The sequence below is a fragment of the Oryctolagus cuniculus genome, chromosome 3, assembly GCF_051225735.1.
Source record: "Oryctolagus cuniculus isolate XC-2025 breed Fujian yellow rabbit chromosome 3, ASM5122573v1, whole genome shotgun sequence".
Classification (NCBI taxonomy): domain Eukaryota; kingdom Metazoa; phylum Chordata; class Mammalia; order Lagomorpha; family Leporidae; genus Oryctolagus; species Oryctolagus cuniculus.
This window is the reverse complement of record NC_142869.1, coordinates 74,788,426-74,932,604: the sequence shown is the minus strand read 5'-3', so window position 1 is coordinate 74,932,604 and position 144,179 is coordinate 74,788,426. Positions and strand designations below refer to the sequence as shown.

The following is a 144,179-nucleotide window of genomic DNA, read 5'->3' as shown; positions in this document are numbered from 1 at the left end:
GTGACTCAACAGAATGTTGGAGTCACAGCAGTAAACAGTGTCTCAACCCTGAGAGGATGTGGATGTTTTCCCCTGTATATGTTTGCTGTATCCTTTATGTTATGCAGTACCACTCTTTCCTATGCCCATTACACATAAAGATTAATGTAAAAAAAGGAAAATATTACTGTATCATTGTTTTCATTTCCAGAATTAAATTAGATAAACATACTTTTGAATTTTAAAATTTGCCATGTTAGTCCCTTTTATCCTAAATAGGAATAAAGACACCCAACTCAGAGAGAATAGGATATAAAACATTTAAAACTAATACATGACAGGCCGGCGCCACGGCTCACTTGGCTAATCCTCCACCTGCAGCGCCGGCACCCCGGGTTCTAGTCCCAATTGGGGTGCCGGATTCTGTCCTGGTTGCTCCTCTTCCAGTCCAGCTCTCTGCTGTGGCCCGGGAAGGCAGTGGAGGATGGCCCAAGTGCTTAGGCCCTGCATGCACATGGGAGACCAGGAGGAAGTACCTGGCTCCTGGCTTTGGATCAGCGCAGCACGCCGGCTGTAGCAGCCATTTGGAGGGTGAACCAACAGAAGGAAGACTCTTCTCTCTGTCTCTCTGTCTCTCTCACTGTCTAACTCTGCCTGTCAAAAAACAAAAACAAAAACAAACAAAAAAAATACACATTCATTCCTTCCCAAAATTTGTCCCATGTCGGTCATTATGGCATTGATTTAACACATCGACTTTGTGAAAGGTTTAGTAATCTTTCTAAAATTGAGAGAAGGGGGCTAGCATTGTGGCCTAGTGGACTAAATTACTGTTTGCAATGCTGGCATTCCAGAGTGCAGTGCAAGCGTAAGTCCTGGCTCCTCTGATTCTGATCCAGCTTCCTGATGATGCACCTAAGAAGGCTGCAGAAGATGGCCCGAATGCTTGGGTCCATGCCACCAGCCTGGGAGACCCTGGATGGAGATACTGGCTCCTGGCTTCAGCCTAGTGTAGCCCTAGCTGTCCCAGCCATTTCGGAGTAAATGAGTGGATGGAAAAATTTCCTTGTATCCTTTAAGCTGTCTCTGTTACCCTGCTTCTCAAATAATTAAATCTTTTTTAAAAAATTGAAAGGGAGCCTTCAATTTCTACTGTCCTCAACCTTGCTCTGCATTTCACTCACACTGATGTTCTTACTGCTCTGTAAACATGTCAGACAAAACTGAGGGCTTTTGCAGTTGCTCTTCCCTGTGATTAGAATGATTCTTCAGTTGCTTAGCTAGCTCCTTCATGTCTCTGCTCTCATACTGCCTCTCGGAGGTTTTTCTAAACACTTTATAAAGAATATCTCCTTCCTTCAATTCTTTCTGCCCTTTTCCTTCACAGCATATTTTAAAATACAATGATAGAGAGTAGTGAAAAATATTCCCGCATTATCTTTCTCTCAAAGCTAGTATCAAGGTTGGTTGTCGGCCTAGCAGTTAAGCAACCCCTTTGGATGCCTGAATCCCACATCCAAGTTCCTACATTCAAGTCCCAGCCCTGTTCCCAGTTCCAGTTACCTATGTGAGCACCCTAGAAGGTAGAAAATGATGGCTCAAGTAGTGGGTCCCTTCCACCCATGTGGGACACCTGGATGGATTTCCTGGCTTCTTGAATCAATCTGGTCCAGCAGCAACCATCATGGGCATTTGGAGAACATACAAGCCGATAAAAAATTTCTCTCTCCCTCCCTCCCTCTTGCTCTCACTCTTGCTCTCGCTCTCCCTCTTTTCAAGTAAGCATCAAATCTCCATGTTTTGTTTACTATCTTATCTACAGAGTTTTTAATAGTTTCTGTACATGTACACAATCTATATATGGGAAATTGCAAAGAATATGTAAAAAATGAAATTAAAAGATATATTTATTTTAGTGCAAAAGTTTTTGAAATCTATGCATACCTTTTAATATACATTTTCCATAAACTTATTGAAAACCCCTCATATCTTCTGAAGGAAGAGCGGAAAAAAGGAAGAGGGAAGAAAGAAGAAACTCTACTAAATCCCAGGAAACATAAAGAATGCTGAAAATAGCAATGCCTAGAGTTCTGGAAATTACCCTTTAGTGAATCGGCCTGCCTTCACCTCTGCCCTTGGGATCTCAGCCAGGACATGCTCCCCACAAACTTCAGGAGTTGGTTGACAACTCCTGACCTACACATTTTGGAGGCCAATCATATAGGGCTTAGCGACAGTCCCAGTTAAATCAATTGGAAATTGAGCTCTAAACTGTGCTTTTTCTTATCTGCCACTTGCCAAAGCAAGTCCTCCAATTTATAATCCTCACCTTTAGGAAAGCTTTCAGGTTCAAGCCTTTTTATGCACCAATTTCAATACATGCTAAAATATTGTAGCACTTTAGTGCAAGGAAGGTGAAATATAGTTATCTAGAGTTAGTGAACCCACCTTTTTTCATGAATAAGAAATAAGAAATATCATTGTTTCTCCAGCCCTAGTAATGGTAAAAGCTGGACAAATTACTAAGCTTTATTAACTCATCTCTCCAGTATTCTTCGAAAGTTCCAGAGAAAAATGGTGATTTTAACAAAAAAAAAACATGCAGTTGTATAGCACATATGTATTTTTTATTCTGTATATGCATTAACGATGATGGTATCAAAGACATTGTGTAGGGTCAACAATATGAACAAGTTGTGGTTTCTCTTTTGCAAGCTCTATTGGAGTATAATTTTTTAAAATATGTATTTATATATTTTCATTCAAATGAAAGGCAGAGAGACAAAGAGAACTGGAGAGCACAGGAGGGAGGAAAGAAGAGTGGTGGGGAGTGGTGAGGAGAGAGAGACAAAACACTTTCATCTACTGGCTCACTCCCCAAAGTGTCACAACAGCAGGAGCTGAGCCGAGCTGAAACCAGAAGACTGGAACTCCATCCAGGTCTCCCACATGGGTATTAGGAACTCAAGTACTTGAGTACTTGAGTCATCATTGCTGCCTCCCAGGATACATTACATTACTAGGAAGCTGGATCAAAAGTGGAGGAGCTACCTAGTGGCGCCGGCACACCGGGTTCTAGTCCCGGTCAGGGCGCCGGATTCTGTCCCAGTTGCCCCTCTTCCAGGCCAGCTCTCTGCTGTGGCCAGGAAAGTGCAGTGGAGGATGGCCCAAGTGCTTGTCCCCTGCACCCCATGGGAGACCAGGAGAAGCACCTGGCTCCTGCCATCGGATCAGCGTGCTGGGCCGGCCACAGCGCGCCGGCCGTGGCGGGCATTGGAGGGTGAACCAACGGCAAAAGGAAGACCTTTCTCTCTGTCTCTCTCTCACTATCCACTCTGCCTGTCAAAAAATAAATAAATAATTAAACAAAAAAACAAACAAACAACAACAACAAAAAAGAGTGGAGGAGCTAGAACTTGAACTGTCACTCTGATACGGCTTGTAAGCATACCACACACTGGTTTAACCTACTGAGCCACAACGTTCACAATGTGAGGTAAAACTGATTTTAAAAAGACTATATATAATGTATATCATTTCTTGTTTTGACATATGCATATACTCATACCCTATCTATAGTCAAGGTAATAAACATATCCATCACTTTCAAGAGTTTCTTTTTTTAAAAATATTCATATATTTTCATATACTTTAAAGGGAAGAGAGAGAGAGAGAGAGAGAATTAATCTTCCATCCATTGGTTCATTACTCAAATGTCCACAACATCCAGGGTGGGCCAGGCTGAAGCCAGGAGCTTGAACCTCTATCCAAGTCTTCAGCGTGGGTGCAAGGGCCCAAGTCCTTGGACCATCATGCACTGCCTTCCCAGGCTCATTAGCAGGAAGCTGGATCAGAAGTAAAGTGAGACTCCACTAGGCACTCCAATATTGGATGTGGGTATTCCAAGCTACAGCTTAACCCAGTATGCCATGCCTGCCCCCAAAAGTTTTGTTATGTCCCTTTGGTATATTTTATTTATTTTCAGTGATGGCAATAACAACATATAACATGAGATCTATCCCCCTACCTGTATACTGCCGTACTCATGTTAACTACAGGCACTGTGCTGCAGTTATCTACAGGATATCTAGAACATGTGCCTCTTGTATAATAGTAACTTTATCACAGTGAAAAACCCTCATTTTTTCCCTCCCCCTACCTTCTGGAACCACTGTTCTATTTTCTGTTTCCTTAACTTTGACAAATTTAGATACATCATACAAATAAAATCATGTAGTCTTTGTCCTTCTACAATTGGCTTAACTTCACTAAGTATAATGTCTTCCAGGTCCATTCAAGTTCACATAAATGTAGGAAATGGTAGAATTTCTCATATTTTTATTCCGAATATATTGTATTGTATGTACCTACTACATTGTCTTTATTCTTTCACCTGATGATAGATTTTTGGATTACTTTTATATCTTGTCTTGAAAGCATTATGAATAATGCTTCAGTGAACATGGGAGTACAGATATACCTTTGAGATCCAGAGCTCAATTCCTTTACATATATACCCAGGAGTATATGTTAGTTCCATTTTTAATTTTTTTGAAGAACTTAGGTACTGTTTTCTATTTTCCATATGACTTCACCACATGTATCCAAGGGTTCCAATTTCTCTATACCCTCACCAACATATATTTTTATGACAGCCACTCTTAAGGTATGAAAGAATATTTTTTCTATACTTTTTTAATTTATTTATTTTTGACAGGCAGAGTGGACAGTGAGTGAGAGAGAGACAGAGAGAAAGGTCTTCCTTTTGCCATTGGTTCACCCTCCAATGGCCGCTGCGGCCGGTGCACCAAACCAGGAACCAGGTGCCTCTCCTGGTCTCCCATGCGGGTGCAGGGCCCAAGGACTTGGGCCATCCTCCACTGTACTCCAGGGCCACAGTAGAGAGCTGGCCTGGAAGAGGGGCAACCGGGACAGAATCTGGTGCCCCAACCGGAACTAGAACCCGGGGTGCTGGCGCTGCAGGCAGAGGATTAGCCTATTGAGCCGTGGCGCTGGCCCATTTTTTTCTATACTTATAAAACCTTAGCATTCTAGTGGATAAGCTAGTGATCCACAATCACCATTAAAGATGGCATTATATCATGGAATTCAGGGGCTGTGTTTCCATTGGTTTTATATCCTACTCAAAGTATAGTATAAATTGATAACATATGTTAAACAAAAAAACATCCAAACATTAATGTAACATAAATAAATTTCCAAAAATTTGTTTTAAGGCCCTGTAGGGTAAATTTTTTGAATTACTGATGTAAAAGAAACACTTTAAATGACAGATAATTGATTCAATGTGACAGTAAATACTGTGATTCGGTTATATGTGACTTTGTCAATTTGTGGTTCTATAAATATTTGTACTCCTCTAATGAAGAATGTCTAGATCACATTGCTGTCTGTTTCTCCACCCCTTAATTTCCAGGACATGTACAATTTCATTGCCTGTGTCTTTTCCATTTCTGAATGGACTTCCCACCAGATATTTCATGCACACATCCCTTTTCTTTAAACATATCCCTTTTAATGACACCACTCTTCTTTTTTTCCAACTCTCATCTATCTTGAAAAAGTGCCTTTTCCGGTTCTTATTACCTCATAAGGAAATAAAATATTCTAATCATGGAAAAGCAAAATTAGAGTAGTACAGTGGCATCCAGCAGTCATTCAACCTCTTAAGTGGTTGTTTTTATTGAAAAATATACACTTTTTTTAACTTTTATTTAATGAATATAAATTTCCACACTTTTTGTAATGGCCACAAATTCCCATCCTAAACTCAGTTTTGGTTTAACACAAATATACCTACCAAAAATCAGTATTCAAAATGAACATTTAAATAATCTTCAACCTTTCTTTTTTTATATTCTCTAGTACTGTAATTGCATGGCTTGTTATATGTTATTTCTTAAAATTTATTTATAATTGACACATAATAATTATACATATTTATGGGGTATAATGTGATAATTCAATGTCTTCAAAGTATAAAGTAAAATAAGATAATTTGTATTTCCATTTCCTAAACATTTATCATTTATTTATTTGTACTTGGAGTCTATGAACGCCTCTCTTCTAGTATAACAAAATATATAACAAATGTTTTGCTATAATATTACAGATACAGGTTACTTTAGCTCAACCATGTATTAAAAAGCCAATTTTAGTCCCAGCTGCTCCTCTTCCAATCCAGCTCTCTGTTATGGCCTGGGAAAAGCAGAAGATGGCCCAAGTGCTTGGGCCCCTATACCCACGTGGGAGACCTGGAAGAAGCTCCTGGCTTCGTATCAGCCCAGCTTCAGCCATTGTGGCCATTTGGGGAGTGAACCAGCAGATGGAAGACCTCTCTCTCTGTCTCTACCTCTCACTCTCTATAACTCTACCTCTCAAATAAATAAAAAGAAGGAGGAAAAAGATAAAAGGGGGAAGGCATTCATTGCAGAGAGGGGTATTAGGCTAGGTATACAGTAACTGTACTCACTCCCTCTAAACTTCCACATGAACCATAAGGGGTGCAATATTTTCATACATGATACAGAAAGCTTTGCAAAAAATCCAAGGAGACATTCTAAAGAAGCATTCATAGCAGCTTCTCAAACACATGCCACAATAAAAGGAAATCATAAAATGATAGGGATGAAATTAAAATTAAAGTAATGGTATGTTTAACAAGAATATATGGTATTTTTGGCTCCCTGTTATGTTACTTTAAAAATGTAAAGGTATTCCACTTTCTGCTTTAAAAAAAAAAAAGCCATAACAGAGTCTGGAGTCATGACATGGCAGGTAAAGCAGACGCCTCTGACACCAGCATCCCATGTGGATGCCAGTTCCTGTCCAGGCTGTTCCACTTCCAATCCAGCTCCCTGCTAATAGCTTGGGCACAACAGTGGAAGATGGCCAAGTACTTGGGCCAAGTACCCACATGGGAGATGCGAATGAAGCTCCTAGCTCCTGCTTTGGCCCACCTCAGCCCCAGCCATTGAGGCAATCAAGGAAATGATTGAAAGACCTCTCTCTCTCTCTCTGTTCTCCCACTCTCTTTCAAATAAATAAATCAAATAAATAATAACAGCATGTTTTCATTAACAGTAAGTTGCTAAAGAGAAAAGAAAAGGAACTATTTCTCCGTGGAATTGAAAATGATATAGAATAATTCAATTCCATATATAATGTCAACTTGAATTTTTCTGTGGCAGATTGTGCAGACTGGCACGAGGCATTCCCTCTTTTCTTCTCTCTTTAGCATGGTCTGGCACATTTTCTTGCTACCCAAAATGGTTTCAATCCTCCAAATTTCAGCTGCCAAGAGCTGATGGCTTTCCCAGTTGCCCAATGCCATTTCCTAAGCCTTCAATGAAGACACTCCATCTTGTAGGATGGCAGGATACCAACACTGTTCTCTCAGATTCCACAGAAGTATTCGGCACACATTCTCTGAATGTTCGCCCATAAATCCTCATGTCAGCACTATTTTTAAACATCTTACAGTATCCATTTTATTATGACTTTGCCACCTCAGATGGTCATAAACAGTCCTGAATAAAGATGCTGCAATATCTCTGTGTAAGAATCAATTAGCCAGTATATGCTGTGTAAGATGAGGGACCATCTTCCGATAGTACAGAGACATACTCTGCCATATTACAACAATGTGGCATTGTAATAGCCTAGTTTACAAAGTCCCTAGTGACAATTCATGAAATAGTTTAGTCCTTCAACATGAAACATGATGGTCAAATTATTTGCCATAAAAATATAGCTGGGCACTTGAGAAAATATTACTAGTCAAAACTGGCCACCTAAGTGTAAGCTAAATTTTCAACCAAATGTTCATAGCAAAACTACTTGTTTATTTTATATCTTTAAAAGCAATGTTGAAAAGTGAAAGGATAAGACTTAATGCCACAGAGACTGTGCAGGTGTAGTGAAATTTTTGTATAAAATTGACACTATCATTAACCAGTGTGAATTTTGACTCCTTCACCTCTACTCCAACAACAGTGATGGGTCTTCAAGAATTAGTCCCCAACTTTCCCTAGGGAGGGCTTTGAATTCGTGGGACAATTTGCTTATTGGGCCTGGAGGAGATACCAACTTAGATCATGTGGACAAGTGATCTATGGCCATAGTCTCATTTGACCATACTTCTATCAACTGAGCTCACTCAAGTGTCCCTATTTGCTAAAAGTCAGTATTTGAAATTTAGTCAATAATTACTGAGTGACCCTAAAATTCCTGGTTTTAATATGATCATCATTGTAGATTAGGAGTCACTCATTCTAAAATTATATTAGCTTATGTACTCCAAATACATTTTAATCCAGTTGTAGTCACTGCCCTCCTAAGAATACATTATAATCTACTTACCTTTAAACAAATTATTGCCTACATTGCTGAAAGATGGAAAACATCTGAGGCTATTTTAATTTCACCTCCTCAGATTTATACCACAGGGTCATATACATACTGGATGCTCAACAAATGGAAAAATAATTGACAAAAGACACAAATTTCCAAGACTGATGAACTCAACAGAGAAATGATTCATATAGTTTTAGTGTATTGCTTACATGAATCCATAGGAATCCCCTATTTCATCATGCCAGGCACTATTCTGGAAGCTGTGTCAACTATAAAGACACGTTCTAGATTCCTTTGGCGCATTCAGTATGCAAATCCTCAAAATACTTGCATTCTGTAAAAAGCACTATGAAACAAACAAGGTACCAAGATAGAAACTAACAGGGGACAACTCACTTTTGATGAGGGGATCAAGAATGACCTCTCTGAGAGAGAGAGCCATGAGCTACAGGTTATAGTTTGAGAAGCTAGCCAAGATAGAGTTATAGTAGTCCAGACATAAGGTAAAGCATTTAAAAAGCCTTTAGGAGGCCAGCCTTTTGATGCAGCAGTTTAAACCATGGCCTGCAAAGCTGAAATCTCACATGAGCACCAGTTTGAGTTCTGGATGCTCCATTTCTGATCCAGTTCCCAGCTAATGCCCCCTGGGAAGGCAATGGAAGATGGCCCAAGTTCTTGGACCCCTCCAACCCTTGTGGGAGCTGTGGCTGGTGTTCTGCGCTCTTGGCTTCAGCCTGGCCCTGGTCCAGTCCTTGCCATTGCTACAATTTGGGGAGTGAACCAGCGAATGGAAGATCAGTCTCAGAGATGGCTCTGTTTCTCTCACTCTCTCCCTCTCTTTCTCTCCATCTTTCCTTCTATCTATACCTCTGCCTTTTAAATAAATTAGTACATATTTTTAAAAGGCTTTTGGGAGTGATATTGATAAAAGTGTTCTAGGTACTAAAAGATCAGTATGGCAAGAGCTCACAAATGAGAGGAAGGCGGGTTCTTCCCAGTGAGGTTGGAGAGACAGGACATACCACAAGACTGAACTGTATGTCAGAGGAAGGAACTTACCTTTATGGATAATCAGTATCAGTGCTTTTGTGAAATTGTAGCTGTGATTGCTTCTCAGCCTTTTGGCTAAGATCAAGTGTGAAATTGTAGCTATGAGTCAATGAAACTGTTTTTTAATATTTATTTATTTATTTAAAAGGCAGAGTTACAGAGGGAGAGCAAAAGACAGAGAAAGAAATCTTCCATCTGTTGATTCACTCCCCAGATGGCCACAACCACTGGAGCTGGGCCAGTTCAAAGCCAGGAGCCACATGGGTGCCAGGTGCATGACCAGGGAGCTGGATCAGAAATGGAGCACATGGAAGTAGAACTAGCACTCATGTGGGATACTGGCAACGCAGGCGGCAGCTTAACCTGCTGTGCCACAACCCTGGCCCCCAATGAATATTTTTCAAAGAAGACACAATGATGTTGGTCTTCATGGAAAGTGAATTGCAAGAGAACAAATTATGGAAGCAGAGAGACTAATGTAAAGGTTGTAATCATGGTTCAAGGTAAATTGTGATGGCAACCTGAATTAACTTGATGGTATTCTAGATATAGAAAGGAGGGTAAAAGAGATATACTTGAGCAGTATGATTAAATAGATACCCATTTAACAGATAGTATTGATTTATTTGTATAGGGGATGGATAGGGAAAATAGGGTCATGAAAAAGAAAAGGTAATCAAAGGATACTTCAAGACTTGGGAATGACGGAGAAATTTATTCAGATATGGAGGTTAGTGGAAAGCCTCTGCAGCAGTTACAGGGAAAATCAAAAGTTGTTTCCATTATGACGTCTAGAATGATTCATTCAAGTAAATAAGTTTTAAACTATTTTTGAGGTCATGACTTCTCTTAGGCACGTATTGTATGACTCCTTCTAGCATTTTACAGTCTTTTGCATATCTAATAGGAACAGAAATCAGCTAAATACACAAAATTCTGTTTTTCCCCTGCTGCAGAAAATGTTGATGATATTAAATAAGGTGAATAGACTCCACTGATTCTGCTTCTGAATTCCTTACATTTTCATTGTTGCCAAAACTTAGTTCAGCAACAGGTAGCAAAAGCACAGAGCATTACCACAGGAGGACTCCCATAATTACCTGCAGCTCCTAGGGGATGTAAATACAGAGACACAGGGATGCTTTCGGCAGAGAGCCAGATCTAACTCATCTTTATTCTGTAAAAGCATCAGGTAGCCTGTGAGCCCAGCTCTGCACCATGGAAATCACACATACACCCAGCTTAAGTGAAGATATGCCACCTGTGTTCCATGAGTGCACAATGGTTTACTTCTAAGATAACCCCCCCCTTTAAACACCCACAACATTAAAAACAAATTTCTCTTAAGCAAAACTATTATCAGTTGCCTAAATATAGGGTCTAAATATAGGTTATAAATATAGGTCCAAGACATCAAACACTACATTTTATCTAGCATTTGGTTGTGAATGAGCTAGCCTTACAATCATGAAAACTATGTAGAATCAGATAAAATTGACTTTCAATTAAGTAGCAAATTTTAAAAATGTGATGGTAAATGTTAAGAAGGTGAATTCTATTTTAAATATTAAAACTAATGTGTAAAGAATTGAAGACTTCGATGGAATGAACAATTTAATGACTGGATTTGGTTTGCAGATTATATATAAACAAGTGTCACTGATATTAAAGGAAAAAATCATGAAAATATATTTTATATTACCCAAGAAAAAAATACCTTTCTCCAGTCACAGAGAAGAAGTAGGTAAGAACATTAACTACATTTCTGAAAAGACCTGAACTTCCCAACAATTGATTTCATACTCAGTAACTGGAATTCGATATTGAAAAAAAATTAAACCCTTTCTGATTTGATCTTTGCCTTACCTGAATGAGTTTTTTAAAATCTCCTCTAAGCTTTTCTCATGAAAATAACCCTTCACTCTAGAGGAGACATAATTTACTAGGAACGTCACAACTTTAAAAACATTTATAATAATGAATAAAGTGTTTACTATAATCAGAAAAACTGACAAAGTTTCTGGTTTGGTAATCTTGTTTTGATCTTTTGTCTTAAGGTAAGGAATGGAAATATTTGCTTTTGTTTTTTTCTGAAAGTAAATGACAATTTTCGGTTAAGTCGATAACAAAGCAAAATAACTCTGATTTCACTATAAGGTGCTTATTCTCTTGGAAAAAAAAAGAAAAGAAAAGAAAAGAAAAGAAAAGAAAAGAAAAGAAAAGAAAAGAAAGAAACGACTGAGCTGAGAAACCAGGGCTAAGCTATCTTGCCAATCTTTGGCGATTGCGGGCTCCTAAGGGGTGCGGCGCTCCTTCCATCGCCCACAGGTAGTAAGAGCCGGGCTGGTTCTGCACGCTCAGCTTTGGAGAGGGAAAATAAAGCACATGCATTTTACTTCGAAAGACCACGAACTTCCCTGGTACTGAAACCCATTTAACAAGTCTGCTACCATAGAAGGAAAGAGATATAAAGACAGTTAACCTTCAGGTATCGCTCGCTTTGCTTTCCACATTTCCAGAACCGGGCAGCAAGCCTACACTGTCAAAACCGGCACAGGAGTAGCCTTGCTTTTGAAACAGTGGCTTTCCCAGCTCCTCCAGCGAGGACCCCTCCGCCAAGCTTCTCCCCTGTTTCTGCTTTCCAGGTGGCGTAGTACAGAGTCAACCAAAATCAAGAGACGGAAAAATGGACACAGGTGGGTGTGGCGGTTAGGGCTAACACCGGCGAGAATGGAGGCTTCCCTCCCCGCCACACCAGAGGAGCAAGAGAAAAGGCACTTACTTGTGACCTTGTCCGCCAACTGTGCCCACCCAATGTACCTGCAGACTCTGGCCCAAGGGGAGGGCGCGGGCTTCGGGGACCCCTTCCTCGCTCCGGGCCTCTCGGCTGCCGCTGCCGCCTCCTCCTTCTCTGGGCTCCTGTTGCTCCGCGGGTGCCTGCCGCTACCGGCCGCCGGTCCCCAGGATTGCCCAGCGGAGCCGGCGGAATTGGGAAGACGGGCGCTGCCCGAAGGCTGGTGAGGGCCTGCACTGAGCCTGCGCCCCTCCCTCCAGGGCGCGCCCCGGGGAAGCAGCGGCGCCGCTCTTTCTCCTCCACCCCGCCCTCGGCGCCCGGGTCCCCGCCCCTCGCTCGCTCCTTCCACTCTTGCTCCCTGCAGGCGGCTCAGGGCGGGGATCAGCGAGGGGCGCGTGGCGGCGATGCTGCAGTCTCTCCACGGTGCGCTAGTAGGGGGCGGAGGCGCGGGGTCGCACGACCCCAGCTGCGGCCACCTCCCTGGGTGGGGCTGCTTGCGTGCACGCGCGGGTGTGTGTCTTGCAGGCAGGCGAGCCTCGCCTTTACCAACCCCGCCCCCATCATCCCCTTCCTCCTTTCCTGCTCAGCAGAATCTGCTGGCTTTTCCGAGAAGCCACTTAGTATGCCTTAATGGGGGTGGCGGAAGAAAAACTCCGGGACGGAGGAGGTGGGGACCGATGGCAAAGGCCTGGGGCTGGGGGAATGGGAGGGGAGCCAGCCTGGCGACGGGCTCCTGAGGATTAGAGGATGGGAATTGCTTTCCTCCCCAGGGCTTAACCCACGGAGAGCAGGGCTGTGGCGCTCAAGACCTGTCTCTAGGCTGTGATTTTTTTCCCCTTTTCTTTTTAATAATGGATGTGGTCGCAGAGCCTTCCAGGCAGGCCAAGCATGCATTTTCTTTTGCAGGTTGAGGGAGGAGGCCGAAGTTGTCAGGTGGGATGGGAGAGCTGCTTTTTCCAGACTTGGGATCCGCTCCTCTGGAGGCACCCTCAATCATGTGGGCTCAGAATTTCAGAGCTGGACCACCTTGAAAAGGAATTCTTTTTTGTCTATGTGTGCGTGTGTTGTGGCAGAAGGGGGAGGGAGGGGCGTGCATGTGTTTTCTACAGCAGCCTTGGAGAAAGAGCAATGAAAACAGGATTGAATTATCTTTCTCAAGAAGAGACAGGAAATTTCCACCAAGGGATGACAGTTCCAGGGTGGATTTCAAGATTCAGGCCTCACAAAACAGCAGATGGCTTTGCAAAATAAACACTAGTGATGGACATTTGCAGCTATATTATTTGTTTGCACATAGACAGGACGCTTAGTGGAATATTAAGCCCCAGGGTCTACTCTTCCCTGCTGGTTTCTGAGCTTCTGAGGTTTTTCCTTGGGGCTTTGGATATTAAGTTCTTGACTTGTAGGATGCAGTGTTGAAGGAAGGAAACTTTTTCAGTTTCTGAAGATCTCCATTGGAAGTGAAGTGGGTCACTTGAGGATTTTTTTTTTAATTTATTTATTTATTTTATTTTTTAAAGATTTATTTTATTTATTTGAAAGACAGAGTTAGAGAGAGAGAGAGAGAGAGAGAGAGGTCTTCCATCTGCTGGTCCACTCCCCCAGATGGCCTCAAGGGCCAGAGCTGTGCCCATCTGAAGCCAGGAGCCAGGAGCTTCTTCCAGGTCTCCCACATGGGTGCAGGGGCCCAAGGACGTGGGCCATCTTCTACTGCTATCCCAGGCCATAGCAGAGAGCTGGATTGGAAGAGGAGCAGCCAGGACTCCAATCAGCACCAATGTGGGATGCCAGCACTTCAGGCCAGGGCTTTAACCCGCTGCACCACAGCGCCAGCCCCTTGAGGATTTTTTAAATTCATTTATTTGTATTCAGTTAAGAGGCAGAGCCCTCCTCCTCACCCAGTAGGTCTTCATTTACTGGTTTACTCCCCAAATGTCCTCAATAGCAAGTCTTGGTCCAGGTCAAAGACAGAAAGCCAGGTACTCAATCTGGATCCTTCATAGGGGTGGCAGGAGCCCAAGTACATGAGCAACCATCTGCTGCCTTCCAGGGTGCAAATCAGCAGGAAGCTGCATTGGAAGGAGAACAGGGGCTCAAATCGAGGATGTGGACTTCCTAAGCCAGGGTTTAACCTGCTGCACCACATCTGCCCCTCTTGGGGATAATTCTTTGTCATATCCTGGGCAAGTCACTTTCCCTTCCCTAACTAGAGGCAGATATAGGAAGAAGAGTTCAATTATATGGGAATGGCAGCCTTTTAATTACATGGAATCAATGCCACATTCTTTTTGTTAAGGACTATTTTTTTTAAGATTTTATTTATCTTTGTATTTATTTGAGAGGTAGAGTTACAAACAGTGAGAAGGAGAGATAGAAAGGTCTTCCATCCACTGGTTCACTCCCCAAATGGCCACAACAGCTGGAGCTGAGCCATTCTGAAACCAAGAGCCAGGAGCTTCTTCTGGGTCTCCCATGCGGGTGCAGGAGCCCAAGTGCTTAGGCCATCATCTACTGCTTTCCCAGACCATATCAGAGAGCTAAATTGGAAGAGGAGCATCTGGGACTAGAAACGGTGCTGAACGATAGAACCAGTCCCTGTGCTATATTGAATTTATTGGTTGTATTGAGCAGACCTTGTTTCTGCATGAAACTAGTTGCAAAACCCACTATTTTGGAAATAAAAATGTATTTTGACATATATAAATAAAATGAGTAAAACTATTTTAAATGTGTGAACTTTAAAAAAAAAGTAACTTTATGATTACAGAAAAATTGCCTGGAAGACAGAGACTTCCCACAGCTTTGCTGACCCTATGTGTCAATATCTTCCTCCAACTTTTGTACAATTAGTGAACCTACACCATCACATCTTTAACAGGTCCATAGTTCACATTAGGGTTTCCTCTCGGTGGCCTACATTCCATGGGTTTCCACGAATATATAACACTAAATACCCACTGTCATAGTATTGGACAGGTCGTTTCACTGCCCTAAATGTCCTCTGTGCTCTGCCTAGTCCTCCCCTCTCCCGGGCCACTGAGTCATTGACCTGTCTACTGGCACATGGTTTTTCCTTTTCCAGAGTGTCCTATACATGGAATAATGCAGACTTTTCAAATTGACTTCTTTCAATTAATACTGTACATTTCAGTTTTATTCATGTCTTTTCATGGCTGGAGTATTCATTGAGCACTGAATACTATTCCATTGTCTGGATGTACCACAGTTCATTCATCTACTGAAAGAACATCTTAGCTTCTTCCAAGTTGTGACAGCTATGAATAAAGCCTTTACATATTGGTGTGCAAGTTTGTGTGTGGATATCAGATTTCAACTCCCTTGAGTGGTCATTGAGAAGCACATTTGTACATCCTGTTACAAGTACACTCAGTTTAGTAAGAAACTGCCAAACTATCTTCCAGAATGCCTGGACCATTTTGGATTCCCCTTGGCAAAGAACAAGAGCTCCTGTTGCTCCCCATTTTTGTCATCCTTTGGTGTTGTCAGTATTCTGAATTTTTTCTTTTCTTATATTAAGATAGCATAGTGTCTCACACGTATTATTCATGCTATAGATGTTTTAATTTTCATTTCCTTGCTGACGAGTGGTGTACAGCATCATTTTGTATGCTTATCTGCAACCTGTACATCTTTGGTAAAGTGGTAAGGCCATTGACTCACTTTTTAATTGGGCTGCTTGTTTTCTGGTTGAGATTTGTTTTTTAAAGATTTATTTATTTATTTACTTGAAAGAGTTACACAGAGAAAGAAGGAGAGGCAGAGAGAGAGAGAGAGAGAGGTCTTCCATCCGCTGGTTCACTCCCTCATTGGCCGCAACAGCTGGAGCTATGCCAATCCGAAGCCAGGAGCCAGGAGCTTCTCCCAGATATCCCACTCAGGTGCAGGGACCCAAGGACTTGGGCCATCTTCTACTGCTTTCCCAGGCCATAGCAGAGAGCTGGATCAGAAGTGGAGCAGCTGGGACTCAAACCAGTGCCCATATAGGATGCCAGTATTGCAGGTAGCAGCTTTACCTGCCACACCACAGCGCCAGCCCCTCTGGTTGAGTTTTAAGAGTTACTTGTATATTTTGGATAACAGTCCATTACTAAGCATACCTTTTAGAAATATTTCTTCCAGGTTATATATTGCCTTTTATTTTTCATGATCTTTTATTTCTCAGAGCAGACTGTTTTACTTATAATTCATTCAAGCTTATCAGTGGTATCTAATGACTCATAAACATGTTTAATTCTTCTAGGTTTTCTTCTGTGTTCCAGGAGTTTTAAAATGTGGAATTTTAAAAATTTAGGGCTACACCTTATTTTGAGATAATTTTGATAATCATTTTCTTGGTTTTTACTGCCCCTTTCTGATGCACAGTAACTGAGAAGTCAAATGGGCCACATCAACTATGTCTCATACAGCTATCTAACATCTCCATTCTATTAGGGAATAATCTATATAACATTTAGAACAATGAGAACTCATAGGATTATTAATCTGTATTATTTTCCCATAAGAGAGTAGATTTACCATAAGATCATAAAGACTGTAAATGATGGGGCCGGCGCTGTGGCTCAGCAGGTTAACGCCCTGGCCTGAAGTGCCAGCATCCCATATGGATGCCAGTTCAAGTCCGGGCTGCTCCACTTCCGACCCAGCTTGCTGCTACGGCCTGGGAAAGCAGTAGAAGATGGCCCAGGAGCTTGGGCACCTGCACCCACGTGGAAGACCCCAAGAGGCTCCTGGCTTCGGATCAGCGCAGCTCCAGCCATTGAGGCCAATTGGGGAATGAACCTTCGGATAGAAGACCTCTCTCTCTCTCTGCCTCTCCTCTCTCTGTGTAACTCTGACTTACAAATAAATAAATAAAAATCTTAAAAAAATGACTGTAAATGATTAGGACAAATAAAAAAAGATTGAAGTCTCCAGAATTATAAATATAGTAAACACATATTTGATTAACAAATCTGTAACGTTCAAAGCTTTTAAAGAAATGACATCAAGAACTAACAAATTTATTTTAGAATGTAGAGTGAATTAATTGTATTTGTTATTCCTCATGATGATTCAAAAATAAGGGAGAAATACTGAAGATTGAAAATGAATTTGTAGATGGTGGCACTACATGGAATTGTTACAGGAAATTAGAATTACTGTTGATGGTTAATACTATATGGCACTACTCATAATATCACTTTAGGTAGTAATATGATATTGAATTGTATATTTCAGTGTTTTTATGATATATAACAATTTTAATATTCATATTAATTTAATATTAATACCTTTAGTGGACAGAAAAGTACTGCTTACCTGTGGGTTCAAGGGGAATTTTATGTCTCTGCATATCATTAAGATGATATAAGATAGATATAGATAATCTATCTTTATTATATCTAGTATATACTTATATCTGTAGCTCTCTAGTATATTTATATTTATATATATATATATACAGGATGTAATGTATTATGTCTAAGTATTGTTTATAGGTAGATTCTACCCTAAGCATCTACTATATCTACATATTATATGATCTCTTCCTATATAATATATATTATTTATATACAGTTATATATAATACTAGTTATCTATTATATCTATATATTATTATCTAATCCATCTATATAGATGTATACAAACATATTCCACCCTAAACACCTATTCACAAGTGTATAATATTCTCAATACACCTAGGTTCTTTTCAGAGATCTGCAAAAATAAAATCTTCTTTAAATTTTTTTCAAAGATTTATTAATGTATTGGAAACGTAGAGTTATGCAGAGAGGGCGAGAGAAAGAGAGAGAGATCTTCCATCTGCTGGTTCACTCCTCAAATGGCTGCAATAGCCAGGGCTGGGTCAGGTTGAAGCCAGGAGCCCAGAGCTTCTTCTGCATCTCCCAAGTGGATGTTGGGGCCCAACTACTTGGTCTATCCTCCACTGCTTTCCCAGGTACATTAGCAAGAAGCTGTAACAGAAGTGGAGCAGCTGGATCTCAAACCGATACCCTTATGGGATGCTGATGTCACAGGCATAGACTCTGCCTGCCTCACAACACCACCAGCCCCACCAAAATAAAATTTTAGTCTGTCTGAGGGATCCCTTGTCGGATTTTGCATATTAGCTCATTTACAAAATATAATGCATGTTATTCATTATGTTCTCATTTTTTTTCTTTTTCTTACATGTATTGGCCCTTCACCTATTTATGTTCTGTGCCAGTCTCAGTCTCCAGAACATTTTGTAACATGTTCTTTTTATTACTCTGCATATTTATTGCTCTTTTGCCAGTTCTAGGATTTTTCTGACAGATTTTGATTATTTTCTAATTAAATGAGATTAGAAAAATGCATTCACCTTCTAATATTTGCTTACATGAAAATAGTGCAACTTAAGAAAGAATAATTATGCCATTGTGAAAATGAAAGAATAGAACTACAGTTTTTTTGTGTGTATACCTAGATAAAAAGTAATGTTAAAAAATAGTTTCAATGTGGGGATAAAAATATAACAAGGCGCAATACACAATGGTTATCAGACAAGAATGGAGCGATAAAATGGACAAATTGCACATACTGAAGAAATAGGAATACCAGCTTCCTAAATGTATCACCATCACTTTTGCTGGTTTAATTTGATGGAATCTATCTTTTTTTCCCAGTACACTCATGTGAAGAAGAATAAACATTTTACGTTGGTTGTAGTAGGTGCTTGGTAAGTATATTGATTGATTAATTATTCATAAAACAGTCTTCCCACAGGGTCGAACAACCCATTGATGAGTGTTTTACCAGAACAGTGTTTTTGCTGATAATCTGCTTTCTGTGGAGCACTTTTTGATCAAAACTGCTGTTATCAACACCTCCTTTTTGAAGAAACCATAAACTAGAAGGGAGAAAACTACAAGAAACATCAGTTTTTAGAGCTTGGGCAATATGATAAGTTAGACTGAGAAAACAAGGGTGAGCCCATGAAAACCCAATTTAATACATGAAGGTAGTTTCCAGCCCAACAGTCAGAAAAGGGGAAACTGGAAACACCCTAGCCTTCTGAGTTTAGAAGACAGAAACGAGTTCGAGAGGCTGAGGCAGCTGGAATCTGTGAGACAGAATACCAGAGAGAAGGGAACTGGACGGAGACTAATCAAGAGCTGTAGCAGAGGACCCTTGAGCTTTTGGTTGATACTTACCTACAGTGTTTGAGGACAAAAATATCAACAGCCAAAGAAAGAATAAATGCTAAGAATCAGATTTAAAAGTTCCAAGACCTCACACAGGACTAGGAATAATTTGGGATCTCTCTAATCAAGTAGGAAAATCCTCTGAACAAATGCATAGATACTCAAAGTCCTTAGAAAGGCACTGGTCTTAGTAGCAGAACTAAATTAGCTGTAGACAGAAGTTACTCTGGATTTACTCTAACAATGCTTTAAAGCAAGGCTTAAGAGCTTCCACCTGGTTTTAATTTATTGGATTAGGGCCAGAATAAAATCCAACACCTTTTATATGACCTAACAACGTAACATTCACATTGGCTGACACTTAATTAAGAAAAAAAAATGCAGGATGAAAAGGAGGTAAACTTGAGCCAAAGAAAAGACCCAGAAATGGCCAAAATGATGGAATTAACAAATTAGAACATCGAATTCCGTAGGCATCCTCTATTTACTCAAGACAGTAAAGTCTAAACCTGGTGAAAAAAAAAAAAAGAGAGAAGCTACAAAAACACTAAAATAGGACATCTGAATGTGAGAAATACAATATGAGAAATGAAAATTCACTGTTGATAAAAGTGACATTTGCTTGAAATTGTCTGAGGGAACTTCAAATCTTCATAGAAAATAAAATTAAATACTTCTATGGATGCAGCACTACTTCTTATTTCTTTAATTTTTTGAAGTGTTCAGTAAAACATTTTGCTTTTTTTGGACATAACACAGTGATCTCCAAAATTTCATAGTCATGCCTTTTTTTCTACTCTTATAATTAAATCATATGTGCGTATTAATCTCCAAATTTCCTTAAAACTTTTTAGTGCAAATAAAAATTGATAATTTAAGTTTTTAAAATGCCAGAATGATTCTTAAAAAATGAAAAGATCTATTTATTTATTTAGAAGAGTTACAGAGAAAAAAGGAGAGAGACAGAGAGAGACAGAGAGAGAGAGAGAGATCTTCCAACTATTGGTTCACTCTCCAAATGGCCACAATAGCCAGAGCTGGGCCTGTCTGAATTAGGGAGCCAGGAGCTTCCTCTGGGTCTCCCATGTAGGTGCTAGGCTGAAATCACTTGGGCCATCCTCTGCTGCTTTCTCAGGTGCATTAACAGGAAGCTAGATTGAAATGGAGCAGCCAGGACTCAAATCATTGCCCATGTGGGATGCCATTACTGAAGCCAGTGGCTTTACCCAATATACCACAGCACCAGTCTGGGTAATTTTGTCTTATGATACACATTAGGAAAAATGATCAAATGAAACTTATTTGAATAGAAGCCACAGAATCAAATTTGGAGTTAGCTACAGCACTGGATAATGACTGTTTTCTTCAGAGATGTCCAAATACAAGTTCTTGCACACTGCACTCAGTGGACACTTTGTATATACTATTCCTTTGCATACATAATACTCAAATTCTGGTTCCTCCTCCCTCTTTCATTTCTTGATAACACTACATCTACTGCCACCTGGTGTTCAAAATAAGTAGACTGGTTTCCAACGTCATCCAAAACCCCTTTTTATGGCTTCTTTACATCAGATAAGTTAGGGGAAACTTTTCTGGTGTTCAGACTTCAGATTATTTTTTAAAGAGAAATATAGGGCTTTCATATTGTGTTTATTTTAAAATTTTTCACCAATGTATTTTTTTTCACGATTTTTTTTTTATTTAAAAGGTAGGAATGGAGGAGTGGTGAGAGAAGGGAGTAGAGAGAGAACAAATGAGAGAGTGCATGTCCACCCACTGATTCACTCAGAGCTAGCTCAGGTTAAAGCTAGGAGTTGAGAACTCAAATCTAGGTCTCCCATGTGACAGCAATGACTCAATTACTTGAGCTACTACTGCTGCTTCGGGGGTGCACATTGGCAGAAGGCTGGGATCCGAAACAGAACCAAAACTTGAACCCAGGCGAGGAGACTCAAACCCAGACATTTGATATGGGATGCAGGCATCCCAAGTAGGATCTCAACCACTGCCAAACACCCTCCCAGCTCTACCTTTAAATGAGCCAAGGACAATGACTTCTGACTGTTTATGAGAGTAGTTTTTAAGGAGGACCATTCAGTTAGTAAATTTCACAGGTCTTATTTGAATATTTTTCTTTTTATTATTATTATTATTATTTTTTGACAGGCAGAGTGGACAGTGAGAGAGAGACAGAGAGAAAGTTCTTCCTTTTTGCCTGCCGTTGGTTCACCCTCCAATGGCCGCCATGGCCGGCGCGCTACGGCCAGTGCATCACGCTGATCCGAAGCCAGGAGCCAGGTGCTTCTCCTGGTCTCCCATGCGGGTGCAGGGCCAAGCACTTGGGCCATCCTCCACTGCACTCCTGGGCCATAGCAGAGAGCTGGCCTGGAAGAGGGGCAACCGGGACAGAATCTGGTGTGCTGGCGCCACAAGGCGGAGGATTAACCTAGTGAGCCGTGGCGCCCACCCCTTTTTATTATTTTTAAGACATTTTCAACAGTTTGAAATTATGTTGTTCAAGTTTTTCTTTGCCTACTTGTGATTTTTATCTCATAAATATTCATTTAACTTAATGTTGAGGGAGGTACGTTTAATACAGAAAAGCCTTTCTTGAATCACATAATTTCATGTTATATTATTCCCTGATTTGAAATATGGGAAAAGAAAAAATATGCATGTCAGAAACATGGAAGAGAGCCAAGTACTTGATTCATCACCTGCTGCCTACTGGGTGCAAATAAATAGGAAGTAGAATTGAAAGCTGAACCAGAATTTGACCATGGAACTCTGATATGAGATGAGAGCACCCTAAATGACATCTTCACCTCTAGGCTGAACACCTACTCTGTAGTTTCCTTTCTTTTCCTTTCTTTTATGATGTGCAAGTTTTTAAACTTGGTTTCTCAAAGAAAAATTTTTTAAGATTTGTTTATTTATTTGAAAGACAGAGCCCCAAAGAGAGAGGGAGAGACAAACAGAGAGAGAGAGAGAGAGAGAGGCCACAATGGCCAGAGCTGAGCTAATCTGAGCCAGGAGCCAGGAGCTTCATCCAATCTCCACATGGTTGCAGGGGCCCAAGGACATGGGTCAGCCTCCACTGCTTACCCAGGCCATAGCAGAGAGCTAGATTGGAAGTGGAGCAGCCGGGACTCGAACCAGCACTCACATGGGGCACTGGTGCTACAGATGGCAGCTATGCCACAGTACTGGGCCCTCAAATAAAATTTGCATGAATATATATTAATCTCTTCTGTTACAATAAATATAAATTGTAGGAAATTCAAGGTAGGATTGGTTAGAGGTACCGGTAGAAGTACTGGTTAGACAGGTAACCAAAGAGTACAACAGGGCCTATAGAACAGAAGCATTGTTCTTTTTTTTTTTTTTTTCTTTTCCACAGGCAGAGTTAGACAGTGAGAGAGAGACAGAGAGAAAGGTCTTCCTTTTCCGTTGGTTCACCCCCAAATGGCCGCTACAGTGGGCGCACTGTGCCAATCCAAAGCCAGGAGCCAGGTGCTTCCTCCTGGTCTTCCATGCAGGTGCAGGGCCCAAGCCTTGGGCCTTCCTCCACTGCCTTCCCGGGCCACAGCAGAGAGCTGGACTGGAAGAGGAGCAACCGGGTCAGAATCTGGTGCTCCAACAGGGACTAGAACCGGGGGTGCCGGCACCGCAGGTGGAGGGTTAGCTTAGTGAGCCGCAGCGCCGGCAAACAGAAGCGTTGTTGCAGGAGAGTTGAGGGAAGATGCAGGAGAGTTGAGGGAAGATAGATGACAGTACCCCTGGAGGAGTCATGCTGTTCAGAAGAGGTAGGCCTATGGCTCTTCAGGAAAGCCTCTAGCCAGGACCTTGGTTTTCTTCTAGAGCTTGAGCCGGTCTTAAAAGCACATTGATTATTGCTGAGTTTAGCAAGGCTTTGAATGGTCCCTCATCATTTTCTAAACAGACATCAGACATGAACTACCCCTGATTTCTCCTCTTACTTCTCCTGCTTTCAGTAGTTTCTGCTCTTGAAAGAGAGGAGAAACAAAGAAAATAAGTAAATGCAGAGAGTGCAAGGCATCTGACATAATGTTTGTATTTTTTTTTTGCTGAAATGAAAACATTTAATACCAAGTATGTTGTTGGACAACATTGTGTCTTTGTTTCTGAATCAGATTTGCAAATCTTGTGTTCATAAATAATAATAAAAAATTCTAGTAGTGTTGAAAAAAGCAGAAGAGATAAATAACAAATGTCCAGGATTCAGGGGTTCCTGGAAAGGTGGGAGTGGTTTGTATTATCTAAGTTAAGGAGAAAAGAAAGAAACATAGAACAACCTTAATTTTTGCTGAGTTAACTTGCCTGCTCCCTCCTCCCCTCCCATCCACCTTCTCTCCCTCTCTTTTTTCCTTGCCCTCAAAGATTTACACAAAAACCTTCCATATTTATCTGCTTTTTTCACTATCTAAGCTCGAATGGTGTAAACTCTAATTTAGGCTGCAGAAATCATCTTCATGCTGCAGTGTCAGCCTGCAGCTTTATAATCTTTAACCACTCTCCTGTTTAACGAGATCAAAGTGGAATTCTATAACATATACGTTGTGGTCTCTGGCTTGCAGGTCATTGCTCTTGCACTTTCCTGAAGTGGAGTACTCTGCCTTAGAACCTGTGCTCTATCTGTCTTCTTGCAGATCTTAGATATCACATTTTCTAAAATGTGTTTGATCTGCCTCGCATGGATTAGATTCCCTTCCTCCATGCTCCCATTATGCCCCAAACTTTTGCTTATCAAAACTAGTGTCGAGGCTGGCGCTGTGGCTCACTTGGTTAATCCTCCGCCTGTGGCGCCGGCAAACCATATGGACGCTGGGTTCTAGTGCCGGTTGTTCCTCTTCCAGTCCAGCTCTCTGCTGTGGCCAGGGAGGGCAGTGGAGGATGATCCAGGTGCTTGGGCACCTGCACCCGTGTGGGAGACCAGGAGGAAGCACCTGGCTCTTGGTTTCAGATTGGCGTAGCTCTGGCCATAGCAGCCATTTTGAGGGTGAACCAATGACAAAAGGAAGACCTTTCTCTCTGTCTCTATGTCAAATAAATTAAAAAAAAAAGAAAAAGAAAATTAATATCACATTTTATTGTAATTGCTCATATGGGTGCCAGCAAAAGCATCCCAGAAAAAGTACTGCTTAAGCTGGGTGGGGGAAGTTGCTCAAGACTGACAGAGATGGTGTTGGAGGAGGAAGGCATTCCAGGCAGAAGCAATGTCATGTGCAAAACTTCAGACCTCTCCAATCTCTGTGAATGCAATTCAAGAAACACATGGGATAATGAGGGAAAATAAACCCAGAGGGAAGGAGGCATGTGGCCATAAAAGGTTTGGATATATTTGGCTGAGTTGTCTGGACTTAAAGGGGAAGGTGAATATTTGAAATGCTTTTGAAAAAATAAGGTGTTACCATATTAGATTTTTATTTAAAGATTTTTTAAAAGATTTTATTGTATTTGAAAGGCACAGTTATAGAGAGAGAGGAGATATCCTGCATGGGTGCAGGGGCACAAGTACTTGAGCCATTTTATGCTGCTTTCCCAGCCAATATGTAGCAGGGAGCTGGATCTGAAATAGAGCAGCCAGGGCTCGAACTAGTGCTCATACAGGATGCAGGCATTGCAGGCAGTGACTTAATGCCACAATGCCAGCCTCCGTATTTGATTATTAAAGGCATCATTTCAATAATAAAAATAAAACACATGTTACTCTTTCAACACTAAGAAGCATGGTTGAAACACTAATACAGTGGAGCAAAAGAACTACTGGAAGAAATTAATCAAGTGAAAGTGGAGCAACGTCATAAGAATTGATGGTTTCTGGGTTGTTTTTCTAGCAGAATGGAATGAAAGTAAGAATTTATTGGATTCAGATAAGTGAGTAAATAGAAATATCTAGGATAAATCAAGGTATCTTTCTCATTAATTTTTCAAACCAATACATAGAGGCAAGTGTTTGGCCTCACAATTGTGACACAGGTTGGGATGCCCATGTCCCATGTCAAAGGACCTGGGCTCAACACTTGGCTCTGGTTCCAATTCCAGATTCAAACTAATGCCCATACTGGAAAGCAAAAGCTGACATTCAAGCAGTTGGATCATTGACACCCAGACAAGAACCTGAATTGAGTTCCTGACTCCTGGCTTCCTGCAGATATTTTAAGAGTGAAACAGCAGATGGGAGCCCTGTCTCTCCCTCTCAAATAATAAAATAACTGATAAATAAAATGTGTATATATATATATTTATTAGATATCATGTGGTATTTTGATACATATACATATTATATAGTGTTCAAATCAAGGTAAACATGTCTATCTTTTTAAATGTTCATCATTTCCTTATGTGAAAACATCCAAAATCCTTTCATCTATCTTTTTTTTTTTTTTTTTTTTTTTTGACAGGCAGAGTGGACAGTGAGAGAGAGACAGAGAGAAAGGTCTTCCTTTTGCCGTTGGTTCACCCTCCAATGGCCGCCACGGCTGGCGCGCTGCGGCCGGCGCACCGCGCCGTGCTGATCCGATGGCAGGAGCCAGGTACTTATCCTGGTCTCCCATGGGGTGCAGGGCCCAAGCACTTGGGCCATCCTCCACTGCACTCCCTGGCCACAGCAGAGAGCTGGCCTGGAAGAGGGGCAACCGGGACAGAATCCAGCATCCCGACCGGGACTAGAACCCGGTGTGCCGGCACCACAAGGCGGAGGATTAGCCTAGTGAGCCGCGGCGCCAGCCTTCATCTATCTTAAATGCACAATGCATTATTGTTGTCTATTGTCACCCTAGTGTGCAAGAAAATGCTAAAACTGCTTTTTCCTCTGTACTTACAACTTAGTACCTGTTAATCATCTTTAAACCATCACTGTATCCCCCCCATCCTTTTCCAAAACCAAAGTTTTTGATATGTGTGACAATATATTATGGTAATGATTTCAGCCAACAGAGAGAAAGAGAAAGAGAAAGTGGGGTGCGGGGTGGGGGGATAAATGTAATACGTAACAGGAAAAAGAAAAACTTTTGTCAATCTCTCCCTGCAGAAATAATGCTTGTCCTCAAAATTAACATGTAACTTTACTTTGCAACATCATATTGTCTACAATTCTTTTCTTGACTTGTGCTGGTCATTTTAGGGCTCTCTATTGGATAGCAGTTCAGAGAGCAGAGAAAAAGAGAGACCAAGTTGTTGCAGGTCCCAGTGCATCACGATTAGTAAACTGTAGAGGAAACTGTGTTAGGCTGCCCAGCCCCCTTCAGGAATAATAGACCCATTTCTTTAGTTAGAGAGTATGGGCTATTGAGGATTCATAGGTAGATTGCTATCTCGGATTTGTTTTTGATTGAGCCTCATTCAAGTTTGTGGTCCCTCTCCAGAAAGAACCCACTTCCAGTGATTGGTGAATGTGATCAATAAAGGTGTCAATCTTCTGCCTGGACACAGGCTAGAACTTCCCATAGGGACACCAAGACCACTGTTGCAAATGTATTACAATTCACCTCTTATACTCAAACTTACTTCCCTACTTCCTCTCTCCCATAACTCTGCAAAGTACTTCCCAAAGAACTTTCATGCAAATCTTCTCTCTTTGCTTCTCTGTACTAGAAGCAAATCTGCATTACATAATAACATAAAAGAAAATGAAGTTAATTTCCCTATGTTACACCATTCTGGGAAAACTATAGGAATTTTGAGGAAATAGTCTCCAATTTGGCACCAGCTTTGATTTTTCAACGAAAGGATGGAAATAAAAGAGCTGGAAGACAGGAAATGAATTGGCCAAATATTGATAGAACTGAAGATTCTTTCCTTGTCTTTAATTTTTGATATTTTGATGACAATATGCCTTGGAGAAGATTTTTTTTGTTGCATCTGAGTGAGCTTATTGTATTTGGATGTCTATGTCTCTTTCAAGACCTGGGAAATTTTCAAGTGTTATTTCATTTAGCAGGTGCTTTTCCTTTTCTTCTCCTTTAGGAATACCTATAATATGAGTATGTTATTTAGTAGTATCCTGTATTTCACATAGATTTTCTTTTTTTAAAAAAAGATTTTTTTTTGAAAGGCAGAGTTACACACAGAGAGAAGGAGAGACAAAGAGAGAGAGGTCTTCCATCTGCTGGTTCATTCCCCAATTGGCTGCAACAGCCAGAGGGGCTGGAACGGGTGTCCATATGGAATGCCCGCACTGCAGGTGGCAGCTTTACCTGCTGTGCCACAGCACTGGCTTCTCAAATAGACTTTCTTCATTCTCTGCAATTCCATTCTCTTTGTTTTTGTCTGATTAGGTTATTTTAAAATTCTTGTCCTGGGGATCAGAAATTCTTTCTTTCACTTGGACTATCCTGCTGTTAAAGCTCTCAATTACATTTTTTATTTCACTGGTTGAAAATTTCATCTCCAAAATTTTTATTTCATTGTTCTTAATGAGTTATATCTCTTTAGTAATATTTTCATTCATGTTGCTAGTTGATTTCCTCATTTCTTCAATCTGTATTCTCTTGCATCTGATTCGCTTTTCTTACAATCATTATTTTGAATTCTATATCTGCCATCTCATAGATTTCCTTCATTTCAGGATCTAGTTCTGGATAAGTGTTGTGTTCTTTTGAAAGTGTCATGCTACCTTGCTTCTTTGTGTCTCCTGTGTCTGTATGTTGATGTCTGCCCATCTGATGTACTTGTCCCTTCTTTATGGAGGTTTTATTGGAAAAGAATTTATGGTTTAGCTGGAATGCAGGGTATCATTTGGCTTGTTGCTTTGACTTTGGTTCCAAGTGAACCTGGGAGTGTAGTCTCTGAATGATTTCTTTTGTCTTAATCAACGTGAGCTATGTCTATAAGTGACACAGTGGTCTAGTCTGCTGCAGTTTGTAGGGATAGAAGTGTGGCTTTAAGATGAATAAGAGTTTCCTAGGGTGAGTATCTTTGGATCACAGAGTCCTGTGTCAGTCTCCTTGGTGAATGTGATAGACAGGGCCCTGTTCTTGATACCAAAGGAGATAAGGGTGGCTGCCCCCTTGTTCTACCAGCAAGCTTGAGTGATGTCATGGCTGTGGTCCTAATTGCTATGGTTCTAGGACTACATGACACAGACGGACTTCCTCAGGTCCTACTAGGAGAGTGCAACTGGTGCTGTGGCTTATCATACCAACATCCCTAATCCTAGGACTACAGGATGTGAAGTGAACCCTGTTCCAGTCCTACAGGGTGACTACAAGGTATACAGAATTCAGTGTGTAGGGCATGAGTCCAGAGATGTGGAATGTGGGTAGGTCCTTCCCTATGTCTACTGGGCACATTCAAGTAGTATTAGAAATTTAGAACAAATTGTTAAGGTCCTGATTTTGCAGGGTATAGTAGGGGTCATTACCCAGATCTTGCAAGGTGGGAACATATTTTTTTAAGGGCTGCTTCTGATGTTAGCCCCCAGCAGCTTAGGTGAATTCCCTAGCTCATGTAGAGTGCATGAGTGTAGCTAAGGCCCCAAAACTCTCACAGTTGCAGGATGCAGGGAATCTGTCCTTTGCCCACACGTTGCTCTGGCTCTGACTATGATGAAGGCAGGAGCAGAACAGAGGCGGGCTGTATGGCTTTTTGCTACATAGTATGATGCTCTATGTGGTTAGAAAAAGGGTGGAAAGGAAATCAACTTGGCTTCCCTGCTCTAAGCCCAGCAGTTGCTCAGATCACAATCAGTTCTCCAGGCTGAAGTAGAATTCAGTAGGTGACTGTGGACTTCCCTCTCAGCTAAAACTGTGAGCAGCAGTGCACATGCAAATTCTTCCTACCTTAAGGTGGTAACATGGTGGCTCACAGCCGGCAGCTGGCTACCCCAGTGTGGCTGGCTGCAGCAGTGTCTCTCTCTTCTCTCCTCTTTTCCCACAGAGTCTTGGATTTTTTTTCTGTGTCTTCACTGAAAATTTCCGTCAATCAGACCCCTAGAAATAGTCTTTCCTTTGTTCTTTTCATATCCCAGGAAGCTTACGTTACTGTGGCTATACCTTCTTCAGTCACCTTGGATCTCCCCCATTTCTGTATCTACACAAATGTGCTTAAAGTCAATATTAAAGAGTATCTTTCCATTTTAAAGAAGAAGATGAAGATACATGCTATGAACGGATGCATGTTTTAGTGTTTAGGCTGCAGAGAAGTGAAGATTGTTGCTTGATTGTGTGACCATGGGAGTGGTTTAAATACTCTTAGCCTTAATTCACTCACATGGGAACAGTGACAGCTGCCTTATATAAGTCTACATAAGTAGAGAAGTAAATAGCTAAGGTTTTTGAGTGTTCACGACATGCTAGGCATTGGCATAAATTACATTATATCCTCATTACAATATAGGAGTTGTTCATTTTCATATTCCTACTTAACAGAAAAGATACTGGAGTTTTTTCTTAAATAAATAACTTTGTCCACAAATAATAAGCAGTAGAACTGGGATATTGTCTATGACTCTAGTGACTATGCTTTTACATGGTGCAATATCATCTCTCTTGAGAAAAAAATAAAAAAAAAAAGGAAGAGGGAGAGAGAGAAGTAAGAGCGAAGAGGTGGAGACACAGACAGAAAAAATTACAGGCAGAAAAGGGAAACTTTCCTTTCAGTTGTCTGATCATAAAATACTCTATTTCTGAGGCCTTTGTCTATGCAGTTTTATCTGACTGGCAGGCCACCCAAATCTTTGTCTTGCTAAATCTTTTCATCAACTTTTTCTCAGTTTGAAGTCAATTCTAAACTCCTATGTCTGGGTCAGCTTCTTCCAGCCCAGTGCTGTCATAACCCTCTGAAATTCTCTTTCACACTTGACAAAATTGTGACATATTTATTGCTTACTTATTTTTCAGTCCCAGACCTAAATAGAGCTCTGTAAAAATAGAGAACGTGTCTACTTTATGGCCGTTCCCCAGGTCTGAAGGATACCTAGCAAAGAAGCTCAACTGTTAAAGGGATAAACGACATTAGAAAGCATTATAAGACCCACACCAGTGAATGTGGGACTGACGGTGACCAGATATTCAAGCAAACACTTGGTAGTGAAAATAAAATGGTATATTAAGAGAATGATTAATATCTGTTGAACAACTTTGTGTGTGAGATAGGAGTGAATAAAAATAAAATTGAAAATATAAGCAGAAATAAATCATGGAGGCACTGAAATATTATGCCAAGGAACTTAGACTTTATCTTGCCAATGATAGATGGACAATGAGTTCGCTGTTGTTTTACGGGTAATTTGATTCATGAATTTCTTCCTTTGCATAGAAAGAGAATTGAGGAAAAATCCACAGCCTGATTCTAACAAATATTAAGCATTCTATGACATTGTTATTTGCCTCCTTAATATTGTCGCTCCCCCTCTTCGTGGAGGAACGACACAGGACCCTGCGCTGTTCTTTTGTCTGCTCGGCCCTCCCCGGGTTTGCTGCTGGTTCTTCCCGGGTTGGCTACTGTCCCTTCCACCTCCGTGGAAGGGCGGTTCCCCCTGGCCACTTTCCCCACTTCCGCAGGGGAGCGGCACACCGCCGGCCGGCTCTCTCGGGGGCTGCACAGGTGTTCCTTCAGATAGATGTTCCCCTTAGATGTTCCTGGTGCATGCTGTCTCTCTCCTCCTTTATAGTCCTCCTCCGCCAATCCCGACTCGGCTGCCCACACGCCGAGTACGCTGCTCTCCTCCAATCAGGAGCAGGATCAGCTCCTGGAGGTCATCACTCAAGTTGGCAAGAGGCAGCTGCGTAGAAGCTGTTTCCTCCTCTCCCAGCGCCATATTGTGGGAGAGCAGATGCATAGAATAAGTCTTAATTCCAGTAACTCAGTCCAGTCCGGGTTGCTCCCCACAAATATATTTGTTTTTATATTTGATTTATTTTGAATGGACAAATAATAATCATATTAATGGAATACAATGTGATGTTATAATCTATGTATGCTTTTTTCCTTTTTTTTTCTTTCTTTTCTTTTTTTTTTTTTTTTTTTTTTTGGATAGGCAGATTTAGACAGAGAGAGAGAGAGACAGAAGGTCTTCCTTTTTTCCATTGGTTCACCCCTCAAATGGCTGCCATGGCTGGCACGCTGTGGCTGGCACGCTGTGGCCGGCACCCTGCGCCCATCCAAAGCCAGGAGCCAGGTGCTTCCTCCTGGTCTCCCATGCAGGTGCAGGGCCCAAGAACCTGCGCCATCCTTACCCGGCCACAGCAGAGAGCTGGACTGGAAGAGGAGCAACCAGGACAGAATCCAGCGCCCCAACCGGGACTAGAACCCGGGGTGCCGGTGCTGCAGGTGGAGGATTAGCCAAGTGTGCCACGGAGCCGGCCTATGTATACTTTCTAGAAATACTTAATAAGCTAATTGACATATCCATCACCTCACCACTTATTTTGCTAAGTCTTTCCTTCTCTTGATTTATGGCTTCATTTCCTTTTTTCCTCTACAGAGAAAAAGTAAAGAATTGGGGTCTGAAATGCAACCTACCACCTAAGTATTTTTGAAAGTCATCTTAACTCCATTCCAGAAGAAGATGAGACATAAATATATCTACACGAATATGCATTTTTTCTGATTTAAGAAAACCAAGTAGCGAAATATCTCATACTACGTTACTTAAAAGCACTTAATGTGTGGTCTTATTATATAGGTTGAAATCTGATGTCTGTCATATGCTGGCCTAAGAGTCACATATTCAATGGTAATAATAATAACAATCCACTGGAGTTTTCCTAAGAGTTGTAGCAAGAATACAAATGCTTAGCATAGTGCTAATTTTAGATAAGATTATGCTGGTTCGGGGGCCGGCGTGGTGGCTCACTTGGCTAATCCTCTGCCTGCGGCGCCAGCATCCCATATGGGCGCTGGGTTCTAGTCCCTGCTGCTCCTCTTCCTGTCCAGCTCTCTGCTGTGGCCCAGGAGGGCAGTGGAGGATGGCCCAGGTGCTTGGGCGCCTGTACCCGCATAGGAGACCATGAGGAAGCACCTGGGTCCTGGCTTCGGATCTGCGCAGCGCCGGCCGTGGCGGCCATTTGGGGGGTGAACCAACGGAGGGAGGACCTTTTTCTCTGTCTCTCTCTCTCACTTTCTAACTCTATCTGTCAAATAAAATAAATAAATAAATAAATAAATAAATAAAAGATTATGCTGGTTCAAGTATAATGTGCAAATCTTAAGTACGGTTCCATCTCACCAGTCTTGTCCTTTGTGCTGTGGCTGTGAAGCATTTTCTATCATGCATATTAATACCTATTGCTAATATAACACAAACAGCATAGTCATCCTTGCTTTACACAGATAATTTTTAAGATATTCCAAAATAAGACAATGTCTTTCCTATTTATCCACAAGTTACAATTTCTACTGCTCTTTATTCCATTCTTTACATTCTGTACATTTCCATATGATATCATTTGCTTTCCTTTTGAAGAGATTCTTTTGATTTTTCCTTTATATGGTGCTACTAGTAGTAAATTTAATTATTTTTGTGTTAAAATATTTATTCATCTTAGTTTTGTAAATAATATCTATAAGTTAAATTGCTAGATATTAGGCTACTGTCCTTTTTAATCTTTTGATCTTTTCTTTTTTTGTTAAATCTGTATATTTTTCATTATTGTGACTTCAAATGCATTGATCTCTTCAGCAGTGCCTTTTGTCGTGTCTATCTGAATTAAAACCCATTCTGTTTATTTTTTATTTCAAATGATATTTAGATCTCTATGATTTCCATTTGGATATTTAAAATATTGATATATATTCAAGTTCTCTCTGTAGTATATTTATGTGTTTCTTTGCAACTTTTCAGTAATACTGTTTATAATAACCATTTATATATAATTATCTTCTCATTTATTAATTTATGTCACCCCAAATCTGTTTGCTTTTACTTGCAGTTGAATTATATTTCCTGCTTCTTCCATATCTTGAAGGTTTTTATTGGATACAGAATATTGTGAACTTCACATGATGAAGTATTATATTTTATTTTATTCCTAAAATGTGGTGTGGACCTAACAAATTGGTTTTATTTTTTTTTTTTGATTCTTATATTGAAGTAGAATTAACTCCAGAGAAAATTTTAATGTAAGAAATGGATTTTAAAATTTAGTGGTCTCAAGATCTCTTCTATCATATTTCACAGTCCTGGGTTGCCTGTTGTCCAATGTCTAATAATTTTCCCCAGTTTCATTGTTGTTTACAATGATAAAGTAATTCAAACAGCAAACATTTCAAAATGGAAGCAGATGACCCTTATATAATTTAAAATAACCTCATATAAACCCAATGTCTCCAATGATTACACCTCACACTATTGACAGATTAAAACTCTATTTTTCTCTTCTATATTAGCATATTTTACTGCCCATGCAGCCTCTATTCCACACATTAATATTTAATATTTATGCATTAAATAAAAATTATCAGGAACAATGAGTTGTAGAGAACATAATCATAACAGAGTCAGGATATAGACTAAACTTTCTACAATCAGCAAAATAGAATATCACAGCACCTAGATAAGCAATTAGATCATATAATCTCAGAGAGAAAAATAAACTCAAACTTAATATTATGTATGATTTACTTATGCCATAATCACCAAAGTAAAACAATGTAAAATAAAACAAAACATGACAACATTGTAATGCAATTTTACAAAATCAACAACTGTTTAATATATAGTAATTCATTATAATGTTAGGATGGTATACTACATTTTCATCTTCTTGTTGAAGATTTTATCAAGAAGCTTATGTCTGTAAAAAGATTTGATTGTGGAGCCAGCCAACTTTCACCCATTAATAGCAGCAATTAAGTTTAGCCAATTGTGTCCATAATTCTGGCTAATGGGAGTGGATGCACGATGGCTGTTACAATATAAATTTAATACTTTTTGATGGGAAAAAAGTGACCAACATTTTTTCATGTAAAATAATAAAAAGGTTAAGTGATTGTACTGGAGACTCGTGATATCTATTCCAGGAAGGTGCTTGTAGACTCCTGGCACTTCTTGTCATTGGTGTTAAGAAAATGGACTGGAGTGCATCCCTATTGCACAAGCTGATCCATCAGTGGCCCATCACCACCCAACACTGCCTCACAGGCACTTATTTAATTATAAAGTCACCTCTTGATGGCTTATTTTGCTTTTTCCACACTCTGTAGTGAAAGAATAGCTCACAATTCTCACACTTAAGGATATAGAATTTTTATATTTCTGTTTAATGTTACACCTTGGGTTGTTGCTCTGATTTATATGAGTTTTCTGTAGAGAAAATTTCAGGTCAATGTAAGCTAATGCACATGTGATCAATGCCTTTCAAAGCTTTCAATCACACTATTTGCCTTGTACAGATCAATTGCTAATGAAGGCATCCAATTACTTCCCTCAGAATGTGTTCAGGAATAGTAGAAGTGAAGACAGCTTGATACAGCCACCTGTTTATAATTGCACATTATTCATGAGGTAATTCCTGTGTGCATCAAATGTGGCTGCAGTAGAGATCCCCAGAAGACCTTGACTCATTGTGCTTAGGCTGTACTGCAGTAGAATCTTTGCATGCACTGAAAGGACACAGCATTTCTTCCTGCAGAAGCAGTGTTAACATGCAGCAAAATATCTAATAATTCAAAAAGTTTAGGAGGAACAAAGACATCTTGGAGATAGATCTTCATTGCTTTTTATGATGCAAAAGAAAAATAAACAGCATGCGTTTACCAGTCAAACTAATGCTAGCATGGTAGAGTCTTGTCCTAAATATGCCAGGGCTTCATCTTCATCTAAAGAAAGTTCACTCAGCTGAAAGCATAAATACATTTCCTGTTCAAAACCATTATGCATGAATTATAGAAGATTATTAAAAGAAATATTTATTCTTTAAATCAAGACAGTTCTTTTATAATCTGAAACAGCAAAATGTAGTTCTGTTTCACATTGCACTATTTTATTGATTCACGAAAATTTGCTGCAATTAAGTTATTATTTAAGAATCTTGGATACCTACTGAACGAGAAGTAAAAAATCAGTGTAGAATTAGAAACTATTCCTTATAGACCCATATAGTTAATGTAGTCAATTAAAATGGGATACTATATTAGACAACGATGCTATCACTACTATATAAAATATTCAAGGTTAGACTGTAGAGAGCATGATAATTCTTTTTTTTTTTGAGAACATGATATTTCTATAAAGGTGTGGATTTTAAAAAAATTCAGATCTTTACCTGGAAACCCTGGGGTGAATGTTTCCAATATCATCTCAGTGTCACTCAAATATTGTTGTTCTTTATAACCTAGTTACATACGAAAAAAGTCAATGCACTTTCTGCTACTATGTATTTTCTGAACCAGGATGATCTTACAGTTTGTTGCTTACCATTAATTGACTGTTGGCCTGACTAGTTTCCTGACAGATAGCTCACTTCTTAATGTATGTTCCAGTGAGAAGAAAGAAGTTTAAAATTACATAATTTATTAATACAATTTGACGTAATTAAAAAGAGGTTGTGAAATGCAGTGTTTATTCAAGGTCATATGTCTAGTCAAGAATAGGAATGCTATTATCGTAGGAGACTTGGACATGAATTTTTTTCTTAAGATTTATTTATTTGGGGCCAGCACTGTGGCACAGTAGGCTAAGCCTTTGCCTGGGGCACCAGCATCTCATATGGGTGCTGGTTCATGTCCTGGCTGCTCCTCTTCTGACCAGCTCTCTGCTAATGGCTTGGGAAAGCAGTGGAAGATAGCTCAGGTGCTTGGGCACCTGCATCCCTGTGAGAGACCTGGAAGAAGCTCCTGGCTCCATGCTTTGGATTGGCTCAGCTCCAGCTGCTGCAGCCATTTGGGGAGTGAACCAGCAGATGGAAGACATTTCCCTCTCTCTCCTTCTCTGTGTCAGTAACTCTGCCTCTCAAGTAAATACAAAAAATCTTTTAAAAATTAAAACAATGGGGGGAATTAAAACAATGATATTTATTTATTTATTTGAAAGGTAGAGTTATGAGGGAGAGAAAGAGAAAAAGAAAAAGAGTAAGAGAAAGAGAAGAAGAGGAAGAGGAGGGCACAGTGGGTTAAAGTCCCAGCCTATAGTGCCTGCATCCCATATGGGAACCCATTTGAGTCCCAGCTACTCCACTTCTGACCCAGCTCCTTGCTATGTAACTGAGAAAGCAGCAGAGATGCACCCTCATGGGAACCCTGGAAGAAGCTCCTGGATCCTGGCTTCAGGTTGGCGCAGCTCCAGCCTTTGCAGCCATCTGCAGAGTGACCAGTGGATGAAAGACCTCTCTCTCTGCCTCTGCTTCTTTCTGTCTCTCTCTCGCTCAGTTTCTTTTATTTATTTGAAAGTCAGAGAGAGAGAGAGAGAGAGAGAGAGATGTTTCATCTGCTGGCTCATTCCTCCAACCAGGAGCCTGGAACTCCATATGTGTCTCCCAGCTGAGTGGCAGGTACTCAAACACTGGGGCCATCTTCTGCTGCTTTTCCAGGTGCATTAGTGGGGAGCTGGATCAGAAGTGGAACAGCTGGTGCTTCATCAGGCTCATATAGGATGCTAGCCAGCATCACAAGTGGCATCTTAACCCATCTCAGCACAATGCTGGCCCTGAGCATGCAATTTTGGCAATCAGTATTCATTAATACCACACAGAGTGACTGAATGATGATACATATGCAGGAAACAAACATTTACCCCATTGAAGATTTACATTGAAGATTAAATTCAATTCATTGCCTACTTTTTTTTAAAAGATTTTATTTATTTATTTGACAGACAGAGTTACAGACAGTGTGTGAGAGAGAGAGAGACAGAGAGAAAGGTCTTCCTTCCATTGGTTCACTCCCCAAGTGGCCACAACGGCCAGAGCTGGACCAGAAGAGGAGCAACCAGGACTAGAACAGACACCCATATGGGATGCTGGTGCCACAGGTGGAGAGTTAACCTAGTACACTGTAGTGCCAGCCCCCATTGCCTACTTTTAATCGTTCCTTGAACTGTTAGCAGTTTGGGACTGCAGAGTTGACAGAGCATGGTGCCCATTTGGGAAGCAGATTATCTGTTTCTGTTCTAGATTGGAAGCTTTGAGAGCATTAAGACTCAATATCCTTGCTGATAGATTTTCAGAAGCTCAGCATGGGCTGTGTCAGCAAAGAGGTGATTTTCTCAGAAAAAGCTTAACACGAATGGGAGTTGAAGCAAGTGAGGAAGAATAGGGCTGAATCTTGTGAAAATAGTTTCAATTGTTAGTTTTTGGTCAAAGGCAAGATCAAATCCAATGGTGATATCAGTTTAGCATCTATAATATCTTTACTTCCATTAAAAATTGGAGTTGGTATACTTTTTAAAGATTTATTTATTTATTTGAAAGGCAGAGTTAGAGAGAGAGAGAGAGAGAGTCTTCCATTCACTGGTTTACTCCCCAAATGGCTTGCAATAGTCAGGACTGGGCTAAGGCAAAGACAAGAGCCAGGAGCTTCATATGGGTCTTCCATGTGGGAGCAGGAGCCCAAGTACTTGGGCCATCTTCTGCTGCTTTCCAAGGCACATTTGCAAAGAGTTAGCTTGGCACTGGAGCAGCCGGGACTTAAACCAGCACCTATATGGGATGCCAGCATTGCAGGTGGTGGCTTAACTTGCTCTACCACAATGCCAGCCCCAAAGGTTGGTATATTTTAAACTCTTATTTATTTTAATTTTATTAGAAAAAGAGAGGATGGAGAGAGAGGGAGAGATGAGGGAGAGGGAGAAGAGGAAAAAGGGAGAGAGGGAGGGAGGAGGGGAGAGGGGGAGGGAGAGGGAGAAGTGGGAGATGGAGAGGAAGAGAAGAGGGAGAGGGAGAGAAAGGGAAAAGGGAGAGGGGGAAGATGGAGAAGAGGGGAGATGGGGAGAGGGAGAGAGAGGGCATTAAAGGAGAAGGAAAGGGGGGGAGAGGAAGAGGGAAGGGAGGAAGAGGGAGAAGGGGAGAGGGTGAGGGGGGACAGGACAGGGAGAGAGAACCGGGAGGAGAGAGAGCCGAGAGGAGAGAGAGAGAGCAGAGAGGGAGAGAGAATGGGGAGAGGGAGAGAGAAAGGGGGAGGGAGAAAGAAAGGGGAGGGAGGGGAAAAAGGAGAGGCAGAGGGGGAAAGGGAGGGGGAGAGGGAGAGAGAGAGGGAGATCTCCCATCAGCTGATTTCATTCCCTCAAGCAATTGAAAGCTGATGCTGGGTCAGGCGGAAGCTAGGGACCTGAAACTCAATCTGGATCTCCTACATGAGTGGAAACTGCAAAAGTATTTGGGCTATCAACTGCTGTCTTCCTGGGTGTGCATTAGTAGGAAATTGGAATGGGGTGTTTAATCAAACCAGACACCAAAATATGGGATGCAAACCTCACAATCAGCTACACCAAGTGCTGGCCCCAGGTTGATATGCATCCAATGGATGGAAGATCTCTGTCTCTTCCCCTGTGTGTGTGTGTGTATGTGTGTGTAACTGCCTTTCAAAAATAAATCTTAAAAGAAGGTCTTCTAAAAAATTGAAAGGTACGAAACACTTCCAAAAGTATTTTATGAGGCCAACGTTACCCTGATACTCAAGCCTGGTAATGACATTATAAGAAAAGAATAAAACATCTCTGGTGAGCATAGAGGTAAAATTCTTCAACAAAACAGCAGTCAATCAATTCAGCAACATGTTAAATGATCATTCACCACGATAAATTGGTATTAGTTCTTAATCTGCAAAATGGCTCAACATCATTTTAGTGATTTATAATGAACTGTTTTGCATCCTAATGATAAATATCAATTGTTGAATTGATTTGTCACTTTTTTTTTTTTTGAGGAACTTTGCACCTATGCCCAGGTTTTCATTTTTCTTTTGCCCTATAGGAATGCATCCTATAATCTAAATCCACTCTTCTCTGAATACTTTCTACATGACCATATTAGGCGGAAGACTGGGGAATTTATGGACTCTGTTTTTAAATTCCCACATTTGTTCTTATTTCACCTGGGGATACCATTTCTCACCTTCAACATGCTCCCCAAGAATTCATATTCATCAGAAAACTCAACTCAAGATGTAGTTTTGCTGGGAAGTTCTGTAAGACTTTCCACTATCTCCTGTGTCCACAGTAGGAAGGGAGTAAACAGATACTGTACACCAACTTGGTGCTTGGCTTATCACACTAAGTAAATCTCTAATTAGGATAAGACAGCTATATTTACTTCTCAATTGCTGTTCCTAAAAGATAGGGGGCATACAATGGATTTTTATGAAATAAAAGAAAAAAACGAAAGAAGGAGCTGAAATTTTGTGTGAATAGGAACTCTATACACTTACAGATGTTGATTTTTTTAATTTTATTTTATTTTTATATTTCACAGGCAGAGTGGACAGTGAGAGAGAGAGAGAGAGACAGAGAGAAGGTCTTCCTTTTGCCGTTGGTTCACCCTCCAATGGCCGCCACGGCTGGTGCACAGCGGCCGGCGCACCGCGCTGATCTGATGGCAGGAGCCAGGTGCTTCTCCTGGTCTCCATGCAGGTGCAGGGCCCAAGGACCTGGGCCATCCTCTACTGCACTCCCTGGCCACAGCAGAGAGCTGGCCTGGGAGAGGGGCAACCGGGACAGAATCCGGCACAACAACCGGGACTAGAACCTGGTGTGCCAGCACCGCAAGGCGGAGGATTAGCCTATTGAGCCACGGCGCTGGCCTGATTTTTTTAAAAGATTTTTTATTTATTTATTTGACAGGTAGAGTTACAGATAGAGAGAGAGACAGAGAGAAAGGTCTTCCTTTCATTGGTTCAGCCCCCAAATGGCTGCTATGGCCAGCAATGCGCCGATCCGAAGCCAGGAGCCAGGTGCTTCCTCCTGGTCTCCCATACGGGTGCAGGGGCCCAAGCACTTGGGCCATCTTCCACTGCCTTCCTGGGCCACAGTAGAGAGCTGGATTGGAAAAGGAGCAACCGGGACTAGAACTTGGTGCCCATATGGGATGCCAGCGCTGCAGGCGGAGGATTAACCAAGTGAGCCACAGCGCCGGGCCCTGAGATGTTGATTTTAATGTGACCCAGACCAGACTCTAGGGACACTGTGTCACGTGGGTGGTCAATAAAATCTAGAGCTGGAGATGAGGTGTTCTTTGTTCCAATTTGTGATTTTTAAATCATTGATGATAGAAGTTCACATGTGGATGAGGAAATGAATAAGGGAACCTGAAAATTTCAATATATCTAATGGAAATGAAAATCTCCACCTGTGAAGTGGTCACTCACTTATTCACCAGAGCTCTTTATTATTCTTTTTTACAAAAAAATCAAATTTTATTGATTGACATAAACTACATAAAATGTATTTTCTTCACCCAAAATAACAGCAATATTTTTCTATTTCTGTATAAACCATAAAATGTTTATTTTGTAGGTTTTGCTTATAAATCAAGACAAGGGGCTTGCACCGTGGCTCACTTGGCTAAAACTCCGCCTGCGGCGCCAGCACACCGGGTTCTAGTCCCGGTTGGGGCACTGGATACTAGTCCCAGTTGCTCCTCTTCCAGTCCAGCTCTTTGCTGTGGCCAGGGAGGGCAGTGGAAGATGGCCCAAGTGCTTGGGCCCTGCACCCGCATGGGAGACAGGGAGGAAGCACCTGGCTCCTGGCTTCGGATTGGCACAGCGCCAGCGGTAGCGGCCATTTGGGGAGTGAACCAACGGAAGGACGACCTTTCTCTCTGTCTCTCTACAACTGTCTCTCTGTCTCTCTCTCTCTCACTTTCTAACTCGCCTGTCCAAAAAAAAAAAAAAAAGACAAGGCATTAGATGCAGTCATGTCAGAAGTCAGAAGAAAGCAGAGTCAATTGCCAGTATCCCTGGACCACAAGTCTTTCCTGAGAATACAGATTTTAAAATTTTTATTTATTTGAAAGGCAGAGAGTAAGAGGGAGAGACAAATACACACAGACACATTTGGGGGGGGGGGAGGAGAGAGAGAGAGAGAGAGATAGAATCTTCATCTATAGGCTCACCCTCCAAATGCCAAACTTGGGCCAGGCCAAGCCGAGCCAGGATCCTGGCACTCAATCCATGTCTCCCACATGGGTGTCAAGGAGCCAAGTACTTGAGCCAACTGGGACTAGAACCCCCGGTGCCAGTGCCACAGGCAGAGGATTAGCCAAGTGAGCCATGGCGCCAGCCAATCTTCTGACGGCAGAGAAGGCATCAGAGGGCTGCTCCCTGGAGATTTTCCCCAGACTCTTCTAAATGGTGAGACATTTTTAGGATAACAATTTTAATAATTAAATAAAGATCTCTTCTATACTACAGAGTACAAATAGTAGGCCAGTTATACAGTTATTCTATCTAATGTTTGTGTCAGTATCTAAAGAATCTAAAATAAAACAAGTGTTTGCAGGAGGTCCATAAAATGTCAAAAATTTTATGCCTGTCTGGCCACTGAGATTAGCAGTGGTTTCCTTTAGTTCTTGCCCCTTTGTTCACCATTCTTAAAAAGAACAGAAATTTCATTGTCAAGTTTTAAAAGCAATTGCAATGGTTGGTGAAAAAAGAAACTTCCTCACTTGTTCTCAAGACACAAATCCTCCCATTGACAGGTGCTGAATTGTGCCAATCAGTATTTAAGGCACAGGAAGAGCAGAGGGTGTAGGTAACTTGGGAATATTTCTCTAAGTGTAAGAAACAACAACTTTCATTTGGAAGAAAATCCACTGGATACAATGTAAGCCTAATCATGACAAAACCTCACATTGAGTCCCTACTTCTCAGTTATGCAAACATGAAATTTCACAGCCAAAACTTTTCCAACAGCTCCAGAATGCAGGAAGCATTCACATCCCTCTCTCAGGTTATGAGATTCATCAACAAACCTCACCAACACCAGCAGGTCCTCTCCCCTACCATGTCCAGTAGGTTGGAAGTGAGAATGGGAAAGAAGTGAGTCACTTCCTTGAGCGTTTCTTTTTGAATAAGGGCTCACTGATCTCTACCATTCGTTTCTGCTGTGTTTTCCAACAGAGCAAATGACCACAGTCTCCAGGTGCTTTCTCAGGATCTCTCCATAGAATGTATCTGGTTCTCCAGCAAACTAAAGTGATCCAGAGTAAAGAGAATTTCTGGATTTTCTCAGCCTCATGTCCACTCAGGGGTAGGTTTTATTTTCCCCATTAGAATCAAAACTGTAAACAAAGATTTTAAGGTGTTCATTTCCTTCTCTTCAAGGATTCAAGGTGAAAGGTCTTCTCTCCGCTCCCTGGGTTCTGAACACTGACATTGTTTGTTCCTCTTCAGAAGTGTGGTCATGTTTTTCCCCATTTCAGTGCCCTGCTTTCATCTTTCCTCAGTTCTTGTTCAAATGACTATCAAGGTCAAATATCAAAGTGTTGCATTATCTCCATGAACTATCTATCAAGACTAGTTTTAGGGGTCACTGAGGTCTCAAAATGTTCATCACAGAATTGAACATATTTGGCTGATGAGGTGTTTTGTCTTCTAAGTTAGCCCTCCTACATGTCTTTACCTGCTCTGGCTGGATCCACAGAACCGGAAGCAGGCCACTCCATGCCGCAGGCTCTTCGGCATGCAGAGAGGGGCAGCACAGGCCTTCCCTCCCACATTCCAGGGTCAGCCTGCCCACCTGAGGGGCTTGGAGTGGAGCCAGGCCAGCCAATGAGGAAGGCCCTCAAGCTCTCTATTGACCCTTATGGCTGAGAATGCAGACTCAGCATTCATGGAAAGCACCAGTTTCAGGGAAGAGAGAACAAGGCCAGGAGACCAAAGTAGATCAGCTTTCAGAACCGTAATTCTCGTTCTCTTTCTCCTTTTCTCTCCTTCTTCTATTCCTCTCTGCTGTCCTTGGTGGGGGGAGTTTTAAATTTGGAGACAATGCCTGGAAAAAGACAAGGCGCTGTTTTTTTTTTTTTTTTTTTTTTCATTCAACATTTATTGGATGCTTGACAGCAGAGGTCAACTCAAATCCTGTCCACATAGAAAGATAAATCTAAATCAAGAGGCTAATTGATTAACAATAATATAACATATTTAATTTTGATATTACTTTCCATAAAGCAAATTTTAATAAAACTGAGCTATAGCTAGCATATCTCAAGAACAAACAGGAGAAGTTAACTATGTCTGGATGGGGCTCAGGTACAAAGAATAATTCTGCTCACATTTTCCAGCTAATCTCGAGTGGAAGATTTGTCGTGTCCCTGGCTCCTCTCTTTCAGCTGTACCTATACCCTGGAATCCTAGCTACCAGCCTCCTGAGCAACTCTTCTTAAAATTCCCTGTGTTGAATAAAATTATGTTCTTTAAAGGCTAAACTTCTCCTTCTTCTTCAGGGGCCCATTTTACTAACTTCAGCTCTCCTTTCCAATGCAGGACTCAGCATTTTTTCCTGTGTACACAGGGATATTACAGTTTACACTAATAGTATGAATCTGATCTTATTTTATACTCAGCTGAGTAGTTAGGGTTTCTTCCAGTATTCAGTAACCTCTTGAGTGTAAGATTTATCTTTCTATGTGGACAGGCTTTGAGTTGACCCCTGGTGTCAAGCATTCAATAAATGTTAAAAGAAAAAAATGAAAAAAAAAAATAGCACCTTGTCTTTTTACAGGGACTGTCTCCACATTTAAAACTACTCCCATCAAGAACAGGGGAGGGGAGTAGAAGAAAGAGAGAAGAGGAAAAAAGAGAATGAGAATTAGCATTCTGAAAGTAGAACTGGTTTGGTTTCCTGGCCTTGTCACTTACATGTTCTATGTCATGTAAAAGTTATTGTAACTTTTCCAAGTCTAATTTTTTTAAATCTATAAATTGAGAGTGACCACTGCTTCATGCATGATAAATACCTAGGACAAGACTGGATGTAGCAGTCCTTTCAATAGAAATCATAGATATTCCATCATCTTTCAAACCATTTCAAGTATACTATATTTATTATTTAAGAAGAAAATTTTACAGAGTAGAAATTGATAAATAGTAACATAATGACATAATTAATTTTGGCATTAACTTCCATAAAGCAAATTTTAAAAAAACTGAGATATATCCAGTAAAATTATTGATTTTGATGAGTGCTTTTCACATTAGGTAAATGTATAGGAGCCTCTCATAAGTTTATTAATATTTTTTTACAGAATTAAATGATCTAAAGGATGTGCAAGTATGGCCAGTTTTGATTTTGGAGACTGATTAAGTAAGCTTTCAGGTAAAGCTTATCTTTAAAAATGCTACTGCACCAAGTTGCCAATCTTACTTCTTACATGAAAAAACAAAAACAAACAAACAAAAAACCCAAAGCTCAGTGTGGTTATCAGGTTGTATTTATTATTTTCTATAGTATGTAAAATGTAGATTATATTGTAAGACTTTGTTAAAATAATTCTTTACATAGTTTTTGTAAAGTTACTGGCAAATACAGTTTACAGTAAAAGCTATAATTTTCAAATTAAAAAATTTGTTTTTTTATAAAATTTACAGAAGCAACTTATGACTCAGCTTAAATATCTGAAGCAGCTCCCTGTTAAAGCATTCCTAATAACTAGAAAACTCAGAAGCTTAGATAAAGCACCAGCTGTAACCATGTTGCCAAGTTAACACTGATTCCTTGCTGGTCCCCAGCACATGATGGAGAACAACAGGAGAAAGGGAAGGAACATTTTACGAAAAAGCAGACACCTGAAATACATTTATTTAGGGGATCCCCCCAAAGGCATTTTGGTAAGGTTATTAAATTTCTGAGGAGCAGAAATTGATTATAATAATTAAGGCTCAAGAACATGCATTCATAATGAAATATAATTACTGAAATGTAAATTATAATAAATGCCATACAACATACTTAAACTTTTTATTTAAGTCAACAATGCAAATGTTTTCTGTTTGAAATCTTTAGGACTTTGCAAGTAATTGAAATCAGTCCTCATAGAAGTGAAATAAATATCAGAATCAAATTACATGGATATAAATGAATCCATTTTATGAATGTCAAACAATTTGTCACTATTTTTAAAAAAGAATTCCAGTAGTGAAAATTAATTTAGAATTTTGAAGTGTTTAAAACATCTTACAGGGTTATTATGTATATGATGACACAAAGTAAAAATTACTTGTAAAGTTAAGTAAGTGAAAATTAACTTGCTATATTAATATTATAAAACAACAATGAACTTAAACTGTCACTTTCTGATTCACAGTCCTCATAGTTTGAATGCACATTTTTTCTTAAAGTTATAAAGTGTAGTGAAAAGCACTGCAAAGCAATGGCAGTTTCTGAATTACAGGTTAAGATATTGAAAATCTCTGGAAATAATGGTAGCTCTCAACACTTCAAATTTGTACAATGACATACAGTTGACTAGGTCTTACATATTTAAGGTCACATTACAAATAAGTAGTAAAATATATAATTTTAAAAATAAGGTAAAACTTAAGCTTATTAACATATTATCTATTATGATAATTTTAGTAAATGTGTGTTTTTTTAAAGAAAAGAGCAAATAAAAGAATATGAGACAATGTAGGCCATAACCAGTTCCCTTTATGCTTTTTGTCCTGTAAATAGATCCTCATGAAGAGCTGGAGCTTAGGCTGGAACCCCAGTTAAACAGAAGAGAAACTATGAGCCCGAGAAATTGAAACAATATTGATCCAAACAACATTAATAGCAAACAATAAGGCTTCAACCAATCTTTTTCAGTCTCTGTGTCTGATCTCAAAGGCACTTTCTAAAGAACTGTCCTTGCCCTTCCGCCTCTGGCATTTGTCAGGACAAAATTTTGACTTAATAGTCTAAAACACTTCATTATTTTAAAAATACCATCCACAAATAAGATAGTACTTATATTTAACTAGGTCCTAATGCGGTTATTAAACGTGTATTAAGTTATACATTTACATATAATACATAAGGAAGTCCCTCCTTTGCAGCTAATCTCTATTAGAACCTCCCTACTCTTTTAGAAGAGGTATACACCACAAAATTCAGATAAAGAAGACAACATTGGATAAATGGCAACTTTAACGCACTTCAACTCACTTCAGCAATTTTGAAGGATTATCTTTCCTAATAGATTGAGTAAAATGAATATGTAAAGATAAAATGTGAATTTGCATGGAGTCATGCAAACACACACTTAATTAGCCCAGGTTATAAACAATGGATTATCACCTCAGTTTTTCTGATCTTTCCTTAATTTCTGACTTGAGCTTGAATATTTCTGGCTACATGAAGCCCAAGAAGTGGTAAGTTTAGATCTGTCTTTGGTTCACTTTTCTTTGGCTTTATCAAAATAGTCACCTTCTCTAGAAGTTTGAACATTTCCGTCACCATCTAGAATATGGATATTTGATCTATTTTTGTCATTTTGCCTTAAGCGATAACTTTTATAAGCACGCTGAATAATGGTTGCTGAAACTGCCTCTTGTTTTCGTTTTAGGGTAGTTGTGATTGGCTCATATGTGATCTTAAAAGGGTTGGCTAACATAAATCCTGATTCTATCTCGGAAAGGATTTTCTCCATCCTTGTATCTTTACCCATCACTCTGTTTGTAAAAGCAAGTAAGATATCCAGGCAATGAATTCTGTCTCCAACAGCCATGGGAAGATCCATAGCAATGAGCTGGCCTTTGTTGGGTTTTGCCATGTAAAGAGGTGGATCAAGAGAAGCTGCAAAATCTGAAAGTTTGCTAGAATCAATGTACTGGGTCCTCTCCGGATCAAACCTATTCCACACCTGAAAGAATTTCCTAAAATCATCTTCACTCAAGGTTTTGGCTTTTTTCTTAGAAGCAATATTTAAAAACTCCATGATGACAACAATATACATATTTATGATGATCAGCCATGATATGAGTATATAACTGACAAAATAAAAAATCCCAATGGAGGGGTTACCACAATCTCCCCGAACCTGAGTCCCAGGGTTAATTTTATCAGGATCACAGTCAGACCATTTACTGTTGAAAATTGCATTAAGCATCCCATCCCAACCAGCAAATATTGTAACTTGAAAAAGACAAAGCACACTGCTACCAAAGGTTTCAAAGTTGGACACATCATTAATTCCAGCTTCTTTTTTAACATAGGCAAAGTTGTACATTCCAAAGATGGCATAGACAAACATGACCAGGAAGATCAGAAGACTGATGTTCAACAATGCAGGAAGTGACAAAATCAGAGGAAGCATCAAATTATGAAACACCTTTGGGCCTTTTCCAAGACGTAGGATGTGGATGACCCGTGAGAGAAGTATCAGTTGCACAAGGGAGGGAGGCACAAGGTAGTATCCTACTGTGATAGGCAGTAATAATCCTTGATGTGGGAAAGACAAGACAGGCAATATGTTATCCAAACACAAATGTAATTAGAGAAATATAATGTAATATGTTATCCAAACACAAACGTAATTAGAGGAACATAAATTATTTCACATTTTACTGTTGTTCTAAATTTTACTATTCTTTATTGATCCCTCTAGCTTTATGAATTCCTCCTATTTAATAATTAAGATATCAAAAGTTTATGTTAACCAAATACTATCTGTGTCAACTATCAGAATACTGAGTAAAATTTGGAAGATAATTTTTCTACACAATCATCTTTCTATAAGTACTATAAATCAAATATTTCTGGAATTATAGAGGTTTTGAATAAAGAAGGACATATACATTTTTGCTGATTACTCTTTTGAATCAGGAGCTTAAATATAAATAACCCATAATGAAACATAGTAGTCATACTATTTTCTGACTGCTGTTGGATCAAGAATTTTAATGCAATCCATCCTTTACCAATGCCTAAGGAAGATATCATGCAAATATGCAAAGATGAATGACATGATTTCTGTCCTCAAAGATCTTATAATATAGAAAACAGTGATGGACATTTAAGATGATTACGAAGCCAGGCAGAAAGGCCTAATTGGTAAATATAATTACAAAAGTGTCTGGCATCCAGTGATTCAAAGATTATAATATAATTTATAAACAGTATTGGGCTTCATGAGCTTTAAAAATAAACTGAATATATGAGTCTTTGTTTAGAAATTGTGGTGGTGGTGGTTAGTAGATGAGCCAAGTATGGGAGTGACTGGGGAAAACAATTTGAAAAGGTAAAAATTATACTCAGTATCCCTAAGAGACATAAGAGATGTTTTCTGGAAGTGCCAGAGAAAATGTGATTCATTTTGAGTGAGAAGCTGGTGGAGGGGAGAAGTCCATGAGTCTTGTAAATGAGACAGTATGTGTGCTGCCTCTGGAAATGTGATGCCTCACCTTGTCTATCAAGCTCCGTCATTGCCAGATGTTCTCCCTCATCTGTGCCCTCATCTGCAAAGTGCCTCAGTCAGTCCTCCAATCTGACCCCAATTCCATTTCTCCTCTGTCTTCCAAATGCTTCCATTATGCAGAATGTGCCTTCCTTTAATTGTAATTTCTCTACATAATCAGCACTGTTTTTTTTGTTTTTAACTTATCTAAAATCTGATTCCATCTGGAGGTCACCAGTTTTCCTTAAACTCTCAAGTGCAGACAGCACATTCTCTCCTACTCAACATTTCTCAGGGAAGAAAGATGGAATATTTTTTTTTTCTTGTTGCACTGTTATTTCCAACCACTTCTCCTTCCTATCATTTTTATAAGGAAAAAGTAAATTTTTACTTTTTCAGAACATGCAATTCAACTATACCATTTCCTACCATTCCTTAGTTCTACGAATCATTTTCATTTGCTAAAGACTTGAGTCATTGGTTCACTTCTGGCCACGCTACCTCAACATCTACCATCAACAAGCAACTCCAAGGCCAGTGTCATGGACTTTGGCCTTCTCAACTTTAACCATCTGCACCATTTTACTCCAGTTGTCCATATATATGGCCACATTCTGGAGAGAGGATACTTAACCTTTTGCAATCACCAAGTTCAAACAATTTTCTCTTGATAACAATTCTTTTCTTTCCAGCTCTCTGATTAAGTAACTCCCTCCTCAATGTCATAAGGCTCTGTAGTTCCACAATTGCTGTTTTTCCCTATTATCCAACTGCATCTTATAGCACTTTTTCATTTAGCTACTTGAGCTTTTTTTCTACCTAATTAGTTGCATTCCTTCAACTCTCAACAGAATCAGTTGAGTGAGTTTTCTAGAAATATGAGGGGAGACATTACATTTTACACTACTGAAAACATAAAATAGTGCTTGACACAATAACTCTAAGACACTGTTCCACTTATGGAGCTTTCATTCTGGTATGTGTATTATGAGAAAGAAGAAGATAAAAAAATTCTCTCTACATGAAACACTTTGTTCCTAAATTCATTGTTTGGCTACCTCCTTATCCCACAGATCTCAATTAAGTTTTTGTTCTTCCACAAAGTTGCCCTATAACCCCTCCCTCTGGTATGCTGCTGCAGCCCACTGTGCTACTCCAACCATAACCTTAGCAGCACAGCATTAAAATATACTGCTTAATATTCCATACTTTTTAATAGTGTACAAGCTATGTGTATACAGGAATTATGCCTATCTTACATACTACTGAATTCTTCACAATACCTATTCACCAAAAGGATGATCAAATATATTTTTAAACAAAAGGATGGGATCTTCAAAGTAAGATACCTCTAGGGACAAATTCATTAATGCCTAAAACTCTAGACCTTTAAGTTGTAAATAGTTTTAGAGATTTGAAGTTAAAAAACAACAAGGTTATGTCATTCTAAGACATAAAATCCTTCTAGTATTATCCTAGAAAACTGATGTTTGTGTACAAATTTACCTGGCGCTTTGTGGCATAATGTCCATGCGATTAGTTCAAGAAACATTTAGGATTTTATGTCTGTCAGATATCTGTATGTTTATGGATACAAAAAATGGGAGGCTTTCTTATGAACCATTTCTTAAGTGACTGTCTTGCTTCTTAAGAGATGTATCTTGAAAAGCATTCCCTAAAAGAATTTGCCCATATCAACAAGTGAAAGCTTGACTAAACAACATCTTACCTGTAATGGAGAAAATGACCACCATAAAATCAAAAATGTTCCACACAATGGTGAAATAGTAACAAAGGAAAGAGACGAGCTTCAGTAGACATTCCAAAGTATACAGCATAACAAAGACTGAGCTAATCCAGTAGACAGCACGCTCCACTTGTGGACTTTGTTCATCACTTTGTATCATGAAGGTAATTACTTGGGAACAGATAAGAACTATGATGACGACGTTAAAAACTCGACTTGTTACCAAGTCAAAAATTAATCCTTGGAACTTGTTCTGTGGGTAAAGAAGACATGTGTAATTGTCTTAATAGAATATGTATACACACACAGTTTTTGATTCTACAACTTCCATTCCAGATTGAATAGAGTTAAGTGCCCAATATTTTACTAAACTATAATTGTAGGATATAGTTTAAAGAAACAAAAAAATGACCATTAAAAACTCTGTCAAGGAACATAGTTTATAAATTTTATCAAAAACATTCGCTAATTTTTAAAATATATTTTCATTTTATTTAAAAGGTAGAGAGACAGAGAAAGATCTTCCATCTGCTGACGCGCAAGCAACACCAAAGGCTAGACCAGGCCAAAGCTGGCAGGGACATCATTTGCTGACTCCCAGGATGAAGACATTAGGAATAAGTTGGATGAGAAGTGGAGGACCCTGGACTTGAACCATGCATTCTGATACAGGCTGCAGGCATCCCAAGGAGCAACCTAACTGCTGCAGCAAGGGCTGTCTACCCCCCAACAATCCAAGCATTTTTAAAGAATTTCAAAAACACTTTCATTTATAAAAGACAACATATAAATAATATGTAAACTTCAAAATTATCTTGATGCTTTCTTACTCCTGGACGTGGTACCGGTCTTTGAGAGTTGTCATACATCAGTTTCTTTAACTCACGGTATTGTTTCTTTTGCTTTGCTGTTATAAAGATATTTGAACCTCCCTGGTAGAGAAATGAAAGAAAGATATTAAAATTTTATTTAATCCAAATTTTCCTTAATACTGATATACATTTTAGAAAATTTGAAATTACAGATCTAATTCTTTAAAATAGCTTAGCTGCACTGGACTAAATCATGTTTCAATATGACTGACTTCTGCACAAAAATCCATATGGAACACATGTAGAATATGTACTAGTTATAGGTAATATCCAGTAAGCTTTTAGTGCAAGGCTCTGTGGATAATCAACCCTATTTTCACATTTCAGTCTAATAAAGCCTCTCTCTTGCTAAAGAGAGAGATCAGAAAATAGCAGAGGATATCAGAAAATGTTTACTAAGCAACAGAGAAAGTGAGTTTGTACCTTCTAATGAATATGGATGCATATAATTTGTCATATCTGTATTTTATATTTCATGCATTACCTTATATTCAAAATGCTATCATAATATTTTTTATTTGCCATTGTTTCAAAAGCATCATGTGCTTGCTTCTTTGTAGCACCTTCTAGGGCTGATTCATTTTTAGAATTCCAGTGATGATTTCAGCCTCTTATACACAATACATATTATGCACAATGTCATGTTAATCTAGAAATTTAAAAGTGCTGTAGGGGGCCAGTGCCATGGCACAGTAGGTTAATCCTCTGCCTGTGGCACCAGCATTCCATATGGGCACCAGTTCTAGTCCCGGCTGCTTCTCTTCCAATCCCAGCTGTCTGCTATGGCCTGGGAAAGCAGTAGAAGATGGCCCAAATCCTTGGTCCCCTGCACCCGCATGGGAGACCAGGAAGAAGCTCCTGGCTCCTGGCTTTGGATCGGTGCAGCTCCAGCCGGTGCAGCCATCTGGGGAGTGAATCAAAGGAAGGAAGACCTTTCTCTCTGTCTCTTCCTCTCACTGTCTGTAACTCTACCTCTCAAATAAATAAATAAAATCTTTAAAGAAAAAAAGTGCTGCTGGTCCTGATGCTGTGGCATAGCAGATAAAGTTGCTGCCCATGATACAGGCATCCTATATGGTACCAGTTCGAGTCCCGGCTTCTCCATTTCTGATCCAGTTCCCTAGTAATGCACCTGGGGAAATCAGCAGAAGATGATTTCTCTGCACCCACATGGGAGACCCAGATAAAGTCCTCACTCCTAGCTTCAGCCTGAACCATCCCTGGCTGTAGCAGCCATTTGGGGAGTGAAGCAGCAAATGAAAGATTCTCTCTCTCTCTCACTCTCACTCTCACTCTGCCTCTCTTTCTCTGTAACACCGACTTTAAAATAGATAAATTAAATCTGTAAACAAATGTATTGCTACTGCCATCATTTGTCAGCATGCAGTCACTTAAAATCAACAGGAATCGGCCGGTGCTGCGGCTCACTAGGCTAATCCTACGCCTTGCAGCGCCGGCACACCGGGTTCTAGTCCCGGTCGGGGCACCGGATTCTGTCCCAGTTGCCCCTCTTCCAGGCCAGCTCTCTGCTGTGGCCAGGGAGTGCAGTGGAGGATGGCCCAAGTACTTGGGCCCTGCACCCCATGGGAGACCAGGATAAGTACCTGGCTCCTGCCATCGGATCAGCGTGGTGCGCTGGCTGCTGCCCGCCGGCCGTGGCGGCCATTGGAGGGTGAACCAACGGCAAAAGGAAGACCTTTCTCTCTGTCTCTCTCACTGGCCACTCTGCCTGTCAAAAAATTTAAAAAAAAATCATTATGCTGTGTAATAAGCCAGTCCCAAAGGGACAAATACCACTTGTTCTCCTTGATAGGTGACAACTAACTGAGCACCAAAAAGGAAACCTGTTAAAGTGAAATGAACACTATGAGAAATGGTGACTTGATCAGCCCTCACCCTGACTGTTGATAAGCAACTTGATATGTTATCCCTCTTAGTATTTTTTTTGTTTGTTCTACTTAATTCTTTTGGTTGAATACTGTAATCAATACACAATTCTTCTTAAGTACTGAAACTTAACTGAAAAGTGATCGCTGTTAAATATAAGAGTGAGAATAAGAGAGGGAAGAGATGTGCAATTCGGGACATGCTCAAGCTGACTTACTTCAAATGGTAGAGTTAGAAACATACCAGGGGATTCCAATTCAATCCCATCAAGGTGGCATGTACCAATGCCATCTCACTAGTCCCAGTGATCAATTTCTGTTCACAATTGATCATAATGATAGGACTAAGAACCAAAGGGATCACATAAACAAGAATACTGTCTACAAATACTAGCTGATAGAATAAAAAAGGGAGAGAATGATCCAACATGGGAAGTGAGATACACAGCAGACCCATAGAATGGCAGATGTCCTAAACAGCACTCTGGCCTCAGAATCAGCCCTTAAGGCATGCGGATCTGGCTGAAAAGCCCATGAGACTATTTCAGGCATGGAAAGCCAAAACACTCTGGGGGGGGGGGGAGGGAACTAAATGAAAGATCTCTGCGAGTGAGATCCCAGTGGAAAGAATGGGTCATCAAAGAAGGAGGTACCTTTCTCTGAAGGGAGGAGAGAACTTCCACTTTGACCATGGCCTTGTCTAAATATGATCAGAGTCAGTGAACTCAGGGGGCTTCCATAGCCTTGGTAGCTCATGACAAGAGCCTAGGGTGATTACTGATGCCATAAACAAGAGTGTCAATTTGTTAAGTCAACAACAGGAGTCCAGGAGTCACTGTGCACTTACTCCTCATGTAGGATCTTTGTCCTTAGTGTGCTGTACATTGAGATTTAATGCTATAACTAGTACTCAAACAGTATTTTTCACTTTATGTTTCTGTGTGGCAGCAAACTGTTGAAATCTTTACTTAATGTATGCTAAACTGATCTTCTGTATATAAAGAGAATCGAAAATGAATCTTGATGTGAATGGAAGGGGAGAGGGAGTGGGAAAGGGGAGGGTTGCGGGTGGGAGGGACGTTATGGGGGGGAAGCCATTATAATCCATAAGCTGTACTTTGGAAATTTATATTCATTAAATAAAAGTTTGAAAAAAAAAGTCATAAAAAATCAACAGGAATCAGCAAGTGAAGCTCAAAATCCAATTCTGGATTTTACACCTTTGGGTTCCTAGGAAGCTGAAGTATCTAATCAAAACCATGTTTTATCACTGAATTGTGTGCCCTCACCTCAACAGTGGAGACTCAGAGCACTATACAAGCTTTTGCACAGAACTAATATTTGATGCATGACTGAAGATGGAATTTCAAAATTAAGCTATTCTTTCTTTGGCTTTTTTGGAAGGCTTTCCTGTATTTTGTAGTCGGTGCCTTAGAAGGACATACTGTGAGCACAGATGTCTTTGGAAGCCTTTGAATTTGTGGAGACCCTTAAGGTCTCTCTGCAGAAATGACACTAAACATAGGCTGTTTTCTGAATGAGGTTTTACAACTCTCTGTACTTCTAGCAGAAAGAGATATTCTAACTTAGAAGATGTTCATGCTGATTAAGATTCAAAGACTTTGCATATAACAGACAGTAAAAGACTTTTTAAACTTCATATATTTATCTAGATTCATGAAAAATTACCTATTTTCAACACATTATCTACAACACACATATATAAAAACACATACAATTTTTATCTCTGAAAATTGTCTGTAATACTTTAAGTATTGAAAGTAATAGAAAGATGAACACTATAGCAATGTTCAACAGTGAGCAAGAACACTAATTATTTTTCTAAGTAAAAAAAAATAAAATTTATATTAATGTTAAATCCAAAACCAATTATTTGAAGCAGAGTGTTTTATGAATGTGTTTCTCAAACATCGATGAACAAAAAATATTTATACTTATCTTTATTTTATGCTTGTTGAAATTCGCAATAATCACACTGATCAGCATACTCAGAGGGAGAAATAATCCAAAGATAATAAAGATGATGAAATAAAAATACATGTAGAGGTTGTATTCAAAAGTAGGCTGCATATTTATCTAAAAGTTAATTTAAAAATTAGCAAAGTATTGATACTGACTTTTTAAAACACAGAGTTATAAAAAATTTGAGAAGAAAACTTCAACAATGCTATTTGAGATAATGTTTTCTTTGTTTTTGATTAAAGGATTTTAGTTTTGTTTATCTGGGTTTTTAATTTGTTATTAATATAAATAGAATAGATTTCATGTCTATCACAGATATAATTATAAGTACTTAAAAAATACGTCCTCCGTCCCATCTTTCCTCCCTCCCTCCTTCCTCCTTTTTTATTCTTTTAATTTTTACGATAATGTTCTTTCAAATTGCTTTATAATACCATGCTTAATGCTCCACAAACACAGTGTTGAACTAGTAAAAAGTAGTAAGATCACTGTTCCACAGGATTATCGATAAGAATTTTAAGCAATAATCAAATCATAAGATGTCAATTTTACTCTTATACATTGTTCATCGACTGAATCATTGAATCATTAATACAAGTTCTATTAATCATTTATTTGGTCCTATGTATTTCAGTCACTGTATACAGCCCTATGAACATTTCATTGTCCATTAAATACCCAACCTAAAATTGAGTATTATTTTTTTCTTGTGCTTAAGTTGCAAAACTGACTTTGCTTGAAATGTAAAAATAGTTTGAGATTATATTGTACTTACAGCAACAGCATCAATCGCTGAATTCATAATAGTGATCCATCCATTAAATGTTGCCTGCAAAAAATGAGATGGATTTAATTCCTATGGAGATCTGTGCTTTATGGTAAATGAAAAGTAAAACTCAATTTGTTATTAATATACTGGAACATGATAGTAAATCTTAACCTACTTTATATACAATGCAAAAAAGATCTTTGACATATTCATTATCAGATTGCTTCTTAGTTATTCTAAATGCTTAGTTTAGTTAATGTTTAATAATATTTTAAGATGGTATACAATAGGGCAATACATAAATAAATGGTAAATGAACTCATGCTGCCAAGTGTCACAGCTACTTGGAATTGGTGTACATGTGCTTTTCTGGGGGATAGAAAAGAGAGAAATAGTCCAACTCTTTACATTTGGCAAATATTGGCTCACTGAGTAGTCTTTCCTCAAGGCAATAAACAGAAAAAAAGGTAGTGACCCAGAGTGGATCAAAGAATTATGACTCTATTACTTGGTCATTGATTGCACAAATAGGTTTGGTCAGTAACTGCTATTTTCTCTGTCAATCCTACCTTCCTCTCTACTTCCTTCTCCAACGGGCAGAAGTATATTTCACTTTTATGTCTCTGGAGGAATCTAGTATAGTATTTCCTGTAACACTTATTGACTAATAATTGCTAAAATATTTTATAACCAAATTTTTTAATCATCTGCAGTTAGTCCTTTGTATTCAACCTATAATACAGATGAATATATAATTAATAAAACGTCAATAGTATACTTACTACTTGAAGCAGAGAAAGGAAACCATTTCCAATATTATCAAAGTTTAGTTTTGCATTTTCCCATGGCATGGAGTCATTAAAAACAAGACTTTCACACTGAGTCTTATTCATGACTTCAGATACATAAAACCTTTCTCCACTTGTTGGATCAATGCATTCATAGAATTTCCCAGCAAATAAGTGCACTCCCATGATACTAAAAATCAGCCAGATCATAAGGCAGACCAGAAACACATTCAAACTTGGTAAAGTAGTTTTTATCAAAGCTCTCACAACCACCTGGCATATAAAAAAATACACGTATGACATTTCCAGTCAAATTAAAAATAACAATCAATGCAATTTTCTACTGAAAAAATTAAAAGGGCCATACATAAAATAGCCCACATGGCAGTATTGTGATGATCTAAATAGAAATTCATTTCAATAAAAAATGTACATTAAAACTCGAGATACACTCACAATGTACAAGTTAATGGTAACAGGGAGGATTATTACAAGTACCAGAATAAATAATTATTTCACTGATTTAACATTTTTATTCATTTCTTATATTGAGTCAGAAATATTCAACTGATATGTGCATATGCAATAATCTAGAAAACTCATAAAAAAAAGACAGAATGGACCTAGAACTGGCTTGAGGAGTCTACTTGTAGGAAGGATAAGCTGAGAATTGCAGAATCAGTGAAGCCATTCTAAATGGTTCAGTCTAACAATTTTCTTCCCAGTGGTCAACATTCCATAACACAGGACTTGTAAGAATTTATGGTTTGTACTATATGACTTTAAAAAATGTAAATTTATTTTGAAATCAAAACTTTTTCTTTAATTCAGTAAATAACTACTTTGTGTATACATGTTCTTAGAATTTTAAAAAGTTAGCTAACATCATAGCTTCATTTTCTGACATTTTTTTAAAATTGAGAAAAAAAATCACACATATCTATGTGGGTTAAATATGTATCATTTTATGTGACATTATCTAAAAATATTATATTATTTTAAAAAATTCAGAACTTTTTTATTTGAGAGACAGAACAAGAGAGAGAGATGTGCTTCACCTGCTGGTTCATGGCTCAAGTGACCCAAATGGATGGGACAGGGCTGAAGTCAAAGTGTGGAGCCAGGAATGCAATCTAAGTCTCCCACAGCAGTGGCAGGAACCTAATCACTGAGCCATCACTGCTGCCTCCCAGGATCCGCATTTGCATGAAGCTGGAATCAGGAGCCAGAGCCAGGAAACAAACTCAAGGGCTCCGATATGGAGTGTAGACATCTTAACCACCATGTTAAATGCCTCCTCCATAAAGATATTATTTTTTTTCAATTAAAATTTCTCTAATAATATTTTCTTTTTTCTTATTTTATGTGTTTTTATATCTTAGCAATATGGACCTAAAATCTCAGTAAGCACAACTAATCTACAAATTTTCTATATTTAAGCAGTAGAATATAAGACTTTTATTGTATTGATATTCTTAAAGGTACAAATGAGAAGACAACAAAGTTTATTAACAAAAAATATAGATTATGTTAAAAACTTTTATCTTACCTTCATTCTTTCAAATTGAGATAGAACTCTGAGTGCCCGTAGAAATTTAATAGAACAAAGTGGTTTTAGCTCTTCTCGAGTTTTGCCTATTAAACTAAGACAAAACACCTATACATATATAAAAAAGAGTTAATAAGACCATCTTAATTAAAATAACATGTAAAATTAACTGCATTTATCCAAAAAAATACACAAAACCTATCAATAAATATGTGTAATACTTTAATGCATATAAAAACATCTTGACAATAACTTACACAAAGTTATCAGAGAATAGTTTTATGTCAAAATCACTTTAAGAAGATAAAACAAGCCAGTGCTGCGGCTCACTAGGCTAATCCTCCGCCTTGCGGAGCCGGCACTCCGGGTTCTAGTCCCAGTCGGGGCACCGGATTCTGTCCCGGTTGCCCCTCTTCCAGGCCAGCTCTCTGCTATGACCAGGGAGTGCAGTGGAGGATGGCCCAAGTACTTGGGCCCTGCACCCCATGGGAGACCAGGATAAGTACCTGGCTCCCGTCATTGGATCAGCGTGGTGCGCCGGCTGCAGCGCGCTAGCTGTGGCGGCCATTGGAGGGTGAACCAACGGCAAAGGAAGACCTTTCTCTCTGTCTCTCTCTCTCACTGGCCACTCTGCCTGTCCAAAAAAAAAAAAAAAAAAAAAAAAAAGGAAGATAAAACAAAAAATTATTCTGGTAGTAAGGAATATGTAGTATTGAGATAAACACAAATGTATATATTTTATTTTCTGTATCATCAAGGACTAGTATCTATATTTTTAAGTTTGAAATTAGATTAAAATCAATTAAAACCAATTTTATGATTTTTTCAAAAGCGGTACTGTTATAGAATACATTAACATAATTAAAATTTGTAAATATATTCACATGTGTATCTACATACAAACATGGCTAAGACAAAATACAAAATAGGATTTCAAAAGGAAACCATCAAGAAGGATATGAATATTGTTAAATCAAAAGTTCAAGGCACAAATATGTATAATGATATAGTAATGTGATTTTTTAAAAGTACATATGTATCTACAGAAATCACTTAAGATTAATGCTAATTAAAATTAAGCAAAGTGATATAGATAAGATTAATTTTTATTTTATCTTTATTTTCTGTATATTCAAGTCAACATCCTATATTAAAGAGATCATTTTACAGCAGATCTTCAAGTAAGGGCACCATAGTCCTAATGTGGATGGATATGGACATAGGAGAATAATCACTAGGAAACAGGAAGGTGAGCTGCAGGCAGTGTGGTTTGGTTGGAGTAGAGGTTAATTTCCAGGAATTAGTTTACAATACAGAGATCAGCTACTGCAAGTCAATTATACATTGTGGAAGTGTTATCCTATTTTTTAGAATAGGGAGCCTTTGCTCAATCAACGACAAAATATTAGAACATATATGCCAGGACTTGTTCTAGGCACGAGGATAAAGGAAGGAAGAAAACGAAGTAAAAATTCTGCACTAATGGAACTTATTGATTTGTCAGAAAACATAGACAAAAACAAAATGAATGAATAAATTATTTAATACGAATAAGGACTGTAGAGATGAATAAAGCAGAGAAAGGAAAAAAGAAGTATTGTGTGGTTGCAGTATAAAAACAAGGCAGTGAGGAAAAATCCACCTCCAAAGGTTTCATTTCATCAAAGACATAAATGTCAACAGAAGTTCCAGGTGGAAAGAAGAGTAAGTGAAAGGCCCTGAAATGGAAGTAATCTTGTTTAGTTTGTGGAGCTTCATGAAGAGCCATGCTGGTGGTTCAATAAACAGACCGGGACCCGAGGAAAGAATAGTAAGAGACAACATTGGATCATGTGGAGACTTGTGGGTCTTTGACTCTCAAGACCAGCTGAAGTGAAGTGACATGAGCTGACTGCTATTTCATAGTCACTCTGCTGATTTGGTGGAGAACCCAGTGAAGGTGTGCAGTGTGAGAAGCAGGGATATCAGTTTGAAATCTACTGTCAGGATCCAAATGAGAAATTTTGATAGCGTGGATCTGCACAGCACTGGTTATAACTGCATTTTTGGATATATGATTTAAAATTGAAGTCAAAAGAAAAAGATTTTAGTTTGCTAATATTTTTAGACATCATGTAACAAACCTATCATATGGAAGTTCATAGGTAACTAGTACAATGAAATATAAAATGCTGAACTTTTAAAACTTTATAATAAGATCAATATTTAACATTTTAAATAAAGAGAGGTGGAATATTAGTCATTGAAAATTGTACATCAGAAGGAAATTGAAAACAAATGTGAACAAAACATTTAAGAGTAAAGAAGAAAAGTAAATCAAATAGCATTCTAAATATTTATTTGAAATACATACAATAACAACCATGAAGTCCAGTTTGTACCAGTTGTTAGAGAAATAAGCTTTAAAACCATAGGCAATCCACTTTAGAAGCATTTCCAGAATGAATATGTAAGTGAAGATCATGTCAGCATATTCTAATAATATTTTAATAGTTTTTCTCTGATCAATATATATATCTTCAAAAGCCTGTGGGTAAAAAAAATCCCTCAGGGTTAGTGTTCACAGAATTCCTAAAAACTCCTTGAAAGAATGAAACTGTATCCATAATAAGCAGTTGATGAAAAAAGTCACAGACTGTAGTCTCTAGGGCTTTTTCATTTTGCTTGGATTTAATGATAGTATCAATAATTACCATTTTTTCATCTCATACCTATGGCATTCATTTATCCTAGGACTTCTTCTTATAAAGACTAAACAAGGCTTCATACTTGTTCTTTGGCCCTAGAATATGGCTATAGGACATTGTATATCTTCCACTAAAATTAAAGCTAGATTGTCTTCTGTAAATTTGGATTTCATACACCAGGAACAAAAGGACTTTCAGAGACATTTGATCTGAATCATTGTGAGGAGTGGGATGCTGTAACAAAATAGAAGCCAGAAGAAAACAAGCATACATATTGTTTGAATCTATGTTTTAAGTACAAAAGTGGATAACACTAATCTATGTTAATAGAAGTCCACATGACTACCCATATGGAGTGGAGAATTAGTTGTGAGGAATAATGTTCTGTTTCTGAATCTAAGTGACTATTAACATCAGCATACTCATTTTGTGCAAACTCAGGATATGTAGAGTCTTCAGTTTTTGTCTTAAATGTCATGTATCAATAAGGGGTTTAATATAAAACTCACCCAGTGCAAAGCCTGGTTCTGAACCATGACTCCCAATCATGATTTTCTTTGCTCTGTATACCTCACACTTAACTAGTTCTTGCGTATGCTTCTCTGCTTTTCCTTAGTTAAATGCAAACAAATGAAAATCTACATTATATTTGCATCCTTTCTTATATTAAATACAGCATGACATATACTCTGTCCTATGCCCTTCTTTCCTCAATTATCACTATATCTTAGAGCATGAAATAACCAGCAAACAGGCAGCTTCTGTATTATTTAAAATAGCTGCATAATATTCCATTGGATGACTGTACCACAGTATATTTTTTAAAAATATTTATTTATTTGTTTGTTTGTTTTTTAACTTTATTTAATAAATATAAATTTCCAAAGTACAACTTTTGGATTATAGCAGCTTTTTCCAACCATAACCTCCTTCCCACCCACAGCCATCCCATCTCCCACTCTCTCTCTCAACCCATTCTTCATCAAGATTCATTTTCAATTATCTTTATATACAGAAGATCTACTTAGTATTTACTAAGTAAAGATTTCAACAGTTTGCACCCACACAGAAACACAAAGTATAAACTACTATTTGAGTACTAGTTATAGCATTAATTCACATAGTACAACGCATTAAGGACAGAGATTCTACATGGGGAGTAGTGATTTAACAATTGACACTCTTATTTATGATGTCAGTAATCACCCAAGGTTCTTGTTATGAGCTGCCAAGGCTATGGAAGCCTCTTGGGTTCACCAACTCCGATCTTATTTATACAAGGCCATAGTCAAAGTGAAAGTTCTCTACTCCCTTCAGAGAAAGGTACCTCCTTCTTTGATGGCCCGTTCTTTCTGCTGGCATCTCACTCACAGAGATCTTTCATTTAGTTTTTTGTTGTTTTTTTTTTTTTTTTTTTTTTTTTTTTTTTGACAGTGTTTTGGATTTCCATGCCTGAAATACTCTCATGAGCGTTTTAGCTGGATCCGAATGCCTTAAGGGCTGATTCTGAGGCCAGAGTGCTGTTTAGGACATCTGCCATTCTATGACTCTGCTGTGTATCTCACTTCCCATGTTGGATTGTTCTCTTCTTTTTAATTCTATCAGCTAGCATTATCAGACACTAGTCTTGTTTATGTGATCCCTTTGACACTTAACCCTATCATTATGATCAATTATGTATTGAAACTGATCACTTTGACTAGTGAGATGGCATTGTGTACCACAGCATATTTAAGCACTCATATTTTGTGGGTCCTTTTTCCCCATAAATCTTTGATATAACAATGAATATTTCAGAAAATTTTAACATATAGTCAAATATGTGTAGGATAATTTCACAGGTATAATTGTAATTAAAAGATCCTTAAAATACATATAATACTTCTCTTTCTTTTTTTGAATGGGTACCAAAGTACTAGAAAAGCACAGCAGAATTTTGGTTGTACAAGCTATAAAACTCTTTCACAAAAAACTTCATTAAAAGCAACTAGAATCAGGTTTCTACTTTTGGTCCATTTTACCACAGTAGAGCATATATTTTGAAGTCATATTATTTACTTAACATTTTGATGCTAGTGTTTAATGGCAGAATTAAATTTATTAAATTCAACACTGATGCACAGACTTTCCAAGAACAAGTGACATATACTTCCTAAAATGAAAATCCCAGAATACAAAATTTTTCAGTTTACCAAGTCTTCTGGGGAAAGTAATAATCTAGCATGGTGACTTTTCTGAATTAAGAGAATTATCATATATTTATCCCGGGGACAGGGTCACTCACCCTGACTGCTCACTTACCAGAGCACTTGTGCTGAATAAAGTGACAAGTCCAATGAAACACTTGAACCAACTGTTTTCAACTATCTTGCAGCAAGTTTTCCTTATGTTCTGCCAGATTTTTCCTCTCCTAGATAGTCTACTGATTTGACCAGGTGAAGATCTCCGTCTACAACCTGACAAAAATAGAACTGATAAGAGCAAAAATCTAGAAAACTCACTAAAAAGTAAATGTCTTAAACTTGCCAGCATATGCTTCCTCAGTTATTTACAGATGCTGACGTAAGTAGTCTCTGATTTCCAAATATTTGATTGATTTTTACTTCTGCTACAGTGATCATTGCAATCACCAAGGAGGAAAACATGAGTTTGGTAGTTGCAGAAAGAAATAAATTATTCAAAGGCTTGGAACATCAACTCCTCTGAAGAATATTTTGAGAATGAAACTTATCCTCCATCCCTACAAAAATAAACACCAACACAACATCTTCTGTATGTTATATTTTGGTACAATGCCTGAAAATTAAGCAAGAAGATTCACTTCAGCAAATCAAACATTCCCACTTAAAAACATTCATAAGATGTTAAAAGACAATATGTTGATTAAACCAACTGGATTCTTTGATTTCAGTTCTTGGGTGGCAAGGAAATGAGACTTCTGATTGAAACTATTGGAGGAGGTAACCAGGATTGTAAAATACTTTGTGTATGCGCTGAACTCTACCTCTGGTCAAGATCAGCAAAAGATAACTCAAGGCTTGAGAAGAGCATGACTAACAGGTTAATAATATTAAAGGAAATGGAAGTGGTTGGAGTCAGAAGTCAAAACATTTCAGTTTAGACTTTTGCCTACTGTCAAATATTGCAACTCTAGTCTGAAAAATGTAAACATGTTTCTTCCCCTGTCTCAGAGGATGCAATTCCTGGAATTCAAGCAACAAAGATTCTTATTTTGAAGAATGGAATTTGAGTACTCAGCAATTATCATTTTGATATCTTTTTCATGATTTCAAGTGACCAAACCTGTAGTAATTTTTTCATCTTACCAAGAAACTAACTTAAATTATAAATCAGAGAGGTGTGTGTTACATATCTATATGTAATACCAGATAACTGACTGCATTATATACATTTCTTAATATTCATATGAAATATATAAATGTGTCACTGTCACAAATTGTCTTCCTATGAACATTATTGGATATTTTCATATGAATATTATAAATATTCATCCTATTTCACTATGTCTAAATATACTTTATTTCCCTTCTAGACACACACACACACACACCTAACTTAACAATATTGATTTTCTGTTTTAAATCTTGTTGTAAATTAAATATGAACAATATGTATACAATTTTACCCAATATTACTTATAGAATGGAAAAGCACATTTTAGAATTAATGTTACCCAGAATATTACACTGAGACAACACTATTAACAGCTCTTTTCTGCATTAACTACATTGATCAAAATGTCTATAAATAATTTAATGGGCCGGCGCCGCGGCTCACTAGGCTAATCCTCCGCCTTGCGGAGCTGGCACACTGGGTTCTAGTCCCGGTTGGGGCGCAGATTCTGTCCTGGTTGCCCCTCTTCCAGGCCTGCTCTCTGCTGTGGCCAGGGAGTGCAGTGTAGGATGGCCCAGGTGCTTGGGCCCTGCACCCCATGGGAGACCAGGAAAAGCACCTGGCTCCTGGCTCCTGCCATCGGATCAGCGCGTTGCGCCGGCTGCAGCGCACCGGCCGCAGCGGCCATTGGAGGGTGAACCAACAGCAAAGGAAGACCTTTCTCTCTGTCTCTCTCTCTCACTGTCCACTCTGCCTGTCAAAAAAAAAAATTTAATGATGTTTGATGATATTAATGGTATTATTTGTGGTTATTCTTTTTTGGTCAGATTCTCTTTCAAGATTACACACACACACACAATTTGCACACATATGTACAAATACACTAATTTAATTTTTTGACAATATTATATGTTTTATCCTCATATCTTGGAGTGGGAAACTGAATCAGAGAGGAAATTTAGTGGTATACTGGGGGTTCAAGTCAACATATCTGATTCCACAGCCAACTGTTTTTTATCACAGTAAAAGACTATTTACAAGCAGGCCCTTTCTCTCTTTTCTCAGTGTTTGTTGACATTTGTTTTAACTATGAGGATGTAGTTGGGTGCCTGTGTGTGTGTATTCTGTAGCCAAACTAATAAACTCTCTAACATTAAAAGAAATTTAAAATTATTATTTAGGTTAAGAAAAATTTTGTCTAATTTCAACAAAATTATTAAAGAAATTTTTCTTACCATTTTTCAGATGCTTTGGCTTTTCATGTTCATAGACCATATCTTCTTCCTCAGAGATAGCAATGTCCACTGTACTGCATTCAGATGAGCTGGACTGCTTCAGTTTCTGAAAGGTAATGTGCCATCAAAAATGTGATTAAAATACTGTTTTCTTGCTGTAAAGAAAGCTTATTACATTTTCAGAAGTAAAAGAATTTGGTATAGAAAGAATGGTATCATGTTTAAAGGAACTTAGGCCAATTCCATGACTGATATAAAAATACATATATATTAATGTGAATTGAAGTTTTTAGAAAATTATTTTAAAATAATTTAACCTAAAATAGCATTACAAAAATTTTACTTTAATTTTTATTAATTGCTTTTTAATAGATTCAATGTGTTTTGTAGATACAATTTTAAGAACATATTCCCCCCTCCCCACTTCTTCAGCTTTCCTTCTCATCTTCCTTCTTGGCGTTCTTCTAATATAAACTTTAAATCATTTTAAAGATCAACAAGTCCAGAGATGTTTAGCGATTTCTCCATTCATACCCACTGATTTTAACTTTGGTTCCTTCAATGTGCTTTTCATAATCCCAAATTAACAGTTTATTAATTTCTGAGACCTCACACTTGTATTATATATTTCCTAAATGTTTACTATCTACTTGGTATTTTCCTATGTAATACTGAACTATTTTTTCATAATCCTTCTATCTACTCCACAAAATATATAGCACACTTTTTATGTTCATTTACAGGTGAGAAAACAGAATCTCAGACATCTTAATTTTATCATTGGCCTAAAGCCAGCAGCTGGAAGTAGTAGAGTTAGGTTTAATGGATCATCTGACCAACTTCACCACTGATTTACTTATTTCTAAACAAGAATATAAATCAACAACAAATAAATTTATTAAAAGATCTTACCTCTTTGCTGTCTCCATCACCTGACTTGCTCTGAATCTCCTTGTTATCCAGATTTTCTATATCAGATTCTCCTGAGGCAATTGGCACTGTTTCTGAGACACTAGGACTGGGCATAAGTGACAGATTCTCATTTTCAGTCATGGTGTTTTTCTCAGTGCCAATACTTTTTTCCTTATCCTTGAGGAAATCTTGAGTGTTGCTCAGTTCAGAAAGAGTATGGTCAGACATATTCTCTTTAACATACATGTCATTCACTTGGTTCATTGTCTCCCTTGGAGCACTTTGTTTTTTGCATAATATTTTAAGTAGCATATAGTTTATTCCCTTCTTTATCCTTGCCATTGCAAGTTGGAGATTTTTTGTTTCATTGTTCTCTTCAGTTTTTGCAGCATTGTATGAACTAAATGAGCTCACCAATGCCAGAAACAGGTAAAGTATCTAAGAGGAAGTAAAATGAGACTAAATGAATGCCATTTTCCCCTTAAAATTTTTAAAATGCCTTTTTAAAAAGCTTACCAGATATTTGAAAACAGAGCACATGATCTGCAATGCTATTGAGATCTAACTAATCTAATTTGTAAGGAGAATGCTGGAGGCTTGCATAGCCAGCAGTCATCTTAAGCCCCAGTGACTTATGCAATATGATCTTTTTTCTATTCTATAAATGAAGAGCAAGGCTTATCAAAGGTCACACCAATTAGATTCAAGTTTGTCTTATTCCACAGCTTATTTTATCACTGTGCCAGCCTGTCTCACACAAGGGGAGCAAATTAGGTGGGATGCCAGGTGGCTGACTTCACTTTACTCCAGTAGCACAGTAGGATTTGCAACCCAATCAGGCTTCTTAGGGGTAAAGAGTTCTCCATGGTGCTGAAGCTATATCTAGTAGTTATTGAAATAGCCAAGCATGTAGGCAAGGGAAGAGGTGTCAAGTAGATTAGCTGATTCTCTGTTTTAATAAATTTGGTAATAGAAAAAAAACATGAGTGATAGAAAAATCATTCCTGGGAGCCGGCCCCATGGGAAGAAATCTAAATACTCATTTTTTAAAAATTTCTTTCAAAATTTTGGATCCATGTGAAGAAGTGCGAATCTCAAACACAGGCTCTACCATTCTCTTAGAGGCCACACTGTGAGCATTTGTATCATTGTTAGAACGGTAGGTCTCTTATGTATAGTTGTTTCTTTTTCCTCTTTTGGCCAAGTATTAGACAAAGTACAAACTAAAGAAAGGGCATTAGGTAAGTGTTTCATGACTATAAGCTTCATGTGATTAGTAACCAGGTTTTTCTCTTAATGAGAAATATGCCAGTATATTTTAAGTGAATATAATACAAGATTTATTATATTGTAAACTCACATTTAAACATGCATATGCATATACAGTGGATATTTTATATGGCTGAAAAGGAAGTTCATTCTAAAAGTTCAAAATGCCATAAAATTGTGGTGAACGGAAATAACTTCATAACACTGCAGAACTCCACCAATTTGTTCATATATGCTTTGAATTTTTAAAAACAGTATAGTCTCTTAAGGAAATCAAAGTCAAAATAGAGTGTGTAAAGGGCCCAAGCTAGGAATGATTTATGAGCTGTAAATGGAGTATTAATAAAGGGAAGGGAAAAGGTAGGGATCAAGAGTAACTTTCCTCTGCCCACAGCAATATAACTAGATTTAAAACATGAATGTATTGCTTTCTGTTAAGAGAGGAAAAGTGAAGAAATGCATCCAAAACAAGACACTTAAATGTTTCCCTTGAAATTGGTTTTTAGCCACCTCAAAGAGATCCACTTATTGAATGAGAATTGACCCTTCATTCCAAAATAGATCGAAAAGAAACAGAAAGGAAGGTCATGATTTATCTAAGTATTGATTTTCTGATTAGGAATCAGGAAATAAACTTGTATTAAAGTATTTAACATGAACAGAGTTATTTTTTGTTTTAATTCTGTTCTAATTAAATATAAATATACTGAATTTGAGAAAATATAAATCTACATAGAATACAAATTTATGATCAATTTTTACTTTCAAAAGTAACTGAATTTTATGTTTTATATATTTTTTCTTTTTATTTTTCTATCCATTATTATTTTGTTTATATAACTATAACCAGACACCAAAACACAGTGGCCACCATGTCAGTTGTAGGTAAAACTCATGGAAGAAAATCGATCCTTTAAAAAATAAAACTTCTAGGTAATATTAAATAATTAACAAAAATCTATAAATGTGGACCTTAATTTTTCTAAAATATAAATTAAAACAAATATGTATGATTTATAAGGTGCTAGATGATCTTATTTAAATTATGACAATCCTATAAGGCACGTAATATTATGTTCATTTCCTATAAATGTAGTCAAATTTAAAGGTTCTGTGTTATATGCCCAAAATCATTTAATTACTATAACTGGAATGTGAAACTATGCTTGGATCTGAACTCTTCCTTTCCTACAACTCAACATGACAGGATTTTATGAAAAGTTACTTAAGTATCTGATTTTGTATAAGATTTTTAAGTGTTTCCATTTTAAGATCAGAATCACTGTTGAGATCTTATTATATTATAAGACAAAAACATTATTATCATGGTGTGCCACAGCTGGATGACTCTTAATGGAATAAAGTTGAAAAGATTTAGTAGACCAAGAAGTATGATGGCCAATCAATTGGAAATGGAGTTTCATGTAATTCCATTTTATCCTGAAATTCTCCCTGCACTTGAACTTTCTGATCAGTAGCAATAAAAAATTTACAAATAGAATGGACTTCAGAAGTAAGGAAAGAGAAATGCTTCAACATTTTATATAAAATATATAATATTAGCATATATTTTAAGTATAGTACATTAAGAATATATAACATGTCTCAATATTCTTCATTGCTCTTGAACTCTGTGTGTGTGTGTGTGTGTGTGTGATGTTGCTGATTTCCTCAAAATCCATAGATCTTCCTTTAGGAGACAGAAACCTGCAGTTCATTTGAGACAGAAACTTGTAGTCCATTTGAGAAGCTACCTTTATTCTATTGTTATTCATCGTTTGGGTTTGGACTGATGCCATCTCTAGCTCCAAAGGAGAGCTTTGAGGAGTGGCTTAAAATAATAAATGTATCCCACACTCTGTGCAGTAAAGATTATTTCAGAAACGGGCAGGTGATTCAGAACCACTGAGATAACAGGAAAGTTTGCTGTGGTTTCTAGGAAAGAAATTCTCTCTTCTATTAGACATGAGATGATTTGAAGATGCAAGACTATAAAGTGAAATAGTCATCTTGATAACACAGAAGATACCAGGTAGAGAGGAATACAGAGATGGAACTGAGATATATAGAAACCTGTCTCTAATGATCGTATTGGAATACCTGTGCCACTCTACGACTACAATTAAGATTGTTCTCTGTTTTGTCTTATGTAGGCTAACATATATGCTCACTCTTGACTGTGCTTTGTCACTAGGAGTTGAACATGTATTGCTAGCTACAAAAGGCAGGAAGTACTGAAACAGTTTCACATGTTGGATAGTGTTCCAGGCTTTATGATAAAAGAAGAGTAATGGTCTCTTCTGTCATGGGATCTAATACCAAGATAGACAATTATATCAACAATTAACAGAATGCCAATATGGTAAAGTACATGACAAGAATTTTTCCCAAGTTGAAATAGGAACTGAGGAAGGGCACAAACAAAACTGAGTCTAACTTTTATTTTTTTTCTTTCAGTCTCTTATAAAATGTACTTGATATTTATGACATATGAGTAAAAGGCAAATATCGAATCTTCCTGTAAGAACCATTTTCTTTTATAAACCATACCTTTTTCTCAGAAGCAGTAAAAGCTACTTACTCAGTTCATGTAACACCACTTTGATTATTAGGAAATTTAGAAGTGAAAGCTTTCTGTCTTGGTAAATGCATAAAAACAGACCAGTGTTTTTCAATCTTGGCTGTACAATTTAATCAACTGAGGTTTTTAAAAATCCTGATGACCAGGCCATAACAACAAAATTAGAATCTCTGGGAATGGATCCAAGGCATGCTTTAACTAAATCCCCAGGTAATTCTGGTGTGCAGGCTATTTTGACAGCCAGTGTTACATTTAAGTGCTTCTTAAAATTTAATGTGCACACAATTACCTGAGAATGCTGTTACAATGAAGATTATGCTTCCTTAGCTCTGGGATGGTGTCTGAATGTCTGCATTTCTAGCCATCTCTGTGTGATTTCAATGCAAACAGCGCTTTCCGGTAGACATATTATACAAGTCAAATACACAATTTAAAATTTTCCAATAGTCACATTAAAATCATATAAAAATAGGTAAAATTAATTTTACTAATGTGCCAAATTTTACTAAATGTATATAGTTAAATATAAATATTTTAAAATATATTCAATGATAAAATTATTTCTGAAATTTTTACATTTATTTTCAGGTCCAACTATAAATGCAGTGTCATTTTTACATTTCTAGCAAATCTCAGATTGGACCAAGTATATTTCCACTGACAATCACATATGGAAAGGAGTCAACTTACTGGAAAACTTAGTTATGGATAACTGGATTCTCATTAATTCTCATCATGAAAATACCAGACTGCATTATACAAGATTTCCCAAAGAAAAATAAAGCATGGACTACTTACCAGTAAGTTTCCGATTAAAATAACCATCATGTAAAACAAAATACACTGAGGTTGGCCTGCTACTTCCATGCAGTCCCATAGGGTTTCTATCCACTCTCCACAGAGAATCCGGAACACATTCATGAAGGAGTGGAAGAAGTCGGACATGTGCCAGCGCGGGAGTCGGCAGTCTTCGTCGATGCGGCAGACAAAGGTCCTGTAACTGCTACCAAACAACTTCATGCCAAACACAGAAGAAAAGAAAACGAACGTGAACAGCAGCAGGATCACTTCCTTCAGGTCGTCCAGTGAATTACTAAGAGTCAGCATCAGCTTCTCAAAAGTTGGCCAATATTTTCCCAACTTGAAAATCCGCAACTAATAGAACAAAATAGAGAAAACAAGAGCAAGAAACAACAACCAAAAATAAAAAAATCTGGTCAGTATTGACTACAATGTACATTTAAATATTTATCAACATTACACAAATGTACAAATATAGCCTTTAAAGTAATGTTATTAAAGTATTACTATTACATAATATTCATTTTATGTGTGATTCTTAATGAGTGTTACATATTCTGTAGTTTTGTAAACTAACTCTATTGATATAGTTTTTCTTGATCTGCCAACCCCCCCATTCATTCTTGGCTTTTTCTTTCACAATATATTGGAAATTTCTCCACTTTGTAACTGACAGATGATAATGAAAGTCTTCCAGGATCCACCGCTGAATTCCACTAAAAGTCCTATCACATATTTTCCCTTAAAAGTATCATATCAAAGATGAAACAGAATAGGTTCAGTCCAAATATTCCCCTTCTTTTCATTAGATTTTTAAATGCTATCAACAGAACAATGTTGCCTTCACATTTTTGGTCACCATATAACAGTTGAAAATCTAAAGCCTATACATTATTTTTATATGTACTATGCCATTTGATTTTTCCTAGTCTCTGGTTGGCATTCTGGATTCAAGAGTAAGATACTTACACATGCCTGTGTAAAATTTAATCATCTTAGATTCAGCCCATTATTATTTTTAATATAGTTTGATTCTTTATTTTAGCATATCTTATTCATTCTAGTAATCATATTTCTTTTTATAATTTTCTGATTTACACAATGATCTCAAATTGTAGACATATACTGATTTCAGCTTTATAATCTTAATATACCCAACTATACTAAGTGAGGTATTTCAAGAGTTTGTGTAAAAAAAAAGAAAGTAAAAGATTAGTTTATTTTGCTATAAATTTTTTTAAACTCCATGAGTAGGTTTTCATTGTATGCAATGGAAAATTATCTGAAGAGCCTTTATATGCATAGATTTCACACAAAAATTATAAAAATACTATGATGACTTAACTAGTCCTTTTATTTTTTTTTATTTATTTATTTTTTTGACAGGCAGAGTGGACAGTGAGAGAGAGAGACAGAGAGAAAGGTCTTCCTTTGCCGTTGGTTCACCCTCCAATGGCCGCCGTGGCCGGTGCGCTGCAGCCGGCGCACCGCGCTTATCCGATGGCAGGAGCCAGGAGCCAGGTGCTTTTCCTGGTCTCCCATGGGGTGCAGGGCCCAAGCACCTGGGCCATCCTCCACTGCACTCCCTGGCCACAGCAGAGGGCTGGCCTGGAAGAGGGGCAACCGGGACAGAATCCGGCGCCCCGACCAGGACTAGAACCCGGTGTGCTGGCGCCGCTAGGCGGAGGATTAGCCTAGTGAGCCGTGGCGCCGGCTTAACTAGTCCTTTTATAAATGTAATTTTCTTCCTTACATTTAGAAATATTTAGAACCTTACATTTAGAAATAACTGGATTCCTTTTTCTTAGTAATAGACTTTTAGAAGTCTTCACCAATCTTACCTTTTAAAACAGTTTCATTGACCCTGCTTCCCAGAACTACATCTCTAATGTGCTGCTAATACCAACTAGTTTAATATGCTGGTCAAATAGCAGCATTGAAGACTATTTGCTCCTTCTTGGGATCACCTAGATCATTATATATCAAGGAATTCATTTAATACTCTCAATGACCAAATGGGATAATTTCCCTTTTAGGTTTGAAAACTGAGATAAATTTTGATAAAGTAAAAATTAGGTCTTGGATTCTACTTACCATCCTTAATGATTGAAAAAGAGCCATTCCTTCAACATTTGCTAGATAAACTTCAGTTAATCCATGGAACACAATTATGCTATCAAAAATGTTCCAACCTACTTGGAAATACCCATATGGATGCATGGCAATTATTTTAAAAATCATTTCTGCTGTAAAAATTCCAATGAAAACCTAAATAAAAATAAAACACATGGAGAAAGTGATTCCAAAATCTATATCCAATCCTACATACACAGAAACTTAACACAATGTTCATTTTTCATATACACCCTCTTTACAACTCCTGTTATAAGATGTAAGATCTAGTTACATCTGGAGTCTGTCTTACAATGACGGGGTCATAGGTTTTAACAATCTAACATGAAACACTTCACACAGAATTTTCAATTATTTTAATAAGTGCCATCTTTGATAAAAACAAAAGAATATTTGAGGATAAATATCTTTCCACTTTGAATAGTTACTCATGAGATGTGGAATATATGTGAGATATTTCATTTTTCAATTTGTAAAATAAAAGTATATGTGTTATTTTCTGTATTTTACATATACATGCACATAATTTTTACTATCCATGTACTTGGTCCAGAAAGAAAACAGAGCAAACCTGTGGAAATTAGACTTTAAAAATTGTATTGGCAGAAATAGCTAAAATACTATTTTGGTATCAAGTATATGTGTAATTCAAAACTGGTAACAAGTTGGCTGCATTAATACAATTAATTAATTAAACAAAACAAAATTAAACAAAAATAATACAAGCAAAGAAAACTACTAAAACATATTTGTTTGAATATGATTTTTTTAAACTTTTATTTAATACATATAAATTTGCAAAGTACAACTTTTGGATTATGGTGGCTTGTTCCCCCATAACCTCCCTCCCACCTGCAACCATCCCATCTCCCACTCCCTCTCCCATCCATTCACATCAAGATTCATTTTCAATTATCTTTATAAACAGGAGATTAATTTAGAATATACTAAGTAACGATTTCAACAGTTTGCACCCACACAGAAACACAAAGTATAAAGTACTGTTTGAGTACTAGTTATAGCATTAATTCACATAGAACAACAAATTAAGGAAAGAGATCCTACATGGGGAGAATTCTATTTTGCCTTATTCACTATATGTGAGATGTAGAATATATGTAAAATATTTTGCATTTCACTAATTGTGAAAAAGGAGAAATGATTCTCAAAATCTCAAAACTATAGTCTGTCTATGCTTTTGAGAAAAATGTCCTTTTCTATATAAAATCTGTTGAATTCCTTATTTAGTGGAGGGTTAAGCTTGTGATTATAAAATAAAGGAAAATGTGAGAAGTCAGATGGGTTAATAGGTAGTCAGGGGATCCCAATGGAATTTGGGGTGTAAAATATGTGCTTCCTTCCCCAAAACATTATCTTTAGCAAGAACAAACAGGCCACCCTCTTTCCTTTGGAATCTCCAAATTTACCATGAGAACAGCAAGGGAGCTCTTCCTGAGTGCATAGCTTATTGTGAAAACAAGTTACCTATCCCACCCTTAGCAGGCCAGACAGGATGGAGAATTGTGAATCAGGTCTTTTGATGGGTTTTTACCCCTGCCTGGTAACTGAATGCCAATCTGATTGTCAAGGTTTTTTTTTTTTTTCCTTCAAAATTGTACTTAAAAAGCCCACTGCCACCAGTCCTTTCGGGTTTTTTTCTTCTCTTGGAAGCCTCCCTCCATGCCTAGTTGGAGGTCCTTGATTCTAATAAATACTTTTAAATCTCTTTGCTGTCCACTTGCAAATTCTTCTTCCATGTGAGACAAAGAACCGAGGAATCAAAAATAACTGCCTCCATTTTTGTATAGCAAAAGTATGTCATTGCAAAAATTAAAAAAAAAAAAAAGGAAGGAGGAGGAAGGGTGGGAGTGGGACAGGAGGGAGGGTGGGATGGGAAATATCATTATGCTCCTACATCTATTTATAAAATAAATGAAATTTGTACAACTTTTATAAGCATAAAAGTTTTAAAAAGAAATAAAATAAGAATAAAAGAGGTACATCAAATAATCTCACCAAAATGAGAAGACCCAAATAAATAAATAAATAAACCAAAACCAAAGCAAAAGGCCATTAGGACATCCAGGGGAGGCTCTATTGTAATCAGGATTCCGAATTAAGGTATCATTGAAAATTGTGCTTTTTCAGTTTACCTCTGTCCCCTACTCTGATATGTGAGGTAATGGTAACAATAGAGTGCATATTTGAGAAGTGAGAGACAATGACAAATTTTCACTGAATCTTATTTTTATAAGACAGGATTTTTAAGTCCAGCTGTGAAAACATTCAATGATAAGCATAGACTGGGGCAAGTGATCTGATAATAATGCGTAGTGCAATGCATTGCAGTTGGAAAATAAAACAGTGAAGACAGTAATGGATAAAGCAAAGGTGAAACTACAAACAAAAACAATGCGCAATGAGAGTCTTACCAGGTTTCCAATGATAAGAAGATGGTTGGTTTCATCACTCATTGGATAATGTTCCAGAGCCAAAAAATATATGTTTAAAATTATGCACATGGTAAAGAAAAGATCAGTAAATGGGTCCGTAATAATCCTCTGGAAAATCTCTTTCAATTTTAACCAACAGGGAGAACAATTCCATATCAAGAAAGTTTTAGCAAACCTATACCAACACAATGAGCATAGCTTCTTGGATTTTTTAATTTCTGTAGTGAAAAAATAAAAAAAATCAAATTTTAGAAAACTATTTATTTTGACTTTAAGAGAAAAAATTGCCTATTACATGCAAAGAGAGATTTGAAATTAGACTTCTCATTTGGAATTAGGAAAAGGAAGTATTCAATACTAATAAAAAGCAGAGTGGTATAAATTTCCCATATTTCATTTTGCTTGCTGAGTTAGACAAATAAAAATCAGTCAAACTATATATTAGAAGAAAAAAAACACAGAAATATCTCAAGAAGACAAATATAGAAAATAGTTGAGAACATAATGATTTATAGTTGCTAGAATTATATGCTGTATAAAATAATGCCTTTTAGTATTGACCATGAAAAGAATTACTGGTAATATATTACAAAAAACAAAGTAATGATAGCTCTACTGAAATAATCATGTTCGATGCTCCTATCTGTATTTTTAGTTACATGTTAATACTCCAATATGCTTTTCAATGTTAAGCAAAGAGAACACAGGAAATTCTTTGTCACTTTTCAGTGATCTTCTGAAATGTTTAAAACACTATGCTTCTGAATTTTTCTTTATTATTCATACTAATCTTCTCATGTTTTTCCTTAAATTCTCATTCTAACTGGAAGGTGTCCGGCGCGTAACAAATCTTCCCAGGGAGATGAATCAATTAATTCACAAGCTTTTATTGGGATTCCGGTCCCAGGCAAGGTTCACCAGTCCCAACAGAGTGGGGGCCGAGGAAGTCATGGATCAAACAGAGATTGGGCGTGGAGGTTAAAGGTTGAGGTAGGTCTGATCCTCATTGATTGACCTTTAGGCACCAGTGGGGACCTTGACAAGGACTTTTCATCCCTGGAAGTGTGGGAAGGGACTCTCCATTCCTGGAAGTGTAGGTCTTCTCTCCTTGCAGATCCCAAAGCTATCACTAACCATCCAAGGTCCTGAAGAAATTGCAGGATTTCTTTAAAAATGTATCTTCCACGAATAGAACGCTCCTCAGTGAGTGTTTAAGTATTTTTCCTTACCTTCTTTTTGTCTGAGAGTAGTATCTTCCAATATATCCACAGACGTGTTTATGGAAGTTGATGATCTTTTCTTCATTTCTATTTGTGTTATCTGAAAAAAAAAAAATTTGATGGGTCTAACTGCCTTCTTATCTTTGTAGGTTCAACTCTATAATGGTGAGTTGTATAGCCATATAAAAAATCCTGGTTCTTGCCTTTAGAAGTGTTTTAGGTTTCCATCATTGGCCAAGCTTTACACTTTTGGCAGTATTAAACTGATTTAGGATTATGGTACTCATACTTGGAAAACAAATGTATATCCTTGCAATTCAATAAAATTATACTGTGGAGCCAACCATAAAATCAGTAGAGATCAGGAGATGGTAGTATATTATCCATATTTGACAAAAGATTCAATATACACAGTTTAGGATTACTGTGTTCAGTTGGTAAACATACTACTGAGTAATAAAATAACAGAATATTTCACTAGCATATACTTTTTCCTTTAGTAAGTATATGTTAACTTTATAACTTTTTCTTAAAGATTTTTATTTATTTATTTGACAGGTAGAGTTACAGACAGTGAGAGAGAGAGAGAGAGAGAAAGGTCTTCCATCCATTGGTTCACTCCCCAAATGGCTGCAACGGCTGGAGTTGCACCGATCTGAAGCCAAGAGCCAGGTGCTTCTTCCTGGTCTCCCATGCGGGTGCAGGGACCCAAGCACTTGGGCCATTTTCTACTGTTTTCCCAGGCCACAGCAAAGAGTTGGATTGGAAGAGGAGCAGCCGGAACTAGAACCGGCATCCATTTGGGATGCCAGTGTCACAGGCAGAGGATTAATCTACTGTGCCACGGTGCCAGTCCCAAAGATTTTATTATTAAGATGCTACAGTGTATGTTCAAAAAGATGATGCTTATGATACAGTAAATAACATCCTCAACTGTATCATGAGTATATAGGGAATATCTTGTTGTAAAATTATTACAAGTAGTGATAATGTTTGCTGGAATTACACCAAAAATCAATTCAATAAAGATAATGATATAGGTACTGGGTGGGGGCAGGAGAGGCCCTAAAATATTATTGATATAGTCAATGCTTTACTTTCTACTAATTTGCCTTGAACTATAGATATATTTTACAATATAAAGTGAATGAACCACATATCAGTCTATTAACCTATCTACCTTGATTAAACTTCTATGACAGAGTTATAGAGAGAGGTAGAGACATAGAGAGAGGTCTTCCATCCACTGGTTCACTCCACAGATGGCTGCAAGGGCCAGAGCTGTGCCAATCCGAAGCCAGGAGCCAGGAGCCTCCTTTGGGTCTCCCACACAGGTGGGCGGACTTTGGCCATCTTCTACTGCTCTCCCAGGCCATAGCAGAGAGCTGGATCGGAAGAGGAGCAGCCAGGACTAGAACTGGTGCCCATATGGGCCATATGGCCCATAAGGTCAGGCCCTTTACCGCTCTGTGCCACAGCACTGGCTCCGAGATACACTCTTGTGTTTATAATAATTTTTAGTCTGTCTACTACACCATTAATTTCATGAAGATGGACAATTTATTTGTACTTATTGAGAATTATTTCCAGTGTTTAATAAAGTTGTCATTGTTAATTAATTAGATAAATAAGGATGCTATTTCCGATGAGACATGTAACTATTTGTATTTCTACGATTTTATATATTTTACTTCCTTAGGTTTTGCCAGTAACTGACAAATCGCAGGAAAGTTTCACCTGCAACCTGTGTAACTGATGGATCACATTGTTTCAGCACTGAGCCTCCTGAACAAGAAAGCAAGGTGGTGGTAGTTGTGCCTTCTTCCTGTGTTAAGAAGTCAGATGTCAGAAAGTAGCAATCAAATTTAGCAGCTGCAGTTCCTCAATGAGGTTTCAACTTGAAAATTCATGAGAACATTTATCATATGTCTGCTAAGCAGTTGCTAATAGCAGTTTAATTGTCAGTACTTATATTCAAGTACTTAAGAATTTTATGTTGACAGAATTTTCTCCATTGAGACACCTATGCCTTGCTGTGTTCTTTTTTTCCTTAAATATTAATTGATTTATTTAATTGAAAGTCAGATGTGACAGAGATGGTGGGGGGGGGAGGAGAAACAGAGGGAGCAAGAGGAAAGGAGAGAGGAGGGGGAAAGAAAGAGTGAGCGAGAGATCAATCTTCCATCTGCTGATTAACTTCTCAAGTGCTTGCAATACCCAGAGCTATACCAGGCTGAGCTAGGAGCCAGGAACTCCATCTAGATCACCCAAATGGGTGGCAGGAACCCAAGTACTAGTGCCATCATCTTGTACCTCCCAGGTGCACTAGCAGGGAACTGGACTGGAAGAAGCCCAGAGCAGTGAAGTACTGGGACCAAACACACAAATAAGCAATGCATGCATTCTAAGTAGTAGCTTAACCCACTGTGACAGGACACCTGCCCCAAGATGTGTTCCAGATAGTCTCCTACTGTGTTTCTAACCTTTATTACAAGTACACTGAACTTGATATAGTACAACTATAAACAACTAATATCTGGTTTAATATTTTGACTAAATCTACATTTGTTACCTTCGGGGACCAATTCTCACTTTTTATCATGTAAGATATTGAAATAGTTTCTCTACCTCAAAAGGTTCTGACAATGAATGAATGTAAATATGTTAGCACTGAGTCTAGAAGATATTAGGTAATAAATGTCATATATAATTAACATATTGTAAGAAATAATTTAGCTTTACATTCTTTGATTTACATTCTTTGAATTTATTCAAAGAGAATTTTTTCCTCTAAAGGCCAAGTGTTTTATGTGGATTACTGAGTATAATAATTTGGGTAAATTTCCTTAATGTCATATACAATGCTGATATGCTATAATAATTTTATTAATATTTCTTGATTTTAGTTGTACTTCACCATTTTAGTTAAGCATTACTAAGTGTTTTTCATATATTTATTTCATTTGAGCCTCAGAACAACCTATAAGAGATATTATCATTATATACTTCTTACAGAGAAAGAAGCTGAGATTTAGAATGGATAACAAACCTTACCAAATACCATACATCTATTAATGGCTAATGTGGGCTGAAATCTATATTTATTTGACTACAAAACTGAGCTTTTAGCTAATATTATCTACAGCTTTCCTATGTTATGCAAATATTCAGTGTCTAAGCAATCTCTCATTCCAACATCAGAAGTAGAATTGACTGGGCTTCTTTTTACTTATTTGAAAGGCATAGTTACACATAGAGAGAGAGGGAGAGACAGAGGGAAAGAGACAGATCTTACATCTGCTGGTTCACTCCCCAAATGGCTGCAACAGCTGGGCCTGTGCCAGGCTAAAGCCAGGAGCTTCTCCTGGTCTCGCACATGGGTACAGGGGCCAGGCACTCAGACCATTCTCTGCTGCTTTCCCAGACCATTAGCAGGGAGCTGGATCAAAAGTGAAGCAGCCAGGACTCAAACCAGCGTCCACATGAGATGCCAGCACTGCAGGCAATAGCTTAACCTGCTATGCCACATCTCTGGCCCCTTGACTGGTCTTAGATAAGCCACCCAAAGGTTCCTTGGCATGTTCCACTCTAACTTCTCCTCTCACCAAGGTTTTTTATACATAAATACAAAAGGGAAAGAAAATAAATCTTGTGAAAATGATTCTTAGTCTCAACTCCCAGGAAATTCTGAAGGACAAAATGTTCCAGGATTGTTCCAGAAAAATAAATTCTTTATAATTGAAATATTTTTACTAAATTAGGAAGGTTTTATGTGATCAACAGAAAAAAAAAACATGAATGGTAATATTGGGAAATTTGAGACTATTCATGTTTTTCATAAGAGGAACTAATAGAGTATTTCATCATATGATAAGAGAAGTATTGTCATACACTTGGATGCATTTGTGAGTAGCCTCAAGCCCTTCAGATTTTGAAATGCCACTTTAGAACAAAATACACATTCAACATGTCATTCTGACCCTAATCATTCAATCTGAAGGAACTCAGAGTCATTTTTAGAGACAGAAAGCTTTTGTAATTTGCTTTCCTGTGACTTACTCATGGGTGATATAATGGCTATTCAAAAGCCTCTTTTCATTCGTATTGTCTTCATACTGGCACGCATGCTATGGATACAAGTAGCTATCAAGCATTTGGTGGGATCCTACATTGTTATTCAGGCTCCAAGGACTTTCTGAGGATTATTGACTGAAGATAACTTGATATAAGGCTTATATATAAAGGACAGCTAACGATTCCCCATTTCTGACTCATGAAAGACATTTACTATCAGTGAACCTCGTAGCCAGCCTTACTACATATTACACTTAGTTCCAGATTTCATCTTGGCCCCTCGCTTTTCCCCCATCTCTTTTGATCCTCTTCATGTGAGAATATGACACCTCTATCTATCTACTTGAGAAGGAGAGAAAGATTTCATTCTCTGGTTCACACTACAAATGCCTACAATGGCTGGGTAGCAAAAGTCCTAATTCTAGAAACTCAGTCCAGGTTTCCCATGTGGATGGCAGGAACCCAACTACTTGTGTCCTTACTGCTATTTTCTAGGGTGTGTACTAGCAAGAAGATGCAATAAGGGGCCATAGCCAAGAGTCTAACCCAGGCACTCCAATGTAGGACATGAGCAATTTTATCATCATCTTAACCATTGGAACATATACCTTGTTCCTTTTTTTCCTCTTCAATCTAGATCCATTTCCCATCTACCAGAAAAATGGTTCAAGGAAATGGTATAAGATAGCTTTGTAGGGGCTGGTGCTGTGGCACAGTGGGTAAAACCACTGTCTGCAGTGCCAGCTTCCCATATGGGTGCCAGTTCAAGTTCTGGCTGCTCCACTTCTGATCCAGTTCTCTGCTATGGCCTGGGAAAGCAGTGGAAAGTGGCCCAGGTTCTTGGGCCCCTGTAGCCACATGGGAAGATCTGGAGGAGGCTCTTGGCTTTGGATCTGTGCAGCTATGGCCAATTGGGAGTGAACCAGTGGATGGAATCTCTCTCTCTCTCTCTGACTACCTCTCCTTCTCTCTCTGTGTAACTCTGACTTTCAAATAAATAGTTAAATATTAAAAAAAGATAGCTTTGTAGGATATAAGAAAGCTGCTCTGTTTAGTTTTCTTGGTCCTGCTCTTCCTGTTAGCACATCTATGGCACAATTTGGGTATTTAAAGATGATTTTCCACAACTTACTTACTGCTGTTTGTATCAACACCTTCAAATTCATAGACTGAATTTTTTTGCCATGAGGCCAATATTATGAAAAAATACTCACACCCGACAATAAGGGAATTAAAATTAATTTAAATTATTAGTAGGTTTTACTAGTCATGGATTTAATTATTCTATTGATAAAATAATTTCCTACACAATGATGCACAGCACATTTCATCTTAAACAAAGCAGAAACCCAATAACATAACATGAGTTTTTCTCTTTTCACAACTTTAGGAAAGTATTGTAATCCATTACTTTAGTCCTTAATAATTTCTAAATTAGGGAAGTCATTGTCACTTTTGAGTAGCACACAATGTCCAAAATTAATTCTGATGTGTCATTTGAAACAGGTTCAAATCAATAAACTATGCCTGTATCAAAAGAAGTTCTGAAAACATATACTTCAAGTATATTCACCATTACCAGCAGTAGTAACACATTATTTTGGAACAAGAAATTGTATTAGAGGCATTTTTTCAGGTTGTCTTCCACTCTTAACTTTGTGCTCTGAGGAAGGTATGTTATATAGCAAAAGTGAGCCCCTCTGATTGAAAATGGCCTTTTTAATCTGATCATGCTATACACACAAAAATTAGCATCTATCAGAAAAGCAACATACTCCAAGACCTTGAAAAGATATCTTTAGCACTGTGATTTTAAGAACCTAACAATATACACACATACCTCTCCTACTTCATCTCTTTCTTGAAGTTCTTTTAAAGTCTGTTGAAATGTTGGCCCAATCTTCATGGATCTTTCAGCAGCTGCTTGCTTTTCTTCTTCATAGGCCACAGCAAATATGCCTAAGAACAAACTTGCCATATAAAAGGCAAACCAAAAACTCACCACAACAAAAAAGATCATGTAGATTTTCCCAGAGGCATAAAGAATCTAAGAGGAGGACGAAACCAGAATAAAAGATGAAAATGTTATTTATCCTCTTGTATTCCATTTTAAAAATGAAGAATAAAAATCGGTTATGAAAATATTTAGACTTTAATCTTTAACTTTAGACATATGTGGAAGGGATAGAACATATACTATAAAACTAAAGCAAAGATTCAGTCATTTAATTCATTTGGGGTGAGAATCTGACTTCCATGTATTAATAGAGAAAACACATTGAAAGGAAAAGTTATCTCGATAAAAATTTCATGATACAAAGAAATTTATTTTCTTTGTAATAGAATTTTAAATGTATGCAATTTAATCAGAAAATGTTTAGAAATTTTCTTCTGAATATTGCTTCTATGAAAAGTCATAATGTGGTGCAAAATCAGATTTACACAGAGGTAGGGAGCAGGGATATTTCTATTCCTATCAGCCTACCTGTTTTGGTGAAAAAACCTTTAGACAAAGCACATGGAAAAGGTACATGATGTTTGAAACCATTACAGTAGGCAATATTTATGAATGGAAAAACACAACAATTCAGATTTTTCAAACTGTGTATAACTAGTTTTATTTAATAATAATTACCTTAGATAAGAAATTTTAAAAATTTAGAAAAATTATAAGTGGAACATTAGAAAGGCAAAATATTGTCTACTAATTTATAGTCATTGGTTAAGACTATACAAACAAAATTCAACAAAATAAATGGAAACAGTCTTAACTTTTAAACATCTACTCAAAACTGTATAAAAGTATTATCTATAGAAAATATTGTACAGATAAAGAGAAGTAAAATGCTTATGCAATAGAAGACCCAAAATTCCATCAGAAACAATTTTACTGACCTAGAGACCATTTCTCTTTAAAAGTATTTTTAATGAACCTATTATCCAATAATACAGCTATTTAGAATTTAGTTATGTATTTTTATCACTGAACAGGTTGTTATTTACAATAATGCAATCAACAGTCAGAAATAAGTATTATAGAGTACCATGAAGACTATGTACATTAATAAATAATGCTTATTTCCTCATTATGTACAATATATCTATGTGATATTTAATGTTGTTTTCAAGATACAGAAGAGAAAGCGAAATCAGAGAGGAGAAATTACTCCTAAGATCTCATAGTATGGGAGTTACATCTGAATTAAAATCTTTCATTCTTTCTATAAATGATGCTAGTGAACTAAAACATATTTCTATGATGCTAGGAGTGTTAAAATGTATACCTTCTTACTGGCACATAAAAGTGTAAAATTCCAGTTTTATTAAGTTTTATAAATATAATTATAGCTCTCCTTTCAAATGAAACAATGCACATGGCAGCTACACAACAAATGTTAATTACACTGTTAAATATAACTGTTCTGTGAGGATTTACACTGTTGTTCATTTCTGTATATGAATTTTAAGGGTATTTGGATCAAATCTTTGTTGAATGAACAGAAAAAAGTGCTCTCTAAAGCATGAGCTATAGTCTTTGGGAATGACTGATGAATTTCCATCAGTTCCATTATTAGTTCAGTTTATGGCAATGTTAAGAATACAAATCTAGACCAAGTCAAAGCGAATGCTATCTATACTAGTTACTAAGAACTTAATGCATAATTTTGATGAACACCCTGAAAGAACTCCAACACTTATCACATATCGAATGGTCTGCTGTTTCACTATGAGAAGGAAAAGATTGTCTTTAAAGCAATGCTATCCAGAAAATTGGGTAACATACTTTTGGAAATACACAGAAAAAGCAATACCTTTATTGGGATATAAATTATATAGTTCATAAATAACTATTTATATTTTTATTAAAATTTCATTAAGATACAATTTTATATATGTTAAAATATTTTAAGAAAAAATTTCACAAGTATTTCTCTGATGGTACTCTAAATTGTCATAAAAATGGAATTATAGATGTTTATTTTACAGCAAAATTTTAAAACATATCCATGCATTTTTTTATAATGTGTATTCTTTTTTTTTTGACAGGCAGAATGGACAGTGAGAGAGAGAGAGACAGATAGAAAGGTCTTCCTTTTTCCGTTGGTTCACCTCCCAATGCCTGCCACGGCCGGCATGCTGTGGTTGGCGCACCATGCTGATCTGAAGCCAGGAGCCAGGTGCTTCTCCTGGTCTCCCATGAGGGTGCAGGGCCCAAGCACTTGGGCCATCCTCCACTGCACTCCTGGGCCACAGCAGAGAGCTGGCCTGGAAGAGGGGCAACCGGGACAGAATCTGGCGCCTCAACCAGGACTAGAACCCAGGGTGCCATCGCCGCAGGTGGAGGATTAGCCTAGTGAGCCACAGTGCCGGCCTATATATGTTCTTCATGAACTTTTTGAATACCACTCATCTGCATGAATTTTTTTTTGACAGGCAGAGTTAGTGAGAGAGAGAGACAGAGAGAAACGTCTTCCTTCCCTTGGTTCACCCCCAAAATGGCTGCTACGGCTGGTGCTCTGTACCAATCCGAAGCCAGAAGCCAGGTGCTTCCTCCTGGTCTTCCATGCAGGTGCAGGGCCCAAGCCTTGGGCCATCCTCCACTGCCTTCCAGGGCTACAGCAGAGAGCTGGACTGGAAGAGGAGCAACCGGGACAGAACCGGCGCCCAACCAGGACTAGAACCCAGAGTACTGGCACCTCAGGTGGAGGATTAGCCTAGTGAGCCACGGTGCTTGCCATCTCCATGAATTTTTAAATGTTTCTGCAACAAAACAAGCTCACTTTTCAATTCCATTTCCCACGAGCTTTTTGAAAAATGCTTGTATGTATTAAGTGTTGACAACAAAAAGTTAATAAGACAAAATCTTTGTCCGCCATCCTGTCACCTAGTGGAGTAAATACAGAGAAAGAAATTACACTGTATTCTTGTATTCCAATATAGAATGTGCCTTATTCAGAAAAGAAAGTTTCAAAAAGCTCAAATAAGAAGTCATAGCTTTGATGTAATAATTTGAGGCATGACAATGAACATAGTTATGAGAAAAGTTGAATTTAGGTAAATGGTACAACATACATAAAAACAAGACATCATGAGAGATGCTCACTTAGGAAACAACAAGTCTTTATTTTCAAATGAAACAGTATATATTTGGATATTTTTAGGTAACAAATCTGTAGAAGCATAAATAACCATTTATTTTCATCCATGAACTTCATGCCATAGGAATCTGAAAACCACAGAGGGATTTTTAGGAGGATAACATGAGAAGAATATTTTAGGAATAAGAAACTCCCAGAGTTGTGGGAGAAGTATTGATACTTGTAAAAATGATTGGAAAATAGCAATATAATTACAAACATAACAAAATTAGAAACACATAGTTTGCATAAATAAAAATTTTACATAATATTTCCATGTTCTTATCAAAATTACAATTGTGCTACATGTATTTATGGTTTCCTTGATTTTCATTTAGTAATATGTTATGAACCTGTCTGTGGTTCAAATGTTTTGTGTTATCCTATCATTATCAGTGACCTGTAGACACGTTTTCTACAATGTATCTAGTCAATCAAAATAAGCTGTGAGTGTGTGTGTGTGTGTGTGTGTGTGTTTTATAAAAGGAATATTCTCATTCAACTAAAAGATAGCTTTTTAATCCAAAGACATTTGTATTTATTATTGTCTTTTCATATCAAGTATGCTGCTTTGACAATAAAATTGTATATTCTACTCTAAAGGGAACTTCAAAGAAAATCTGAATCCTATTTCAATGGGTATTTTATCTTTCAGAGAAAATATGTTGCATAACATAATTAGTTAGGAACACAAACTCCCAGAATTTTCATTTCATTTCAAATCTCATAAAAACAAGCTTTATATTACCATAACTGAAGCATGGTTGAATATTAAAATGGGAAAAGAAGAAACAGAAGAATAAAAAAATAGGACACTGCATGTACTGCACTCAGGAACTGTTTAACACAAGGTAATTTCAAGGGTTCAAAATGTCTTGACTAAAGCATTGCTACATAAAAATGCTCTTTACTCATTTAATATTATATATGTAATTATCACAAATTTTGCAACAGAACATTGAGCTCTGGCAGGCATACCTATTATAAATTTGAGGAAGGTACACAACTTTTCTGAGTCTTAGTATCTTCATATACAAGAGAGGTACACATATGCTTCTCAACTTACAATGTACTTATGTCTCAATAAATGCACTTGTAGCTGAAAGGTTTTATGTAAAATACATGCTTTCACCTGATCTGTTGACCATCATAGCTGAGCAACACAGTGCACTGCAAGTATTGGTGGTTAAACTTGTGACTGCCTTGCTAGTGGTGGTCTATGACTCATGGCCACTGCCTAGCATCACAAGAGAGCACCACATTGCATACTGCTATCCCAGGAAGGGATCCAAATTCAATAAACTGTGATGTTTAGTGAACAGCATCACTTTTGTACTACAGTAAAGCCGAAACCCTGCTAAGTTGACCCATCATAAGTTGGTTAGTGGGGAAGGCAGGGGGAGGGGAGTATTCCTTTATAGAATTAATTCAAAGAGTAAATAAGAAGTCACATACCTTATATAATAAGCATACCTTATATAATTTTCATATATATTCACTAATTCTGATTCTCTTCTATTTTGCTTAAAAATTATTTTACACATAAAAATTTAGTGAAGTGTATAATATTTGAGGGTTATTTTAGAAGTGAGGGCATGATGCCATTCCTAAGTACAGTGTGAAATCTCCACATTCTTACCTGGTGATAAAGTGCTTCTGGGTAATCCTGAGTCATCAACCGAAATAAAGACAAAAATGCTGAGCCAAAATTGTCAAAACTGGTGAAGCCATGATCAGGATTTATGCCAGCTTTGACACACACATATCCTTCAGGACACTGACTAGAGAAGCCAAAGAAAACAGAAACTGCTCACTTTAGGTGACATTCAGATGATGGAAAATCATAAATATAAACCATCTGTCTATGAATAATAGAAGGTTCCTTCTTCCACACAGAGCAATCTGTCATCTTCCCGAAAATTCCTGGGCAAAGAACTACAAATGAGATCAACTGCAAGTTGATAAATGTGAACAGTGTTCGTTGAACTAAAATTTAAAAAGGGGCCTCACACATAATTTTTGTCACCACTTTAGTTTTTGTATGTATTTTGGTATTAAAAATAAAAACTGTATATTAATCATATAGGACATAATGCTTCATAATGTATATATACACACACACACACATTGTGGATTGGATAGATCAGGCTAATTAACATACGCATTTTCTCAGGTACTTATCACTTTTTTGTGAGGAGATTTAAATCTACTCCATTATCAATTTTCAAGAATACAAAAATATTGTTATTCACTAGAGCTCTACTCCACGATGTCATAGAGGAAATGGCTGAGTGTCAAAGGAGAATTATAATTGTTTTAAAATAGTACAGATAAACATAAAACTGGCTGATTTGGGGGTTTAATCTTCAAAGGGTCTTAACTCAAATGCTTAGATCACATTATTTAAGGGTGAGAAACTATCACGGTGCGCTGGCCGCAGCACGCTGGCCGTGGTGGCCATTGGAGGGTGAACCAACGGCAAAGGAAGACATTTCTCTCTGTCTCTCTCTCTCACTGTCTAATGTCAAAAAAAAAAAAAAAATTGATGAGCAGTACATGCTTGCTCTCTGGTAGAAAGAGGAGACTAATATATATTTACTTTTTTTTTCAGAGTCCAATATGTTTATCTACTGAGGGGCTTGAGTATGGTGGTCAAACGTGACAGTAGTGGTTTAATAAATCACATTTCATTGATCCACGCCCTCTTACAGTATTCAGGGTTTGGTCATGCAACTTGTTTTAGGCATTTATTACTGGAACAAGAAGAGGTTTAAAAAGCATTTATGGATTGGGCTTTGCTAAATTGTTGACCCACGTAATCAGAGCAAATGAATTTTTGTTGCTGCACTAAGCTACAAACTTTTGAAGTTTGCCTTGCAGTAAAGTATGATTGCTACAGGCAAAACATGACATGACTTTCTCTTCTTGCCTCGAATGTATCAATATGATTTAATTATTCATGACCAGAGAACTTCAAAATGCATTTAGGTCATAGTGGAGTTAGGAATGAAATTAAAAGGGTTGGCAAAAGTGGAATGGGCCAGTCACAACGAGATGGGTTCACAATTTGTGTTTGAGAATTGATTAGAGACCTACCATGAGCCATGCAAAAATAATTTCATGCTGAGTAAGTGATAAAATGTATAATTTGACTAAATTATATAACTCATGCTTCACTGCTCCATGAGGCTTTTGTTGCTCTGAGCCCCAGAGCACAGAAAAAGGTGAGGGTATCAGTGAATGTCGGGTCAACCCAGCTGAGCAAAACAACACAGGAATTACGTGTCTGTCACACACTACTGAGAAGCACCCTGATTCTGCTTTTTATTGCTCCATCTGAAATTATGCGACAATAAGACATGAAGGTTCTGTCCTACCAAGGAAGAAGTATTTATAAATGCTGAATAAAATGACATTTTTATTAATATAAACTCTAGCCATAAAAGATATACAAAATAAGTGAAATAACAGCAGGTTTTTAATATTTTTCCAAAAAACAGATTGATCTATCCTCTCTGGTAATGCTTCCTGGCTCTGGGGTGCACTAACAGATCAGTTTTCTGTTTAAATCTTACGCATGTTGTTTCTTAGCTTCTTGACCTTCAATGCATCATTTAGTTCTATCTGTGGCTTATTCTGTAACATTGGATTAACATACTATTTCATATTGTGCTGAATATGTATGTCCACTCAAAACACACTTTGTAGGCCGCGCCACAGCTCACTAGGCTAATCCTCCGCCTGCAGCGCTGGCACCCCGGGTTCTAGTCCCAGTCAAGGCGCCGGATTCTGTCCAGGTTGCTCCTTTTCCACTCCAGCTCTCTGCTGTGGCCTGGGAAGGCAGTGGAGGATGGCCCAAGTCCTTGGGCCCTGCACCCTCATGGGAGAGCAGGAGAAAGCACCTGGCTCCTGGCTTTGGATCGGCACAGCTCTGGCAGTAGCAGCCATTTGGGGAGCGAACCAACGGAAAGGAAGACCTTTCTCTCTCCCTTTCTCTCTCTTTCTCTCTAACTCTGCCTGTTTAAAAAAAAAAAAAAACTCTTTCAAAAATAGTTTGGCAGTTTTATATATATGTATATTTGATAGCTGTTTATAGCCCTTGTCTTTACTGTTGAGGGACAGTGTTTTTGCTTCTCACTATTTGTTGAACTCTTTAGTAAGCATAGAGTTAATCTTACGAGCATGAAATAAACTGAAAGTAGGTTATGTAAAATTATGAGAGAGAATAGAAGAGGAAGGAGGGAGAAGGGTGGGAGCATGGGCGGGAGGGAGGACAGGATGGGAAGCTTCACTATGTTCCTAAATCTGTATATATGAAATACATGAAATTTGTTCACCTTACAAATGTTAAAAAAAACTGTTTTTTTGAAAGGCAGAGCAAGAAAGACAGACAGACAGACAAACAGAAACTGCTAGTTCACTCCCCAAATGGAAGCAACAGCAAACTCTGGCCAGATGAAAGCCAGGATCCAGAAACTCCATCCAGGTGTTTCACACGGGTGGCAGGGCCCAAGCCCTGGGGTTATCTTCCACTGTCCTCCCAGGCTGTATTAGCAGGGAGCTGTGTGAGAAGCACGGCAGTGGGGGCTCAAACCTTCACTCCCACATGGGCTGCTGGCACAGCCAGCGGTGGCTTAACACACTGGACCACAACTTGTGTCCCAGCTGTGCAAAATTCTTATGTGGAAATCATGACCTCCAAGGTGATGGGATTTGGAGGTGGAACTTTGAGTGGGCAGCTAGCTCAGGTGAGTGCAGACTTTCTGCCGCTGATTGCTGCCCTTACAGAGAAGGTGCAGGACAGACCCCACACCATTCTGAAAACAGAACCATCCATGAGCAAGCAAGCCATTCCCAGACACCAAATTTTCTGGCACCTTTATAGAGAATTCTCAGCCTCCCAGATTGAGAGAAAGAGATCTCTGTTGTTTATAAGCCACAAACCTAAGGTATTTTGATGCAGCAGCCTGAATGGGCCAAGATAACTTCTTGCCATGGCTTTCATCATAAAGCAAAATAATGTAATCCAGTGGAAATGAAGAGTAAGAGCAACACTCATTCAGTAAGTAGTATTGATTGGTGACATCAACTTGATAGGAGAAAACATTCACACCACTTACCCAGCGTCTGTTCTGTTGCCACACAGGAGAGCATATCTTTCTCCTTCCAAGTAATAAAAGTTGTCTGTTTCTGGAAAAGAGGAAAGAAACAATACTGTATGTGTAATCTTGAGTTTGTGGAATACCTGAAGGCTGGCAGGATCTGCATAGAAGATGAACAGCCCTGTCTGCAGCTAAAAAAGCAAAGAGCTCACATTCTGGCCTTTTTCACCTAGCATCTGATGCATAGCACGAGGCCTCCTAGGACCTAGCAGCTGCACTGAAAGTGCTAAAACTTGGCACAGAGACAGAACCACTTTATTTAAATGAAGGGTTTGAGAGAATGAATAAAATTAGCCAGGTACAAGCAGGCTTCTGAAGGAAAAATCCAGGACTACACTGAAAACTGAAGACCACATGTGGGCTATGACATATTTATCAATATATTAATTATTAATTTATTTACTTTTATTTATTTGAGATGCAGGGGGACAGAAAGTAATAGAGAGAGAGAGAGAACAGAGAAAGCTCCCATGTACTAGTTCCTCCAGAAATGCCCACAATGGCCACAGCTGGGCAGAGGCCAAAGCTGGGAGCCGGGAACTAAATCCAGGTCTCTCATGTGTGTGTGTGGCAGAGCCCCAGTCTCTAGAGTCATCACTTACTTCCTCAGAGAATGCACTTGAGTGGGCGGTGGGGCCAGGGTAGAAATTTAACCACTCTAATATGGGATACAGCTGACCCAAGTGAAAAAAAAATTTTTAAACTTTTATTTAGTAAATGTAATTTTCCAAAATACAGTTTATGGATTACAATGGTTTCCCCCCCATAACTTCTCTCTCACTCATACCCCTCCCATCTCCCGCTCCCTCTCCTACTCCATTCACATCAAGATTCATTTTCAATTCTCTTTATATACAGAAGATCAATTTAGTATATATTAAGTAAAGATTTCATCAGTTTCCACCCACACAAAACAAAGTATAAAATACTGTTTCAGTACTAGTTATAGCATTAATTCACATTGGACAACACATTAAGGACAGAGATCCCACATAAGGAGTAAGTACACAGTGACTCCTGTTGTTGACTTAACAAATTGACACTCTTGTTTATGGTATCAGAAATCTCCCTAGGCTCTAGTCATGAGTTGCCAAGGCTATGGAAGCCTCTTGAGTTCGCTGACTTCGATCTTATTTAGACAAGGTCATAGTCAAAGTGGAAGTTCTCTCCTCCCTTCAGAGAAAGGTACCTCCTTCTTTGATGGCCCGTTCTTTCTACTGGGATCTCACTCGCAGAGACCTTTCATTTAGGTTTTGGTTTTTTTTTTTTTGTTTTTTTTTTTTTTTTTGTTTTTGCCAGGTGTCTTGGCTTTCCACGCCTAAAATACTCTCATGGGCTTTTCAGCCATATCTGAATGCCTTAAGGGCTGATTCTGAGGCCAGAGTGCTGTTTAGGACATCTGCCATTCTATGAGTCTGCTGTGTATCCCACTTCCCATGTTGGATTGTTTTCTCCCTTTTTTGATTCTATCAGTTAGTATTCGCAGACACTATTCTTGTTTGTGTGATCCCTTTGACTCTTAGACCTATCAGTGTGATCAACTGTGAATTGAAATTGATCACTTTGACTAGTGAGATGGCATTGGTACATGCAATCTTGATGGGATTGTATTGGAATCCCCTGGCACATTTCTAACTCCAAGTGAAAATTTTTAATTAGTAAACTAACTTTTATATCTTAAGGAATGACTTTATTGAAAAAAGATAGTTTTATGAGACTCTGATTTTAAGCTTCCTCTGATGGAATTAACATGAAATTCCTCTAATGAAAATGAGATTTTGGCCGTAGTCTTGTTGGAAAGGATAAAATTTGTGCAATTACCTCTCTGAAGATTGGGCACTTTCCTCTCCTAATAATGAAACTGATCCAAATTAGCATTTGAGCCTCATCACAGATTTACAAAGTTTGCTCTGAAATTCAGTGTTCACCATTTCTATGAAGATTCCTTTACATTCAATAAAGGTTTGAATCTACCATGGATGGTATGTGCTTCTTACCTCGGATATAATATGGATTTCCAGCTCTGTTGTGCAAGGTTACATTTTCATTTTCCTGGGGCCATCGCAAACATTTATGCTTCAGATTACCCATGAAGAGTCCCATTGCAATTAGAGAAAATATGCTCAGGAAAAACAAAGTTAAGATAATGGCACCAAGGAGTTTCTTTAAGCAATGAATCAGGATAACTACAAGGGATTTCAGACCTGAAACAGAAAGGTTTGTTTGTGGTTAAATAAAGTCTCTCAGTTGAGCATTAGCAAACCTTGCCCTTGTAAAATGCATAATCCACTGAAACCCACAGTTTTGTATTTCATATTGAATTCTCATTATCTAGGTCTAGTAAACAAAAGGAACTAAATACTAACCTTTGAGGTTTCGGTATTATTGTTAATTTATAACACCTGACAAAATAATTCAGGCACAATATTTAGAGTTAGTTATTTCTTTTTATAAAGTAGGTAAAGGTATAAAGCTATAAATGTAAGTGAGTTGGAAATATTGCTGAAATAAGAACTGGTTTGAAGAAACAATACTCTACATTCAATAAGGATTCAGATTTGAGAGTAGATTAAATAAAGATTTTGGAAAACATTAGTGATTAGCAATAGAATAACACAATTGTGATGTAAATAAACTGTATTTATATCAGTATCCTTCTAATTGAGAATTCAAATATAAAGCTGGCTTTATTTAAGGATATTTTTGTAATTACTAAAAAACATTATAAATTCTAAAAATACAGAAAACAAGAAACTAAAACCAAAAATGATGTGATTTATCTCATGGGTGAAACTACTCTTATAATTATGGTATATGAACTCATTCCTTCCTTCCTTGCCTCCCTATTCATCTTTTCTCTTCCTCTCTTCTATGTATATTTAGGCCCTTAACAACTGCTTTGCTCAACAATGAATAAGAAAATATTAGCTCTGTAATGTTGAGCAAGATATCAACATTAGTATTGTCTCATTTTATTAGCATTGAAATGGGAATAATAATATATTTCATATATTAATATAGAAGAAAAAAACAAAGTGTAAGAATGAAACTGGCATCTTATGATTTGATTATTGTTTATGGCTTTTGTCTATACTCCTGTGAAACAGTGGTCTTTCTACATTTTAATTGTTGAACATTATAGGTAGTGTGCATTAAGCCTGCAATTGTAAAGTAAATTGAAAGCATGTTATTACAAAAACTAAAGGAAAACCAAGAAAAAAGGCAAGAAGGGGATTAAGGGTAGGAGGAAAGGAAGTATGGCTATCTTCTTAGAACTGTGTCTGTGAACATGAAATCTGTTCTCTTTATATTAATAAAATTTCAAAAAGAAGAATTGAACACCTATCCCTTAAAATTATCTATTCATGTGTTTAAGTTTCTTGAGTGAAATGGGATAATGTTGAAAAAGACTCATTTCTAAGGCCAGCTCCATGACACAGTAGGTTAATCCTTCGCCTGCAGTGCCGGCATCCCATATGGGCGCCAGTTCTAGTCCCGGCTGCTCCTATTTCAATCCAGCTCTCTGCTGTGACCTGGAAAAGCAGTAAAAGATGGCCCAAGTCTGTGGGCCCTTGCACCTGCATGGGAGACCAGGAAGAAGCACCTAGTTCCTGGTTTCAGGTCAGCGTAGCTCTGGCTGTTGTGGCCATTTGGGAAATGAATCAATGGAAGGAAGACCTTTCTCTCTGTCTCTCCCTTTCACTGTCTATAACCCCACCTCTCAAATAAATGAATAAAAAAAAAATCTTTAAAAAAAACCTCATTTCTGTGGCTAAAGAAATATGTTAATTAGGATTAAATCTGAAATTTTAATTCTTATTATACTGACAGAAACTTTTAAAGCGTTTTGCTACTTACCATTTTTAAAAACATTTTTATTTATAAAAATTCCATGTATTTCACAGATACAATTTTAGGCTTAGGAAATATCAAGATATTTCCTACCTATCTCTCTCCATCTTCCTTCTCTTTTTTTCCTTTTAACTTTTACAATAGCATCCTGTCAATTTACTTTATAATCACAGGCTCAATGCTCCACTAAAGAAATAATTCAACAAGTAGAAAGTGGAAAGGCCACTGTTCTGCAGGCATATAGACAAGGGCTATAAACAATAATCAAATCTTCAGCTGTCTCTTTCATTTATATGCATTAGATTTTTGTACTCTATATGTTAGATATAAATCGAAGAAAACATAACAGTTATTTTTACTACAGGCAAATCTTTTTAAGTTTTGCATTGAAGTGGAATTCCTGTGTCAAAATATGTGACCATATCAAAAGGCAGAGAGAGAGAAACGGATCCGCTGCTTTGCTTTCCACATGCCCACAAAAGCTGGGGGCTGGGCCAGAACAAAGGCAGGAGCAAAGAACTGAGTACAGGTCTCCCACAGGTATGGCAGGAACCCAAGCTGCTTTTGCAATCACATGCTGCCTCCCATGGTGCACATAGCATGAAGCCAGAATTGGAAACAGAGCTGAAACTTGAACTCAGGTATGGGTTGTGGGCATTCCACGTGTCATCTCATGCTATGTACCAAAAGCCCACCCCTCAAATCATTTTTAACATATGAACCAACGTACAATCTACAGTATAAAATATGTAGACTAGTATTAAAAAATTGGGATGTTGAAACATATTGTCACCAAATATTACAATAAAACTAAGACCAAGGAATTCCAAGATGGTTGAACAGGGAGAAGACATGCTGATTTTGACCAGGGGAAGATAGCAGAAGAAAGCAGAGAAAGTGCATTCCCAGGGGAGAGTTGGAGAGTTTACAGTCAAAATTCTACAGAAAGAAGAGGGATGTGGAAAACAGTGTGGAAAATGCAGACACAGCAGCAAACAGGGACGCCATCCACGACTCCTGCAACCAGGGGAAGGAGACAACAGCTTCTGAGAGCAAGGTGGGAGCAGACAGTGGCAGCCTGTGCTACTGGCGATATTGCTTGAGGGAGAACCTTGCAGACCACACTGACTTTGAATCAGGCCTGGGGATCCAGTGAGAGGCAGGGTACTCACCTAATCCAGTGAAGGAAAAATGCATTTTTTATCTCATATTCCCTCTACAAGGGCGCCTGGTGACTAGCAGGAGAAGGAGCCATCTTGACACAAGTAGAGGCTGTGGCAGCTCTCGCACACGTGTGACCAGGGGACTTTACCACAGAGAAAAATCCTTGTTCTCCACTGACTTTGAGTCTGCATGGGAGGGTAGGCATCCACCTAGGACTGTGAGGTGCTCCCAACCTCTCAACATATCACAGGCTCCAGCGCTCAAACTGCCAAGTGCAGCAATTGCAGGTAGCTGGCTCAAGGAACGCCTTTGCTCTCTTCATGGATTGGGCAGGCTTGCAAGGCTGAGAGGATCCTCTGCACCCTATGATTGTGGGAGACTTGTGCACTGTGACTGTAGGAATTCTGTGACTGCACAACAGGATGTTGGGTATGGTTGGGTCTCTGGACAATCAGTGTCTGGTGCCAGAAGCTTAGACATCCTTGACTGCCTGGGGTGAGCCATTGCAAAGGGCTCTGGGATCTGAGTGCTACACAGATCCTTTGTGCAGTTCAGGTGTCTACATAGGTGGGGGTTGTACCCACTGTGGAATAACCATGGGCATTGAATACCTTGGAACAGAGGAGGTGATGGTGTGATTACACCAAGAGGTGTGATCATTCCCTCCCCACCACTGACAATAGAGGAGATCAACTATACCCAAATTGGTTGTCACCCTGGATTCTCACCCTACCCTTGAGCATGACCAGGGCTCCCAGCCCCACCCAGTACATGACTCTGCATATCTGCTGAAGGAGCAAACACTCCATGATGTCAGATAGGCATAGCTCAAGGATAAAACCTATCAGAGAAGACAACCAACAAGTGTCTCTACAAATGCCTAAAATAAATGCAGAAATACATGAAACAAGAACAGGAAAGACAACATGACTCAGGAAGGAACACAATGCTTCAACATTATGATGTGAAGATGAAAAAATTGATGAAATGCCTGAAAAGGAATTTAAAAACTAATCATAAAATTAATCAGCAACAGAGAAGCAAATTCATGAGATAAAGAAATCCATACATGATGCAGATTCAAAATTTTGCTGAGATTCAGATACTGAAGAGAAATTAAACTGAAATATTAGAAATGAGAATTCAATATGTCAAATAGAAAATACAGTGGAAAACCTCAACAACAAACTTGGTGAGGCAGAAGAAAGAATATCTGACCCAGAAGATAAATCATTAGAAATATCTTTATCAGACAAAAAAAAAAAGAAGAAAAATGTAGAAAAACTGAATACAGTGTTTGAGACTTATAGGATACTATCAAACAACCAAACAAACATGTTTAAGGAGTTCCTGAAGGCATGGAAAAGCAAAAAATTGGAAGGCCTATTCAGTGAAATAATGGAAAACTTCCCTAATTCGGAGTAAGAGACTTCCAAGTATTGGAAGCACATAGAACTCCTAACAGACAAGATCAGAAAAGATCTTTAGCACTAAACATTATAGTCAAACTTTTAACAATAAAGAATAAAGATTCTTAAATGTACATGAGAGAAACACTATACAACTTTCAGAGATTTCCCAATTAACAGCTGATTTCTCATCAGAAACCCTACAGGCTAGGAGAGAATGGAGAGACATATTCCAAGACCTAAGAGAAAGAAACTGTCAACACAGAACACTATATTTATCAAAAGTCTCATTTATAAATGAAGGTGAAACAAAGACCTCTGAAAACAGAAAGGCATTGAAAAAATTTGACACTACTCGTCCAGCCTTAAAAACAATTCTTAAGGAATTGCTACACAAATAAATAGAGAATGATAGTCACCATTATGAAACAATGTCAAGGCAGAGAATCTCTTAGAAAAAATACAAAGGCTCCAAAGCAAACAATATATGAATATTTATGGGAAAATGGTAGCACAAGGATTCCAAGATGGTGGAATAGGGAATGGGCCTACAGCTCTAGGCTAGGGGTAAATAGCATTAAAAAAAAAAAAAAAAAAAAGTGGAGGAAGTACATTTGTAGGAGAGAGTTGGAGAGAAAACCACAGGGGAAATTCTATGGAAGAAAGAGGGATGCCTGAATCAATGTGGAAGGTGTGGATACACAGCATGAGCACAGACAGAACACCCAACCTCAGCAGCTGGGAGCCAGAGAAAGCACCAGCTTTAGAGAGTGAGGTGAGATCAGATTAGGGCAACCCATGCCACTGGTGATATAGCGAGAGGGAGAGCTGGGTGTGAGTCTGGCCTCAAGCCCTAAGGCGGATAGGGTACCAGCTAACCCAGTGAAAAAATGGGCACATTTCTCTGTCCCCATTCACCTTACAATGGCACCCAGCAACCAGCAGAAAAAGGGTGGGTGCCATTTTGGATATAACCTGCAGCTGAGGAAGCTCTTGGACACACCCAGCAACTGGAGAGGACAATACACCATCCTGTCTCAGTAGTGGCGGTAGCAGCTTGGGGGTGCACAACTGGCACCTGGCAGGGAGAAGACAACATTGTGAAGCAAGTAGGAGCTGCAGCTGGTGGTTCTTGTGCACACATGTGATCCAGGGATTCTACCAGAGGGAAAATCCACATTTCTCACTGACTTTGAGTCTGGCTGGGAGGATTGACAGGGGGCTGGGAAACCACTGAAGACTGTGAGGTGCATCCAATTAAACATATCACAGGCTCAAGGCTCAAACCACATAGGCAGAGCACCCAGAAGCAGCTTGCTCTGGGAATGTTTCCACCTCTTTATGGACAAGACAGGCTAGTAGGGCAAAGCAGATCCTCTGCACCTTGTGACTGTGGAAGACTTATGTGCCAAGACTGGGAACTCTGTGACTACATGGGAGGATATAGGATATAGCTGAGTCTCTGAGCACTCAAGATGAGCAGCTCCATAAGCTGATTATCAGGGGTGGGTCATTGCAATGGGATCTGTGCTCACACAAAAAACTGCACAGATACTTGGTGCAGTTCATATGGCAGCATTGATGAGTATTGCAGATACTGTGGGCTAACACCTGGGCTTTGATCACTTTGGAAGAGAGGAGATGAGGGGATTACTATGCCAATAGAGGTGATCATACCCTCCTTTCTGCTAAAAAGAGGAGATCTACCATGCCCAACTTGGGTGTAACTCTGGATACTCACCCCACCCTTGAGCACTGACCAGAGTTCCCTGGCTACACCCAGAATATACCTCTAGGTATTTACTGAGAGAACAGATACTCCATTAAGGCACAGAGGCATAGTAAAAAATAAAAGCCATCAGAGGAAAATTACAACAAGGATATCCACAAATGCCTAAAAATAAATATAGAAATTCAAGAAACAAGAATAAGGAAGAAAATATGACCTCCCCCCAGCAAAAGGAACACAACACTACATCAATATTAAAATGTGAACATGAAGAGATTGATGAAATACCTGAAATGGAATTCAAAAATTAATCATAGGATTACTCAGAAGCAATAAGAAGCAAATTCGTGAATTAAAGACATCCTTACATGACATGCATGAAGAAATTCCCCATGAAATTGAGATTTTGAAGAGAAATCAAAATGAAATATTAAAAATAAAGAAGTCAATATGTCAAATAAAAGATACAATGGAAAGCTTTAACAACAAACTGTAAGGCGGAAGAAAGAATATCCTAGCTAGAGAAAAATCCTGGGAAATTTTTTAGTCAGACTTCCCCTCACCCCCCAAAAAAAGGAAGAAGAAATAAGAAAAATTAAAAACAGTGCTGGAGTTTTATGAAATACTATTAAATAACTGAACATATGAGTCTTAAGAGTTCCTGAAGGTGTGGAGAGAATGGACCAGAAGGCATATTCTGTGAAATAATTACAAAAAAAACTTCCTAATTTGGAGAAAGAGAGATCTAAGTACACAAGGCATATAGTTCACTTAACTGACATGAACAGGAAGATCTTTACTACAACACATTGTAGTCAAAGTTTCAAGAGTAAAACATAAAGAACAGATCCTAAATTGTGCACAAGAGAAATGCCAAACTACTTTCAGAGGATCTAATTACATTCACAGCTGACTTCTCATCAGAAATCCTAAAGCCTAGGAGAGACTAGAAGCACATAGTCCAAGTCTTAAGAAAAAAAATTGTCAACATAGAATACTGTGTCCTGCAAAGCTCTCATTTATGGATAAAGGTGAAATAAAGACCTTCCATAACAAACAGAAATTAAAGAATTTGTCACCACTCATCCAGCCTTGTAGAAGATGCTTAAGGATGTGCTCTACACAGAATCACAGAAAGATAGTCATGAGTATGAAAGAATGTGAAGGCAGAAAGTCCCAGAGTAGAAGTACAAAAGAAATCCAAAGTAAAAAATAGGAATATTTATGGAAAAATGGCAAGGTCAAATCACTACTTATCAATAGTCACCTTGAATGTAAATGGCTTCCATTCTCCAGACAAAAGATGCAGACTGGCTGAATGGATTGAAAAATAAGACCAAGCTATTTGTTGCTTACAAGAAACTTAATTCACCAACAAAGATACACACAGACAGAAAGGTAAAGGATGGAAAAAGATATTTCATGCTGATAGGAAGCAACAAAAGGACAAGGGTAGCCATCTTAAAAATAGACTTCCACACAAAAACTGTAATGATAAATAGAAAATTCAACAGGAAGATGTGACTATACTAAATGTATATGCACCCAATGCCAGGGCTCTTGCCTATTTAAAAAAATAAACCGTTAGTGGATCTAAAGCAAGATATACACTCCAATGCAATAATAATGAAGGACTTCAGCACACCACTTTAATCAATGGGCAGATCAACTAGTCAGATAATCAACAAAGATACAACAGATTTAATCTAAACTATGGACCAAATGGACCTAATATATCTGCAGAACCTTTCATCCTGCAGTTGTAGAATATACATTCTATTCATCAGTGTGTAGAACTTCCTATAGGATAGACCACTTGATATGTCATAGAGTAAATGTCACCAAATTAAAAAAAATGAAAATCATACCATGCATCTTTTCTGACCACAAAGGAATAAAGCTGGTAACAAATCAAGAATCTCAAGAACATATGCAAACACCTGGAGATGGAACGATATACTCCAGAATAAACAGTGTGTTATAGAAGAAATCAAAAGAGAAATAAGAAAATTGTGGAAATAAATTAAGAAGACAGTACAACATGTCAAAACATATGGGATTCAGCAAAGCAGTGTTAAAGGGAAATTTATTGCCCAACTAACTGGAAAAACACCAAATAAATGAGCAGTAACTGCATCTCAAGGGCATAGGAAAATAACAACAAACTCTTGGAGACTACCACATTGCCTGAACTTCAGAGACAACCTCATGGTTTGAATTCTGCTAAAGGCATAGATTTCAAAGAACACTTCCTGGCCTGAATTCTGCTGAAGGTATGCTTGGCCATATTGCAAAGGTGATAGTTCAAGTTACGTTAAATGCAAGGGTCATTTCACATGTTGCTGAAGCAGCTAAGAAAATGCTGTGGGCTTTGGTAAACAACAGTGGGACATTCACTCCAGCTAATAACTAATCATCCTCAAGACTCCTACACATTGTGATTGTTCTCTTAATCCCAGCTTCCAAGCAAACAAGTCCTTCCTGTAAGCACCAAAATTCTCCATTGTTCCCTGTTTTACTATGTTTAAACCCCCTTAATTTGAAATCCTGTTTTTATGAAACTGCACATTTTTTATGATTAATTGATCATGTCACCTATGATAATAAATACTTGGAGTAACCAGACACCTGGGCCTCCACCTCCACCTTTGGCAGTAGACAGAACACCCCTGATTTCCTCACATTAAAATCTCTAATCTGAGTCTGCCTCCTGAATCTATGCATATTTCCTTTTCAGGTTAAACTGATACCTTGCTGTGTTGGACATAGCAACAAACCAAACTCAAAATTTGTAGGAGGGAAGAAATAATAAAAATTAAAGAAGAAATAAATAATATCAAAATAAAAAAGATCAGTGAAATGGAGAGGTTTTTTTTAAAAAAAAAAAAACAAAATTGATACACCATTTGCTCAAATAACCAAAAAAGAGAGAGAAAACCTAAGTCAATAAAATCAGAGATGAAAAGGAGATGTAACAACAGATACTTCAGAAATAAAAAAGAATCATCAGAAATTACTACAAACAGCTATATGCCAACAAATTGGAAATATAGAAAAAATGGATAGGTTCCTACTACAAAAACTGAGTCATAAAGACATAGGAAACCTAAACAGGACAATAATGAAGATGGAGATTGAATCAGTAATAAAGACCCCCCCCCCCAACCCTCCTAAAAAACCTAACAAACTCAGGGCTAGATGGCTGTATTGCTGAATTTGTGAATCCCCCCCCCCCAAAAAAAATCCTTCAATATGCCAGCATCACCTTAGTTCCAAAACCAGAAAAAAATAAAACAACAAAAGAAAACTATAGCCCAATATCACTGATAAGCTTCGATGCAAACATCCAAAACAAAACACTAGCTAATCAAATCCAACAACACATCAGAAAGATCATTCACCCAGAACAAGAGGGATTTATACCTGGTATGCAGTGATGATTCAACATATGCAAATCCGTTAATCCAAATGCTAACAGATTGAAGAATAAAAACTATTTGATTATCTCACTAGATGCAAAGAAAGCATTTGATAAATATAATAAATATAAATTTACCCATTTTATTTGTGAAATACTTTTCTATATATTCTGGAAATTTTAGCCAGAGCCATTTGGCAAGAAACAGAGATCAAAGGGATATAAATTCAAAATGAGGAAGTAAATTTTTCCCTCTTTGCAGATGATAAGATCCTATATATAGGAAAACAAAAAGACTCCACTAAGAGACTGCTGGAACTCATAAGAGAGTTTGGTAAAATTGTAAGATATAAAATCAACACAAAAAATTCAATAGCCTTTGTATATACAGACAATCCATGGCTGGGAAAGTATGTGTAAGATTTTCCCTATTTACATTAGCTACAAAATGATTTAAATAACTTGCAATAAATTTAACCAAGGATTTGAAAGATATCTACAATAAAAAATTTTTAAATATTAAAAATAGAAATAGAATAAGATACAAAAAAATGGAAAAAATTTCCATGTCCATGGGTTGGAAGGATTAATAGAATTAAAATGTCCACATCACCCAAACCAATTTACAGATTAAATTTGATCCCAATCAAAATACCAATGACATTCTCCTTAGAGATAAACTAGCTAAAATAAATCCCTGGAGAAAGGACAGTCTCTTAAACAAATGGTGCTGGGAATATTGGGTCTTCACATGCAGAAGTATGAAACAAGAACCCTAACCTTATACTTTATACAAAAATAGACTCAAAATGATCAAGGATATTAATCTATAATCTGATACCATAAAATTAACAGAGGAAAATATCAGGAAACTCTGCAAGACATAGGCATAGGCAAAAAGTTCTTGGAAAAGATCTTAGAAGCACTAGCAATAAAAGAAAAAATAGACAAATTGGATTGCATCAAGCTGAGAAGCTTCTGCACTGCAAAGGAAATGCTCAACAAAGCGAGGAGGCAACTTACAGAATGAGAGAAAATATTTGCAAACTGTGCAACTGATAAAGTATTAATATCTAGAATCCATAAAGTGCTCAAGAAACTCACCAACAACAAAATAAAAAAAATCCAGTAAACAAATGGGCAATGGACCTTAGAGCCCTTTCTCTACTGTTGAGGAACAGTGGTTTTTTTTGTTGTTGTTGTTTTTGGTAGAAGAACTGTAATAGAAGACTGTTTAAAAGTCTGAATACTAGACTCTTAGATATTTGATTTGAAAATATCTCTTTATCTGTAGGTTATATCTTCATATTATGATTGTATCCTTTGATGCACACATACTTAATTTTATGTGGCTCCATATGATTTTTGGCGTCAAATCTAGACTCCACTGTCAAATTAAAAGTCATGAATAATTACCTTATTTTCTTCAAAAAATTTAATAGTTTTAGTTTAGTTTTTTTATAGACTTTTAGTTAATTTCTGAATACATGTTGATACAGGATCCAACAGTTTTTTTGTTTTGTTTTTTGTTTTTTTGCACTTAATCATTCAGCTTGCCTCTGAGCTTAAATGTTTACACTTGTTTCTAGACCCTACTACTTTATCAGATAAGATGTTTATTATCATGCCAGAACCGTATAACTTTTATTAGCTAAAGTTACAGTAAATTGTAAAATACAGATATATGAATTATTTTTACTTTTTTTTATTTTCAAAATATTTTTGGCTATTTGGATCCTCTTGATGTTTCATACAAAGTTTAGAGTAAATTTTTCTAAGATTGAAAATATACCATAGGAATTTATAAGGGATTTCATTTAAATTGTAAATTGGGAGGACATTTGTGTCTTAACACATTAAAACTTCCAACCAATGTGAAAAAAGAGCACTTCAATGTAATTTTTGTGATTATCATAATTGAAAAATATATTTATACTGTATTCTTTTTTATTTGGTAATTACTTTGAGTTCTGTTATTCCACTTACGTTTCTTTCTGATGGGTTTACTAGAATTACTTTTAAGAGGATCAATATTAATATGTAGGTATAGATAGTATATATTTTTTATGTTCCCAGCTGTTTGTGGAACATTAATATTAGCAATGGCATTTTATTTGAAGGAAAAAGGGATCAACATTAAATATTTAAAGAATTAAATTTATTTATTTCCATTACTACCATTGGAAATTTCTGGACCTTATGCTAATTTCAATTTTGATTTCTTAGTATAAAATTTTGTCCTTCTTTATCCTTTTAAATTTTTATTTTCATTGAGGTATGTCTCTTGAAGAATTTATTTTTTTATTGAATATTAATTAATCTGCCTCTCTAAATAAAAACATATCTGTAATTACTTTTATAAATTAGGTTTTTTTAAATTTTTTTTTCACAGGCAGAGTTAGAGAGAGAGAGAGAGAGGGAGAGGGAGAGAGAGAAAGGTCTTCCTTCCATTGGTTCACCCCCCAAATGGCCACTACGGCTGGTGCACTGCACCAATCCGAAGCCAGGAGCCAGGTGCTTCTGGTCTCCCATGAGGGTGCAGGGCCCAAGCACTTGGGCCATCCTCCACTGCACTATGAGGCCGCAGCAGAGAGCTGGACTGGAAGAGGAGCAACTAGGACAGAATCTGGCGCCTCAACCAGGACTAGAACCCAGGGTGTCGGTGCCGCAGGCAGAGGATTAGCCTATTGAGCTGCAGCACCAGCCATAAATTAGGTTCTGTTTGGAGAGCATTTATCAAAATAAAGTTGTTACTTTGAACCAACATGTAATTCCCTTCAAGAACAGTAATCCTATGCCTACTCTAATCCCAGTACAGAAGGAAATAAATATATTTATTTTCTTACATGTCTCTATTTTCATTTCTTGGTTGTTATTAATGTAATTTAGGCCTTTGACCTAGTCATAACTCTCAAGCTATTATTTCCTTAGCATCAGACATTGTCTTTCATAATGTACAAGGATAATATTTAAATTTTTATAGGGGTATACCACAAGAATAAAAATAATCATCATGAATTAATGGAAACAGTTATATACCAACAAATTGGAAAATTCTAGAATAAATAAATAGAATTCTGGACATATACAATCACCAAACTAAGTCATGAAGACATAGAAAACCTAAAAAGACCAGCAACCAAGATGGAAATTGAATCCATAATAAAGATCCAGTAAAGAAAAGCCCAATACCAGACTGCTTCACATTCTATCAGACTTTTAAGCAGAACAAATTTCAATTCTTCTCAAGGTCTTCAAAACAACTAAAAGAGAAAAAATCATCTTAATCTGCTTATATGAGGCTCGCATCACCTTAATTCCTAAACCAGAAAAAGAAACAACAAAGAAAGGGAACTATGAATGAATATGACTGATGAATATAGAGGCAAAAACCAACAAAATACTAGCTAATCAAATTCAACAACACATCAGAAGATCACTCACCTCAACCAAATGGGATTTATCCCTGTTATGCAGGGATTGCTCAACATACGCAAATCAATAAATGTGATACATCACATTAACAGATTGAAGAATAATCCAAACAATTATGGAAGGCCTTGATAAAATACAACAGCCTTTCTTAATAAAAAATCCAGACTAATTGGGTGTAGAAGGAATATTTTCCAATACAATCAAGGCAGTTTATGGCAAACTCACAGCCAGCATCTTACTGAATGGGGAAAAGTCAGAAGAATTTCCCTTAAGATCCAGAACCTGACAAGAATGCCCACTTTCACCACTGCTATTCAGTATTATTCAGGAAGGGTTAGCCAAAGCCATTAAGCAAGAGAAAAAAAATCAAAGGACATAAATTGGAAGAAAGTCAAATAATCCCTGTTTGCAGATGGCATGATTCTATATATAGGGGAACCAAAAGACTCCCCTATGAGATAATTGCTATTCATATGAGAGTTTGGTAAAGATGCAGGATATAACACCAACACACATAAATCAGTAGCCTTTGTATACACAGACAATGCCATGGCTAAGAATGAACTTATAAGTTCTTTCCTATTCACAGTAGCTACATAAATATTTAAATACTTTGGAGTAAATTTAACCAAGAATTTTAAAGATCTGTACAGTGAGAATTATTTTAGAAAATTAAATAAATATAAGACATAAAAAATGGAAAAATATACCATGTTCATGGATTGTAAGAATTAATATCTTCAAAATGTCCATACTTCCGAAAGCAATTTACAGATTCAATGTGATCCCAATCAAAATACCAATGACATTTTTCTCAGATCTAGAAAAAACAATGCTAAAATTCACATGGAAACAAAAAAGACCTCAAAAAGCTAAAAAAGTCTTAAACAAATAATAACAAAAAAAGCCAGAGGAATCACAATACCAGATTTCAAGACATACTACAGGGAGATTATAATAAAAACAGCCTGATACTGGCACAAAAAAAGACATATAGACCAATGGAACAGAATTGAAATTGCAGAAATTAATCTATACATCTATAATCATCTAATATTTGACAAACTAGCTAAAATCAATCCCTGGAGAAATTGCAGTCTTCAACAAATTGTGATGGGAAAATTGGATCTACTCATGCAAAAGTATGAAACAAGACCCCCCCCCCCCCCCGCATAACACCATATAAAAAATCAACTCAAAACAGATCAAGGATCTAAGTCTATGAACTAATATTATCAAATTACTAGAGGGAAACTCTGCAATATGCTGGCATATGCCGAAGAGTCCTTTAAATATATCCCAGGAGCATAGGCAATATAAGCAAAAATAAATAAATGGGATTAAATCAAGTTAAGAAACTTCTATACTACAAAAGATACACCCAATGAAGTATAAAGGCATCTGAAAGAATGAGAGAAAGTATCTTCAAATTATACAAATGATAAAGGATTCATATCTAGATTCTATAAAGATCTCAGAAACTCAACAATAACAAAACAAATAATCCAGTTAAGAAATGGCAAAGGACTTGAAGAGACATTTTTCAAAGTATGAGATTCAAATGGCCAACACACATGAAAATGCTCAGGATTACTAGCATTCAGGGAAATGCAAGGAAAAACCACAATGTTCCACCTCACGTCAGCTAGAATGACTATCAGGCAAAAATCAATAAGCAATAAATGCTGGTGAAGATGTGGGAAAAAATGTACCATAATCCACTGTTGATGGGAATGTAAACTAGTACAGCCATTATGGAAGGCAGTATGGAGATTACTCAGAAATCTGAAAAATAGATCTACCATATGATCCAGCCATCTCACTCCTGGGAATTTACCCAACCAAAGAAAATCATCATAGGAATGAGTTATCTTTACTCTCACGCTTATTGCAGTTCAATTCACAATAGCTAAGATACGTAATCAACTCAAATATCCATTAACTGACAACTGGCTAAAGAAATTTTATATATAATCACAATGAAATACTACTCGTAAAAAGAAAGAAATGCTGTCTTTTTCAACAAAATGGCTATAAGAGGAAACAATTGTGCTTAGTAAAATAAGCCAATCCCAAAAAGGCAAATATGCATTTTCTCTGATGGGTGGTAGTTAATATAGAATACAAAAAAAGCACAGGAAATAAGCAGACATTTTGTGATGTGATTGTCATTTTTAGCACTTGTTTATACTCCTGTGTAACTGTGGTCATCTTACTTTTCACTTGTTGAATATTATGGTTAATGGTGAATTAAATGTGTGATTATAGAGTAGATTAAATTATGTCTTTTCAAGAATTAATGAAATGAAAAGAAGGATGAGAAGGAGTAGGGTTGGGGGAAGAGGAAGGAAAGTAGGTTTATCTTCTTAGAACTTATTACCTATACAATACATGAAATCTGTTCTCTCTATATTAATTAAAATGTAAAAAATAAGTAAAAATAAAAATCTTTACAAGAGTGGGTCAGGAAGCTGAATGCATGCAGGCAGGGAGTGAGAAGACCAGAGAAATAAGCCTGTTTAAAGGGACAGCTGTTCCTCAACTGCAGCAGGCCTTGGCAATTCACCCGTTATCTAGATTTTAACGTAAAGTCACCAGATATTTCCAATGTTGGCATCTGTTTCAAAACTGTCTAAAATACAAACAGAATATGTAGGGCTCAAGAATGATCCACAAACGTTCAAGCCTTAACTTTTACTTTATAACATTTGCATTTGGTTTTTCAATCCACCAAAAGTCATTTGCAATTTATTCTCTTTTGAAATGGTTTCAGAGCTCACTCACTGGGATTACCTTAAAGCTAAATCTTCCAATTGTTGAATATTTTAATTTTCATGCTTATTTATTTGGTATATATTCAAGAAAGAAACACATAATTTCAGAACCCTTTCATGCTGAACATTTTAGCCTATTGACTTTGCATATGGATGACGGGTATAGAGTTCTAGTGTTCAACCTGCCTATCTAGGCTCCCTCCAAGTTCTAGATCCATGCTCACTACTCGCATGTAATGTTATCTAGAGGGCTAAGGGTGACTTTTCCAGATAATCTGTTTCCCTGTATTTTTTCTTTGTGCTTGTGGGTTCTTTTTACAATACTTTTAGTCTTCGATACTTTAAATATACAAACTTTTATAATATGCCAAAGTGTGTCTTTTGCTATTTTTCTTCTTTTTTGTCTAGGGTAAGATGAGCCCCTTCCATTTGCAAAGCCTTTCTCCAGTGAAGAAAATTTGTAACCTTGTCTACTATACTTTTTTTTTTTTTTTTTTGACAGGCAGAGTGGACAGTGAGAGAAAGAGACAGAAAGGTCTTCCTTTTCCGTTGGTTCAACACCAAATGGCTGCTACAGCCGGTGCGCTACACCGATCCGAAGCCAGGAGCCAGGTGCTTCTCCTGGTCTCGAGGGTGCAGGGCCCAAGCACTTGGGCCATACTCCACTGCCTTCCCGGGCCACAGCAGAGAGTTGGCCTGGAAGAGGGGCAACCGGGACAGAATCTGGCAACCTGACCAGGACTAGAATCTGGGGAGCCAGCACCGTGGGCAGAAGATTAGCCTACTGAGCCGTGGTGCTGGCCAATCTACTATATTTCTGAAAAGTATTTCTATGACATTTATCCTGGTCTCTTACTCAGGGTCATGAATTATCCATAAGTTGTAGTTAATTTTCTATCCATTAATCCATCCCATTTTTTGTTCTACTGCATTAATACAGAATGCCTATGATCTTTCCTTACACAAATGTGTTTGATAACACTTTCTCCTGCTGCCACTACTACCGTTGAATATTCACCTGGGACATTTCAATTTCTATCACTTTGTCTTTAAGCTGTTTGTATTTTTGTATTTTATTATCTCATTTTCATTTTCTGTTTGAGAGAGTTTAGGTTCTACTGAGGACTACAAAATGTTGATTTCTTACGATTGCTTCTATTCCTTCAACATGCTATTTTTTAATAAAATACTTTCTCTTAAATAATATGTTTCTCTTTCTGGATTATAAAAAAAGAAAAGGGTAAATATTTTCATAAACTTCATATTGTTGGGATCTGCCTTATTTATTCTCCTGGAGGAAAAAGAACGTGAGAGGGCTCTAAGAACGTAAGATAAGCCTAAGATAAAGGTGCAGGTGATGCAACTTTATGTTCTAGTAATATTCAGAGTGTGGTAACTGAGCAGCAGATGTGGAAAAACCTATTAGGGGAACTCTCACTACTTATTTTCTTAATTAGATTTGGTGAAACCACAGGTCATTTTTGCTAAACAGCTTTATGGAGATACAATTCCCAAACCCTACAGTTCATAACTTTAATGTGCACAAATTGATATTTTAGTGTGTTCACGAGTTATGAATCTATTAAGACCATCTCCAATCTTCTGATCTTTTTCTCAGCCTGAACTCCAAGGGCATGTTATTCACATGTCTGGCCTTCTTAGTGTTCCTGTTCAGAGAAGTTGTGTGTAGATGGGTTTTTTTGAGGGGGAGGGAGGCTGGGGACAGGGAGGAAGGCTATCATTTACATTCACCTTTGGGTTTCTCAATGCAACTATGGCCAGATACATCTCACAGCAGCCAAAAAGTTCTGAGTGGAGCTGTTTCTATCTGCTTTTATTCTTTCAAAACAACGAATTAGGTGTTGGTGGGCTTCTGCTAAAGTGTTTTCAGGAATAGAAGCTAAAATCAGTCCTCAGCTTTCTCCATCCAGTGACCGCTGCCCTGAGATGTGTGTGACATTGGATTGCACCCTATCTAAGCACTGAGAGAAAAGAGGAATTTGTTTTATTTTATATGACTTTGGTTGTTTCTGATGGTCTCTCAATGTAATGAGGAAAAGGAGACAAATTAGATGTGTCTAGTTTGTCATTTCTCTCAGATATTTTAGGATAATTTTATAAGTTCACATTTAAGATGTAATTAAAGTATACTTTAATGATCTCTATATTTGGTATTACAAGTATTGAACCCACACAGAATAAACACAGTAAAAGTTAATATTTTTTCCATTTTGCTGCAGTGACAAACTTAAATATAAGGTAACTTTTTTTTTTCAAGGGAGAGATATTGCTCAAGCTAACATTTTCTTAAGGAACAACAGATTTTCAATGAATGCACAACAATACATTAAAAAAAATGAAGAAAAAGAATTGAATGCCATTTCTTACCTTGATTTAAAGGAATAATTTTCAAAATTCTCCAAGTTCTAACAATTTCAAGCTTTAGAATCAAGTTTAGAGGTGAATATCTTGCTAAAAGCCTGTAGAATTAAATCATAGTTACTTAGAAGTCATATTAGGTTTATATCACCTATCTTGGACATTTTATACTTTTTTGAAGTAATTTTTAAAATTACTTATCTAGACATTTCCTTTGCTCACATTACACTATTTTTTCAAATAATTTCATTATTGATTGGAAGACAAAGATAGGCACAGTGTGAAGTACCCAGGCAACCATTAATTTCCAAGCTTAAATTAAGAGTCTATGAAAATTTCACATTGTGAATAACTTAATTTCAATAATAAGTCAAATATTTTATATTATATTCATGAATTTTATCTACTAAATTGTAATTAAGAAAAAACAATGGCAAGTTTGTAAAAGAATGATATTTAAGTATTTAAACTGATGAGGATGATGGTAATTATGGTGATGATGACAGTGAACAGTGATGACAGTAGGAGGCATTATGTGCATTGGTTAAATTAAGGGTTTAGATTTGATTCGGACTACCTGTACAGAATCTGAGGCTCCATAATCAACTAGCTGTATGGCATCTGCTAATTACTCAAACTTTCTTGCCTCAGTTTCCTCAATTGTAAAGTGGGATTAATAATACTTCCTGATTCTAGGGATTTTTCTTTGGGATTAAATGAATTAATAGAGGCAAAATATAGAGAAATGCAACTGGCACGTAGTGAAGACTCTATACATGTTATTTAAGCTAACAGCAATAGCCACAATAGCAGAGCCAATGGTAGTAATAGTTTAAAATACAACCATAATCATAATAGCTACTATTTTAATTGCTCAACACAAAGTAGATCCAATTTATGCCCTTTATAAATGCTACTTTTAATAGAAAAATCTACAAATAACATAGCATTTAACATTTTTAACAGGAGTTTGATATTAGTGATAATTTCCACAAACAAAAAACAGAAAACACTATATACAAGCATTGAATAGGCAGGAACTCATTAGAATTACATGTAACACTCTAGATATGTGTGTTTAAAATATCTTGTTCTAGTATCTGACATATTGACATATTTACTTGTGATAAGTAATGCAGCTAAATTAAATGTAGCATGGAGCAAAGAATCAAATATGGTAGAATTTTCTCCTAATTCTTCAGAGAATTCTATGCTCACAGAAAAAAAAAAGAATCCCTTGAAATAAACAAACTCTACCTATAATTCTTCCTTAAAATAGGAAACAGAAAATATCACATACCTTTTATTTTCACATTTTCTGAGGACAAACTCAGGGACAGCAGCCTGAGAGAACTCACTATGACTTCCACTTATGAAGAACTGTTCAGCTGCTAATACTTTGCAGGCACAAATCTGTGTAGATCTCAAGTATTTTTTTATAAGAAGATTGCTTAGCAGATGTTTAGGTGATTATAGTTGAAAGATATACTCACTCAAACAAAGTTACACTGAAATCGAGCCAGTTCCACGGATCACCAACAAAAGAAAAGGATCCTGCACAGATGCCTCTTGCAAGCAGTTTTACAAATATTTCAAATGTGTAAACTCCAAGCAATGTATTCCTGCAGAAAGTTTTTCATATAAATATTCAATCTGATAATAATACATTTTCAATTCTGAATGTTATATCCATGATAACTATCTATCTTGTATTTGAAAATAAGTATCAGAAATGTGGGGCTGGGTCTGTTTGTCAAGCTACAACCTGCCATCAACCAACCAGACAACAATCAGAAAATCAGGTGTCCCTGAAATCTTAGCACAGGACTTCAGAAAGGGCTCCTAGGATGGGCGATCTTGTGATACTGGCCATGGAATTTGACAGCCAAGTTCCAAAGTCAACTAGTTTTAAAAATAGAGTTAAATCTCAGAAGGTAATGTGAAATTTCCTAGAAAATTGAATAAGCCAGTCAATCACTGTAGTCTAATGCAAGTGAGACTAATCACATCCCTCAGGAAGACAAAAGAAGTAGAACAGAAAGGAAGAGAAACTATTTCTTCATGAAAGAAAGAAAGAAAAGTTATTTGAATTAGAATCAATCACATGTGGAGTAGCTATAGTAAAGACCTGAGGCCCTGAAACATTAATCATTAATAATCCAATATGAAATAAAATCATACTTGTTTATCATAGGTAGAAACCTATGGCTAAAGACTCAAATGTTTATATTACATTAATCTAATCTGTCGGGAAATCAAACTAAATTTTAAAATAATAAAAGGGTAAAAACAAAACCTAAAATTTATGAATCAAAATATGTGTATATTTGTTTTCAATAGGAAAATTCATTCACTATGATATATTTAAATTTTTACACTGTAGATCTTTAAAATATAATTATTATAAATGTTTAATTGTACAATGTCATCTTATACAGTATGTTATATATTTTAATATATTTTAAAAGAATGTTTCTTCATTTTCAATTACCTTTTTATACAGAAGATCAATTTAGTATATACTAAATAAAGATTTCAACAGTTTGCACCCACACAGAAACACAAAGTATAAAGTACTGTTTGAATACTAGTTTTACCATTAATTCACATAGTATAACACATTAAGGACAGAGATCCTACATGGGGAGTAAGTGCACAGTGACTCCTGTTGTTGATTTAACAATTGACACTCTTGTTTATGACATCTGTAATCACCCAAGGCTCTTGTCATGAGCTGCCAAGGCTATGGAAGCCTCTTGAGTTTGCCAACTCCAATCTTATTTAGACAAGGTCATAGTCAAAGTGGAAGTTCTCTCCTCCCTTCAGAGAAAGTTACCTCCTCCTTTGATGGCCCATTCTTTCCACTGGGATCTCACTCACAGAGATCTTTCATTTAGGTCATTTTTTTTTCTTTTGCCATAGTGTCTTGGCTTTCCATGCCTAAAATACTCTCATGGGCTTTTTAGCCAGATCCAAATGCCTTTAGGGCTGATTCTGAGGCCAAAGTGCTGTTTAGGACATCTGCCATTCTATGAGTCTGCTGTGTATCCAGCTTCTCATGTTGGAACTGATACTACTATCAGTTAGTATTAGCAGACACTACTCTTGTTTATGTGATCCCTTTGACTCTTAATCCTATCATTACGATCAATTATGAACTGAAACTGATCACTTGGACTAGTGAAATGGCATTGGTACATGCCACCTTGATGGGATTGAATTGGAATCCACTGGCATGTTTCTAACTCTACCATTAGGGGTAAGTCCAATTGAGCATGTGTCAAACTGTACCTCTCCTCCTTTTCTTTTTCCCACTCTTATATTTAAAATATATATTTAATATATTTTAAAATAATGTTAAAAAGTAAAATAATTATATATGACATTTTAAACAGTAAAATTGTATAACTTACTCTACTGCTGTTCCCCATTTTGGCATATTAGTCATGGACAAAAATGTGCAATCAATAAGGACACAAATTAAAATTAAATATTGGAAAAATGTAGGTTACAGTCAAGGAAAAATGAGTAATGCATAATACTGGAAAATACATTTCTGTGATCTATTTATATTTGTGTAAACACATGAGGTAAAATGTTTTTCTATACATTTGAAAATATGTACTCTTACTGAAAATAATGGAGATTAATATTTGCTAATACTTACTAATATTTGCACAATAGAAAATATACCTTATGTATATTTTCAAATATGATACATTTAAATTGAGATATAATATGGCCTTAGATGAAATATCAATTGGAAACAGAAAAATACTGGAAAATCATCAAATAGAATAGTTACAGTTTAAAGTACAGGTAACAAAAGGATATGGATGTACCAAAACCTTTATAGTTGTTCCTCTAACAGAGTTGAAAGGAGATAACGTACAAAAGAGGGAAACAGCATTGAATCTGAAGATTGTTCTCTTTTTATTTAATACCATGAAAGTCTGTAAAAAGAATAAATAAAAGTGAAAACTATAATCTTTTCAATTATATAACATATTTCCAATGATCATTGTGGTCTTGGGTCTAACAGTTGAGATTTTCTTATTTTTGATATTCTCTTACAGACTAAGTCAAATGGATACATTTCTAAATTAATTTCATTACTGTTTAGGCATATCTATTTATCCATCATAATTATTTTGCTTTGTTACCAGTGTTGTACCTGAGAAAGTCATTTTCAATGTACCTCACTGTCAGGTCTCTTCACAGAAGTAACAGAATAGGAAGAGCACTATATCCTTGTGGTTAAATGAGATGAATTCCATAGTACCAGAGGTGGTATATCTTAGAAACTGATGTAAGTAAACCACTTCATTTTGTTGCAGAAAAAAATCAAACCAGACCACAATAGTAAAAAGATTTAATATACTGTAATATTCTTCCAAGTGGAAAAATGGAATTATTAGTCAGATAAATCCTGCTGCTACTGCTTAGGTTTGTTTTCTCTGCTCTGAGAAACTGCTAGAATACAGGCCTATTAACTTCAGATTCTCTCTCTCTCTCTCTCTCTCTTTCTGTCTGTCTCTATCATCTCTTATCCTTCACATTCCTGATTCTGACACTCTCTTCCATGAAATAGTAATTTAGAAATGTGACAATTCACTGGCCAGCACTGTGGTATAGTAGGTTAAGCATCCACTTGCAGTACCAGCAATCCACAGGGGCAAGGGTTCATGTCCTGGCTGCTCTACTTCTGATCCAACTCCCTGCGGACAGACTGGGAAAGCAGTAGAGGATGGCCCAAGTGTTTGGGCCCCTGCACTGATGTGGAGGACCCAGAAGAAGCTCCTGGCTCCTGGCTTCAGATCAGCCCAGCTCTAGCCATTGTGGCCATTTGGAGGAGTGAACCAGCAGGTGAAAAAAATCTTTTTCTCTTCCCTTCTCTCTCTAACTCTGCCTCTCAAGTAGAGAAATAAACCTTTTTTAAAAAAATAACTATGACAATTTAAATTTACTTAAACATTACATTAATCACATCAGTCATTTGATCATGTTAAATCCATGTTAACATCTCTATTATCTCATCTTATTTCCCCAAATTTGCCAACACAGCTAAGTTCCCAGTTACACACCATTTGGTCTTTTCCTCATTCCATAACCAATTCTTGTTCTAATGTGTTCATAAAAGATCTTTTGTCTTATTAAAATTTGAAGTGTTCCTCAAGGCATAACACAAATATTACTTTCTTAATGAACACTTGAAGCTTCATCTGTTCTTACAGATCTCTGTCTTTTCTGAACATACTTATGCTCATATTAAATATTTTGTTCTTCATTTGAGACTTACAGTAGTAATAGGTGCGTCAACTCACTTGGGAGACAGTATGAATACATGAATGAATAAGAAATGATTGAATTTTCTTTCCTAATTTCTGTGTAAACTCATAAAATAGAACATTTTTAATTGATATGAATAATCTACACATTATATTCTCTCTTAAATATTGACAGCATTGTGGCACAGTAAGACTCTGCACGCAATGCCTGCACCCTGTATGGGCATTGATTCAAGCTGTGGCCTCCACTTCTGATCCTGCTTCCTGGTAATGTGCCTAGGAAAGCAAGAGAAGACAGCCCAAGTGTTTGGCCTCCTGCAACCACATGGGAGACCTGGAAGAAGCTCTTGACTCCTGGCTTTGCCCTGGTCCAGCCCTGACCATTTTTTTTGGCTATTTGGGGAGTGAACTAGCATATGGAAGATTTCTCTCTCACTCTATCTCGCCTCCTCTCTCTCTATCTCATCATTTAGATTAAGGCCTACCAATACCTATAATAAGAAGTAAAGTAATCCAACCTAAATCTATACAATTAAGTAAGATATCAATTTGATAAAATCTCAAATATATATATATATATCCCCAAATTAAAATATCCTTTTAAAGTTTTGCAAAATTTAAAATGAGGTGTTTATCTGTCCTTCAATACCTTTTTATGTCTTACCTCAATTACCTCTTTTTTTTTTTTCATTTCTAGAAACACAATACAAATGGAATCACAACTATTTCAATGAATTCTTACATTTTTTCCCTTGTAGTAGGGGTCCACGTCTTCCAATGGCTCTGACACCATTCCTCGAGAAAGATTTCCATAAATAATTGGAAGCTCTTTGCCATCTTGCAAGTCAGGGTTTGGCTTTAAATCTTCTTCATGTTCCTCACTGTGGTTTTTAGCAATGTGCTGTTTTATGACTTCAAGAGATTCTCTAGTGAAGGGGACAAGGCCCCCAGGTTCTGGGGGAGCCAGCATTTACAATTTTGTACCTGTAAGAATTTAATATTCTTCAGTACTACACAAAAGCTGAGTAGTACATTAAGAAAAGCTTTAAAATTATAGGATGCTGGGGTCTGAAAAATAGATACCAACAAACTATGAATAAAGACTTTTAAAGAACACAATCCTACATTTTGTAGAAATCTATGTTGTACTACTTAGGTTTCATTATACTTTATATTAGACTTACCTTGTAATTTCACGAGTCAATCTGCTTCATTACCCATCTCTTAAACACTATTTTACTGAAATTGGTGTTTCAACTTCTGCATTCTAACAAGACTGGTACAGATGTCTTTTTATTTTTCTGCCCAAATATAATTGCTTCACATAAGCTGCATATCACAATGGATTTTTTTTTCTAAACTTTACTGGCTGTAGGACTTACTCTCCTTTATATCTTTTGATATTTCTGATTATTTACCTTGGCTCAACTTTAATATGGATAAAATTTTGAGCCAGGACAAATAATCTTAATTAAAATTTTATCTCTGATATCCCTCAGAGTTCTGTCTTCCTTCTCTGTGTTATCCACCTCTTTGATGAATGCATAGATAAGCAAATAATTTTAATTACTCTTTCCATATGTCTATTTACCAATTACAATTCCCAAAACATTTTCTTCCCCCAGATGTCCTTCATCAATAGCAGGAACTTAACAGCAAAAAACAAAAATCATTGTCATTATCCATGACTAAAATCATTATTCAACCTCCAAATATAGAAAAAACAAAAAGTCATTACCTTGAAAATTGTTTCCAAAATTTTTCTATTATCAATTCCCTTTACACAAAATAACTTTCTTCCCATAAATTTTCATTAGGTATTTTGAATACTATCCATTTATATACCCAATTGAAAGCTGTCAGTCTTGTAATTTTATATTTGGGATATATTTTATATTTGGGATATATATTTTGGCAGTCTTCATATATTTAAACTCTAGTCTTCATCTGTTTCAAGTCATTCTGCAGGTCACTTGAAATAATATTTATATAATTATACATATATTATAAATTATATAATTTATATATTATATAATATATATTATATGATATATATTTATATATACAATGTATATAATATATAATTATATAATTATATTATAAAATATATAATTATATAATTATATATATTATAAATTATATAATTATATAATTATATAATTATATTATAAAATATATAATTATATAATTATATATATTATAAATTATGTAATGATAAATTATATTTATCAAATATAATTTCATGCAAAAATTCATTCAGTAACCTTACTGTTCAAGATACACTACTTTGTATTGAATTGTTACAGTCCCATTCTTATCAATATTTATTCAAGTGATCCTTTATAATGTTAATTTAATGATTTTAATTGGGCTGATGCTGTAGCATAGTTGGTAAAGCCACGGCCTGCAGTGCAGGCATTCCATATGGGCATCGGCTCGAATCCTACCTACTCCACTTCCAATCCAGCTCTCTGTTGTGGCCTGAGAAAGCAGTAGAAGATGGCCCAAGCCTTGGACCCCTGAACCCGCATGGGAGACCTGGAAGAAAGCTCCTATCTCCCGGCTTTGGATTGGCCCAGCTCCAGGCCATTGTGGCCATTTGCGGACTGAACCAACAGAGGGAAGCTCTTTCTCTGTCTCTCTGCCTCTGCCTCTCTGTAACTCTGCAAATCTTAAAAATTAATTAATGTCCATTAAATGGTCCAGTTTAATGATTTTCCTTTATTTACTTGCCTAATCTTCCTTTGTAAGTTTATTATTTTAATTAAGGAGAAGAAACTTTGTACTTTATAATGTGCCATTGTATACATTTGTGTTTTGTCTCTCGCAGTGCTTGTACTAGCGGAATTCCCTGTGTAACATATTCCCAAGAGAATCGCATCACATATATACATACATACATACATACACACACACACACACACAATATAGCACACACACATACATTTCAAGACAAAATTTTCCTCGGCCGGCGCCGCGGCTCACTAGGCTAATCCTCCGCCTAGCAGCGCCGGCACACCGGGTTCTAGTCCCGGTCGGGGCGCCGGATTCTGTCCCGGTTGCCCCTCTTCCAGGCCAGCCCTCTGCTGTGGCCCGGGAGTGCAGTGGAGGATGGCCCAGGTGCTTGGGCCCTGCACCCCATGGGAGACCAGGAGAAGCACCTGGCTCCTGGCTCCTGCCATCGGATCAGCACGGTGCGCCGGCCGCATCGCACTGGCCGCAGCGGCCATTGGAGGGTGAACCCACGGCAAAGGAAGACCTTTCTCTCTGTCTCTCTCTCTCTCACTGTCCACTCTGCCTGTCAAAAAAAAAAAAAAAAAAAAGACAAAATTTTCCAATATTGTGGACAATTGTGTCACTTAAAACTTTAATGTTTTACTTGCCTAGTAAATAAAAATAAGAAAAAGATAAATTAATTAATATTAATAAGATAACACTCATTACAAGAACCAGATTTCTCCTACTAACTTAGGTAAATGGTGGAGAAAGAGATTTTTATATATACAAAAGGCAATCTCATAGACAAGAACATATGTCGCTCCCCCTCTTCGTGGAGGAACGACACAGGACCCTGCCTAGGTTTCCTATCCGAGTCACGGCACCATTATGTCGCTCCCCCTCTTCGCGGAGGAGCGACACTAAACCCTGCGCTGTTCTTTTGTCTGCTCGGCCCTCCCCGGGTTTGCTGCTGGTTCTTCCCAGGTTGGCTACCGTCCCTTCCACCTCCGTGGAAGGGCGGTTCCCCCTGCCACTTTCCCCACTTCCGCGGGGGAGCGGCACACCGCTGGCCAGCTCTCTCGGGGGCTGCACAGGTGTTCCTCAGGTGTTCCTGGTGCATGTTGTCTCTCTCCTCCTTTATAGTCCTCTTCCACCAATCCCAACTCTGCTACCCACACGCCGAGTACGCTGCTCTCCTCCAATCAGGAGCAGGTCCTACAGTTTATTGGTTGAACTGGAGGCAGCTGTGTAGAAGCTGTTTTACTCCTCTCCCAGCGCCATATTGTGGGAGAGCAGATGCACAGAATAAGTCTTAATTCCAGTAACTTAGTCTAGTCTGAGTTGCTCCCCACAAACATATATTACATTTCTGTCATAAATATGCTAGGGAAAAGGAATAGTAAAAATGGGAAATCAAATACTGGGGTGACTACTTACTTAAATAAAATATTTTTTGGGGATTTGCTTTAGTTTTTATGTCTGTTCCATTCTATCTGAAGAATACTTCCTTTACTTGTTTCTAAAAAGGCACAGACACTAAAAATGTTATCAGAGCCTTAACATTATTTGATTTTTCAGTTTAATTTTTATTATATGCCTATAACCCAGTTCTCAAAAATATAAACAACAATTCAATGCAATTATCCTGGCCCAGTCTAGCAATTCATTTTCCCTTGTAATAGTCATTTAACAATGGAAAGGTACAATTTTTTGCCAAAGAAATGGCTGCTTATGTCCAAGTTCTTCAAGAAACATTTCAGATAGGATGTAAAGCAATTCTAAAGAGAGCAGTAGGGCTGCAACGAACATTGAAGGCAGATATCCCCTCAAAAGACTGATGTATTTCCTTTAAATAAATACCTTGTAGTGAGATTTCCAGCTTGCATAGTTTTATTTTTATTTATTTATTTTAGGAACCTCAGTACTATTTTCCATAGTGGCTATTCCAATATAAATTCTTACTATCATCATTTGAAAGTTCCCCTTTTTCCAAATCTTCACCAGAAATTGTTGTTTTTCCATTCTATTTGATATGAGGTGACACCTCATTGTGGTTTTAATTTGCATTTACCTGATGATTAGAGTGAACATGATTTCATGTACTTGTTGGTCAACTGTATATCTTTTTTTTGAGAAATGTGAGTTCAAGTATTTCACCCATTTTAAACTGTTTTATTTGCTTTTTTGCTACTGAGTTGTTAGAGTTCCTTAAGATGTGGTACATGTACATAGTGGAATATTACTGAATCTTAAAAAATGAAATCTTTTCACATGTAGTAAAGTACAACAACATAAAGGGCATGATGCTAACTGAAATAAGCCAGGCACAGAAAGGCAAAATTTTGTAAAACCTCACTCACTGAGGAATCTATGATTGCTGATCTCAACAGAAGTGCCAAGCAGAGAAGTGCTCACCAGAGAATGGGAAGAACAACAGAGAAGGACTAAGAGGCAGGGATTGGTCAATGAGTACAAAATCAGTTAGATATGAAGAACAAGTTCTAATGTTCTAAATCATGGAGGGATGACTATAGTTTACAATGTTATAGTTTATGTTTTCCAAACAACTAGAAGAGAATTCTGAATGTTTTCACCATAAAGAAATGATAAAAATTTGAGAGGATGAGCATGCTAAATACCACAATTTGCTTATGACATGATGCAAACATGTGTCACAAAATCACACTGTATCTCAAGCATGCAGCACTACCATATTCCAATTAGACACAAAACCAAAGAAAGAGAGAAAAATATGGATTAGGAAGATTGGCAGATGGCTACTTGGAGTTCTCTTCCCAGATTAGTGGTATAAAATTGATTATTTATCATATTAAAATGTACTTACTGTCTAGCATCTTGCTCTATATCCTGCACAAAATTACATACTTGTTAAACATTGGCTAGCATTCAGTCATATACATAGTATACACCTACAAATAAAGAGGCATACAATTAATGTTCAAGGAGAGCTAAAATGCTATCAATAAATACAGTTTATAAGAAACTGGTTTTCTCCTACATATGAAATATTTTTCCCTTAAAGTATTGAATATGGAACAGGCATTTGGTACAGTGGTTAAGATGCCACTTGGGATCCTTACACCCATATCAGAGTGCCTGATTTAAGTCCCAACTCTGTTTCTGATTCCAGCTTCCTATTGATGCTGGAAGGCAGCAGGTAATAGCTCAAGTACTTAGGTTCCTGTCACCCATATGGGAGATTTTACTGATTTCTCTGTTCTTGTCTTTGGTCTTGCCCAGTCCTGGCTATTTTTGGCATTTTTCCAGTGAATCAGTGACTGGAAGATGCTTCTCCTTCTGCCTGCCTTTCAAATGAACTTTAAAATTTAAAAAAAAATGCAGGAAAATATTTAATGAGCCTTTCAAAATTATATTCCTTACACAGAGATCCTTGAATATAATTTATTAATGGCTTACTGTCATCATTACACACATTAATATATTAAGATATACTATAGTGATGCTCCCAAAGGTATCTACTGAATGATCCTGTTATGCTTTTAGAGTTCTTCTGTTTCCCGATTTAGCAATAAATTGGAACTTGATAGTGTGTTGCTACTTCTTTTTAAGATTTTTTTATTTATTTGAAAGGCAGAGTTACAGAGAGTCAGAGGCAGAGAGAAAGAGAGAGGTCTTCCACTCGCTGGCTCACTCCCAAGATGGCCTCAATGGCTGGAGTTGTGCCGATCCAAAGCCAGGAGCCTCCTCCAGGTCTCCCACACAGGTGCAGGGGCCCAAGGACTTGGGCCATCTTCCACTTCTTTCCCAGGACATAGCAGAGAGCTGGATCAGATGTGGAGCATCTGGGACTTGAACCAGCGCTTATACGGGATGCCGGCACTACAGGAAGCCGTTTTATCTGCTATACCACAGTGCAGACCCCATGTTGCTATTTCTAATATGCTTCTTGTATTATTGAAATTGAAAACAAATTCTGGGTAAAGAGCTAAATGCTGATTTTCCTTTTAAAAAATACATTCATTTTTGACAATTATTGGCACATTAGAGATATTTTACTTTACATGAACCAATCTTGTTTATGCTTTATTTGCTCACTACAGATTTTGATTATTTAAAATATACTTGGACTTCAGTGATTCAGTTTATAAAACACCTTACCATATGATAAATATTTGCTGGATAATATTTTTTAAGATAGTTATACAAGGCTGAGAATCTTTTTTCCAAAGACTGCCTACCCAAAAAGACAAATATATGTTTTCTCTAATATGTGGCAGTTAATACAGAATAACAAAAAACCCAATGAATAAGAATAAAATGACATCTTATGATTTGATTTTTCATGATAGCCCTTGTCTATATTCCTGTGGAAAAAATGGTCTTTCCACTTTTTACCTTTTGAACGTTATAATTAGTGATGTATTTTGCCTTTGATTATAAAGCAAATTGAAAGTATGTTATTGCAAATAAAAAGGGGGAAAAAGAAATAAGGGAATGAGGGGATATTGTGGGAGGGAAGTATACTTATCTTCTTAACATTTTATCTTTGAGTTGCTGGAGCCGTGGCACAGGTTAAGCCTCTGCCTGAGGCACCAGCATCCCCTATGGACAAGGGTTCGTGTCCCGGCTGCTCCACTTTTGGTTCAGCTCTCTGCTTAAAGCCTAGGAAAGCAGCAGAAGATGGCCCAAGTGCCTGGGCCCTTACACCCACGTAGAAAACCTGGAAGAAGCTCCTAGCTCCTAGCTTTGGGTTGGCTCAGCTCCAGGCATTACAGCCATTTGGGGAGTGAACCAGTGGATGGAAGAGACCCCTCTGTCTGTAACTCTGCTTCTCAAATAAATAAATAAAGCCCAAAAAAGTATCTGTGAAATACACAAAATCTTTAGATTAATAACATTTTTAAATAAAATAATGAAATAATTTAAAAATTTTTAAAATATTTCTGACCAATGGATAATACACACTCAGATCCTTTTTATTGTATATGACTTACTGGATATGTCAACAATTTAGGTTTTGGTAGAGAAACAGCCTAGCAAAAATAAACAAAACAGCTAACATCATGAACTCTGAAATTAGAAGGGCATGCACTCAAAATCCCCAAATCTAATCCTGATACGATGAGGGGCTTCAGTCACATTACTTAATGTCCTTGTACTTGTTTTCTCTGTCATAATATTGAGATTTCTCCTTGGATTAAATAAGGATAATATAAAATAATATGAATTAAAATACATACTTCAATGATTGGCAAATAATATTTGGGAAATAAACATGAATTTTTAATTTTGATAAAATCAGAATTGTGGACCAAATCTAAAACATATAAGAGAAATATGTATAAGAATTAAAATTCAGACTAGAATAACCCACTTGTACCAGTATAGTAGAGAAGATATATGCTTTTGTATCACAGAAAAGTATAGGGGAGGGGCTGGTGCTGTGGCATAGTGGGTAAAGCTGCAGCCTGCAGTACTGGCGTCCTATATGGGTGCCGGTTCAAGTCCCGGATGCTCCACTTCTGATCCAGTTCTCTGCTATGGCCTGGGGAAGCAGTAGAAGATGGTTCAAGTGCTTGGGGCTCTGTGCCTACATGAGACCTGGAAGAGTCTCCTAGCTCTTGGCTTCAGATCAGTTCAGTTCTGGCTGCTATAGCCATTTGGGAAGTGAACCAGTGGATGGAAGACACCCCCCGCCCCGCCTCTGCCTCTTTCTCTCTGTTATGCTATCTTTCAAATAAATAAATAAATCTTTAAAAGAAAAAAAAGAAAAGTACAAGGGGTTCACTTAACACTAATTGCAACACCAATCAATACTGCTGTGTGTCTGCTAAGACAACTAATATGAGCTTTGTCCACGTGGAAGGGAGATGGAGGAGCCAATCTTTTTCTACTCAGCTATAACCCACAATCATCACCCAAAAAGGGTTTGTACAAAAACTGAGATTCTTCAAACGGGACCAGAATGCTGAGTAAAATAAAATGCCACCATATACAGAGAAGGTAAGAGAATGTGTATAGTTTGAGGCAGAAAAGATCCAAATGAAACCTCATTGTTTCCAAGTATCTGAATGATTCTAATAAAGAAGGGAAATTAGACTTTGTCACTATTCACAAAAGATGAACTCAGGTCATTTAGCTGAAGCCAGAACAGATTTGGATAAAGAAATAATGACCCATCTAAATATCTGTCAAACATGGAATGTCGATTTGGGCATCAGAACTTCTACTTTCCTCGCTAGTAGTGTGAAAGTATGAACTTGTTGACAGTAGTATTGGATGATATCAATGGGACCAAATGCTGACTGGTAGCATTAAAACCTTAATATTTTGTAACCTTCTTATGTAAAGTTCCTTGGATGGAATTTGTTGTGCAATATTACATAATTTAAAAAATTTGCACTTTACTATTAGCTAAAACAAACTCATTCAGCATTGAATTAAAAAGCCTTGTATGTCTTTTCAGATAACAATTAAAGTAATTCTTATGCTTCATATTTTGAGATCAATTCTGATGGTTAATAAACATTATTAAGTTTGTATATGTTAAGAATAATTTTCCATAAGGGGTGGATATTAGGTTTGCTGATGAAAATGTCTGTATCTCATGTCAGACTACTTGGGTTCAATTCCTGGTTCTGTCTCCTGATTGTGTTCCCCACCAGTGCAAACCCTTAAAGGAAGAAGGTGGTGGCTCAAATATTGGGTCCCTGCTTCTCTCATGAGAGATCTTGATTTGAGTTTCATTCTCCCAGCTCCAGCCTTGGACATTGCAGGCATTTGGGAAATGAGTCAATGGATGGAAGCTCACTCTCTTTTTTTTCAAGGGAGAAAAGGAATATTGTCTCTCAGAGTGTACATCCCACATTGGGGCAACCGAGTTTTGAGTCCTCGCTCTGTTCCTGATTGCAGCTTCCTTGGCAACAGCTGACAATTCAACTAAGTTTGGTCCCTGTCACCAAAATAAAAGACCGGGTTCGAGTTTCCGGCACCTGGCTTTGGCTATTGCAGGCATTTGGGGAGTGAATCACTGGATGGGAGATCTCCTTGTCTCTGTTTCTTAGATCTTCAAGTAAATAAAGTGAAAGTAGAATTGGCCACATTTCTACAAAACAAAATCAATGTGACCATTATTGAAAATAATTCAGACATCTTTCACTGAAATCTTAGGATTCATTTTGTCAGCCAATCTTATTGAATCACCCAAATATAAACCCCCCTTGCTTTTTCTGTTACCACCTCATAGTAAAATCATCTTTGATTCCTCCATATTTTTCTACCAACCAACTAAGACAGTTTAAAACATCACTCAATGGGGCTGGTGCCATGGCTCATTTGGTTAATCCTCCACCTGCAGCGCCAGCATTCCATATGGGCGCCAGGTTCTAGTCCCGCTGGCTCCTCTTCTAGTCCAGCTCTCTGCTGTGGCCCGGGAAGGCAGTGGAGGATGGCCCAAGTGCTTGGGCCCCTGCACCCGCATGGGAGACCAGGAGGAAGCACCTGGCTCCTGGCTTTGGATCAGCGCAGTGCACCAGATACAGCAGCCATTTGGGGGGTAAACCAACAGAAGGAATACCTTTCTCTCTGTCTCTCTCACTGTCTAACTCTACCTGTCAAATAAAAAAATCACTCAAGAATTATTTTCTTCCTGAATAAAATTTGGAATTTCTCACTTAACCCCACAAGGTCTTAAAGATTATATATGATGCAGAAATTCTAGGCCACAACACTGGTTTCATTGGTACTAATTTTCTCTCTCAACCTAGTCACTTATTCCAGAAAATACTTTTCAGTAACAATTTTGATGTTGAAAGAAATCAATCCTGGGTTGTTGACTTGATGAATGAATTGATAATGGGTATTGTCTTCTATAACATTGCAGAGAAATGCAACTACTTATCAAATGGAGCTGGCATTTATAGATGGTCAAGTGCATAAATTATTAATCATTAAACCATAATTCAGTAAAAGAATTTCTGTAGGGAATTTATATAATATGGTCCAGGCACTATGCTTTCCGGTGAGCTATCTTCATACAGCTCTAAGGTCTACAAAGCATAGAAACATTAATAGTTAATCTGCCCATTAGGCTGCCTTTCTGAAAAATTGAATAGATAAAGTAAGCTTTTGGCAATTTTTTTTTTCAAAGTCAATTCAAACTTGGACTCTAATTTAAAGTTCTGGCTGTAGCAATATTTTATATTGTTGATTGAAGAAGAAGCCATTTCCCTTGGATATAAGTTGAAAGTTATAGAACCAGTAGAATCCTCAAGAAATGGGCTAATGCTTATAGAGAAAAATTCTTTTCAAAGCAAATTTAAAATTTGAGTATTAACATTTTAATAGTTATGCAATTATAATTATGCTACTTACTGAATATCAGTCATGAGCCACTGCACTAAATCTAAGTGTAGTATCACATTTTCTCACATATCCTTCTTGTGCTTACCACTGTACAGATGAGGAGTCAGAACTTGATAAGTTTCATGATTTCTCCATAGTTATATGGGGAAATAAATGCTAACTCATGTTTTATAAATGCATATGAATGTCTTTTATGTACCATAAAAATACAAATAATTTGTATATATTTTAGACAAATGTAAATGTTTATAACTCACTTGCACTACTTTAAAAATGTCTAAAAACTCGGGAAGCCTCAGGAATAGCTTAGCCACCACCTGCATCACTGAATAACTGACAGGTTGATCTCAGGTGGGATTATATAGACTTTTTTAATGTAAATGCTGCCAAAGGAAGATATTTTCCTTTTTGTGAAATTGAAGTTGAGCAGTGTAGTGGACATTAACTCAGAGGAAACAAGGTACTGCCTAACATTTGAAATATACTATCTTCCTTTAAGAAATCTGCTATTGTTGGGGGAGACCTTCTGCAACAGACATGAAAGGAAGGGCCTCTCTTATACCCACTTATGGATGTAAGAAGTGACCAAATGACTTTGGGTAAGCCACTCAAATAAAGTAGCTCAAGATTTCAAATTTGGATCTAAGGACACAAAGTGAAAGGGGTCATAGATAATCCATTTTTACAAGAGAGGTAGAGGCTTCAGCAGCAACTTGGAGAGCAACAGTAGCACTGGAGCCATTGGCAGTGTCCAGATGTTTCTGATGGAAACTTAGATCTTTAAGGAAAGAAGGAATAGAATGAGAAACAAAAAATACATGAGAAAACATTTTTAAAAGTCATATTATCTAAAAATGGGATTCTTCTTCAAGAGAATAGATTAATAATAAAAATGGTGGCATATTTACATAACAGAATATAATTCAATATCAAAATGAATGAACTGGTCCGGCACTGTGGCGTAGTGGGTAAAGCCATCATCTGCAGTGTTGGCATCCCATATTGGCGCCAGTTTGAGTCCCAGCTGTTCCACTTCCCATCCAGCTCTCTGCTATGGCCCGGGAAAGCAGTAGAAGATGACCCAAGTCCCTGGGACCCTACACCCGTGTGGGAGACCCAGAAGAAGCTCCTCACTCCTGGCTTTGGATTGGCACAGCTCCAGCCATCGCAGCCAACTGAGGAGTGAATGAGTGGATGGAAGATCTTTCTTTCTGCCTTTCCTTCTCTCTCTCTGTAACTCTTTCAAAATAATAAATAAATCTTAAAAAAAAGAAGTACCATTTTGTTCTAAAACTGTGCATATGCAAGAAATTTGTTCCATATATTTATATATATGTATAAAAGAAATTTTAAATACTTTATCATAAATGTTTTGGGAATCAAAGTTTACTTTTGAGGCTAGATTGTGTGAAGTCATATTGGATTTTACTACTTTCTAACTGTGACCTTAGGCAAGGCACTCACCCTCTCTATGCCTCTGATTCCTCAACCATAAAATAGGAATAATAACAGTACCTACTTCTTAGAGTAATTCAAGCACCTGCCAGGTACTACGCATCATTAGATATTATTTTTAAAATTATTTAACCCTAAAACCACTCTATTTTATATTTAACTATCTTTTTAGTAGAAAATAATTACCATAAGTACTGAAATTTACAGAAAATGTATAATATAATTTCTTACTGATAATTCAAAGTAGTAATAATAATCTAGTGTAATGATCATCTGCAACATTCCTAAAGAATTTTAGGGCGCAAAGGTCTCTGCACTTCACATTGTCTTCTGCGTTACTTACTTGTCTTTTATCAACAGACTCAGATGTTATTCTTGCTACTTTTAATTTGCTTGTTTCTATCTTTTTCTTCAAAAATTATCTCTAACTTACCATGTTTAAACACAATAATGAAAATTTTAATGGCATTCCAAAATGCCCAATGCAAAATATCAACCATACTATAAAAGTTGCAGTTGTTCAAGAACCACAGCCCTCCTATCCTCTCCTGCAACCTGACATTCCGTTATTTTCTTGAAGGATTAAACGTGATAGATTATAACTCCTGGATAGTCAACATGGTAATAATAATCTGTCCACAGATGCCCAGATTCTAGTTAGGGATAGAAGAAACTGATGTTATTCTTTTTGTTATCAATGTAATCCAAAAACTTGTCACAATTATTACGTAATGATTTCATCTCCCAAGAGTAGAATGATTTCTATGTGGGCAGACTGATTGAATGGCAGTCTACTGGATAGATCTAATATCTCATAGAAAATAGTCATGAATACCAGGGAATATACAAGCTATAGTGTCTGAAACTGACTCAGGCTTCCCTACAGTTGTTGGATAACTAGCTTATATTTCGATTTTCACTGTATTTACATCCCTTAAGTATGACTGTCAGTTTCTTTATTCTAACTCTTTCTTGTCCCTGACATGGTTTTAGTCTTTCCAAATTTTAATAAAAAAATGATTTTTGACTCATATCTTTCGATTCTTTGCAGTTGTGCCCATAATTCAGTCAATTTTGGTTAAAATGTCTGCCTGATCTAAGGTGGTCTTATTGTCCCACTTGTAGGCTTTTTGTGACCCCCAATTTCCAGATTGTGTAACTCCATCCTTCTTTATTTCTCTTGTCCTAATCACTCTCAGACCCTTGGAACACTTTATTGGAATATGCTATCTTAGAGAATGAAGTTGTAAAAGGTGAAAGATGTATGCATTTTGAAGAGAAACAGGAGTATTAAAGTTGTAAAGAAATATGTTTCTCCATAAAATAAGCATATACATTGTTTTACAATATAGTATAAGTTTTTATTTCAGATATGTTATAGTGAGCTCTGATTTTTTTATCCAAAAGATTGTTCATAAAGTTCTTTCAGCTATAAACTATATGGTAATAAGCTGAACCAGGTTGTCATGCTTTTGACATTCATTTATTTAGTAGTTATTTGGGGAACATATATTTAATAAGTGTCAAGCACAGTACCAGGCAGCAGCATTAGAATCATTAATAAAATACAGTCACAGAATTCAAGGACAAGGGAAAAGACATTTAGACAACTAAAAACAAATTCTTACACTGTGCATATCTGATAATGATCAACATTTCAAGAGGAACAGAGATTGAAATTGAAATCATCCCAAGGGGCCAGTGCTGTGGCACAGCAGGTTAACACCCTGGCCTGAAGCGCCAGCATCCCATATGGGCACCCATTCAAGACCTGGCTGCTCTACTTCCAATGCAGCTCTCTGCTATGGCCTGGGAAAGCGGTGGAAGATGGCCCAAGTCCTTTTCTCTGCACCCACGTGTGAGACCCGGAGGAAGCTCCTGGCTTTGGATCGGCACAGATCCGGTTGTTGTGGTCTATTGGGGAGTGAACCAATGGGTGGAAGACCTCTCTCTCTCTCTGCCTCTCCTCCCTGTGTAACTCTTTCAAATAAATAAATAAATCTTTAAAACAAATAAAATCATCCGAAACACTGGTGGACCAGGATTCTATCTACTGTCCATCAAATTGTCCAATAATCTGAGAACATCTGGAGACAATGGGCATAGTGAGGGGTTCCTCCTTCTTGAGGAAGGGAGCAATATAAAACATTAATCTTCAGGACAATAGTCAACTTGCAGCAGTCAGATTAAAAGTTTACAGGGTGCCAGATAACCACACCAAATCTCCCTATCTGCATCTGAAAGCCAATTTACTAAGAGCAATGAACATATAGGAGCTTACTGGTGGTCAAAATACCAGATCAGTTGAAAAGAGATCCTCTCAAGGGTCTCTTGCCTCACCAAGAAACCCCTGATAGTATGATAAGGCAACAGGAAGAGAAGTGGCCAAGAACACAGTGAAGTTGGTTCAACTTTAAATGTTCCCACCTGAAGATAATGAAAGTCTTTGGCTCCCTACCCATGAGCTTGGGAAACTGTCGTATTCCAACATTCTAAACCCCTCACTATGCCCATTGTCTCCAGATGTTCTCAAAACCGCTGCTGCTCTATGAAGTCATTCTAGGATTTCTGAAGTATCCCTTGTTATCCCACCAAAATGAGCAAGTTGTAAAAGAGCCAGGATTTTCTTAGAATTCTATTTCTGGTTGATGCAATCTGTCAGATCCTTGACCAAAAATTCCTGGCCAGTGGCCACAAGAGAATTTAACAAGGAAAAGTAAAATATTCTCTTCTCCTTTCCATAGGAACACAAAGGAGTCATTTTCATGCAACTAGATGGACTCAAGACTTTAATTTAAATTTTTTGTAAACATTCCAGAATCAGGTCCATCCCTGGAGATGTGATCCTTTCAGAACCAGCTGACCACTCGAGTGTCCTCCTAATCTGTGCTTTGACTATTGGATTTCCTTGAACCTTCATTGTTGTCCAGCTTCTTGGCACTGGAACAAGGACCACAGATTCATAAACTATACACTAAATCTACAACCAGATAGAAAAGTTTCAAACATTTTGTCATATATGGCCAATCATAAACTCAGGCACCTCATCTGGCTCTGTGTAAGGTTAGATGGATGCAAAGCCTTAACATTGTAAAAGACTCTGAGAAGCTAAACAGATGGGACAAGGCCAAATCTGTAATGCATAAGACCTGGAACCTCTACGATGATAAAACTGGTGAAAGGAGGGCAGCCTCTGGTGAACTCCCTGGTGCTGAGAGCTGTAGAGAACTCAAATCCTCTCAGTGCAGTGGTTTTGAATCCTCCTTGCTTCTGACTGCATATCAGAAATCTCCTAGGGCTAATAATGAAAATCTAGGACTTGGTGGAACAACTTGGCTAGGCTATTTCAGAATATCTTGGGCTGTGATCCCTGAAGATGAATCTGACGCAGTCTGAGAGGCAGAAAGATCCCTTCATCTGAAGAATGGCACTTCACCCAAACACCCTCATAAAACGGACACATCATTATATTCTCTTTGGTTGTTTTTTCTCATCTGATTTTCTGAGTAGGAGCAATGAGGCATCTACCAGAATTGCTGAGGAAAATATGTTTCACAGCATGCCTTCTCCAAAAGATACATACTCTTCACCACTTTGGGCCTCTGCTTCCCCTCAGCTCTCTGGCTTTCCTCATTCTTTGAGTGCCTGTTTGGCAATGACTTTCCATTTTCATTTAGGCAACAGAGATCCTGGTACAAGACAGCTATAAACTCTGAAACCAAAGATACACAGTTGGGACATCCACCTTTTCTTGTAGCTCCCACTAAACTTGGGGATAACAACTCTATCCTTTGCCTTCTACCTATCCTATCCTTTCCAAACCATTCAATCTCATCTTTAAGTAGTGTGATGCCAAGTATCTGGTTGAAGATTACTTATGATGTCCTCTTTCCTTGTCAAAATTCTCCTGAGCTGGATGATGAGTTTCATGGTTACCCCATCAGTGAGTCAATGGTAGTCCTCTCCATTCTAAGCTCCCAGGGTAGAGGCCATGCCAACAGTATTCTGTATCTACAACTTAAGCTGCATTTTTTTTGAGAAAATGTGTGTAGGGATGAAAGATGACACAGAAGTTAATATTTTTCTTCTACTACTTGCAAATGCTACCCCTGTCCCTTAGTTTGATTCCTAGAATAGAGCATGCCAGTAATGCAGTCAGGCTCTGGAGACAGAGTCTCCGCAAGTAGGGGATGGAGTCACACATACTTTCTTTCCATCTTAGGAAAATGAAAATACAGAATCTAAATAATGCATCTTTATGCTTTCTGTAAAGCTGGAAGAGAAAGAAATGTTAGATTAGCTTTGCCAAAGAAACTGTAGGAAATTTTTTTTTACAAGATACCTAATGAATTTCCAAAAAGACTTAGGCTAGCACAGAAGGATGCAGGCTACAGAGCAATATAGACAAATGAAGAATAAATAAAGCAAAATAAACAAATTAGGGCAGTGGATCCATTAAGCAATAATATCTCAAGTGCCTATTTACTCTGACATGAAATATGAAATAGGAATAAAATGGCATCTTAGTAGTTTTCAAACTATCTTGAAACAATGGTGCTCTATATTAGACCTGGATAATACATCAGTCCTATTGAACCAGTGGCATTCAAATAATCATAAAGAAAAATGTGAATAAGAAGCCCATGAAAACAAGTCAACATAGGGCTAAAAGGTACCAACTCCATGTAATGTAACATAGAGAATTAATGTGATCATTAAATAGAATCTAGATCATTAAGAATGTAGGAAATCATACCTGCTGACCAATTAAGCAATTTAGTGACCAATTTAGATGATCATTTTTGTTGGTTGAGGCCACTTGACTGTACTTAATAGATACAAGACAGCTTATAGTTCATTTTTCCCACACTGCAAAAATACTCACAGTAAAATTCTCTGATGCAGGATTTTCTCATAGACCTCTCTGACTAGAATCCTTCTGCCCCCAACAGTTTAGAACTTAAATGATATGTGATGCAGTGCTTTTTTTTTTAAATGGGAGGCTATGCAAATATTATCATTGGCTTCTAGGAAGTAGAAGCCTGTAAGAAAAGATGACTGAAGCTAATGAGATTCTGAACTTATGTGGATAAATTTAAAACAATAATTTTAGTGGTAAAACTCTATAGAGACATAATTGAGACTCATCTCAATGAATGAGACCTTTCCAATTTTTAAAATTTAAGATAAATAAATTTCCAGTAATTCATACATACAGATTTAGGAACATAATGATATTTCCCACCCTTCCCTATCTCTTGCCCATGCTCCCACACTTCCTCCTCCTACCTCTCTTATTCCTGTTCTTAATTTTTGCAATGCTATACTTTCAGTTTACTTTATACTAATAAGATTAACCCTACATTAAGTAAAGAGTTCAAAAAATAGTAAGAAGTAAAAAATACTGTTCCTCAACAGTAGAGGATGCCACAGAAGTGAATGAAACCTTCTACAAGCTAGGATACAGAGGCACCCAGCACCCTCATCCAGTTCAGGTAAGAGTTAAGTTGGTGCAGTTTTAAAGAGCAATTTGTTGGGGCTGGCGCCACGGCTAACTTGGCTAATCCTCCCCCTGCGGTGCCAGCATCCCATATGGGCGCCAGGTTCTAGTCCCGCTGGCTCCTCTTCCAGTCCAGCTCTCTGCTGTGGCCTGGCATGGCAGTGGAGGTTGGCCCAAGTACTTGGCCCCTGCACCCATGTGGGAGACCAGAAATAAGCACCCGGCTCCTGGCTTTGTAGTGGCCATTTAGGGGGTGAACCAACAGAAGGAAGACCTTCCTCTCTGTCTCTCTCACTGTCTATAACTCTACCTGAAAAAGAAAAAAAAAGACAACTTGTCAATATTTTCCCTAATAAGTTATTTGTACTCATTGGTTCAGTAATTAAACTACCTAATGAAAATTCTTGAAGTTTGAGAAGTCATATTTGTGAAAAGATTTATCATAGCATACTTTTAATTCCAAACACTAGAATCAACCTATTGACACTAAGGAGCTAATACCATAAATTCTAGCATGTTACTATCATGGAATACTGGTCAGTAATAAAGAATGACAGATAGATCTATGCTCATGGAGGACTACCCACTCAATCAACTACTAGGTGGAAAAACACAGTTGAGAACAACTTGCATCACCCATCTTCAAATAAAGTGGTTTTTAAATTTTTTCATTTAGTTGTTTTGAAATTTACAGATAACATTATGTTTTTAGTCTGTGCAATATAGTATGGAGTGTATATATATATATATATATATATTCTTGAATGACTGAATCTCACCAATTAACCGATATATTACATCACACAGATATTATTTTGATAGCACATAACAATAACTCTCTTTGCATTTTTAAATAACATAATATATGGTCAATTTATATTGTCATTAACTATAGTCACCTTTTTGTACCACAGATCTCTTTAAATTTATTCCTTTTATCTAACTTTAGTTAGATATTCCTAGACCAACATCTTCCCATCCCCTCTACATACCTCACCCTCCCATCGCTATCAACATACTCTCAGCTTATTATATACACAGAGCTATATATGCTAGTGTGTGCATGCTTCACCTACTAGAAGTTAATAAGCCTTTATATCTATAGAAAGAAACAAAAAGGGCATCAAGATTCTATTGTTTTCAGCTAATATTTCTGTACTACTTAAGCAGAACTCTTCATGTATGTCTATTACCAAAACACAGAGATGAACGTTTGTACACTGAAGCTTTGGGTATAAAGTACAGCTTGGTTGAAATTGCAACAATCCCCCTGGAATTCTACAGCCATTTGTGTGGATGGATGCTTTTTAATTTCCTCTTAACTCACTTGATTTTCTGCTTTTGGATTATTTTTCCACGAGTTATTTACTTACACATTAGTTTTGATATCTGATACCTATTCCAGTACGCATCCTTTCAGACAGTTTGTCTAGCTTAACAATTCACTTTTGCAACCTTGTTCTTGGACATGGATTCTACACACAGCCATGCCATGTTCTGTTCTCAGGTCATCTCATTTTGGCTTCCTGTCTGATTCCTCAATATATCAACAATTCTGGTTTCAATTCTCTCACTCTGACAATTTCAGCCAACATATCCCTAGACTATGTTATCTTGTGGAAGAAATTGTAAATAAGCAGCTTTATCAAAAAAATAAGTATGTGTTGCCTATTGTATAAAATTTTATATATGATAAAAACAATTGTATATATTCATGGGGTACAATGTGATGATGTATGCACATACATATTGTGGGATGATTAAATCAAACTGATCATTACAACCATAGCACACGTACTTATCATTTACTTGTGAAAACATTCCAAATCTGCTATTTTAATAGTTTTGAAATACAAAATACATCATTAGTTTGCTATTGCCACCATACTGTGCCATATATCACTACCTGAAACATGGTATACTTTGACCAACATTTCCCTTTCCCTCATCTACGCCTCTTCTCTGAGCTTCCAGTAACTTCCATTCTCCTCTCTACTTCTGCGTTTAGCTTTGGAAGTTTCCACATGAATGAGATCATACAGCCCAGCTGATCCAATCTTCTGTGTCTGTGGGTTCTGCATTCATGGATTTCATCAAATGTGGTTCAGAATTATTCAGAAAAAAAATGCATTTGTACTGATCATATATTTATTTTCTTGTCAATATCCCCTAAAGATACAATATACGAACTCTGTAGCACTTATATTGTGTAAGGTATTATAAATAACCTAGAGAGGATTTAAAGTATAAAGGAGATATGCAAAAGGTTAAATAAAAATATCACATCATTTCATATAAAAGGATTTGAACATTCTCAGATTGTGGTATATAGTGGGGGTCCTGGAATTAACCCTCCAGAGGTACTGAACAGCCATATTTGTCTTTTTATCACTTAGCATAATGTCCTCCAGAATCATCAACATTGTCACAATAAGTGTTTATTCAAATAAATTGAAGTCAGTACACCAAAGAGATATGCAAGTTCATTGCAGCATTATTTATAACAGCTAGATATGGAACCAACCTAAGCTTCAATCAGTGAATGAACCTAGAGACCATCATGCTAAGTGAAAACAAAAAACAATCATTTTTTTCTTCATCTTAAAAAAGAATAATTTTTGTTTTTGTGATGTTATTTGTTTTGGTTGTGATTCTTAAGAATTTAAATTTAGGCTTCTACCCTGAATTAAATAACCAGGATATCACCTAGTATGTAAATAAGCACCAGCAAAAACCAAGGAGACATGTCCCCTCTCTTCTCAAAGTGAAAAGTCCTCTTTGGAGAAACAAACTCCCTGCAAAGTGTAATAAATTTAGATTCTAGCAATGGTTCATTACAATCAGGAGCTGAGGTCTTTGCCAGTGACTCCTTTCCAGGGAGGATGAGTGCAGTCATGCACATTCAGAAAGGCACAGTCAATCTATACTCCTTACTAGAAGAGTGGACAGATACATGACAAAAGTCGGAGACCAGCACCCATCTCAAAGTCACACTCAAGAATGATTTCAAGGAAAGTTCAGTGAATATGTGGAGGCTTGGAGAGGATACACAGGACATTAATACTTGGTAGAAGATGCAGTCTCACTACGGTGAGCCATTGTGACTGACCAGACAACAGAGACAGGGAAGGGTCCCAGAAACGAAAAAGAAAACTTCTTTGTTTTCAATACATTAATTTCAGCTTCCCTATGAAACTCCATGGTTCACTAACAGGGTTCCTTGTTCTGTGATATGATGGAAACTTCCATGTTGTGCATGTCCAGTACACAAAACAAGCATGTTGGGGAAAAGTCAGAATCTCTCTGTTCGTTCAAGCTAACTATTCTTATGACCCTTGTCAGCCAGAAGCCAAAAGACAGAAGCCAGAGCTCAAAAGAGAGGAATCCACTGTTGCCCCTATTTGTGTCACGCAAAGGAGATTCTGTCATGAATGTAACTTGGATACTCACCAGCATCACAAGAGCTTTTTTGATCTATAGTTTTAGATGCCACTGAATCTACAAAACACATCTTTTCAAATTTTACAATTGGCACATTTACTGGAATCCTGGAGACCTCTTACAGAGTCTGTATGCTTTTCCAGGAATCCCCCCCTCCCAGAAACCACTCTCAAATATGGACCCAAATGTACAAACCCACACCTTAAATGGGAGTGCAACTAGAGAGAAAATCGCAATATAATAGAGTGAACATGACTCTGAGTGTCAAAAATAGGGCTCTGGGGTCCAGGGAAGAGAGCAGATAGGGATTGGAGACAAAATTAGAACCAGTAATCTGGTGCTTAGAGCATGAAGCCTCTGGGAAAACTCAGAGAATGAGAGGTTGGTGGTCTGGGAGGTTTGCTCTACTGTTTAAAGCAGAAAGGATGTAATATAGTACTCAACACAACATTTAATCAGGGGACAGCGGTCCCTAAATCAGTATCATCTGCTATTCTAGTTTAAAATCCATCCCAATCTCAGACATTTCTGTCAAAATTTCTATCTGAGAGGCTTCAGTTTCAGTGTTTCTGTCAAGCTCTTTGATGCTGATGCAACCAGACAAGTATGTGATTTGCACTACATTCAGAGGTATCCTGTCCACACAGCTAGTGATCCTAAGCCAACACCAGGCCAACTCAACCCAGTTAGAGAGACCACACAGACAATAGGGATGTCATTATCTAGGGCTATTATAATGGAGTGTACCAAGATGGAGCCAGGTTTTTTAAAAGAGTAATTAAACAAATGCATGGAAATCACAATTTTAGCTGGGTCAGGAGATATGCATGAGCTGAAAAATTCTCCTAAAAGCTTTTGGATAAAAACCTTTCCTTTTACTTCAGAGGCTCCCTCTTTGACTGTTACTAAGATGAGATATACTTACCTGACATTGGTTAACCCACACTAATAGAAGGGGATCAAGGCAGAGAAAACTAAGTCCCATGTGACCATAGGTGACTGAGCACCACTGACAGCTGGTGGAGGTGGGCAAGGGTTACGGACATCTCTGTCACAAATAGCTCAAACTGCTATAGCCTATTGGGACAAAATGGGATCAGGCTCCCAGAAACCAAAGAGTGTCCCTTTTAGACGAATGCTTCCATAACCAACTCTTAAGAGAGGGTCCAACATGGTAGTAGAGAGATCTAGGTTCGTCTCTGATTGCCCAGTTATGATGCAAATGTTATGCCAGTGAAATCTGGAACTAGGTTGTATTAGGACAGTTCTTTCCTAAGTGAGGGATTGAGGAAAATACAGTTGTTTTTTTAACTGTTTGTTTCTAGGACGCATAGCCATGTATTCATTCTACTTGGGCAAAATCAATGAGAATATATGTCAACTACCTTTCCAAAATTTCTACTGCATTAGACTATGGAGACAATGCCCAGTTCCTAATTCTTTGCTCTATCTTCAGTTCTCCAATGGAGACTGATTCAGCAGCAGGTCCAGGGGCCCAACTGTGTTATCTGGGATCTACTGGGCCCTTTTCCAGAGCCTATGTCCATCTTAAGGTCTTTCTTCCACCACTTTAAACATGTCCATGGAAAACAATGGACTCACTCTACCTCTTTCCTGAGTGCAATATTTTAAGAAACCTCTGCAGTTAAGAGTATTTATGACTAAATTTTGATTTCTCCTATTATTAATTTGCAGAACAAATAAATTATGCAATATCCAACATACTTAATAATTTCATTCCCAAGAAGTGGAACCCCACACACACCCCTAAAACAACATTTAAAAAGACAAAGGAGGCAAAGCATATTTGGACAATTTACAAGAATGTTTGAATATGAGTGTCTAGCCATGGCACATCCTTTTTAAGAATGGAGGTTAAAATATACTTTAAATTGTACAGCTGGCAAAAAATAAACTTGAATTTGACTTCCTCTTGGTTATTCTAGAGAAGCATAGGAAAGCCTTCTTTATTCTCATATTGAATTTGATTTAACATGCAAACCAGAATGGTAGATAGAAACTGAGTTATTCCTTAATGCAACCAACAGTTATACATGATATTTCTTTCACAAAACATTTCATGTAATATCTGTCAGTTAATCCTTAGAATTTTTTAATATATCATGTACAGATAAGAAAAACAAAGCTTCATCAACTGAAGCAGTTTACTTCATCTGCACACAAATGGAAATCAAGTATTACAATTCTAAATTCCAAAGTCTCTTTCATTGTATTTCCAGCTCATTTGTTGATTAGCCTGGTAACCTCACCAAATGACTTCATATAAACCTTATGTTTCTTATTTGTAGAATTAGTAGCTAGATTATGAAACCTTTGGTCATAGCAAGTTTGCTACCCAGGACTCAGTTTATTACAGACTCTCCTCTCCTTCAGCTTTGCCATAATCTACTCTCTTGAACGATAATCAGGAGGAACCTCTCAAAAAGCAATGCCAAATGCCTTTCATTTCAAGATATTTTTCTGACCAATATCCACACTTGATTCCATCATTTCCATTAATGAAGGGCCTTCAATCTATTATTCACATGGATTCATCATTTGTTCTCTTTTCATCAATGTCTCAAGTATTGGAGGTAACATAACTAGAGTCACATCATCACTTCTAAAACAAAACCTCCAGAAGGTATGCATTTTCACAGTTTAAAAAAACAGGAAAAAGAAAAACCAAATCCTCACTGCCCTATTGCTGCAAACAATACCTATGACTACCTGTTTAAACTGAGCATTTCCAATGATATCGATGCCTCTACTTTTACATTGGCAATTCTTACGTGAAAAGCACTGACCTTGAAATCACTAAAGTACTTAGAATGAAAGAAGAAATCCATTGGAAAAAGCATACTTCATTTTGCTTAACCTTTCATTCCTTCTACACTATCTTTGTGTCACATAATACAAGTCATATAAGGTTTCTAGAAATAGTATACTCAGAGAGAATCTTGGTTTAGCAGCTTACCTGGTGGGATGAGATAACTGACCGCACACTCAGCATAGAGCAAACCCCACAGACCACTGCTGCTCTCAGAATAGCTCTCTTAACTCATACCCAGAGTCTTCAACTTCCATCCTCCTGTGGGGACCCTAAGGGTGTGCAGGGGGTGGGGCAGATTGGGGGGTGGGAAAGGCAGGCCGCAGATGGTGCCTATCACTTTCCTGGGGCTGGGCGTGACAGCAAGAAAAAGGCACTTACTTGCTACCAAATGACAGGTCGCCACCAGCACCTAAGGGACCCCTGAGAAGCAGGGCTCCTTGGAGCTCTGGCCTCCTTCTGGGCTTCCCTCTCTTCACAGATCCCTCTGGTTTCCTGAGTTCTGATTGCTTAGAAGGTGTTGCTCGGCAGGCAGGCGTCTGCTCCCTACAGGGGCTAACACTCAGGCCACAGCTGAGCCCCACTGAATTACCAGCTGCAAAACCAGTCACCGGGTGGCTTCCCAAGACTGACCCCAGACCCGCTGCCCAGATGCCAAGTGGAGCCGCGCCCGCCGCTTGAAAGCTGTTTTTGTCTCCTTCCCACGTCCCCCCTCCCCTCTCCCAGCCACGCCACTCTCTCCCCCGCCCTCATCCCCAGGCCAGTGCGAGACTTCAGCCCGGATCGGGCGTGGGCGGGGAGATCTTGATGGGATCCGCTGCGGAGGCAATAGCAGCGGCAGCTGTGGCGTCTGCTCTACCTACCTGGGCGAGGAGGGGCGAGAGATTCGGGGATTGGTGAGGAGGAGGGAGCTGAGATAACACTAGGAGGGTTTACGGTAATTAAGAGAAAAGCCATAGAAGAGCCGGCTGCGGTTAAATTGGGGAGGTGGGTAATGAAAAGCATGGTGAGGAGAGGGGAAGAGAGGAAGGCAGCACAGTTAGGCTCTGTATCTGCAGTTGTTTCTCTCGCGCCTTGCCTCGCTACCCCTCTGCAGCTTACAGGGGCAATTGTCAACGTGCAACATCGCAATCTGGACAGGGCTGTGATGACTGTGTGCTGTTGTGTGTGCAGGTGTGTAGCTGTTAAGGAAGAGACAGCTAGAGCTACTATAATCTCCTACCTCCAGATTTCTTTCCTACTGTGGTGATTTGAAACACAAGAGATAGAGGAAAAATTGTGCATACTTTTAAAACCTGGGGAACTACAGTGCAGTTTTGTAGGAGAAGGGAAGAGGGGTGCTGGGTCTTTTCCAAAAAGGAGTTTGGAAAAATTGTTGCCACACCACAGAACATTCATTCTCTAACCCTTTTATCAGACAGCACATTATTTAATCCAAAAATCAGCGTATCTATAAATAACAAGAAGTTTTAAAGCATTTAATCCAATACCATCCTTACACTTAAAAAAATCAGGAATGATTATTTTGCAGAATCAAGCACCCACTCGTGTTCTTTTTCTTCTTCAGGCTTTTTATTTTTACCTTCACTTTTCAAAGGTCTTTTTAAATTTTATTTAAGGTATACAAAAAAGTATTCCACAACGTATAGTTTTCCAGCTTCACTTCTCCACACTGTGATGACGATGCAAGCACATTTTGTAGTGTGTTAGGACTTTCCCCTGAAGCAATCATAACGAAGCATACTTTCTGAACTACTAAAATTCTATGCTCCTGGCAGTACATTCAAATATAATATGAACTTTAGAAACTTAGCAATACTCATACAAAAAGCTTCAGTAAGATATTTGGAAATAAGTAAAGAGAAGCATTGCTTTCTATGAGTGTAACACTGGCAGTCCCTCATAAGGTATTGCACAAAACAAGAGGCAAACACAAGGGAAACCAATGTAATGAGTCTCTAGTCTACGTTCAGCAACATTTCTGTTGTTCTGGAACAAATATTTTGCTATTACTGTTGGGTGACACTGCTGGGCTAGATCTGAAATATCTTGGTAATGTTTCTGCTCCTAGTAGTGAACTGAGAAACATAATCTCTTTCCTCCTCCTGCACTATCCAGCACACTGAATTTCTCAGCCAAGAGAAGTGGTGGTTAGAGAGGCCCGTTTTCCACTCTTTTACCTTAAGAAACTTACAATCGTGTGTTCCATGTGCTTCTTAAGGGTATTCAGAAAAAAATGGAAGCTCTAAACCCCCATTCTCTGCCTTTTCAGGAGAAATCGCTATTTCTAACTAAACCTGAGCCAGTTGGCTTCCTGGGTTCATTACTTTCCTTGTAGCCTATTTAAATGCGGTTGTTTAATTCTAACCACACAGGTGTTACTGCAGGAAAGTACATGGACCTGGTGGTTTCATTCTCAATCCACATGAATACATCAGGGTTTACAAAACAATCTATTTTTTTTTTTTTTTTTAATTTTTGACAGGCAGAGTGGACAGTGAGAGAGAGACAGAGAGAGAAAGGTCTTCCTTTGCCGTTGGTTCACCCTCCAATGGCCGCCGCTGCAGCCGGCGCACCGTGCTGATCCGATGGCAGGAGCCAGGATCCAGGTGCTTTTCCTGGTCTCCCATGGGGTGCAGGGCCCAAGCACCTGGGCCATCCTCCACTGCACTCCCTGGCCATAGCAGAGAGCTGGCCTGGAAGAGGGGCAACCGGGACAGAATCCGGCGCCCCAACCGGGACTAGAACCCGGTGTGCCGGCGCCGCAAGGTGGAGGATTAGCCTGTTGAGCCACGGCGCCGGCTTTACAAAACAATCTATTAAAAAAAAAAAAAAAGACAAGAAAACAAGTGTTCCCAAACCTAAAAAAAATTTAAAAAATCAAATCTGCCTTTGAGTGAAAATATGTCCTCCAGCTCTACCATCCTTTTCCTTTTCTGATCATAATAATCTTCTGACTCTATGACTTTATTATTTATTAAAAATTTACTTTTTTTGTTGGCAGTCTTCCCCTCCGTCTGAACTCTTGCTGTCATTCTTAATAACTCTTCATCTATTTGAATACAAGGAACATTGTATGAAACATCCAATGTCCAAAGCCCTGATTTCATCCCTAATAAATTACATTTTCTCCATGCTATTTAACTATTAATTTCCACACTCACACTTT

At 37.6% G+C, this 144,179-nt stretch overlaps 2 protein-coding genes across 3 annotated transcripts in view; both read right to left on the bottom strand.

Annotated features, from left to right (window-relative positions):
* SCN9A (sodium voltage-gated channel alpha subunit 9) overlaps window positions 1-12,685 on the bottom strand; it is a 185,675-nt gene extending 172,990 nt beyond the window's left edge. Inside the window, exon 1 of one of the 2 annotated variants that reach the window (XM_070069809.2) lies at window positions 12,188-12,685. The gene's annotated coding sequence lies outside the window, so the exon portion shown is untranslated. The remainder of the gene's footprint in view (window positions 1-12,187) is intronic. The other variant, NM_001082358.2, reaches the window with a different exon arrangement.
* A 32,011-nt stretch (window positions 12,686-44,696) lies between these two features.
* Window positions 44,697-141,728, bottom strand: SCN7A (sodium voltage-gated channel alpha subunit 7). The gene is made up of 25 exons (XM_089328249.1): window positions 141,392-141,728; window positions 117,463-117,704; window positions 115,268-115,385; window positions 114,846-114,936; window positions 112,926-113,054; window positions 111,442-111,533; window positions 93,270-93,476; window positions 91,231-91,300; window positions 87,750-87,891; window positions 82,813-83,019; window positions 76,908-76,998; window positions 75,658-75,896; window positions 73,187-73,360; window positions 71,090-71,446; window positions 66,442-66,879; window positions 65,530-65,635; window positions 63,242-63,396; window positions 60,607-60,780; window positions 58,254-58,361; window positions 56,699-56,977; window positions 55,923-55,976; window positions 55,124-55,261; window positions 51,237-51,341; window positions 50,389-50,659; window positions 44,697-47,704 (listed from the first exon to the last, which is right to left on the bottom strand). Exons 2-25 carry the CDS (start codon window positions 117,688-117,690, stop codon window positions 46,659-46,661), a joined length of 5,019 nt encoding a protein of 1,672 aa, XP_089184375.1. The 5' UTR covers window positions 117,691-117,704; window positions 141,392-141,728; the 3' UTR covers window positions 44,697-46,658.
* Window positions 141,729-144,179: the final 2,451 nt, after the last annotated feature.

Coding starts and splice junctions, on each gene's coding strand:
- SCN7A (XM_089328249.1), bottom strand. CDS start 117,690: ATGCTGGCTCCCCCAGAACCTGGGGGCCTTGTCCCCTTCACTAGAGAA. Junction 115,386..117,462: donor CCTACTACAAGGGAAAAAAT/GTAAGAATTCAT, acceptor TTCTTTTTACAG/ACTTTCATGGTATTAAATAA. Junction 75,897..76,907: donor TACTCTCAGACAAAAAGAAG/GTAAGGAAAAAT, acceptor TTTTCACTACAG/AAATTAAAAAATCCAAGAAG.